The 121896-nt window shown below is 33.2% G+C and overlaps 1 protein-coding gene across 9 annotated transcripts; it reads left to right on the forward strand.

Annotated features, from left to right (window-relative positions):
- The first annotated feature begins 40792 nt into the window (after positions 1-40792).
- Positions 40793-121294, forward strand: LOC114340356 (uncharacterized). Of its 9 annotated transcripts, none has more exons than XM_050652080.1 (15): positions 40793-41101; positions 71853-71966; positions 81238-81499; positions 85414-85583; positions 87465-87765; positions 93325-93529; positions 96356-96592; positions 96646-96726; positions 100678-101510; positions 106523-107157; positions 107224-107289; positions 107356-108341; positions 110435-110637; positions 117254-117664; positions 121147-121294. In XM_050652080.1, exons 1-14 carry the CDS (start codon positions 40931-40933, stop codon positions 117616-117618), a joined length of 4629 nt encoding a protein of 1542 aa, XP_050508037.1. In that variant the 5' UTR covers positions 40793-40930; the 3' UTR covers positions 117619-117664; positions 121147-121294. The 9 variants fall into 9 exon arrangements, with proteins under 9 accessions (XP_050508037.1, XP_050508057.1, XP_050508020.1 ...); XM_050652100.1 differs by having other exon boundaries at positions 106523-107091; XM_050652063.1 differs by having other exon boundaries at positions 106523-107289.
- Positions 121295-121896: the final 602 nt, after the last annotated feature.

Consider the following 121896-nt stretch of genomic DNA (forward strand, 5'->3'; position numbering starts at 1 on the left):
GTGGTTCTAATTTCTAGGGCAACGTTGTCAGTTCAACGAAAATATTATATCAAACCAGGTAAAAGCAGGGAGGTGCGACAGACCGCACGTTTTTAATATACTAAAACAATATCGAGCATTCTCGATCAATCAGTCAAATTTATATGCATCCTAAAAAATTCTCCTATTAATTTTGTAATTTTCCGTCATCTCAACTAAGTATCCATACATTGATTCGTGTTTTATTATAATTTATAAAAATATTTCAATTAAAAAAAAAGAATGTGTGTGTACTTTGTATTTCAGGAGACACATATGCTGCTCTCTCTGACCCAACTAGGACAAACCCCGGCGTGTCACGGATTGCAACGAACGAAATGGCAGGGATGCCCTAGCGGCAACTGCTAACAAAAAACTAAGTTTTCAATCTAATAGCACATAAAACAACATCCAAAAACGTTACTCTACATCCTACCAGATTGAAAACAATGGGAACCTTCTCTGGTAACACCTCCGAGGCTTTTACAATTTGCAAGCCATAACGGATGCTGAGACTAAGGAAGATGTGGAAATTTTACAATTTATAATTCACATCCCATCTGCTCAGCGCGGTGAAGTTCCAACGAGAATGGTTCGAGAATGGAAAAATACGCGCTGAGCAGATGGGACGTGAATTATAAATTGTAAAATTCCCACATCTTCCTTAGTCTCAGCTTCCGTTATGGCTTGCAAATTGTAGAAGCCTCGGAGGTGTTACCAGAGAAGGTTCCCATTGTTTTCAATCTGGTAGGATGTAGAGTAACATTTTTGGATATTGTTTTATATGCTATTAGATTGAAAACTTAGTTTCTTGTTAGCAGTTGCCGCTAGGGCATCCCTGCCATTTCGTTCGTTGCAAGCCGTGATTGCACGCCGGGGTTTGTCCTAGTTGGGTCTGAGAGAGCATCATATGTGCCTCCTGATGAGAGACTAATAAGTTTCGAAACCGGAAGAGGTGCTTGCTGCACTCTCTGATTGCACTAGAATAATTATACGGCTGTAGTTTCGCATTGCAACGAAATTGAAAATGGTTATTCATTTTTGATTTACATGTTAACTCTGATTGGAGTATGAAGGGAACCATTCTCGTTGGAACTTTACCGCGCTGAGCAGATGGGACGTGAATTATAAATTGTAAAATTCCCACATCTTCCTTAGTCTCAGCTTCCGTTATGGCTTGCAAATTGTAGAAGCCTCGGAGGTGTTACCAGAGACGGTTCCCATTGTTTTCAATCTGGTGGGATGTAGAGTAACATTTTTGGATGTTGTTTTATGTGCTATGCCCAACACCGAAAGGTACAAATGGGTCTACTGATTAAGTAAAGTAAAGTAAGTTTATGTGCTATTAAATTAAAAACTTAGTTTTTTTATTTTTGTTTTTGTTTTCTTTCGTGCAGGAATTTCCGAAACTACGAATGCCATTTAAATCGGCAACCTTCGAAGTATCGCACAGTAAGAAGTATCCTAAGTATTGTCCGTAAGTATTGTTTGTAATTAATGTTAACATACTTATTTGATCAATCAAACTTGGCATCCGTCAGGGATGTATACTATCACTACTACTGTTTAACAGTAGTGCTTATACAGGGTGTCCCGGAAAATAGTGCGTTCCTTTAAGGTATGGAGAGAATACACAATTTGGAACAAAAAAGTCCTATACCATTTTTTTCTAAAGTTAACCGTTTCCAAAAAAAAGTTAACATTGTTTTCCATATACCTGTATTTTATTGTTTGGAAATTTTAATAAACTGGCAACATCGTACGCACTACGGAATAATAACATAATAAGAACTCGTTTGTGATTGTGAGTAACAGTATTTAAAATAATCCAACCTAATAGTAGGTAATACTTATGTATTTACTATTTGTTTACTAAAATTATTTTCTTTTGAAATGTATTGAAATACCTATTGCATAATTTTAAACGAATTACACATCTTTTAACATAAAAACACATCTTTTAACTGAACTAGTATTATGTATTTAGTAAGGTTTAAATGGGTTGAATGCTGAGTATTGCTGAGGGCTTTAACTGAATTACATAGTTTTAATAGTTTACAGTGGAACTTAAATACACCAGATAATGTCTCAGTAATTTGTTTACTTGTGAACTCAAATAACTAAGTTGTACTTACTTGAAAATAATTATTATACCGAATAGATGTTTCAAGTAACCTTTCACAAACACCATTCATAGGTAATAACATAATAGGTAATACACTCACTATTCGAAAACATTTTCGGCATTGACACTAAACAGGATTCTTTAAAACTATCTGTTTACTATCTATCTTCTATCTATTTACATGGGACTGTCTATGCTTAAATTTGCGTACCGCACATAGTTGTCAGATTTAAATTTGCCTACCAAAATACATTTTAATTTTTTGGTCAAACGGTTGCATTTAGAAAAAAATGTTAAAAGAGTTTTTTGTTGTACATGGTGCCTTCTACCTATACCTTTAAGGAACGCACTATTTTCCGGGACACCCTGTATGTAGTACCTATATAGTACATCATCATCTGAGGAAATCTTTCAAGAAGCAGTGAATGATGTTAAGGCTGATTCGAATTAACGGAGAATATATCAACAACGTAAGATACGCAGATGACACTGTGGTATTCTGACAGTTCTGAAGCTTTCCAGTAATTAATTAACAGAATTACAGAAGTCAATCAGAGATAGGTACGGACTTTCACTAAACACTAAGAAAACAAAATGTATGATAATCTCTAATAAGGAACAGCAATTTGGACGAATCAATGTGAACGGTCAACAAATAGAAAGAGTAAAAACATACACCTACTACATATACCTTGGTACGAACGTCAATAAAAATTAGGACCATTCCATGGAAATCAAATGTAGGAGAGAGAAAGCAAGATCTGCATTTCAAAAAATGGCTAAGCTATTCAAATGTCATCAGGGACGCGCCGTCCATGTGGGCAAGGTCGTGCGGCGTTAAGATGTTAAAGGTGCCCTTTGACTAGGCAAAGTTAAATAAATATCGAATGCAAAATTAAAAATTTTTTGAAGCAAAACAAAACATTGCAAAAAATAACTTTTTTTGCGTTATGTATATTATTAACTATGTATACCGATTTCTCTAGCTTCAGCCGAGAGATCATTTTCTAAACTAAAACTAATTAAGAATTACTTTTCTAAACTAAAACTAATTAAGAATTACTTAAGATCTAGAATGGGTTAGGAGCGGCTAGAAAATCTTGCTATTATTTCTACAGAAACTTAGTTTTTAAAGGACTTAATATTGAAAATCTAATTAATGAATTTGTCAAAGGTAAAGCAAGAAAAGTTCAATTTTTATAAGAAATATCCGTTAATTTTCATCATAATAAGTGTATTTTTTAAAAGAAAAATTGCAATATAAAAATGTTTTATTTTTTTATCTTCAGTTTTTTAATAATTTTAAGTAAGGTTTTATAACTTTAATCCTCTAGTGCCCCAGTCCGCCTCAAGGCGGACTGTAATAAAGGTTTCCAGAATTACTATTTAAGTATTTTATAGCTGCAATATCCAAACCACCCTCTGGACTAGATCGGATAAGCACCCATACCAGCTTTTAAAAATTTGAGCGATCAGACAAATTTTTACGCTGTAGCTTTCAGTTTAGAGTGAAATTTGGTAGTTACCAAAAAAATTTGAGCACAAGAGGGTTAACATACTTTTTATTCTGTTCTGTTTTATTGTGCAATATAGTGTTTTATATATTATTTTTAATAACTACTAATAGACTACCAGAAACAACAGAGATGAAAATACTTCAACGAATATCAGGGAGAAGTCTGTTGGATAGAGAGAGATGCGAAAACTAATGAAGAGCATGCAATTTAGAAGATATAAATGGATGGGTGACAAAACGGAAACAGGAGTGGAACGAACACATTAGTAGAAAGGCAGAGGATATGATAGTACTAATAGCACTAGATAAGTCACCAAATGGACGAAGAAGTATTGGCAAATGTATAAAAAATCGTGCGATAATCTAAATAATTTCTTCTTCTTAAAGTTCCATCTCCTAGCGGAGGTTGGATATCATAATGGCTATGGTCACTTTGTTGGCTGCTGCTCTGAATAGTTGTAATGAACTACAGTTAAATCATTCTCTAAGGTTCCTCAGCCAGGAGATGCGTCTTCTTCCTATGCTTCTTCTTCCTTGGATCCCTCCTTGCATAATAACTCTCAGCAGCTCATATTTCTCTCCTCTGGTAATGTGACCCAAATATTCTAGTTTTCTGTTTTTATACTGTTCAAAATTTCTAACTTCTTATTTAAACGTCGTAGCACTTCAACATTGGTAATCCTTTGAACCCACTGAATTTTCAACATTCTTCTGTAACACCACATTTCGAACGCTTCTATTTTTCTTATGTGTTGCCTTTTCAATGTCCAAGCTTCCATTCCGTATAGTAATATAGAAAATATGTAGCATCTTAGAGCCCTCAATCTGAGAGGCAACTGAAGGTCTTTTTTTGTAAGCAGTGTGTTCATTTTTATAAATGCTTGCCTTGCAGTTTCAATTCGGACTTTAATTTCTTTGCTTTGGTCATTTTTGTCATCAACCCAGGTTCCCAGATATTTGTATGTCTTTACTTTTTCTATTTGGGTTTGCTCTAGTATTAACTTTTCATTTCCATGTTGTGTTTTTGAGACAATCATAAATTTAGTTTTTTTCTTGTTTATTTTGAGTCCATATCGAATGCAATAATCGTTAATTCTATTTAACAATTCTTTTAGCGACTCCAGGGTGTCTGCCATTATAACGGTGTCATCAGCGAATCTTATGTTATTTACTATTCTTCCGTTTATAGAGATTCCATCACTTAGTTCCGCTATCGCTTCCGCTTCCTGAAATATGGCTTCACTGTACACGTTAAACAGTAGCGGCGACAGTACACAACCCTGTCTTACCCCTCTCTTTATATCAATATTCTCGGACTCTTGTTCGTCTATCTTTATATTGGCCTTTTGATTCCAATACAGATTGATGATAATTCGTAAGTCTCGTCTGTCTATATCTCTGTTTTTCAATAATTCTATTAGTTTTTCATGTAGGACTCTGTCGAACGCTTTTTCGAATTCGATGAAACAGGAATAAATATCCAGGTTCATATCTAAGCATCTTTGAGAGAGGACATTAAATGCAAACAATGCCTCTCTTGTTCCAAGTCCTTTGCGGAACCCAAATTGGGTATCATCCATATCATTTTCTAGCTTTCTGTATACATAATCTTCCATGAATCACCTTTGGAAATACTTTGAGGGTATGGCTTATTATTGATATTGTCCTATAGTCTGAACAATCTTTGGCTTATATTGTTTTAGGTATTGTTACAAAGGTGGACACCAACCATTCCTGAGGTATTTTTCCGGTTTTATATACTTCATTAAACAGATCCAGTAGTACAGGTAGAGTTTCATCGTCTAGACATTCCAGTAATTCTGCAGGTATTTCGTCTGGACCTACAGTTTTTCCGTTTTTTGCGTTTCGTATTGCTTGTTCGATTTCCTCCATTATGATCTCTGGTCCCGTTTCGCTATCGATTTCTAAACAATTTAGTAGTCTAATATTGAAGAAGAAACAGGATTTGAAGCCTACATACATGAAGGAAGGAGAAGAATATATTATTTTTTAAGTGTACTGTGTACTTATTTCCTTTAAAAAAATGTAGGTAGATGTAGAAAAAAATTTATAGTTTTCCACGTTGAAATGTGAAGGAGTGATTGATTATATTTCTACCCTGGTAATTTTGATAAAGGCGCTTATCAATATTTTGCACGACGGCGCCGAAGTTACTTGGCGCGTCCCTGAATGTCATGATTTATCAATACCCATAAAAATCAGGTTACTACGATGTTATATTATATTTCCTTTACTGTTGTACGGTGTTGAGTCGTGGACTCTCACAAACGCCACCTGCACGAAAATGAAGGCTTTTGAAATGTGGCTTTATCGTCGAATCCTGAAGATATCTTATGCCTCCACGGGGTATAAGATCAGGGTATTTTGTTGTGAATGCAAAAAAGAAAAAGAGCTTCTAAATACAATAAAAACAGCCAAATTCGAATACATCGGTCAGATCATGAGGAACATCACAAGATATGGACTGCTGCAACTAATCTTTCAGGGAAAAGTAGAAGGAAAACGTGGACCAGGAAGGCGAAGGATTAATGTTAGAGTAGCAGTGTGCAAAATATAGATTGCCATGTTGGTCGCCAACATCCTAAACGGATAGGCACTACAAGGAGAAAATTTGATCAGTAGTTTTTCGTCTGGTCTAAACTTTCTCTGGTATTCTCTGGCAACTCGTGAAGCTCTCTTTTCACTTAACATACTTATACAAAGGTGCCTGGACGTCAATCAAGATATATATGCGTGTTCTATTGACTATAATAAAGCATTCGATAAAGTATGACATGAACAATTAATGCATGTCTTGGAATCAAAAAAGCTGGACTACAATAGCCTCAGGATTATATCGAATTTATACTATAAGCAACGAGCAAAAGTACGTGTTAACGACCAGCTGTCAGAGGAAATTGAAATCAGACGTGGAGTGAGACAGGGATGCGTGTTGTCGCCAATTTTAACAAAATGAGGAAAGTGCTCTGCACAAGAGATTTGAAGTTGGAGCTAAGAGTTAAGTTGGCTAGGTGCTACGTTTTCTCGACTTTGTTTTATAGAATGGAAGCTTGGAAATGGAATGCTGCATCTATGAAAAAACTAGAATCATTCGAGTTGTGGGTGTACAGAAGAATTCTGAAAATATCGTGGACAGAACACGTCACAAACAAAGAGGTTCTGAGAAAGATGAATAAAGAAATGGAAATCATAAATACCATCAAAACAAGAAAATTGGAATATCTCGGACATATTACACGTGAAGAGAGATACAGTTTGCTCCAATTGATTATTCAGGGAAAGATTCAAGGAAAAAGAAGCATAGGGAGACGAAGAATATCGGGGCTGCGCAACCTGAGAGAGTGGTACGGATGTACATCCGAAATTTAAACTAAATTTCTATGGAATTAGAGGTATTTCTTTGAATTGGTTCCAATCTTACTTGAATAATAGGAAACAACTAGTTAGAGCAAATGATACTGACTCTAGTCTCAAAAACATTATATGTGGAGTACCGCAAGGTTCAGTATTGGGTCCTCTTCTGTTCCTTATATTTATAAATGACATCACTAATTTAAAAATCGATGGGAAAATTTTTCTTTTTGCTGATGATACCAGTATCACTTGGAGCAACTCAACTATTGCATCTCTTCATGAAACTATAACTTCGGATCTACTGATGATAAAGACCTGGTCTGACTCTAATTTACTCTCTTTTAATATAGACAAAACAGTAGCATTATCCTATAAAGGAGCTCTTCAACCTTTGCCTCTTAATAACAGCCAGATCAGTACCGTTGATTCTGTAAAATTTCTTGGTATTTTTTTAGACAGCAACCTCAAATGGTCCCTTCATATCAATTCGTTAAGTAAGAAACTCGCCTCAGCTTACTATACAATAAGATCTGTCTCAAGGGAACTCAATTTAGCATCTTCTAAAATAACATATTTTTCGTTGTTCGAGTCTCATCTTCGATATGTCTTTCTTTTTGGGGTTCTAGTACAGCTGCTCAATTTGATGTTATTTTTAAATTGCAAAAAAGAGCAATAAGATATCTGTTTGGCGTCAGAAGATCTACACATTGCAGAAGTTACTTCAGAAATCACGAAATTCTAACACTTCCATCTTTATATATTCTAGAAACGGTTTGTTTAATTCGTAAACACCTTCATGTCTTTCCAGCAAGGCCCAATCATATTTACTCCACCAGAAATTCAATCTTTGATATTTATTTACCGATCCCATCCACTGAGTTAGTAACGAAATCTATATTATATTCCGCAAAAAACTTTACAACCATCTCCCTTTACAACTTAAATCTGCAACATATTTTCCAAAGTTCCGTAAATGACCAAAGCCTATCTATCCAAAAGACCATATTATTCAATAGAAAAATTTCTTAATGAATAACTAAGAAAATTGGGTTTCATACGCAGTAGCTTAAACTGTCAATTCCTAATGTTGTATTTTATTTGTTGTAAGTATGTTCAATTTGCAATTTATATAAATTTTGCAATTAATTGTTTTTGTCTTTGATTTTATATCATATTTACTGTATATTGACGATTTATCTAATTTTAGTAAATTATAGTTTTTATTTGTTATTTGTTGTTGATATTATTTTTCTTTTGACTGTATGTAAGCTTTGTCCATAAAATTGTAAAAATTTTCAGTGACAATAAAGCATATTTCCATTCTATTCTATTCTATTCTATCAAATGAACTTTTCAGAGCAGCTGTCTCTAAAATATGAATAGCTATGATGATTGCCGACCTCCGCCGCGGAGATAGCACTTAAAGAAGAAGATCAGGTATAAAAATCGTTAAATAAAATGAATATACTTTCTATTATGATTTTTAAAACTCACGATACTTCATGCTAAATAATTTTTAATAATCTAGAACTCCTTTGACTCTGGCACACTTCATACAGTAGTAAATAGAGTATTAAAACATATAGGATATGTGAGGTTATATCAGAAGAGCCATCAATAACCCATTGAGAACTAGACGACAATAGGAAAGCACTTCTGGCGAATATTTGGCGATAAATCCATAATCCTTATCCATTTCCATTTCCAACGGAACGGCTGCTATGTAGCACAGAAGTTGAAGACATAGCGAATTCGGAAAAGCTTATAGAAAGTCAGCCGAAAACTCAGCCAGCCAGAGGCCCATTGACTTACTGTTATTATTCTCATCACACGCTATATTACACAGATAAGAGAGATGAAGGAAAGTAGTGGTCAATTTCTACCATAAGCGCACGGCAAAGGAGAGTCAATGGGGTGATAATTCAATTGAAACACCAAATATTTCAAACTAATCTTAAACACGATAAATAATTAAAAGACACAAACGTCAAATAACCTTAAGAGGCTACAGTAGCGATCAACAGGTAGCAACAAACGCGGCCCAAAATTGCGGCTGTAATTTTGATTATTTTGTCGAGATATTTGGCACACATATTCCTAATATAATAGAATGGCGGTACAGAGTCCAATGTGAGAAATATATCAGTACATATGTGGTAATTACTCTGTAATTAAATACATTATTAAAAAAATTATTGTATTCCTCTTCTGTGCAGTGTACATACTGGAGAATTATATAGTATCTTACAGGCTGTTAAGAATATTAACCTCCCGAACATAAATGTTGCCATTTGTACAGACTCTCTAGCTTCCATTTTGTGCATTCAGGAATTATTTACCGATTATCCTCTTGTCCAAAATATCCATCATTGTTACCACCACCTTTCTACCTTAAACCCTAAGATTACATTTATATGGATTCCGTCTCACATTGGTATACCTGGCAATGAACTTGCAGATCAGCATGCTAAAACGGCTTCAACAGATACCACGTCAACAACCCACATCCAAATTTGTAAAGATTTGAAAACAGAAGCGTAAAGATTCACATGGAGATTATGACAAACCCCAGTGGAGCTCCTTAAATACATCTTTACGTGCAATCCAGCCCTCAGTATATAAGCCCCTTTACACTGGCCCCACAGGACTCTCTAGACAAGACCTTAGAATTATTAGAAGAATCCGTATATAGGCCACACCAAACTTACTCACGGCTTCCTGATGTCATCAGATATACGGCTTATCTGTCTAACATGCCAGTGCCAACTTACCGTGAACCACATTATTACCGAATGTCATCAGTTCAGTGTAGTAAGACAACAGCTCAAACTCAAACCGCAGCTATGTGACATTCTAAGTGATACCAACCAGTTAGACAGAGTTCTTAGTTTAAAAAAAATTACATTGTATCATAAACTTTAAATATTTTTTATGACATAACTTGTTAATGCTCTTTAATTATACCTCTTGTAATCTTGTTTGTAATCGTCCCGTGCGAGTGGCCATAGTTGCAGCATAGAGTTAAATAGTAGCATAGAGAGAGTGTCATTCAGAGCGAAGTGACGACACCATCTTTTTTATTTGGATTAGTGCTGTTTCACTCTTACGCATAGTAAAGCTGCTACAGTTGTCCTCCTCTTCCGTGCCTATATTCACACTGAATGTCATTATAGATTCTCGATACAATGTGTTAGAAGGAGATGCAGCAAACCAGTCTCTGAGATCTTGTCGTCAGGAAGCGCGGAAGGTAAGCTCCCTCTATGTTAATATATACCTCTATGAGTTGCAGAGCACGTTAATGTAAATAAAAAAAATATTAAAAAAACGAGCCTGTACCGTTATTAAGCCGAACAAAAAAATAAACTTTCTTTAAATAAACTTTTTTATCCCATGCCTAGATTTTGTGTCATTTTGAACATACTAAAATTTTTTATTTCTAACAAGAAATCGAACATATTATATATAATAACTCTCTCTATTAGGCAACCAAAAAAAAGTTGTCACTGTCATTTTGACAGACCTGCGTCATTTTCTCTTATCTGTTCTGGGAAATAGAATTCTATTTTGCTTGCTCCCACTACTGTTATCTTTACCGATATCTGTTCAGTGCAGTAGTTTTCATTCATTTTAAGAATTTGTTATTGTTGTTTCATAGGAAAGTAGTGTTTATTTATAGTTAATTTATTATATTTTTTTGTAATAGAATTAAGTTGTTGGCCTATTTGAAAAAATAGATTATTTTTAATTGTGAGTTTTAGTTATATGTATAAGTATATTTTACGTAAAAATATTTCGAATTCTAATGCGAATATATAAAGTTAACTATGAACTAAATAAAATAAGACGGCTGTTGTTTCGCTTCACAACGATTATTCACAAATGATTATTTATTATTACCTATTATTTCGTGCAAATACCTATGTTAGCATAAAATTTTCACCCATTTTGGTTTACTTTTATAAATATTTATTTACTAATAACAATAGCTATTTGTATAACAAGGGAGGAAAGTGCTACTTTTCCTCCCGAGAATGAAGTTTACTGCCCGACGCGTAGCGGAGGGCAGTAATCATTCAAGGGAGGAAAAGGCACTTTACTCCCATGTTATACATATGGTTTTTCCACCTTCCTCAAATAACAAGTCATGTTTTCATTTTTACTTAATTTATTTATGTAACTAACCAACAAAATTTATTAGAACTAAAACTAACAAGTACGTACAATATAACTGTCAACTGTCAAATATAAGTCAAATTAATAATGTAAACATTGTTAAATCAAAATAACAATTTACTGTTTTTTACCATTCTGCAAAATACAGAGTGTTTTATAAATAAACGTTAAAATGTATAGAAATTTACTTAATAGAAAATAGATATTTTACAGGGCGTCAATAAGTTACATTTCATGAATGAAATACCATGACGTCACTTTTACTTTTCCTCCCTAGGGGGGAAAAATATTTTCCTCCCTAGGGAGGAAAAGTATAACTTTGCTCCCTACAATCAGGTCCGGAAAAGTATACTTTCGGTAGAGGTAGGTGGAAAAATTGTTTTCTATTACTTCCATTTAGCGCGCCTATGAGTTAATGTCACATTCAAGTTATGTCAAACAATTTCGAAGCACTGTTGCCAAAGTTTCGCAGACCTTACGAAAAAAGGTATTGTACTATCTCCCGAAGTTATATTGATGACGCGCTACTGTATAGTCTTAATTTCAAGCTAAAGTTGTGGCTTATTCTCAATTTAAATAGTAAATATTCTTAAACAATAATTGCTTTTTTTTGTTTTTATAAAGCTATCCCTGCTCACTAGTTTGCAACATATCTAATAAGGAAATTACTTCAACATATCAAACATTCTCGGTCCTATCTTCTTCAAGTACCATCTCCACGACGGAAGTCGGCAATCATCATAAGTATTCGATCTTTAGAAACGGCTGCTTTGAAAAGTTTATTTGATGTACATCCGTACCATTCCCTCAGGTTGCACGGCCACGATATTTTGCGTATCCCTATGCTTCTTTTTCTTGAATCTTTCACTCCATAATCAATTGGAGGAGGAGGTTGTATCTCCCGTGTAATATGTCCGAGATATTCTAATTTTCTTGGTTTTATGGTATTTAAGATTTCCATTTCTTTATTCATCTTTCTCACAAACTCTTTGTTTATGACGTTTTCTGTCCACGATATTTTCAGAATTCTTCTGTACACCCACAGCTTGGATGATTCTAGTTTTCTCATTGATGCCGCATTCACGGTCCAAGCTTCCATTCCATAAAACAAAGTCGAGAAAACGTAACACCTAGCCAACCTAACTTTTAGCTCCAATTTCAAATTTCTTGTGCAGAGGACTTCTCTCATTTTGTTAAAATTTGCTCCAGCTTTTTCTATTATGATTTTGATTTCCTGGAAGTAATCACCAGTGGGGTTGATCATTGTTCCAAGATAGGCATATTGGTCTACTCGTTCATAAATTTCGGCTATACCTATATAAATAAAAATTATTTATACATTGATATACAGTGATGAGCTCGCTAATAACCGGCAAAATAACGCAAAAGATGGAAAACATAATACATTGTAAAGTAAAAAGAGATGAAACTGGTAGAGCTGGAAATTATCGATATAAACGTATAAATTAACATTACATTACATAGTTTCCCACCTTTATACGTATCGGAGGACTATGACAACTATCATTGTTACAGGAGAGTTTTATAAAATACTCCTGTCACAGACGTCTAAAGGTGGGAAACTATATAATGTAATATTAATGTATACGTTTACATCGATAATTTCCACCTCTACAAGGTTCATCTCTTTTTATTTCACAATGGATTATGTTTCCATCTTTTGCGTTATTTTGCCCGTTATTAACGGGCTCATCACTGTGTAAATAATTACACACAGACTCGCAGCCTCGTTATACCTCAATCCGGTATAGCCACACATTCTCTCGCAATCACGGAATCAAAATATGAACAGCTATATACTTATATACACAGATACCCATACAACGACTCCGTACCGGAGATGGAAGCAACCGCTCACTACACGGTGACACAGTTACAAACGAAGCCCCTCTTCAATACAGAGTTGCTCTGCACCGACAGGTACCGACTCAATCCATCTCAACACCGCGATTGTTCCCAACTCAATCCGATCGGTACCTTGCCGGCGAGGCTGAATGTGTAGCTATAGAGGCCGATCGTTACAACTGTAGTTTTCTTCTTCTTCTTTTTGTATAGACATGACTCTGTCTGTTATTTCAATTTGCCTCTAGTAAGTTGTCGTTCCATCGTTTTCGTTGTCTTCCCACTGATCGTCTTCCTATTGGGGAACCGTCTCTTGCTGTCTTGACTACCCTATTTGTTGTCATTCGGCTTATGTGGTCATTCCATTCTATTCTTCTGTTTCTTACCCAGTTATTAATGTTATCCACCTTGCATCTCCGTCGTATATCTGTATTTCTAGCTCTGTCCCTAGAGTCTTACCATAGATTTTTCGAAGGGTTTTCATCTCCGCTGTTTCAAGCAAACTTTTTATCCTCTCTATGTCGGGTCGTGTTTCTGGTCGTCATTATTGGTCTGATGACTGTTTTGTAAATTCTGCCTTTCATTTATTTTCCGATATTTTTATTTCTCTATATTATGTCATTCAGGCAACCTGTGGCTCTGTTTGCTCTATTCACTTGATCTTCCATTTCTATTTCGAGTCTTCCGCAGCTAGATAGTGTGATGCCTAGGTATTTAAACTCCATCACTTGTTCTATTATCTGACCTTCCAGCTCCAATTTACATCTCATTGGATCTGCTGTTATAACTATGCATTTTGTCTTTTTTGAGGAAAATAACATGTTAAATTTTCTGGCGATTATGTTAAATTGGTGCAGCATACGTTGTAAATCATCTTCACTTAGAGAGATTAGTATTGCATCGTCCACAACTGTAGTTAACAAGGCAAATATAATGTCGCAGGCATGGGTGCCCATAATGGGCAGTTGGGGCGTGCCCCCCCCCCCTAGCTTTTCGGGTGCCGTAAACTATATATTGTCATCCAAAGTATATAAAAAAATGTAATGTGCAACATCTTCACGTCTGGCCCCCTAAAAATTTTTATATGTGGGCTCATGGTCTCAGGTGACATTTACTTATCTTAGAATTAAAATTTTGAGGTTAATTTGATGAGACTACTTTCTCAACGTCATGTCAGTTTAAAAGCGAAAGGCCACACGGGCGATAATTTACGGCGCCGTAAAAGCAGTAAACACATTGGTTGACTAACTCCTCCACCAATTGTAGATGAAATAGGAGTTGTCAACCAATTCCTCGTTAGGTTTACTCCTCTTACGGCGCCGTAAATTATCGCCCGTGTGGCCTTCGCCTAATACGTTTTTTCCCTTTCTAAATAAAACTATATTAAGAGGATCGGTACGTATTTTCGACTGCAATGCTATTCAAATGGAGATTCATTTTTTTTTCGAATCCTGAGAAAACTAATAAGTATTTTTCAAAAATTTAAACGCAGAATGAAAGATTACGTTATTATCGAGGGCCGAAAGTTCCTGAGAACTTCTATAATGTTTATTTTAATAAGTTACAGGGGTGAAAAACTGAGAGAAAATGTAGTGTTATTTTTAATTTCAAATACCTCATTCGAAAGAAACTTCTTATATATTCTAAGGGACTTTCGGCCCTCGCTAATAATTTAGTCTTTCATTTTGTGTTTAAATTTTTTAAAAATATTTATTAGTTTTTTCAGGATTCGAAAAAAATGGACACCATGTCCGTGGAAATCGAACATTCGCTATCTTTGTCATACAACGCACTCATTCGAATATAATGTTATGACAAGACTCAAGACAGTGACAAGTAGAGATGTGTCAGATCCGCTATTTTGATATAGCAGTTCATTCTGCTACTGCTTTTTAACGCTTTTACGATGATAATAAAATCAATCAAAGAGGTGTTTATTAAATAGTATTGATAGTGTATTTGAAAAATAATAATTGATTTAAGGCGTACAATTAATAAAAAGTTATTTATTGTTTATATATTATTTATGGAAAATCCAGGTATTTCAAGTCATTAAAGTTCGAATAAAAGTATTATTTTATAAGAGTTTGTTCCGATAACCGTAAATAGGTACGAGTTTAGCTATAAAGTAAAGTGCCCATGGTGGCATAAAATGTAGTAAATGCTAATGCTTCAAGTACGTACTACATTTTTGAAGATTTCACTAGACTTAAAAAGCATTTGTTTTTCTCCGTAGTATTTGCTACTATTTACCAGCCTACATAGAAGAATGTACTACGCTTTTGAAGTATGTGCTTGTTTAGTAGTATTTTGCTTCAGTTTAAGGGAAGTTGGTGGGTGGACGTCTTCGGCGTAGGTATTGTTTTGTTACAATATGACAGCATTTATGAATGTGTGTCATAGAAAAATTTACAAACTAAGAAGATTCTTAATTTTTGGGTCATTCTTTTATCAAATAAAATTTAATAATTGTGAAGAAGATTAACCAATAACAATTGTTCATTTATATCCTCGCGTAACTCTTTTGTCGCTTCGGATCTGAGTCACTCATTTTTACTCATGTACAATTCTAATAATTTGGTACGTAAAAATGTGAAATCACAAATCACAAGCACATGGAAAACTAATTCCATCACGATTGGTGTAATGCAGACACGGCTGGCGCTACGCTTTTTAGTAGATACTTCTGGTCAGTAGTAGGTACTTCTGTTGTGTAGTAAGTTCTTCTCAACAAACGCACCTACTTTAATGTAAGAGAAAATGCTACAAAGTAGTGACTATTTGCTGAAGCAATAGCATCTACTACGTTTAATTCATTCCGCCCATTTTCTTGAGTGAATTATTAAATGTTGGCTTCATATTTTAATAAAGATGATTTTAAGATTTTATAATTAAAGGCTTCGCTTTTTAGGGAGAGTTTTAACTCTTTTTTCCTCGAAGAAAAATAATAAAATGATATTTTCGGCTCCTTTTCCTAAGTGACTTCTCTATTGAGGTTGGCGGTCAATATGGCAAATTTCTCTCTATTCTGGGCTTGATGAATTAAGTCATTTCCTGTTGTGTGGGTCCAATCTCTGATGTTTCGGAGCCAATATTTTTTATTTCTTCTTTAACCCCTTTTACCTTCGATCTTGCCATTTAATATTACTTGGAACTGCTCAAATTCCCTATGGCGCATTATGTGTCCTAGATATGACGTCTATCTAATTTTGATAGTATTGACCAGATAAGGACGTGTGTTTATTATTCTCAGTAATTTTTCATTCGTGGTTCTGCTGGCCCAGCTTATTCTTAACATTCGGCGGTTCATCCACATTTCGAATAAATTCAATTTGTCAACGTCATACTGTTTTAATGTTCAGGTCTCGCAACCATATAGTAATAGAGACCACACATTCACACATAACACTTTAGTGTTCTCAATCTTATTGTGACTGATAGCTTGGGGTTACAGAGCATTTTACGCATGTTCATGAAACCAGACCTTGCTATTTCAATGCGTCTTATGATTTCTTTTCAGTGGTCTAGTTGAGTATTTAGCTCTTTGTCCAGGTATACGAAGCTTTGGGAACTCTGAAGAATGACTTTAACAGCCTGTGACTTTCTTCTGATAATATGTTCATCCATATCTTAAGTTGGTCTTCTGTTTCCGCTAATAAACTTTTTTTTTCTTTTTCGACTATTTGTATAGTATATAAATAATGGTAACCACTGAATACGTAATTAGTGAAAAAATAATCCTATCATTTATACAGGTAAAGGTTATCCAAGAACATTAAAAAACTGAACGAAACCGAAATAGCCATCTCTACCTTTCTAATGACATTGTCACTGTCAACCTAATGTTTACATCTGCAGTCTGCAGTTTCCATACCAGTGAGAATTTTATTACACGTAATTTGCCGTGTAAAGACAGAAAAAGTAGGGATAGCCGTAAAATATTTTTGAATTATGTACCCATAGCCTTAAGAATTGAAACGTTTTATATAAGCTGTTACAAAAACAATCTCTTAAAAGACCCATTACCGAATTTTGAATACATTCCATCATAGAACCGGTCCAATATATCTCTTCCCCCTAGGATCATCCGCCCATGAATTATGAATCCAAAAAAGAGAGAGAAAGGATGAGCTAATCCAGTGGTCGGACTCAGCTGAGCTAGCGTTTTGTCACATCAAGAGATATGAGAGGAGACCGCAAGAAATATTATCCTCTGTTCGAATCTTTGAATTATACCCGCCAGATGCGATATAACGTTGCTCTCCACTTGCCTTGCCGACGATATGGCTTTTTTAACAGTTCGGTTGCGTGGCCGATGGCCCCCTTTCAAGATTTCTAGTAATGGGGAAAGGTCCTCGAAAAAGCTGTGAACTTGGGGTATAATTTTTTTTGGATAGTAAATCTGCAAATTAGAAATATTAGTTGTTTCAATTTTTTATTCGACTAATGCGATATGACTAATTAGATAAAGGAAAAGTTAAACGATAAAGGTTGTATGTAATTTTCCCCTTGCTGACATATTCTGAATTTAAAAAAATATGTAGGGAATAACCAGATTTTTTGACATGCCATTCCTATATTCCTATAATTACAACGAGCATTTCATTGGCTAGAATTAGTGACGAGTTTATCTGACGCAGGGCCGGATTTAAGGGGTGGCAGGCTGGGCAGCTGCCTGGGGCCCCCACAAAGCCCGAAACTTAAAAAAAGCTGCACATTATTCACATAGAATAATTTTTGGCAATCAATTAACTCAGATATTCCGTTACATGGAAGGTTTCTCTCCTGTTAAAAATGTATTTTTACGAAATCACGATCATAAAGGAGAAGATATATTTAATTCTCGAATTCTTCTCTTTCAAGATGATATCGATTTGAAAAACTGCATGGGACAGTCAGTCCTACGACAACGCGTCAGTTATGAGTGGAAAATATTATGGTGTTCAGGCTGAAATTAGATAACATAGATAATATCTTGCCGTTGTAGATTCCGTGTGCAGCCTATACTCTCTAAATTTAGTTGCAAAAGCTGCAACACTGTTGTCCTGCTGCCATAGCATTCTTTGATTTCTTAGAAGCACTACAGGATGATTGATTAGTAGGGTAAAGCTCAATATCTCCGCTATAGTAATATATAACAATAAAAGTTAATAACAAAAATTTTAGCCACCTTTGAGCTTCATATTAAGAAATTAGTTAGAATATTACAGGGTGTTCGATAACACAGTGGCAGACCAAACTTATGTTTTTTAAATGAAACACCCTATATTTTATTTTAAATTCGAAATCCTGTTAACTGCTCCATCACAAAAATATAAAGGTTTGTTATGTTATACAGGGTATTTACAAAGTTATAACCAATTTTATATGAAAATCGTAACAAGTTCAACTCCCTGTATAAATAAAAATAAGCAAAACAACAATGGTTTATTAATGCCTTATTTTTTAACGTATTGTCAAAATTTTCAAGAATGGTCTATATTGCTAATTTTCTTTATATCAAATACAGGGTGAGTCAAAACGCAAGTACATTATTTTCTCAGTAATTTTAAATAGAACACCCTGTATTTTATATCACTATTGAAAAGTACCATTACCGTACTTTAATTTTTAGATAACATTCCCTATGTCTAAATTTATTAGTTTTCGAGATATTTTCATTTTTCAATGGACCAGTAGCGTGGCCAGAATTTAATAAACTGGACTGATTTTTTTTGGGGTTACGTTAATAATGAAGTTTATAAAATACCTCCAAGAACAAGGGATGAGATGAAAAATAGAATACAAACTGTATTTCGATATGTTAATTTACAAATGCTCCGTAGAGTAAGTAGCTCATTCAATGATCGTTTTTAGGCGTACATAAATGTGTTAGGAGATAATTTTGAACACCTTATGTAATTAAATATTAAAAATGTTTTATTAAAAGTGTCTTCTAATTTTTTCAAACATGTTTTTTTGCAAAATGTATTACTGATAAATTATGTTTCGTTCTTTATTTGTTACATTGTTACATTTACATATAAAAGTAGTGTTTAATTGTCTTCACAAAATATTGTAAGTATTTTGTGTTTGTGTGTTTTTTTGTAAAATTTATTACTAATTTTCTTTGTTTATTTGTTGCATTTACATAAAAAGATAGTTTTTAATTGTTTCAAAAATGTTGCATGTAGTGGTTGTGTTTTTGTTTGTAAAATGTATTACTAATAAATTATTTTTATTTCTTTATTTGCTACAGTGTTACTTACATTGATTACCGGATTGATAATCGGTAATCTTCAATTATTGTCAATTCAGACATGGCTTACTTAAAATTTAGATAAATTTAAACCCCTAAAATAATTTGCTCTGAAAAATAAAAACATCTCGAAAGCTAATAAATTTGAACATAGGGAATGTTATATAAAAATTAAAGTACTTTAAAATACAGGGTGTTCCATTTAACATTACTGAGAAAATAATGTACTTGCGTTTTGACTCACCCTGTATTTGATATAAAGAAAATTAGCCATATCAATAATTCTTAAAAATTTTGACAATAAATAAAAAAATATGGCATTAATAAACCATTGCTGTTGTGCTTATTTTTATTTATACAGGGAGTTGAATTTGTTATGATTTTCATACAAAATTGGTTATAACTTTGTAAATAACCTGTATAACATAACAAACCTTTATATTTTTGTGATGGAGAAGTTAACAGGATCCGAATATAAAATAAAATATAGGGTGTTCCATTTAAAAAAACATAAGTTAGGTCTGCCACTGTGTTATCGAACACAGTGGCAGACCTAACAGATCGGCAGATCGGCAGATCGGTAGATCCGATCCTACCTCGGTTTGAAAATCAACTTCTTCTTCTTCTTCTTCTTCTTCTTCTTCTCCTTCTTCTTCTTCCTTCTTGTATGTAGGCTTTAAAGTCTGTTTCTTCTTCAATATTACCCTCCTAAATTATTTAAGTTATCGCACTATCTTTTTCTTGGCCTGCCAATACTTCTTCATCCATTTGGTGACTTATCTCGTGCTATTCGTACTATCCTATCCTCTGCCATTCTACTAATGGTTCGTTCCATTCCTGTTTCCGTTTTGTCACCCATTCATTTATGTCTTCTACATTGCATGATTTTCTTATGTTTTCGCTTCTCTCCCTATCCAACAGACTTTTCCCTGATATTCGTCGGAGTATTTTCATCTCTGTTGTTTCTAGTAGTCGTCTCGTTTTAGATGTGTCAGGTCTTGTCTCCGCTGTGTATGTCAATATAGGTCTAATTGTTGCTTTATAGATTCTTGCTTTTGTGTCTTGTGTTAGGTGTTTGTTCTTCCAGATTGTGTCATTAAGAGATCCCGCCGCTTTACTTGCTTTTAAGCTTTGTTGTCGTACTTCCTCTTCAACATGGTTGAAGAAAATAAACTCTTGGTATTAAATGGCTGCGCCTACATTGGATCCGTAAATCGCCCGATATCGGGCGATTGATACATAGAAGAAGCTACAGCAGAGAAGCAGTTCGACGTCGGTCGATTTCGAATCGGATCGCATCGGAGAAAAACGGATCCAATGAGGTGCCGCCTAAGTTAGTAAAGGGCAGCTAATCTGGAAAGCTCAACGTAGGTGGCGCTTGTGTAGTTGGAGGTCACGTCAACTTGCGTAAACTATTCAAATCAATCTTTTAATTTGAGTATTTGAATTTAATTTGAGAAAATAAAATGCCTCAATGTTGTGCTGTGCCCTTTTGCTTATCGAGAACATCAGGATACAGGTTTCCCAAAGATATTCTGATAAGAAAAAAGTGAATTGTAGCAACAAGAAAGTATAAATGTCTGCCGACAATAAATGCACGTATCTGCAATAAACATTTTGTTAAAACATATTACGTATTGCCCCTGGATTCGACTGTAAAAAATCGAATACTTCACTATAAAACTCAGATCAACATAAATATTTTTATTTTGGTCTGAGCTATAGAAATAAAATATTAAGACAATAATTAATATAGACCCTTCGATACGGGCTTCCTTTTTTCCAGTAACTCTCGCATTCCAGCAAAAAGAATATCGAAAGAAAATGGAAGAACTGAAACTTATTAATGAAAAGGCGCTTCAAGATCAATTACGAAATGAATTAAAGATCTCCAACGAAAGAATACAAAAATTAGAAAGAGAGGGAAGGAGGAAAAACTTTGTGATTCAACGTCTGCAGATTGACACCGATCAATCACTCTTGCCAGGGAAAGAGGTAGAAAAATTCATAGAAAAAGAAATGCGAGTAAAAGTAAACGTTAATGAAGCAAGAAAGCTGGGAGACAAAATACATTTGGTAGAGATGGATAGCAAGACAGTAAAGACCAAAGTAATGCAAAATAAGATGAAACTCAAACAACTGAGAGAAAAAATATACATAAATGATGATCTGACGAAGGTCGGAAAGGAGAATAATGGCCAAAATAAGAATAATTGCTAAGGAAGAGAAAATCAAAGGAAATAGCACAAAAACAAGGTACCAAAGACTGACAATAAACAATGAATTATGGAAATGGAAAAAAAAAAGGGCAGCTGGAAAGAATAGAGGAATACATTGCAAAATACTAGAATTGAATGCAGTATTAGGAGACCCAACAAAGATGACCCGGCAAAGAAAACGGAAACGAGAATCGAAAAATAATAAACGAGATAATGGCAATAAAGAAAAACTAGTTAAAATAGCGACGCGCGACGTGGAATATAAGAGGATCATCCAATTAAGGAAAACTGAAGCGTCTAGTAAACGGAGCAAAAAAATATAAATTTGATTTTGTGACAACAAGAAAATAAGCAACTGGGACAGGGGAGTTGGGAAATAGATATGGCTATATAAACAATAGAGGCTGTTAAAGGGCTTCCCTTTTTTGCAGTAACTCTCGCATTCCTTCTCCTCAATTCGTTTTCAACGTACAAACAGTCCAAGATCCATATTTTTTGCCTTAATTTATTATTTATTAAATCGCAAACAAAAACACCATATACAAACTACACGTATTGTCAAAACGTTGACCCCCAACTACACCAGCGCCGCCAAGCGAGAGCAATGGCGTACATAGCTGCCAGTGTGACTGCAGAGGAATACAGAACATGGAACATCTACTAATAGATGCACTCTCGATTACTTATGGACAGACAAACAAGTAGCATTCAGTGGTGGATTTAGGGGGGGGCTAGAGGTGCTGTAGCACCGGGCCCCCAGGTTGAAGGGGCCCCCAGAAGACCTACACATTTGTCTAAAGTTACGTATTTGGCATTCTGACGCGCCGTCGTACTTACCCTACCAAACTCCTCTTATTTATTGTAAAAATTACTTTGAAATTATTGTTGTATTGACAATTTCATATAATCTTTTTTCTGAGAGAAAAGGAAAGGAACACCCGATAACCACCCTTTTATGACATGACATAAATGGCAACAGATTAGCAGGTATACTTTTACATCTCCTTTTCGGAAATCTTACAATACAATGCTTTTAAATCGCTCTGAAAGTTAAAGGTGTTTGACAAAAATAGATGTCTTTCAATGGGTGCCATAAAGTTAAGAAATGAAATATAAAATATACCTACTTTACCCTTTAAGCTTAACAACAAGTAAAGCTTTTGTTTACAACCAAGTAAAGTACCTGAAGAACGTCAAAGACGACAATTAGTAATTCATACCTATTTGTGTTGGTATGAATATATGCGATGTATGCGGCGTGAAGCATACGGTTATGTATCTAATCTTTTTGCATTTTTTGGAAATTTTCGCACTATTGAAGGTGAAACATTAAAACAATATGCCCGAAATCTTATCGAAACGTACCCGCTTGATATAGATCAGACATTTATCGAAGAGATTATATTTTTTCAAAATTTTATTTTATCTCTTCCTAATTCCGAGAATTCTGTAGTAACACCTAAAGACATGTTGGATATTATTATCGAAAAAGACCTTGTTTCAGTGTTTTCAAATACCTATATTGTTTTAAGAATATATTTAACTATACCTATCACGAACTGCGAATCCGAAAGATCATTTTCAAAATTAAGCTTTATTAAAAATAAATTAAGGTCATCAATGGGCGAGAACAGATTAGTTTCGTTATCGATCTGCTCTATTTAGAATTACTTATAGGGGGAAATTGATTTTGACAGTGTCATAAAAGCATTTGTTGAAAATAAACAAAGAAAAAAGCGTTACGTTGTCTTAGCCTTGTATCTTCTGCATAATTTTAAATGTACTGAAGTTTATATTGTTATATTGTTTAAAGTAAAAGTTTAATTAATTTTTTATTTATCTCGTTGGGAATTATACAAAAGTATAATTCCCTACGAGATTGTGATAAAATTTAAAATAGGTGTAGCAAAAAAATGTAGGTATCAGAAGCATGCAGACATTTTGATTATTGCTGTATTTTTACAACACCTGATGGATATTAAAATCGTAAATAAATCGTTCAAAATGTTTTTTGTTACAAGGGGATTATTTTTTGGTCCATTTTCACCGTCAAAATACGTGAATTTGTTTTTTCGAACATAAAAATTCCTGTAATTCTTTTTACTTTAAATTTATAAATGTATTTCATCGATAACAAAGCAAAATACGTTAGTTGCGTTATCTAAAATATTTATTTCTAACTGTTACTATATCATACGCATTAATCAATACAGTGGTGTAGCCGTGGAAGGCAAATGTAACAAACAAAAATTCATAAGTAGATATAACTATTGGGAAGTATTGGACGTAGAGAGGCAATCTCGATAGATACAGGAGTGACACAAGGATGCATTCTGTCCCCGGTGTTATTTAATAATATACAGTGATGAGCGCGCTTACTAACCGGTAAAATAACGCAAAAGATGAGAAACATATTAAGTTGTTAGATAAAAAGAAATGGAACTAGTCGAGGTAGGAAATTTAGCGATAAAAACCTAAAAATATACATTATATTTATTGTTTCCCACCTTTAGACGTATCGGACGAGTTTTCCAACTGCCACTGTCACAGTGACAGTTTTAGTTGACATATACTCCTCTGATACGTCTAAAGATGTGAAACAGTGAATAGAATGTAAGTTTATAGATTTTTATCGCTAAATTTCCCACCTCCACTGGTTTTAGTTCTGTTTGTCTCACAACTTAATACGTTTTCCACCTTTTGCGTTATTTTTCCGGTTATTAGAGCGCTCATCACTGCATAGGGGAGACCGGGGCTATTTGTCACAGGGGTAAGTTGTCGCAATGCCGATTTTTACCTTATTTGTGAAGTTAACACGCTGCGTCATCTACATACGAAAGGTTTTACAGTTCATCTAATTTACTTACCGTTGCACGTCATTATCTACGTTAGAGATCTAAGTTGACATTGTTGCCCAATTACAAAAAATTCTTGGGTTCATTTTAAATCAAATACAATTTTTGCGGAAGTGGATTATACCATAGCCACCTTTACTTTACAAGCCATGAAGAGAAAAAGGCAACGTCGCAATTGATGACGTCCGTAGTCCGACTTTCGGACTACCGCTTTCGACACTACGATTTTAAAGTACAAATTCTGGTAAAATTCATAGTATTTTTTGAGTCGAATAAGAAAATATTATTAATTAGAAGTTTGTACAAAATAATATTAAAAGTAATTCCTTGTAAGTAACGTTTATTATACAAAAAAAAAGCAATAACAAGAATATAAACGGGATTCATTTTTTTCGAATCCTAAGAAAACTAATAAGTATTTTTGAAAAATTTAAACGCAGAATGAAAGATTACGTTAGGACCGAGGGCGGAAAGTCCCTGAAAACTTCTATGTTTATTTTAATAAGTTACAGGGGTGAAAAATTAAGAAAATTTAATGTGATTTTTAGTTTCAAATATGTCATTAAAAAAACATTTTATTCATTCTAAGGGACTTTCTGCCCTCGGCAATAAAGTAATCTCTCATTCTGCGTTTAAATTTTTCAAAAATACTTATTAGTTTTCTCAGGATTCGAAAAAAATGATTACATTTAAAATACAAGCGTCAAAATTTTACATTTTGTTCCTTTCCACTTAAAGTTTGTCGCACTTATTTAGAAACACCCTGAATTAATAAAAAACAAATCTAGTTGTTAAACATAAGCGAATTAATCAAAAAAACAGAATGTTAAGAAAACCGGAGTCTATAGTTGGGTTTTAATTTCAGTATTTTATAAATGCCCGGTACACCATAAAAATTTAACTGGTTAGCAACAATATTATTACAGCGGTATTGTAAAAGAATTAGGCTATAACATATTAAAAAATCACTTAAATCTGCCAACAGATTTAGGAAATATAAGACATTAAAAATGACAAAATTTTTAAGTGGACGGATTTCTATATGCACGCAAGTTTATATAAAAATATATTATATTGAACTAAAATCATCTTAATAACATACTTTTAAATGTTCTTTATAATTTGGAGCACGAAATATTGTAAAATATTTCAGTTTCTCTGTAAATACAGTGAAAATTATTTAAAAACAAATGAGAACTGTCAGAATTAATCGGTCTACCAATAGATGTTGCCAAAATTTCAACTTCATGGCTTGTTAAGTAAAGGTGGCTATGATTATACAGTAAAACACATTAATATTCAATGTAAATAAATAAATACTTTAGAAATAGAAAACAAGAATTCAGTTATAATCTTACGTTAAAGCATTATTTATTTACACAGTTAAAGTACATAATAAAAACAGTAAAACAAAACTTATAGTAAAGAATATAAACAAATATGAAGTGTGATCACCGCAACTGTCAAATAAATGTTACCAATTTATGCCAAATATCACCTGCGTTCGATTATAGTTACAGTGTATTCCGAACAAATGTGCTTCATAAAAACGCTTTATAATCCATTTATACAAATTAAATGAAACATATTATTGTGTATTTCTTTAGGTTAATATTAATAGAAATCTTCAAATATTATTTCTACGCGTATATAATAAAATATGCCTAGTGGCTGTAATTCCAGTGTACTCGGCAAAGTGATTCTAAAAAAGAACACACCTACCGCCTAAATATTTCGTGTTGGTATCATGTGACGTCACGGGCTATGACGCGGATGACGTGCAACGGTAAGTAAATTAGATGGAGTATACTCATCACCAATTCCACGCAAAATATTGCAGAGATCGGCCAGTAATTATTTCTTTTATTCATGTAAATGTGTTTTGAGGCTTCTCATGTAAAATTTTTTTTCTTCAATCATCTCGTGCTCTGAGTGAATTTGTGAAACCAAAGTAAGAAAAATATATTTTAAAGGGTACTGTCAATCTTATAGAAAATATATGTAGGTATATTTTCATATAATTTATTCATTTGAATATTTTTGATTTGACATTCAGTTACGGAAGGTCATATGGGGCTAGTTGTCACAAATTATACGGGGCAAGATGTCACTGTGACAACTTGCCCCGCAGCGTTTAAATCTGTTGAAATTACTTTAGACCGTATTAAAATCAAATTAGATTGCTACAGAATACAAGGTAAATCATGTTGATGAATTTGTCAAATGTAGGTAAACGTATTCGTGAAATAGTAATTTAATACCTACAGGATTAAATGATTCTTCTATAGATACCTACTTATAGGATTACTAGAAATGGTTCGTCCTTACCCAAAGGCTGCAAACAGGACCAACCGCATTCAACGTAAAAAACGCAAATCAGCAATACTAACAACAGATACTCCATCTGAAATTGTACAGGAGAAAATCTACGCAGAACAAAAAAAAATAAACAAGAAAAGAAAAGCGTTAAAACGAATCTGTCTTCTTTCCAAAAAACGTAAGGCCAAAAAAAGAAGACATTTCATTGGACGAAGAAGACTGTATATGCCTTGTCTGCGGAGAACTTTATAGTGCTTCTATTGAAAGTTGCCTAGGTAGTAGGCTAGGTGCAACTTTTTGTTGACTCTGTTTTATGGAATGGAAGCTTGGACCTTGAATGCGGCATTAATGAAAAAACTAGAACGAGCCGTGGGTGCACAGAAGAATTATTCTGAAAATATCGTGGGCAGAACACGTCACAAACAAAGAGGTTCTGAGAAAGATGAATAAAGAAATGTAAATCTTATATACCATCAAAACAAGAAAATTAGAATATCTTGGACATATTACCCATGGAGAAAGATACAACTTGTTTCAGTCAAGGGCGGATCCAGGGAGGGGGCCATAGGGGCCATGGCCCCCTCCGAGAATAAAAAAAATATAGATTTAAATATTTGAAGTTCAAATGTTTTCAGTTTCAAACACATATGTATGTACAAAACAGGGGATAAATATATTTTCTGGACTAGATTGAACAAAAGTAGTAACGGAAGCTTCAAGCATGACATAGGATGTTGTGTAAATCAAAATGTTGATAATTTTACAAAGTGCCAATGTACACATAAAGAACAAAAAAGAAATGAAGCGTTACTTGGGTCACCAGCACTTAGAACAAAGGAGTTAATTGGTACTTTCGCACATTCAAAAAGGATTGTTTTGTAAGTATTGCGTTTTTATTTTTCTAATGAAAGATATGGTCATAATAAAGGGGATGACAGCCCAAAGCCTTGTCATGAAACCTTTAACATCTTTCGCCAAAGTAATGGGCAACGACGGAGCGATACAATCCCATGCAAAAACATAAATCAGACTACAATGAGTACCTTCAGGTTGAGTTAGAATTTCTAGAAAGTTATCTTAACCCGCAAAAGTCAATCATTAACCAGATAGACTCTCAGAGGTCTAAACGGATACAAGAAAAGAGAGAAAGACTACGACCAATGATAGTCGATAGTGTTCTTAGGTCGACAAAATATTCCTGCCTTCTGCTTCTGGACGAAGATGCTGGATCTAGCAATGAGGGGAATTGTGAAGGTTTAAAATCGCATCAGGAGCGACTCTTAAACAACACCTATCCACAGCATTTTCCCGAGCAACATACATTAGTAGCACCAGTCAAAATCGATTGATAACATGTTGTGGTGAAGAAATAATTGAACAAATAATGAATCAGGTTCAAAGTGCAAATTATTACTCTGTCACATTTGACGAAACGACCGACGAATCTCACGTGAAACAGGTTTCTCTAAATGTGAGATACATACACAATAACAACATTCGTGAAGATTGGTCAAGTTTATTGAAGCTTATGAGATCATAAAAATAATTAGTGAAAATCAAGAAAGAGGGGAAGAACAAGGCCTGACAGGAGAAGCATTGGAAAAAATAGTATTACACTTGTTAAAAGAATTGCACTTGGATCTGAAGAAATGTGTAGGAATCGGTACTGAATTTAATATTACTTTAATAATGATAAGTTTTGAATGACTTTATGGCAATTAAAAGTGTGTGAAAAGTGCCTTAAAACTCACCATTGTAACCCTAATTTTTTAAATTACCCCCAGACCCCCGGTACCTCCTCCCAAAAAAAGTTCATGGTCCCTCCCGAAAATCGGTCCTGGACCCGCCCTTGGTTCCAGTTGATTATACAGGGAAAGATTCAAGGAAAAAGAAGCATAGGGAGCCGCAGAATATCGTGGCTGCGCAACCTGAGAGAATGGTAGGACATAAAATGAATTTTTCAGAGCAGCCGTCTCTACGCGGAGATGGCACTTGAGGAAGAAGATTGAAGGTTGGACCCAATGTTCAGCATGCAAATAATGTGCACATAACAGACTACACCAATGGAAATCCATTTTATGTGTGTCACAATTGTGACTCGGTAGACAATATGTAGTTCTTTGTAAATTTGTACGTTCTTCTTTTAATAAAAACGTTTTATTTCTCATTTACTTTATTTTTATAATACTGTGACAATTTGCCCCAGGCACAAATCCTGTCGAAGGTTAAACCTTCTTACCACTGGTATCTAAAATTTTAGGAAAATATGAATGGGTAGCCTATATCTTTTCATGAGCATTTTCAGTGCGTCACAAATGATAGAAAAAAAGGTAAGTCCGTGATAATATACATTTTAGTGACATGACATTTTAGTTAAATCTGACAGTTGTCACATTTTATTTGCAATTTGGCATAAAATCAAATCAATTGTGTTTATTGCATTTATAAAATGGTATTTTCTTTGATTTGTATAGTCTTATAAATTGAACGGATTGTATTCGTAGATATATTATATAATTCGTAAATCATTTTTCTTTCGAGAACTAGACAACTAGAATAAATGTTATAAATATCACCGACGAAATGTAATCACCGACGTGCGTTTTTTTCTGTCACATGCAATTTAATGCGTTAGAAAGAAATCGAAAAACTGTGACGCACTGAAAGATCCTCATGAGAAAAAGCATACCAACTAATTATCCAGACAAAGTTTTGTTGAAAAAAAAATAAAAAGTGTCTGAGTTATAGAGCCTTAACCAAAAACTGTGACAACTAGCCCCGGTCTCCCCTACTCTGAACATATATTCGAGCAAGCGCTGAGAGAACTACAGGAAGCAGCCAATAGGGCAGCCAATAGCAGCCAATTGTTACAACTCATTCTTCGGAGCAGGGCATATAATATGTTTAAATTTGGAAAGAGAGGACCAGAGAGAAGAAAATTATCTTGGCTTCAAAACCTGAGAAAGTGGTTAAATAAATCGACAACTGGACGATTTCTTATAGCCGCAAGCAAAGTTATTATACCCATGCTGATCGCCAAACGTCCGAAACGGATAGGCACCATAAGAAGAAGAAGATTGGGTAGACGTAGAAGTAGACTAAAATCAGATTATTTGCCCAATGGACCAAATATGCCTTAATAAAATGTTGCTGAGGAAAGAGATACATCGTTTTTAAACTTAGATTTTGACTTTACTTTAGACTTAAAAAAAATAAAAAAATAATAGAGAATATTAATTTTTTTGATTTTACATTTTTTTTATATATAGGATGCGCCATGTGGACGATCCCTTTAAAATAACGGGATGCTAAAAACGAACGCAATAGATTATCTTCAATATTTGTCCGGTGAAACCCTCCAAGCATAAGGTTTACAACGGAAGATATACATTACTACGCAATAAGACATACACCGGCAGAAATAAGATGTAAATTAAGGAGCATCCTCTGTACAGGCACCAACCACCAAGAAGGCGACTAAAATCGAGAAGGTGTTTCCTACATAGCTTTATTCCATTATTAGACACTCAGCCAAGCAAAGCAAGGATAGATAAGTGGAAAAATAAGCTCTTCCACCCACCACAATGGAGCCAGATCCAGAGAGACCTTACCACCTGGCGCAGGTATGCAAGAGAGCTTAAAAGCTCAGAAATGGAGTGGGAACCTCGGTGACCTCCCTACCGTATGAGGATGCGGAGAACCAGAATCCATCCAACATTTATACATAATACCTGACGACGTATACATTGGAAAATCTCCTGCTGGAGGAGAAAAATGCCATTGAAGTCTCTCAATTTTGGTCACATAAAATTTAATATGTTTAATTTCTTAGGTTTTTGTTACATAAATCACGACTGTTAGAACAATGCGGCGTCCTGAATGTTGTAAGATGGTCTAGGTTTAGACAGAGGGGCAAAAAGCGGAAAGACCACACAGGCAGAATGAATGATGAAAGTCTCGCAAAAATTGCAATATATGAAAAGCCCAACTTATCGAATCGAGACCTACTGGAAGACCTCCAAAGCTGGATGAGGGCTGGACATCTTAGTCCTTTCCTCCTTTATTGAAGAATAGAACATTCCTTCCTAATCTTCCAAAAGTCATCGCCGAGGTCTTTCGCGCTCATCGAATTGCGGATGCTGGTCTCTTAGTATAGTTTTCTGTCTTTTTCGCTTCCTATGTTCAGGAAGCAGGTTGCCGTTCCAGACTTTATTTTGGAAGATTACATATTATTTTATACAAATAAAAATGGATAATATACTTCTTAGCACCAGCACACTCCTGCGTTATCTCTAATCAGAGCCGGCCCGTGGGTAATATTTCACCCGTGCGAATTACTATTTTGGCGCCCCCCCCCCCCACAATTGGCACAACTTTATAGGAAAATCATGGTTGTAAAAGTAAGGTATATAATATACAACAACATGTTTTATTTGAACTTAGTTGACAAATAATACAATTAGATTTTATTTACAAATCCTGAATACAGTTTGGAGAATGGTTATACAATTTTCATGACTATGATTATTTATCAAACGTAATAATGAAATAAAAAAATACAAAAAAAACTTTTAAGAAATGCTTTTCTTTAGTTATGAGTGACTAAAATTAAAAATATTATAAAAAAATCAACCAAGAAGCAAAAAATAAAAAAAAATTGAAAAAATCTAACACATTCGTCAAAGAAAAGCGTGGCGCGTGTTCATAGAATTAACGGTTTTCGCCCCACGCTTTTCTTTAACGAATGTGTTAGATTTTTTCATTTTTTTTTATTTTTTGCTTTTTAGTTGATTTTTTTATAATATTTTATTTTTATAATATTTTATTAAATTTTAGTCACTCATAACTAAAGAAAAGCGTTTCTTAAAAAATTTTTTTTCGTATTTTTTTATTTTTTACTTTTTAGTTTTACACTTTTCAAACATTAAAATATATCGTCATGTTTATTAAAATATGTATAAAACATATGATGTACTAACATGAAAAGTAGTCGGAATCGGCAAAAAATTTGAAACTTTATTGTTTATTAATGAAGTCCAACGTAAACAATTAACGTAAAAAGTAAAATTATGTATTGTTCATATCATTAGCTATACAATACGTAAAAGTTTCAAGTTTTTACATTGAAAAAAACAAGAGAATTTAAGCGCTTTCCATTAAAATCGTTTTTTTTTATTTAAACAATTAATAAACATGAAAAAATTTGTTTATTGACTATTCGTGTATTGTTACTGCGAATGCATATGTCTGCAAATTTTCATTCATTTGCATTAAAGAAAAGGCAGTCAAATTAACGTCTAAAAATTTGACGCAAACTATTGAACTAAATAAAAGCGTTTAAAAATAGTTTTAAGTTAATAGGAATTGAACTTGAAAATGAATTAAACTTAAAAATGACAATGTTGAGCTTTGGACATAAAGTGTTATTCCTTAACAAAGTTAACTTTCCTAGATTTTCTTTGGGAAAACTCATTTACAATTGCATAAACATCAATTTCCTCGAGCATTGCAAACTCAATTGACATCAAAGCTAGTCCCACCAATCTGTCTTACGACAAAGAAGACCTCAGATAATTTTTTATTATTTTCAACTTGGAGAAACTCCTTTCTCCACTCGCGACAGACACTGGGAGGGTAAGAAGGATTCGCAGTGCTACACACAGGTTAGAAAAATCCTCTACAAATCCGTTGTCTGCTAAGTAGCTCAACATGTCAACTGGGCCTTTGATTTTGCCTTTGTCTTCTTTTTCGACATTGTGATCATCAATGTCACTATGCTGGCCATCAGTAAGAGCAATGTGTAGGTCCTAGCAGCATTTTAATAAGGTTTTGTCATCACTTGTGGTCTTTGAATGTAGAAACCCAAACAGTTGGTGATAGTATTGAAGCTGCTCAAATATGTCTCCCAGAGAAAAGATACATTGATCCAAGACCGCGTAGAAGAATTTAGTTTTGAACACGATCTCAGGATCAAGAACTGTTTTATCACTTGATTCATAAGAAAACATTTTCTTTTTTTTTCTCGGCCACAGTTCACTTTCTTTAGGAAATGCTGGGCCAACTTCAATCATTTCGGCCACTTCCCTGCAATCGACTAATATTCTGTTGAATCCTTCATCACTCCTTGTTTCTTGAAAAAATTGCTTCGTTGAAGAAACCAAAGCAAGAGAGTTTGCTATGTCCATGTCAACCTCTTGAAGTTTCTTGCTTATGAGGTTTATATTAAACAAAATCATATGCCACGTTACTAAGCAGCAGATGAATCGGAAGTCTTTTAACTTTTTGGCCAAACTTGTCTTTATATTTCTTGCATATGCGTCTAGCCTTTTTTGGTCTTGACTACATTTAAAAAGCACGTTGCACACAATGCAGAGAGCAAGGCGACACACCGCGCCAGTCCCCCATCGCTCAGTAGAAGAAATGGCGCGGGGTGCGCAGTATTCTGCCACACATACAATTATGTCTTTTTGTCTATAATAAAATTAAAACTGACTAAAGCTTTCTGAAATATTACTGATTCATCATAAATGAATGAATAATTGGCTTAAAAAATTGACATTTTAAATAATTGATCGCTTTTTAATTTTTTTTTTTTTGTTTGGAGGGGAAATTCGCCCCAAACCCTTGGCGCCCTGTGCGGGCGCACGGCTCGCACGGCCCTCGGGCCGGCTCTGTCTCTAATAGAATAGGACAGGTTTACTAAAAATAGAATAGGACAGATTACCTATTTGAATATTTTCTATTAAAGTGTTGTTGTGCCCTCTACACGGTAATACTCGAACTAGTAAGTTGTTCCGTTAGAAATCTAACTTCGCCAATTTATTATTACCTTTTCCTTGTTAAACTTTGTCATATATTGCACTTTTTATTTCCTGATAGCTGATAATGAGGTAATTATGAAACTAAACTTTTCTAATGAAAATGTCTTAATTATAATTTAAAAATCAAGTTAAATGTTAATTTATTCTGAATATTTCTTTGAATAATGTGCTGCCCTCTCTACGAGAAAAGTAAAAGGTACAGAGATATACTGAAATCAGAGTAAGTTAATTTTGTGTTAATACGTTAATACTCAAACTTTTATTTCCACTTGCTTGAATAAGTTTCTGGTTTATTGGGATGAATAATATTTATTGAGAACAATATCGACTTTGTAGACTCACAACAAAATAGTCTTCTGACATCATTACATCAGAAGTCAAACTAAGAACATGGAGTAACTCATTAAGAATTTATATAATCAACTTTTTTAATTTCTTAAGGCTTGTTGAATTGTCTTCTTTATCTGGAATCTGGATAGCAAACTAAAAAAGAATTTAAGTGCTATATTTTTGTATGTAGACCAAAAAATCATGAAGGAACGAACTGAACGAGACCATGGAGAGACAGGATCTCAGGAAAGGAGAATTAATTGAGCAGTTTGAAGCCAACTAACTTTGAGCGTTGATTGAAATATTAATATGTTAATATTAATATCCCTCAATATATCAATCAACGCTTTGAGTGTTGTTAAAAATGTCTTTTATCATTAATATTTTTGTATAATTGCAATCTTAAACACTGCCTCTGTTTTTTAATTGAGTAAATGGGGCAGAATAAATGCATGTTTCATATTGGCAAATATCTTTCTGTATCTGACACTGTATAATATCATCCTTTAGGTTACTAATATATTCACAACCACAAACGCCAAAATTGTCTAATATAGTATAGCACCAGCTATATCTAACCACCAGCGGGGGTGCTACTGCTCGAGATGTGAATAATTACTTAAACAAGGGATCATTTCATAAAACAGGTAGATCCCTTGTTTATGGAATGCCACACATTTGTTCTCCCCTTGCCAAGGCGCGTCGAATAATATATCGCTTGTACTATATCGGATATCGGCGACTGCGACGCAGTTGAGGCGGAGGAGTTGTGTTTACCTACGGACAGACAGACATTGATAATTCAAGGTTTTTACATTTTTTCAAAATGCGTGAAAAATAGTTTATATCTTTTTATAGTTTATATCTGGAAAATATCATTTTAATTTCATTGCATGTGCATATTAGGCTAATGCAACTGGCAATTGTCAAACTTATCTCAAATTGCCTGCTATATTTCTCGACATACCTAAAACACGTAACAAAAGGCTCTGAGAAGAGCCATATACAGGCTGTTTCATTAATAATTGTCCATATAATAACTGGAGAAACCTTAGCACAAAATACAAAGATTTAATCTAAAACACTTAAATAAAATGTAGTTCCTTACTGAGTTACAGGGTGTTTTATGTAAAAATTTAAAAACTATTTTTGTTCAGCATTTAAAATCTATTCAACGTATCCTTTTCATACTTGGCAGGAAGTATAGGTATTGTACAAACTACTAAATTATGTTAAACAAACGTTTCTGTCTATTACCAAAGGCGTACGACGGGGGATAGTGAATGGTTGACCCTTTCCAAATTCTACGCCACTGGCGGAATTGCTATTTTAGTTAAATTTTTGGATTCTCCAATGCTTTCTATAAAAATAATATACTCTTCATTCGTAACGATAAAGTCATTAGTTTTCGAGATCTTTGAAGTTAAAAATGAAACGACACGGTTATTTTGATTAATGTATTGTGTCGCTTCATTTTTAATTTCAAATATCTCGAAAACTAATCATTTTATCGTTACGAATGAAGAGTATATTATTTACATAAAAAGTATTGAAAAATCAAAAAAATTCACTAAAATAGCAATTTCGTCAGTGGCATAAAATTTGGGAAGAGTCAAACAGCCACTACCCCCTGTCGTACGCCTCTGGTAGTATCTAGAAACGATTATTTATCTTAATTGAGTAGGGTGTACAGTACCTACACTTTCTGCCAAGTATGATAAGGATACGCCAAAGAGTTTTAAAGTACTGGGTACAAATAATTTTTAAATTTTAATCATATGAACCATATATGCCGTTTCATATGTGCCGTTTCATATTTAACTTCAAATATCTCGAAAACTAATGATTTTATCGTTACCAAGGAGGAGTATATTATTTACGTAAAAAGTATTGGAGAATCTAAAAATGTCACTAAAATAGTAATTCATTCAGTGGCGTAAATTTTGAGAAGGGTCAACCATCCACTATCCCCTGTCTTACGCCTCTGGTAGTAGCCAAAACCGTTTGTTTATCTTAATTTAGTAGGGTGTATAGCAGTCGCACTTACTGCCAAGTATGAAAAGGATACATCGAATAGTTTTAAAATGCTGAGCAAAAACAGTTTTTAAATTTTTAGATAAAACACCCTGTAACTCAGTAAGATACCACATTTTATTTAAGTGTTTTGCGTTAAATCTTCGTATTTTGTGCTAAGGTTTCTCCAGTTACTATATGGACAATTATTAATGAAACACCCGGTATACCCCAGGCCGTGGGTAAAAAATAGGTCGATTTCAGGATATAATTCAGGAATTTTTGAAACCTATCAGGTGTTGTAAAGGACGATGCCAGGAATAACTTCTACTAAAATGTATCCAAAAATATTGTGTGCTTTTTTTATTGCGATTTTCATTTGTTAAATTTGCAATTTTTAATGATTTTTAATTTTGCAGCTTAGGATATTGATTTTAGAGAAAAACTTTTTAATACAAAGTTGTAGTAAATTCAAAAACTACAATTTGAGGTACGGTAAGTTTAATTTCGTTAATTGGTTATTGCAAAACAGCCTGCGAAAGGTCCAAAATGTCCGTTTTTTACAATTTACATTATTTATTGTACAAATAATTTTTTTTTACTTTTTAAAACTTTAAAATGAAGATCTTTGAATTCCAAACATAAAAAAAATTGTAAAGCCAGATTAATGAATTTGTTGCTTAGATATTATAAATTGTTTATCCCAAGAGGTCAAATGTCGAAGGCTATAACTTTTTGAAAAAAAAAATCGTAGAGAGTTGGTGAAACATCCAATCTCCTTCTAAAGAGTTATATTTTTATATTCTGATGTAAATAAATGCGTAAACCATTTTTAAACCTCTTATTTTTGGGTTTGAAAATAAGGGGGCAAATTTCGTTATAAACATTTAGAGCTGAAGCGGCCCTGTACATCCTATAAGTTTTTAACTTACAGATTATTGTTGCTGAAGATGAAAAATAGATTTATAAAAAAATAAAAAATTTCTACGATTAACTGGAGCCGAGATAATTTTTGGGTTTGAAAATAAGGGGGCAAATTTCGTTATAAACATTTAGAGCTGAAGCGGCCCTGTATATCCTATGAGTTTCTAACTTACAGATTAGTGTTGCTGAAGACGAAACGAAGATTAATAAAAAAATAAAAATTTTCTACAACCAACTGAAGCCGAGATAATTGTTTTTTTTTAAATCGTAGTGCCTTTATTTATAACAATTAAGAAATTATTTTACAGGCATTGACTAAAGAAAGACTATATTATCTTAAAATAAAAATTATTATAAAATATAATTACATTTAATTATTAAAAATTATTTTTAATATCGGTGCTTTTGCAAGCGGCCGAATTTTGCAAATCGCTCGGAAAATTTTTACGTAACTTGTATTAAATTTTGACAGAAAATAATTTAATAATATTACCAATATAATATACAGTCTATTCACCACTGTATTTGTTTTTCTTGATGAACTTTTATATGTGAAATCCAAAACGAATAGTCACTACAAGAAGAAAAAGTTTTATATTGTATATCATAGTAAGAAGTAACATTATTATTATTAAATTTATATAACAATGAAAAAATTAAAAATATAGTTATATATTTCATATATTATGTATCATTTTTGTAATATTATTTCTTCCGAAATGAGATTTCACATATAAAAGATTATCAAGAAAAACAAATACAGTGGTAAATAGACTGTATATTATAATGGTAATATTATTAAATTTAATACAAGTTACTTAAAAATTTTCCGAGCGCGCGGATTTAAAGCGAGCCTGGGCCTCGATTTTTGACCCTTCGCTTCGCTATCTAAAGTATGCGCTACGTATACTGGTATACTAAACAGATACGAAGCGAATACGTTCTATAACGAAGCGAAGGGTCAAAAATCGAGGCCTGTATATTTAGTATACGAAGCGTATACGTTAGATAACGAAGCGAAGGGTCAAAAATCGAGGCCTGGGCGATTTGCAAAATTGGGCCGCTCGCAAAAGCACCGATTTTAAAAATAATTTTTAATAATTAAATGTAATTATATTTTATAATAATTTTTATTTTAAGATAATATAAGTCTTTCTTTAGTAAATGACTGTAAAATAATTTATATTAGTTGTTATTTAGAAGGCACTACGGAAGAAAGAAAGAAAGGCACTACGATTTAAGAAAAAAAAAAACAATTATCTCGGCTTCAGTGGGTTGTAGAAAATTTTTATTTTTTTATAAATCTTCGTTTTGTCGTCAGCAACAATAATCTGTAAGTTAGAAACTCATAGGACGTACAGGGCCGCTTCAGCTCTAAATGTTTATAACGAAATTTGCCCCTTATTTTCAAACCCAAAAATTAGAGGTTTAAAAATGTTTTACGCATTTATTTACATTAGAATATGAAAATATAACTCCTTAGAAGGAGATTAGATGTTTCACCAACTCTCTACGATTTTTTTCAAAAAGGTATAGCCTTCGACATTTGACATATTGGGTAAACAATTTATAATATCTAAGCAACAAATTCGTTAATCTGGCTTTACAATTTTTTTATGTTTGGAATTGAAAGATCTTCATTTTAAAGCTTTAAAAAATAAAAAAATTATTTGTACAATAAATAATGCAATTGTACAAAACGGCCATTTTGGACATTTCGCACGCTGTTTTGCAATAACCAATTAACAAAATAAAACATACCATACCTCAAATTGTAGGTTTTTTAATTTACTACAACTTTGTATTAAAAAGTTTTTCTCTAAAATCAATATCCTAAGCTGCAAAATTTAAAATCATTAAAAATTGCAAATTTAACAAATGAAAATCGCAATAAAAAAAAGCACACAATATTTTTGGATACATTTTAGTAGAAGTTATTCCTGGCATCGTCCTTTACAACACCTAATAGGTTTCAAAAATTCATTTTTAATAAAAATTATTATAAAATATAATTACATTTAATTATTAAAAATTATTTTTAAAATCGGTGCTTTTGCGAGCGACCCAATTTTGCAAATCGCCCAGGCCTCGATTTTTGACCCTTCGCTTCGTTATCTAACGTATACGCTTCGTATCTGTTTAGTATACAGATAGCGAATGATCGATAACCAAGCGAAGGGTCAAAAATCGAGGCCCAGGCTCGCTTTAAATCCGCGCGCTCGGAAAATTTTTAAGTAACTTGTATTAAATTTAATAATATTACCATTATAATATACAGTCTATTTACCACTGTATTTGTTTTTCTTGATAATCTTTTATATGTGAAATTTCATTTCGGAAGAAATAATATTACAAAAATGATACATAATATATGAAATATATAACTATATTTTTAATTTTTTCATTGTTATATAAATTTAATAATAATAATGTTACTTCTTACTATGATATACAATATAAAACTTTTTCTTCTTGTAGTGACTATTCGTTTTGGATTTCACATATAAAAGTTCATCAAGAAAAACCAATACAGTGGTGAATAGACTGTATATTATATTGGTAATATTATTAAATTATTTTCTGTCAAAATTTAATACAAGTTACGTAAAAATTTTCCGAGCGATTTGCAAAATTCGGCCGCTTGCAAAAGCACCGATATTAAAAATAATTTTTAATAATTAAATGTAATTATATTTTATAATAATTTTTATTTTAAGATAATATAGTCTTTCTTTAGTCAATGCCTGTAAAATAATTTCTTAATTTCTTAGATTTAAGAAAAAAAAACAATTATCTCGGCTTCAGTTGGTTGTAGAAAATTTTTATTTTTTTATTAATCTTCGTTTCGTCTTCAGCAACACTAATCTGTAAGTTAGAAACTCATAGGATATACAGGGCCGCTTCAGCTCTAAATGTTTATAACGAAATTTGCCCCCTTATTTTCAAACCCAAAAATAAGAGGTTTAAAAATGGTTTACGCATTTATTTACATCAGAATATAAAAATATAACTCTTTAGAAGGAGATTGGATGTTTCACCAACTCTCTACGATTTTTTTTTCAAAAAGTTATAGCCTTCGACATTTGACCTCTTGGGATAAACAATTTATAATATCTAAGCAACAAATTCATTAATCTGGCTTTACAATTTTTTTTTATGTTTGGAATTCAAAGATCTTCATTTTAAAGTTTTAAAAAATAAAAAAAAATTATTTGTACAATAAATAATGTAAATTGTAAAAAACGGACATTTTGGACCTTTCGCAGGCTGTTTTGCAATAACCAATTAACGAAATGAAACTTACCATACCTCAAATTGTAGTTTTTTAATTTACTACAACTTTGTATTAAAAAGTTTTTCTCTAAAATTAATATCCTAAGCTGCAAAATTAAAAATCATTAAAAATTGCAAATTTAACAAATGAAAATCACAATAAAAAAAAGCGCACAATATTTTTGGTTACATTTTAGTAGAAGTTATTCCTGGCACCGTCCTTTACAACACCTGATAGGTTTCAAAAATTCCTGAATTATATCACGTTTTTTCACCCACAGCCTGGGGTAATATACCTATTGTAAAATGTTGCTAAAATCAAATAACAACAAATAAATTGATGCTGGATAAAGGCAATCGGGTGAAATAGAATTATTTACTGGAGGCTTATGTTCAGCAGTGGACTCATGGGCTAATGATGAAATTTGTCAAAATCTAATTGTCATAATAGTAATTAAATATATAAAGCATATTCGCCAAATTTGAAAAATATTCATAAGCGTTTTTAATCTATAATAAATTTTTGAGTTTGATAAACTCATGTTGAAGTCAATGTCCTCCTGCATGTAAAAAAATTATTAGGAATTAGATATAAACCTTATGGCGTCCTCTACTGGTAGGAACATTACTGAATGTCAGATGATAAATGTAATTTGCAGATTTCTTTAGAATATGGTGCTTCCCTCTGTACAGCCATGTGTCACACTTTTCAAATTGTTTTCTATCCTATCCATTCAAAAGCCATGCATTGCGTACATCTATGCGCAAAGCTAAAAGTTTTGAATTCGTGTGCTTGTTTGAGTGTAGTGCATTTCAAACATGTTGAAGCAAAACCGGGTAGTGTTTTAGTGAAAATTTGTAATGAAATATGTCAGAAATCAAACGTGTCGTCCTGAATACACTCGAAACGCAAAAAGTGAGTGATAAAGTGATAAAAAAAGTGACCAAAACTGCGCGAATCACCCTTATTTTACCCGAATCCAATGAAGACGAGTACCCTGAGTTTAACTATAAGGACGAGCTAGCTGCTGCTGTAAAGGTAAGTTATGAGAGAAAATGGTCTCGATTTCTGTTTTACACACGATAAATGCAATAAAATAAGTATATTCCAGCGTTTTTGGCCAATCTAGCCCGTCAGGTGACAGCTGTCAAGGTAAAAATTCTTGAGGAAGGTTCAGCCCCTTTGCAATATGTAGTTAAGTGCAGTTCAGTTTTTAGGGATCTTAAAATTTACACTTTAATTATCAGCTTAGTATTTACGTCGCCATGTTTAAAGCAGATTGATTAAAAAAACAAATTTGTAGTCCTAAAACACAGTCATTCTTCAACTCACATACAAATTGTGTATTGTTCTTAGATATGGGAAGAATGTGGTCTACGTGACTAATTTGGTTAGTTTCATACGAAAACCACCTCCCAGGGCTCTTCACAGAGATCGATCACGGTTATGTCCTTTTATTCCTACCAATCTGGACTACATATTGTTACAATTGCATTGTCTGCTTCCTTGTAGGGGAGGACAACTCTACTCGATTTAAACATAGTTTTTATTGTTTTTCTATCATAAATGAGTTTTGCAAACGTTGGCAAATGATTATTTATAACAATCATTTTGAGAAATAATTGTGAAAATTAACCTTTTTTGCACTGTTGCCACGTTTTACAACCTCCAAATAATGAGGGAGAATGTTAATGTAAACAACTTGGTTCTGGGATATTTCGTCTATAAAAAAGAATGAATTATGCCTTTTAAAGAATTGCATATTCGATTAATGTTATTGAATTAACGTTTATCATCGTTTTTAGTAGGTTTTCCTAGCTTTTTTTAAAGGAATTTTGTGTGACGAAAATTCGTCAAATTGCATTCACTTTTTGTGTTGGTAATTACCTATTAAGATTTAGATTCATTTCAGTTTTGTTTTATGTTAATTTATGCTTCACATCATTAAAACATTGTTTAGTTATTTAGGGCAACTACCCCCACCCCCAACATTGCTCACATGAGTAAACATCTGTTTATAAAAGTAAATATGCATTTTTAAACAAAAACAGTATTATTTGTGTATGAATGTGTTCTTTTTTATTGGATTAGATAAATTATTGTTACTTTGTGCTTCAGAAACACTGTAAGTAGAGTCGGTCAGTCATACCAACAGCTTGCAGGCACATATAAGTAGATAAGACTTTCAGGCATCTTTTCCTGCCCCATATTGAAACTTGAGGAAAATTTCTTCAATTGCTCGATACCATAAATAAATTTTGGTGGAAAATATTAATAGTTAATTCAGAAAGTAGATTTTTTGCGAATTTCGAGCGGTTAGAGATTGAGTTTGGGCGCGCTTGTATCAGGAGTACAGAAACGCCAGGAGGTGTAGAAGGTAACGTCATGCTGCATGCTGCTGCGAGTATCGCGGACTGAGGACATCTGTGACCATGGGCGGGGAATGTGCTTGGAATTAGGGTTTATATTATAAAATTACATTGCAATATTATTTTAACGTATTTTTCTTATCGTGTATTGATATTTTGTCGGGAATTTTATTTACGCGAATATGAACAAAACATCGTTGAGTTAACATGTGGAATACATTTTTAGAGTATAGATAACAACTATAAAAAATATCCTAGGAAGAAATGTAGGCGGAAATTATGTAATGGTTATTGAAAATATTCGAGGCTATGATAGTGTGTGACGTGAATATAATTGTCGAAATCATGCATACATTCTTGGAATAGAAATTGAATAATGGTTTTTTGTGACGCTCTGCAATGTTGCCAAGTGCTCTAAAAGTTTTATAAAAGAAGAAAAATGTTTACTGATTATTTAAATGTTTTTATTATATATTTTTTTATTTACATAAAGTACCTCGACAACTATGGCCATTGGTACAAGAACACTAACATTAAATACATAATTAAATAACGAAAACATATAATAATTATATAACTTTAACTAATGACTATGGTATTAAATCTTCTTGTATAGCTGAGTAGTTTTTAAAAACGATATAGTTTTCATGATCTCTGTAGGGCTGTTAAGCATTTCTTTAACAGTATTTATTATATTTAATCAGTTAAGGGGATCGGTACAAAGTTTCGGCTCCAATGCTATTTAAATGGGATTAATTTTTTTCTAATCCTGAGAAAACTAATAAGTATTTTTGAAAAACTTAAACGCAGAACGGAAGATTACGTTCTTACCGAGGGCCGAAAGTCCCTGAAAACTTCTATAATGTTTATTTTAATAAGTTACAGGGGTGAAAAACTAAGAGAAAATGTAGTGTGATTTTTAATTTCAAATATCTCATTCAAAAGAAACTTTTTATTTATTATAAGGGACTTTCGGCCCACGATAATAATTTAGTCTTTCATTCTGCGTTTAAATGTTTTAAAAAAATATTTATTAGTTTTTTTAGCATTCGAAAAAAAATGGACACCATGTCCGTGGTGATATTTTCCAAATCGAACATTCGCTATCTTTGTCATACAACGCACTGAGTCGAATAGAATGTGGTGACAAGACAGTGACAATTTTAAATATTTGACATGACATCGGGAATATTTTGAGTTGTTGATTAAATAATATTGATAGTGTATTTAATCAATAATTATTGGTTTAAGACGTGAACTTAATAAAAAGTTATTTATTGTTTATTATTTATGGAAGATCCAAGCAGAGAGTACACCAGGATATATTCTGTGATCCAAGTATTTTGTTGTTAAAGATGTTCAAAATTGTAAGCGTTCCATAGTAACAATATATTATTAAAAAATCACTTTATCACTTTTCCTCTTTTCTCGATTGAGTAAGTATTAGTTTTTGTTGTACAGTATATAAATTATTACAATCACGGAATACATAGTTAGTGAAAAAATTATCATATTAATTAACTGAATTAATAATTTAAGCAATTATACAATAACAATTATCCAAGAACATCCAAAGGCCATCTCTTTAAAGTTAATAATGACATTGTCAAGTAATGTTTACATATTTATACCAGTGAGAATTTTACTACACGTAATTTGCCGTGTAAAGACAGAAAGAGTAGGGATAGTCGTAAAATATTTGCCTCTGCACTCTTAATGGTAGCGTTAAAGCTAATTTATTGTATACAAAAATAATGTATTATATTGGAAGAAGATTGTGTGAATAGTGAGTGACATGAATAATAATTAATGAGATATATTGAGAACTTGTACACATACTTAAAATAGTAATTTGATTATGTATAATATATATTTGATTATATATATTCATTATATTATAATATTATTATATTATATATATTTATATGATATATTTGATTATATATAATATAGTCCGTCCGCTATAACTTCTCCCATGCGGTACGATTCATTTTCAATCAAATTAAGTCAAAACATAAATTGAAACGAACGTCGATGTGTATATACATTTTGTATACTGTATACTATATACTACACACATCGGCGTACGTTTCACTTTCTGTTTTGACTTAATTTGATTGAAAATGAATCGTACCGCATGGGAAAAGTTATAGCGGATGGACTATATGTGATTTATTATGCTAAACATTGTCAAGTTTCTAGTAGCTCACATTTTATTATAATTTTTGAATGTGAGTCAAATATAGGGAACAGTTAAATTATGTTATAGGTATAATAAAATAGAGTATAGGCCACTTGAGACACCCCTTTCACTACCATTCTGACGTAAAATGCTCCTCCCACTGACACCCATAGCCCCGTCCACTGACGTTAGAAGCCCGACCTACTAATCCCAAAGTTCCGCCCACTGACGTTAGAAGCCCAACCCACTAATCCCAAAGTCCCGCCCCAAATATGGCAGTCCTGCATAGGGATTAGGAACACTGGATACGAATCGTATCCGCCATGTTTTACCATAAGGCGCTATGGTAAAACATGGCGGATACAATTCGTATCGAGTGTTCGTAATCCCACCAGAGAACAACGACCACAGTCGTTGTGGTCGTTGTTCTCTGATCCCACTGCTGTTCTTCTTTTAGGCTGTAAAATTTTTTCCACGGCCGTCGGCTGTCATGCTAACTGCCAATTCTTCTTTTGCGTTTGTCAATTCGCCTTCTTTTCCGTCTGTTAATTCGTCTTCTTTTTTATCTATCAAATCGGCTGGCACAGTTCTTCTTTCTTAGCTGTCAGACTGTCCTCTTCTTCTTCTCTGTTGGCATAGTTTTTCTTCCTTCTTAACTTTCAGCCCGTCCTCTTCTTTTCGGGTGTCGAGTTATTCTTTCTTATTTATCTGGCCGCGCTCTTCTTCTTTTCGGCGTTGTTAAGACACGGTTGAGGTACCATTCCGCAACAAGCGACCGAGACAGGCGAGACCGATTGTGGTCTCTCTACGTCTGCTCTCAATGCAATTACCTATATCAGGGTCGTTCTGTAGCCCGTGACCGAGACAAGCGACAAACGACTATCGCTCGTCTGTCATATCTGTATCTCCTCGGTCTCCTACAAGAGCTGGACCCCGATTTTTGACCCTTCGCTTCGTTATCGAACGTATTCGCTTCGTATTTGTACAGATAGCGAATGATCGATAACGAAGCGAAGGGTCAAAAATCGAGGTCCAGTAGTGAAGTCGGTCGCTGCGCGACAGTTCTGTTGTGACACCGATTTGTACAGGGTTTTTTATAAAAAATAATAACGTTCGAAATAAAATTTACTGGTGAGGAAGACCCATTGTTAATGGAGTTAGTGGCTATGAGCCCAGCGCTATTTGATCCGCAAGTGGAATCCTACAAGGTGTTATTGTCCTGGAAAATGTGAAATTCTTCTTCGCACCTCGTTTTAGATACCTATAGAATTTATACACCTTCGTCTTTTCATTTGAAACATTTAATATAATATATAATCTTCCTCTTCTGCTTCTATGCTTTGTTTTTAAACCAGGAGGAGTAAACTAAAAAGACAGATTCACACCCAAGAAAGTCACTAGAAAAATCACCAAATACATCTTTTTTTTTTTTTGGTCGATCATGTCGGCCTTCGAAAGTAATTCATAAATATTATATTATACTAATACTTCGCTAAAGAGTTATAAAAACTACTTTTTTTTGTAAAAGCAGACTAAAAATCTAAAAGTTAAAGGAATAACGCAGAAAACACAAAAAATCGCCGATATAACTTAATTAACCTATCAAATTCCAATAGTCTCAAAATTTAATAACAGTGAAGTAAACTTACCTGAGGTTGGACCAATTACAAACAAGGATTACGGCGCGTAAATTTGAATTACTCCTGGTTTAAAAACAGAGTATAGTAACCTTTTAAATAATAGTGTCGAAAGCAATATACATCCTTTTCTATATCTGATATACCTAGGTACTGAATATTGTTCTGAACCTATTTCCTTGTGATATTTCAAATAAAGCCATCCAAGAAAGGTACCTCAAAAATAATATATTTTAAGGTATGATCACTTAAAATACATAATAAAAAAATGAATAACATCTTGAAATTAAATAGTATGATGTTTTACCATTTCATCAAACCATACAAAATTTTATTTTTTCTCGAAATTAATTTTATCTGAAACTCTTGCTCGCTACTCTTCCTACGCCCATGTGTCGAGCATCTCATTCAAAACTAGTTCCTATGTACGTGTACGCTAAGGTTTGTTTGAGATAACCGGTGGGTTAATTTATTTGCCTTTACATTGTGATCGGATTTTTTGCATACAAGAGTAATGTGGGGGACAAGTTTAAGTTATGTATCTCTCTTAAATATCTCCTTAAGAATGAACGATATTTTAATAATAATATTTAAGGGAAGGCGATAAATTTGGCATCCTTTATATGTTCAGAGGGGCTTTTAAATGTTTAAATGGATTAAAAATTTGTACTATTATAGCGTGGGTGCCGGAAATACTACAAAACTATTATCGTCTGCTATATTTTAGTGTAGGGGAGACCGGGGCATAACTAGGCTCGGGGCAGAACGGGAAATGCATCGGTGTACATAACTTATAGTCGTCATAATATCGGCAATAGCGCCATTCGAACGAACGTGGGTTGACTCACTTCACTCATTAGAAAGAAACTTTTAGTTACGTAGTATGCTTCTTGACAGACAAAAAATCCGTTTTCTTTCGTTTTGTTAAAAAATTTGATGATATTTATAGAATTGCTGTAAGGGGAGTCAGCAAGTTTTATCACGTTTTTCATTCAAATATTATAGATACTGAATTTTGATATTGGGTACTGTGAACCGTTTTATATCTTTTATGTTAGAAATGACCAATTTTATTTGAAAAGATGTCTGTTGGGGCAAAGCGGTCGGTGCAAGATGGGACTATCCCATCTTATATTGCCACTACTTTACAACATTTAAACTTTTTAAGAAGAACCTAACCAAAGATGGACACTGACTCATCAGAAGAAAATGCGAAAGATTGTGGTTGCATCTACTGTGGATACTTATATTTGCAGTCAACTGAAGGATGGGTAGTGTGTAGTGTTTGCCATGGATGGGCTCATAATTAATGCGCAGGTGTTGAGGATGAAGACGAAGGTGCTTATATTTGTGACCTCTGCCTAGAGATTTAACATATCACCACCATTTGAAAAAATGGGAAAATTTAAATATTTTTTCATAGAGACTTGAAAGTTGAAAAGTATCAATTTTAAACTCGTTTAAATATATTTTGTAATAATGATATCTAAGATATAAGTACAAACATGTATATGGGGTCAAAAATTATAATTATTATCTAATAATTCAAAGTATGAAAACCGAAACTTCAAACGTAGAAAGCACATTATTTAACCAAAGCGCTCAGTGGTATATTTTCATCTGAGTCTGAATCTTCAGACCAAGCATCTGATTCAGACTCGATCTCCGCCTCATCATCCTGGACGGATAAAACAACATGATTTTTGTCAGTCTCTTCTAAAAGTGGATCTGGTCTCGCATCATAAATGAATATCTGTTTTTCGTTTATAACCAAATTTAAATGCATATCAACAATTTCTGAATTTTATTCTGTGATAATTATATTTATTTTGCTTGTATGTATGAGGCAGTGTAAAGACCAGTTTCTTTCTGAAGAGGCGGAAGATGGAGATCCATCTAAAATTCGGGAGGCAATTGGCATAAGTGGCTGCGATGTGCACAAACCTTGCCACCATATAACGGGATGAGTACTATTCGCACTATCCCATAAAGAATTTCGATCAAATAGAATCCAAATTTTGTTCTAAATTGGGCCAGATTTGCCACCACCTTCCCTATATCTATAGATATATTTAGTGAATGGGCCATTTCAGAAATATAAGCCTATAGCTTTCATTAGTTGGTCTTCATTCAATTGTTCTTCTTTAAAGCGAGCACCAAGAAGATTGGCTGAAAGTGAATCGGCTTAGAACAAAATTCGTAGCGTTCTACAACATATTTTAGCAAGCTTTCGATAAGAGAACTAGTCTGGTCAACTTGTTGGGGAATATTTAATATTGTGTCTTTTATATACTTAGAGACAAAAGGCACTCCTGATAGTATAGATACATCCGATTCTACTAAATTTATCGATGTTGATACGTTATGCAGAATTTGTTTAGTAGGTATGTATATATTGTAACAAATTTCAATTTTTCCATATTTTTCCTTTTTTCCTGTTTTTTCCGGAAAAAAACAGGTTTTTTTCTGCACCCAATTTTTCCGGAAATTTTAAATCTCTACCTCTGCCAGCCTGACTAAAATACATTCCCATTTTGCCCCGTAGCATTTCCCATTTTGTCCCGTAACCGGGGCAAAATGGGAATTTCGTACTGATAAGTTAAGTTCTTCATAGCCAAATAACTAAGCAATTTGGATTATAAATAAAGTAAGTTATATGAAGTTTAATAGCAAGTGTTCCTGTTATTTTTCAGTTATTCAGTTATTAAACACAGTTTAGTTTTCTTTCTATGTTATCTTTCTTAAGTATCCCGTTCTGCCCCGGTCTCCCCTACATGAGTACTCAGGAGGATGTGATTTCGGCTGACAACGCATAACATTACTGACGCTGACGATTTCAATCAACTATACATTACTGCTTAGTCTGCAGGTCGTCAATTATTTAGACCAGGACACTTTGGAAAAAATAAATCGAGTTTTAAATACAGCACCTAGAAACTTGCAACTTTTTGCATTGTGTTCAGGGCTCAGGATGACGTCAGGAAAAAGTCTACAATAGAAAAAATGGATAGAAATGAATAGTTGCATTTTATATACAATACATACAATGCATAGTTGCATATAGGTGCATACAATTTATCCAAAGGTGCATAAACATGTCAAAATAAGTATCTGAAGGGCCATATTTTGTTACTCGGGGAGTTTTTGGAGTCACTCAACATGACTACGCCATCATAACCGAGCACCTGGTACAAAGATTCACTGATAAGGCACGTCATGTGGATTTTCGAAGGTTTTCGCCACTAAATTGATGCAAACAGATTACTCGGGGGTTTTGGGATCGCTGAACAAGAATACGCCATCAGAACCGACCCCTGGTACACCTAGTGCCCAAACCCCTCTAAACTCCAGAAGATAACATGCCTTAGCAGTCACCTTGGGCACCAGGTGGTCCGGGGTCGACAATGACCCCAAAAACCGTCTATTAATTTAGTTGCATGCATTAAGTTTCGAAAGCCTTCTAAACTGCAGAAGATGGCGTGCCTTAGCAGTGACTGTGGACACCAGGTTTTCCGGGGGTATGTTCTGATAGCGTATTCGCGTTCAGCAACCTCAAAAGCTTTCAGTGTAATCTGTTTGCATCAATTTAGTGCCGAAATTCCTCGAAATTCCAGAAGATGACATGATTCTAGACACCAGGTGTTCATCCGGTTGTTGGTTTTGATAGCGTATTCGTTTTCAGCAACACCAAAAACCTCCTGAGTAAAGCAGGAAACTCATTATGAACGCCCGGCACGGCACATGACAGTCCAAATTCATTTGTGTAGATTTAAATGCAACGTAACCCATTATGAGTGGTCAGCTCGGTTCGGCACAGTCCAGCACGCAAGCGGAACGCCGAAATTCTCCGAGGAGAATAAAATCCGTTGAAGTCGAACGGCCAGAGCGTCGTAATTGGTGGTAGTAACGTATAAGCATGACATAAGCATACATAAATATGTTAATTTTTTAATAGAAAAGCGCATGTTTGTTTTGAAATACCTATGGAAATATAAAATTTGGTTTGAGACATTCGAAAATATTTGAGAAATTTTGGATCATCTTTATGCAGGAAAAGATGATGAAAATCGCCGTATTCTCTTCTTTTTTAATATTTCGTTAACCCAAAACCGATGTTTCGGTCGTAATTTTGCATTTTCGTCTGTTTCAATCTCAGTACAAATTTCACTTACTATTATAACCTCTTCTTCCGACGAGGTCTCCATGGCAAATGATCATTTTTCCGATGCCGTGCCGTGCAGGCCGTTACAAATGGGTTTTTGGACGTGCCGACATGTCCTGTGCCGTGCCGGGCTGTGCCGAGCCGGGCGTCCATAATGGGTTTCTTGCTTAATCTGTTCGAAACTCCAGAAGATAAAGTGCCTTAAGGCGGATTTATGTTAGGATGTGGACGGCACCGGCTGTTTTACGGGGCACGTTTATAGTACAACGGAACGGGGCGACACCGGTGAGTGCCGGTAAGGTGCCCTTTTTATTGTTCTACGCCCCGTCCTCATATAAATCCGCCCTTATCCTGGGCACCAGGTGTTCCATGGTCGGTTATGATGGCGTATTCGTATTCAGAGACTCCAAAGACCTCCAAGTAATCTGTTTATATCAAATTAGTGCCGATAACCCACGAACATGCAGATGATGTGCCTTAGGGCCTGTCCATAGTGCACACTGCTTTCTGAGTCAGACAGCCAGCGCCGAATCGGTGTGCGAATTATCATTAGTATTTAATTGTCAGCGCGCTGGTGCATTTTGGACAGGCCCATTTAAATACCCGTGTTGAGCTGCCCCCCCCCCCCCCCACTTGCAAAAATTAAAAAACAAATAGCCCTGATTTATGAGCTATTTATGAGCTCTCATATTCCGCAAACTAAAAATTTTGAGCTCGTTCCACTGAGCAGGAATTTAATACCCTAGTGGGGGGCTGACTCACTACTTAAAAATAGGAATATTGAATCGGTTTTTGCGGCAGAATTACGAGCTATTTATGAGCTCTTGAAATTATATAGTTTCGATTTTTGAGCTCATCCCCTTCACCCCCAAACAACCCTTTAATTGATTTAACTTAAGAGAAAGATGCTGAGAAAACTTAAAATATATCGTATTGCGAATATAATTCCTATAGCTTATATACTCTAAGAATAAACTATTAAATCAAGAGCATTTCGATTATTGAGCTACAACCCCTTCGCCAGAAAACCACCCTATCTTCCCGGCTTAAGAGAAAGTTGTACTTAAAATGCGTTAAACTAATTATTTGGCGACTACATATCATATAATAATTTATAACCTTCCAAATTACGCGCATTTAGATCAGTAAATTGCAATTTGATTTGTATAGTGCAGTCACTGAAGGTAAAAATCAACGATTACCTTCAATTTCGGTGAACCTTCATCGATTTTCACGAAAATTGGTCAGTGGTTAGAGGATGCGTCAAGAAACAAAGGTGACATGGTACCACCTTGCGCCTTTACCCTGAGGGTGGATACCGCCCCTTCTCGGGGGTGAAAATTATTTTATAAAAAATAACTGCACAAATCAATAAAAGAACAAATTAAAAGCAAAATTTATTATGTAAAGTTAGTAAAATAAGTAAATACTTTTTAAGTTATTAAAGATCAACGATTTTAATTATTTGTGAAAAAAATGCATGTTTTGAAGAGGTTTTTTGTAGATCACTGAAAAACTGTAAGTTTTTACAAAAAAGTTAATAGTAGTTTAATTCGTATAGCTTATATTCTAAGAATAAACTCTAAAATCACGCGCCTTTCGATTATTGAACTACAACCCCTTCGCAAGAAAACCATCCCATATTCCCGGCTTAAAAGACGGTTGTACTTAAAATAATTTAAATTAATTATTTGTCGACTATATATTGTTTAATAATTTATGAGCTCGCAAAATATACGCATCTCAATTATTGAATTGCCATTTTCTTTCTATAGTGCAGTCACTGAAGGTAAAAATCAACTATGACCTTCGATTTCGGTAAATCTCCATTCATTTTCACGAAAATTGGTGAGCGGATTTTGATACTATCAACTTTTTCTGGATCTTATTTTTCATAGGTATTTCTAAGTACTTTGACAAGTATTTAGTACCTAAGTGTTATAAAATGCATCTCTTTCCCGTTATTTAAGCTTGAACCCTTAGATTTGAACAGGCGCGGAAAAAATATACATTTAATTACCAATAACTTACTTTAAATTAACATTAAAGTGTTTTTCAAGTAAGCAATTTATTATATTTTTTATTAGCTTCAATTTTAGTGATGAAAACTTTTTTGTAAAAACTTACAGTTTTTTAGTCATTTATGAAAAATCGCTCTAAAGCATGCATTTTCTTTCCAAAAATTAAAATATTTGATCTTTAATAACTCAAAAAGTATTGATTTATTTTAATCACATTATATAACAAATTTTGCTTACAATTTTTTTAATTAAGCAATTTTCACTCCCGAGAAGGGGTGACATATACCCCAGGCTAAAACCCCAAGTTCTTATTGTCAATTCGTGAAAATAAATGGCGATTTACCGAAATCGAAGGTAATAGTTGATTTTTACCTTCAGTGACTGCACTATAGAAAGAAAATGGCAATTCAATAATTGAGATGCGTATATTTTGCAAGCTCATAAATTATTAAACGATATGTAGTCGCCAAATAATTAATTTAAATTATTTTAAGAACAACTCTCTCTTAAGCCGGGAATATGGGGTCGTTTTCTTGCGAAGGGGTTGTAGCTCTATAATCGAAAGACGCGTGATTTAAGAGTTTATTCTTAGAATATAAGCTATACGATTTAAACTACTATTAACTTTTTTGTAAAAACTTTAAGTTTTTCAGTGATTTACAAAAAACCTCTTCAAAACATGCATTTTTTTCACAAATAATTAAAATCTTTGATCTTTAATAACTTAAAAAGTATTGACTTATTTTATTAACTTTATATAATAAATTTTGCTTTTAATTTGTTCTTTTATTGATTTGTGCATTTATTTTTTATAAAATAATTTTCACCCCCGAGAAGGGGCGGTATCCACCCTCAGGGTAAAGGCGCAAGGTGGTACCATGTCACCTTTGTTTCTTGACGTATCCTCTAACTACTGACCAATTTTCGTGAAAATCGATGAAGGTTCACCGAAATTGAAGGTAATCGTTGATTTTTACCTTCAGTGACTGCACTATACAAAATAAATTGCAATTTACTGATCTAAATGCGCGTAATTTGGAAGGTTATACATTATTAAATGATATGTAGTCGCCAAATAATTAGTTTAATGCATTTTAAGTACAACTTTCTCTTAAGCCGGGAAGATAGGGTGGTTTTCTTGCGAAGGGGTTGTAGCTCAATAATCGAAATGCTCTTGATTTAATAGTTTATTCTTAGAGTATATAAGCTATATGAATTATATCCGCAATACGATATATTTTAAGTTTTCTCCGCATCTTTCTCTTAAGTTAAATCAATTAAAGGGTTGTTTGGGGGTGAAGGGGATGAGCTCAAAAATCGAAAGTATATAATTTCAAGAGCTCATAAATAGCTCGTAATTCTGCCGCAAAAACCGATTCAATATTCCTATTTTTAAGTAGTGGGTATTAAAGTTAATAAGGGTATTAATTAAGTAAGGGTATTAAATTCCTGCTCAGTGGAACGAGCTCAAAATTTTTAGTTTGCGGAATATGAGAGCTCATAAATAGCTCATAAATCAGGGCTATTTGTTTTTTAATTTTTGCAAGTGGGGGGGGGGCAGCTCAACACGGGTCATTTAAATACGAAGGATTTAGCTACACCGACTCGGTATCGGCTTTCTGACTCGGAAACCAGCATGCAGTATGGACGCGCCCTTAGCAGTGACCAGTGGCGGCTCGTGATTTTTACAATAGATGAGGCTATACCTAACTGTAAAATATCTAGACAAATTTGCACCAGCAAAAAAAGTCCGCCAAAAAAATCTAATTTAAGGCCCCATTTTTTTGGCCATTTTTTATTTACATTTTATAATATCATCATAATTCACAATTTCATAATATCATATCATTTTAAAAATAGTTAGTCTAATTGTAAAGGTGTATTACCAAAGTTTGTGTCGTTTATTTGTTAACAATTCTATCTCTGTAAGTAGATATGCATATCAAAATAAATACAGATTTGAAGTTTTGCAGTCCATTCAGGTTGAAGGTTCACATTTTTTAAGATACTCAACTGAATTTTTTAATTCTAAAAGCGGCCTACGCCGACTGCGAATCCAAAAACACGGTAAATTACCGATATTTTGCTTTGCATTACAGATATCGGAAAAAGTTATTTGGACAAGTTGTTCCAAATATTATTCTAATCCCACATACAAAATTTCATCACAAAATTCGCACTTTTAGTTTTTTTATTATTTGTAGTCAGGATCCTAAAATCGCAGAGGAGGCTGCTGGCCGATTAGCCGCCCTTGCCCTACGGTTATTAGACTTTATTATGGTTGCCTTGACCGACGGGGGTGGGGAGACTTATATTTTTGACTTTACGTCACAAGAGTTCACATTCCCATATTTTTAAATGATTTTCGATCATTGAATGTGTGTTATTGTGTATATATGTGTATTATTTGTGTTATTATGAAATAATAAGACAAATAGTACACATTTTATCTTATACCGGGTGGTGAATCGTAAAAAGGGCCATAGGAAACTTAATGTAAAATTCTAAATTGTTAAATTCCTGCTTTCCTAATTATTTTACATCAAAAGGCATGAGAGAATACTTGTAGAGAATTAAAATCTGTATTAAAATCAAAAGTTAAAATTGTTCTACGATTTAAATGCATTCCAAATTTTTGAAAAATATGATACATTTGCCACAATAGGTATGCGTGTAAAAGTTAGGGCACACGTTACTATTTAACTGACAGTGCTCACACCATTGACTGAATAAAAAATCTTTATTATTAATACTTTCTCCGCAACTGAGGGTATCTTATCAACTGTATTGTTTTTAAACAATAGATGATAAAATAAAAATATTGACAGTTCAAAAATGTGAACATTATTGCATTGTGTGTGACCTAAGTTTGGGCTGAAAACTAAAATGTATTACATTTTTACAAAATTTTGGAAAATGTTTAATCACGTAGACCAATTTTAACAGTTGTTTTCAATACAGATTTCAATCCTCTACAAATAGTTTCTAATGTCTTTTGATGTAAAATAATTAGGGAAGCTGGAATTCAACAGTTTAGAATTTTACATTGAGTTAATGCAAAATTTTGACGCATATCAAAATTCTCAATGTGTTTTAATTGTATTTATTCATTTTTTTTTTGAATCCTGAGAAAACTAATAAATATTTTTGAAAAATTTAAACTCAGAATGAAAGACTAGGTACATTATTACCGAGGGCCGAAAGTCCCTGAAAACTTCTATAATGTTTATTTTAATAAGTTACAGGGCTGAAAATAAAAGAGAAGTGTGATATTTAATTTCAAATATTTCATTCAATAGAAACTGCTTGTTTATTCTAAGGGGCTTTCCGCCCTCGGTAATAATGTAATCTTTCATCCAGCGTTTAAATTTTTCTAAAATACTTGGTTTTCTCAGGATTCGAAAAAAATCATATTACGATTCAAATGACAGTACACTCTCGTGACGTAATCGCACCCTTAATGTTCATTTGTTGGTCGATTTAGGCAACCGTAGTAATGTCATAAGAACCGTGCCCTTGCCCAATCTCCAGGCAGCGTGTGCGTTAAGCGATAATGCAGCTCTAAGGTGACCGGGTCTCCTTAAACTACATGCTTAAACGCTGCTGGGCTGCGCGGAGCATTAGCAAATGAGATTTTCCGGCCAGCAGCCTCCTCTGCGATTTTAGGATCCTGACTACAAATAATGAAAAAACTAAAAGTGCGAATTTTGTGATGAAATTTGGTATGTGGGGTTAGAATATTATATGGAATAACTTGTTCAAATAACTTTTTCCGATATTTCTAAAGCGAAGCAAAATAGCAAAGTAAACAAAACAGTGTAGCACTTGTAAAAAATTTATGGGCAGGCTAAGCATCCCTTGCCTCCTCTGACCAGCCGCCACTGGCAGTGACCCCAAAATCCCCCGAGTTACAAAATTTTGTTTATGCATTTTAAAATGCAGCTATGCATTTTCAGCCATTTTTTTACTGTAGACTTTTTTCCTGGCATCATTCTGAACACAAATCAAAAAGTTCTAGCTCTCTACGTGCTTTAATTAAAAATCAATTCAAGTATTTCGGTGTTTTTAGTGCTAAATGCACTGGTCCAATTCTATTCCTGTGACATTTCTATTCCGTCACAGAAAAACGGAGAATTAATTGTTTAGAAATTCTTTATCAGTAATTTTTGAACTATTTTAATTATTTTCATCTATCGCTTTTAATGTTTGGAATGTAAATGACAAGGAACTATTGATATTATTTCCAGAATTGCCATTTATAATTTTTGTAAATATCACAATGTTTTGTGTAATGTAAACAAAGATAAGGGGGCATTCAAGCATATAACGCACTTTTTGAAGATTTTGGACCCTCCCTCCTCCGTGTCACCCATGTAGCGTTTTTATGTACCCTCTCCCCCTACCTGAACGTTACGTAACATCCAAATGACAATTTTTAACTATAAGTCGGCAAGTAACAATTATTAAGGCCATGGGTACATAATTCGCAAATATTTTACGGCTATCCCTACCTTTTCTGTCTTTACATGGCAAATTACGTGTAGTAAAATTCACACTGTGAATTACTGGATATGTACGAGTACATACTACTAGAATGTCATTCTACTTGACAATGTCATAACTAGCTTAAAGAGATGGCTTTTGAATGTTCTTGGATAACTGTTATTATTTGTATAATTGCAAATTATTAATTCAGTTAATAAATGTGATAATTTTTTCACTAGCTATGTATTCAGTGATTGTAATAATTTATATGTACCTACAACAAAAACTAATACTCAATCGAGAAAAGAGGAAAAGTGTTAAAGTGATTTTTTAATAAACGGAATAACTTTTAACGAAAACTTTTTTAATACATGGAACGCTTACAATTTTGAACATCTTTAACAACAAAATACTTGGATCACAGAATATATCTTGATGTATTCTCTGCTTCTACCTTCCATAAATAATACGCAATAAATAACTTTTTATAAAATTCACCTTTTAAATCAATTATTTATCAAATATACTATACTCTGAGCTTCGCTGGTGTCGCTCCTGGCGGATTACTAATTCAACTTTCACCGGTAATTTTTAAATTTATTATTTAATTGTTATCGCTTAATATTTACAACGCAAAAAAGTAATTAAATTGTAATCGATTTTTTTAAGATTTTGCTAACCATTTTGACGTTCTATTGATAAAATATGAATTTCTTACTTCGGATACTTTCACAATTATCGTGTAGATGGCGCTAAGATTAATATTAGTTTATAATTACATATTACGGAACATTAAAAAAACTTAAATTCAGTATTTAAAACGTAAGTATATTTAAGGTAAAAATATATACCACAGCTTTGACCAACTAATATTTTTTATAATTAATGTTTTTAATTTTAATTTTAAATTAATCACTTTGGCATTTATGTCAAATTTCCGGTAAACGTTTACAGACTTGCCACTACTGGCGCTCGCGAATTTGTAAATATCCCCTCTACGTACGAGCTCACAGCGTATATCAATATTATTTAATCAACAATTCAAAATATTCCCGATTCATGTCAAATAATTATTTAAAATTGTCACTGATTGTCAGTGTCTGGCTGACAATATTCTATTCGACTGAGTGTGTTGTATGACAAAGATAGATTTGGAAAATTACCACGGACATTGTGTTCATTTTTTTCGAATCCTGAAAAAACCAATAAATATTTTTGAAAAATCTAAACGCAGAATGAAAGACTAAATTATTAACGAGGGCCGAAAGTCCCTTAGAATAAATAAAAAGTTTATTTTGAATGAGATATTTGAAATTAAAAATAACGCTAAATTTTCTCTTAGTTTTTCACCCCTGTAACTTATTAAAATAAACATTATAGAAGTTCTCAGGGACTTTCGGCCCTCGCTAATAATGGTAGGGGAGCAAAGTATGCTAAATTTGCAGTCACTCGAGCGCTTTGGGGACCTATTGGGTTGTGATTATTAGGTCCTAAAACCAAAAAAAGTTAAGTAAAATTTTCCATTTTAGTGGGCGCTTGCCATTTTTTAATTTAATTTTCCATTTCCATTAATCGTTTTTTCCGATTATAGCGCCATCTATCCATAATTCGAAAAAATGTTTCGAATAAAAGTTGCTTATTTTTATTCAGAAAATCCAAATCTGCAATAAAAAATTGGAGCTCCCATTTAAGATTTTAAAGTAACCCCCCACCCCACCTCCGTGGGGGTCGCGTTTAGTACCATTCGATATATTTTTGAAAAATATTAAATAAGTGTATTTTGCAGTTTTTCGATCTGATGTTTATTTTGCTAAATATCGCGTGATTTGTATTTAAAATTTTAAATTTACCCCCCACCCGTCTCTGTGAGGGGTCATGTTTGGTATCTTTCGATAGATTTTTGAAAAATATTGAACGAGTAGTTTTTATTTTTTCGATCTGACGTTCATTTCGCGAAATATTCGCTTTTTTCTTGTGAAACTTTGTGACTCACTAATTTCCTTAGGTCCCGCTCAAATCGTCAGATTTTTTAAATATACACTGTTTTGCATGTACTTAACTTACCTTATCTTAATCTGACAATTTCGAGTATTTTTAAGGATAGATTTTTTTTTCGGGCCCCCCTAAACGAACTCCCCTGTGTTAAGAGCCAATATATGGCAGAGGTACATCTGCAGGGTACCACGTTTTTTCCCATATGATAATCTGACGCGCTCGAGTAACTGCAAAAATCCCCGCTTGGGCTCCCCTACCATAACGCAATCTTTCATTATGCGTTTAAATTTTTTAAAAATACTTATTAGTTTTCTCAGGATTCGAAAAAAATGAATCCCCATTTAAATAGGATTGCAGCCGAAAAAACGTACCAGTCCTCTTAAGTATGTTGCGAAAAATACCGGAAGTTTGTAAAACAACTTTGTTATTGTTTTAATCGCATTTGCTCTAATAATAAATAAAACAACAGATTTATCGCAAAGTTTACAATAATAAACTTTTACATGCTTTTACTGCTAATCTTACAATTTTGTTTTCGTTTTTCCTACTTCGTCCCATCTTTACATACATTTTATTCTTATATTAACTATTTCATTCTTATATTAACCTTCGGATGACCAAGCGGGGGAATTTTTGACCCCAGCGTATGTTTTTCTTTAATAAATTCGAAAGGATTTTCAATTTTTAACTCATTATTTTTTTATTTGACTTTAATATCATTCTAGATATCCTCATATTTTGAAATAAAAAAATTCCCTATATTTTACGAATAAAAAATATATTCTGAAGTTGATGTTTAGTAAAAGACCGTCTATTATGTGGAATTCCAAGTAGTTTTACGCTCATGACGTCGACTTTGCAAAGTAACAAGACACTTACTCAACATACACACTACACATGACACTAATACTCATGTTGTAACTGGCTGAATGACATAAAGTCCATGCCATAAAAAAACTTCATTTTTTGTTAATTGTCATTTTTGACCTGGGGTCATTTTTCCCCCCTTGGTCATCCGTGTAACAATAAAAGGTTGGTCATCGGAAGGTTAACGGAAACCTAACTGAAATACAATATGTTATTCTAAATAAAATCTTCTTAAAAAGTAATTGGACTTCGTAAGTCCTAGCTATTCACCCAAAGTGGCTGAAAGTAGAACCGGAAGTCGATGTTTGAACTCTTCGTGTAATTTTGCGTCCATTGATATACGATTTCACTAATTTTTAGTCATTTTTATTAACCTTTCGGTCATAACTTTTTAAACGGAAATTCGTTCAAAACCGGAACTAAAGTTTCAAGGTCGACTTTTCAATACGCTCCGATTGATATATCACATGTACTATTTCTCCGACTATAATATGGCACTTCCGGTTAGAACATTTAACTGGAAATGATAGCGGAAATGATAGCAAGATGAGAACAAATGTAGTTTTAATTTTTAAGGCACGTTTATACTATTTCGGTGACTTTAAAACGGTACTTCCGGTTGCAATTCTAAAACCGGAAGTCCGAGGTCAAATTTCTCATCTTTAATTCTATTCTTGGGTTATAGGCTATCATTAGACACCACATTTGTCATACTAGGTATATGTATTAATAACAAAGGAGTTATATTCTCGCACAGACGGTCATGAAATCGGAAATATATTTGTTCTCGTCTTGTTGAGGCGCGTCGAATAATATATCGCTTGTACTATTCCGGTGATTTTAAAACCGTACTTCCGGTTGCATTTATAAAACTGGAAGTCCTAGTTCAAATGTCTCACCTTTAGTAGTACCATCCTTGGGTTATAAGCTTTCATTCGGCACCTCATTTGTTATTCTACCTGGTATAATGACGGAGAAGTTGTATTTACGGACGGACGGATAGACGTAAGTATGTGGATAATACAATGTTTTCACATTTTTTCAAAATTAAGTTCTAGGCTACCTAGGCACCTGAAATTTTCAGAATAGCTCAGGACTTGCTAACAATGCAATATTTAACTGCTATTATATGGATAAATCTTCTTCTTCGTGCGACTAGGACTACTCTTGTTTGTCTGCCTGTTATTCTGTTTTAGTTGTTGTTGACTGTACATTGTCTTTCCACCTTTTCGGCGGCCTTCCAATGGGTCTTCTGCTATACGGCTTGTTGTTTTTACAGATGTTCGCTAATCTTTCTGGTTCCATTCGGTTTACATGGATGTTCGTTCCAGTTTTTCATTATGGATAAATCGATTTTAATTTCAAACTATTTTAAAAATGTGACTAATGCGTTGACATTTAGATTCCATTTTAAAGTACGTCAACAAATCGATAATTACAAATTGATGGTGGCTCAGTGGTAGAGCATTAGACTGCAGATCGAGAGGTCCCGAGTTCGAAACCCGGTTGTTGCGTATCTTTTTTTAATTTTTAAAAAAATAATTAAAAGTTAATATACTTAAAGTTCATATTTTATAAGTTAATTATTATATATGTTACAGTTCAAGTTGATTATCCAGTTGGAGTTGACTCCAACTAGTTGGAGTCGACTCTAACGGCTGGTTTCAGTAAAAGTTGATTATAAATATAAAATGAAGATTTATATTCAACATTTACTAGTAAAAGTAGACTCCAACTAGGAAAAGTATACTCTTCCCAATGCCATTTAGTAAAAGTTGATTCTGATTCACACAAACAGCCGATTCTAGAAATTAAATTAATGTTACTGAATATGTTCAAATTAGTCTAGGCTGTATCGTCGTCCCCGTTAGTGAAATTGCTCCGATTCGAATTTTTTGCACAAACTTACTCAAAAAGAGGTCCTTATAACAAATCTACTGGGTGCCAGGCAGTACCTTGATCGATAAATTGTTTAAACAATTTTTTTTAGACAAATTCACAAAAATAATTTTTTCACTTCGAACAATTTTTTTTAGATCATTTGAGTTATTCTGAGCAAAAAAAGGTATTTTGTGATTTTTCTCTAAAATTGATTGTTGTCGAGTTATACGCGATTTAAAATTTGAAAAATGCAAAAATAGCCATTTTCAAGGCTTAATAACTCAGTTAAAATCCATTATTATGAAAGTCAGAAAGTGACCAAATCAAAGTTTATAGCCCCCTGTACAAGATCCAGCAGAAATTTTTGTCACTATTTTATTACTAAGCTTTATTTTTAATTATTAACAATGAGCGCTAAGTACGTATTAGGCGGCCGTCAATGGTGAGTGCTAACGAGATGCACCATTTGGGCCGTCCAATGGTGAATCTCACTCGCACTCACATTGACGGCCGCCTCAATACGCGCTTACGCTCATTGTTGATAATTAGAAATAATATCTTATTAATGAAATAATGACAAAAATTTCTTCAGGATCTTATAGAGGTAGCTTTAATCTTTGATTTTTTTTAGTTTCTGACTTTCGTAATATACAGTGAGCACGTAAAGGTTGGAATAAATTCATTTTCTCGAGAATGGACGATTTTAGAAAGAAATTCCGAAACAGGTCAATTTTTATTTTTAAATTACGACTTTTTGGCATATATACCATAGTAGTGACGTCACCCATCTGGGCGTGATGACGTCATCGATGATTTTTTTTAAAGGGAATAGGGGTCTTGTGATAGCTCATTTGAAAGGTAATTCAATTCTCTATTCAATAATATAACTAATAACATAATTTTTTATACAGGGTGCCCAAATTTTTTTTTTTTTTGATTAAATTTACTGACATAAAAAGAAGAATGCAAGTAATTTATCTAATTCAAAATACATTTTACTGCTCTCATAAAACAGAATAAAATGTTTATTTGAAAAATAATCATTGCTTTTAGCTTAAATTAAATGTTCAAACTGTCAAGAGGAAGGTGGGTGGCTGCTTTAATACTGAATTTAAGCAAAAAACAATATTTTTATTTGTCAAATACACATTATTTCCTGTTTTCTGATAGGAGTAAAATGTATTATGAGTTAAATAAATTACACACATTCTTCTTTTTGTCAAAAAATTTAATTCAAAAAAAATATTTTTTGGACACCCTGTATAAATAATAATGTTAATGTTTATATTACTGAATAGAAAATTGAATTACCTTTCAAATGAGCTATCACATGACCCCTATTCTCATTTAAAAAAGCGTAGATGACGTCATCATTCTAGAAATTAAATGTTACTGGAAATAATTATGTTCAAATTGTGATATTTATATTCTAGATTCTAGACTGTATCGTCGCCTCCGATAGGTAAATTATTCCAGTTCGATTTTTTTGCACAAACTTACTCAAAAAGAGGTCCTTATAACGAATCCACAGGGTGTCAGATGGTACTGTGGTCGAAAAATTGTTTAAACAACTTTTTTAAACAAACTCACAATAAAAATTCATTTAGGACAATTTTCTTTACATCATTTGGGTCATTCGGAGCAAGGTCAAAAGAGGTCTTTTGTGATTTTTCTGTAAAATTTATTGTTCATACTTGTTTATTGTTATATTTATTTCAAAATACGAAAATGACCATTTTCAAGGCTTAATAACTGTTAAAATTATATTAGTCACCGAAAGTGACGAGAAAGTCACCGAAAGTCACGAGAAAGACCGAAAGTCACCAAATAAAATTTTAAAGACCCCCCTACAAGATACTGAAGAAATTTTTGTTATTATTTTATTACTAAACTAAGGGGTTATTTTTAATTATTAACAATGAGCGCTAGGAGCATATTGACGCAGCTACCAATGTGAGTGCGAGTGAGATGCACCATTGCACCATTTTGACATTTAAAAATTCAAACTTCTGTCAAACCACAAAAACACTTTTTTTGTAATTTATTGCTCACATGTCATCACCATGACAAGGCGAAAGTTCTTCTTCTTGTGGTGCTTTCTCCTTTAGTGGAGGTTAGCGACTACACTGCAGCACAATGCGGCTCTAAACAAAGATGTTGAATCAAGGCCGGTCCAGTCTCTTATATTTCTAAGCCATGAAATCTGGCGCCTACCGGGACCCCGTTTTCCTTCAATTTTACCCTGGATGATCAGTTGCGTGAGGCGGTACTTTTCGTTTCTCATTATGTGTCCCAGGTAGCTAACTTTTCTGACTTTAATGATTTTTAGCAGTTCCCTACCTGTACCTATTCTCCTCAGAACATATTCGTTGGTGGTGTGGGTTGTCCAAGGTATTTTCAAATCACTTCTATAAAGCCAGAGTTCAAAGGCGTCCAACTTGTTCATCAGTATTGTGTCGTGTCCAGGCCTCCGTTCCATACAAAAGTATTGACCACACATAGTAATGCAGAAAACGACATCTAAGGTTGATATTAATGCTACTGTTACAAAATAAGCTTTTCATTTTGATAAACCCCTGTCGGGCTACCTATATTTTCGCTCTTGACTTCTTGTTTATAATCAAGTTGATTGTTGAACCAGCAATCAAGATATTTGTACTGGCTTACGTATTCAAGCTGTTGGTGTTTCACATATTTATTGGAAGAGGTAAATTTTTGTTCCTTGATATTTTTATAACTTTGGTTTTCGCAGTATTGATCTTCATCCCCATTTTTTCACAACTCTCAGTATCCCTATCCAACAGTATCTGCAGACTATGGTCCGAATCAGTCATTAATACTGTGTCATCTGCATAGCGGATGTTATTTACTCTCTGACCGTTGATCCTGATTCTTTCTGAACAGTGCGATAAAGAGTTCTCAAATATTACCTAAGAGTAGACGTTAAAAGTATGGGTGATAGCACACAACCCTGTCTAACACCTCGTTGTATTTCAATTGGCCTTGACGTATTACCATTGGTCTTTACGATTGCTGCCTGATTCCAATAAATAGCATCTATAATTTTAGAATCTCTTTTGTCGACTCCGATGTTGTTCAATCTTTCTATCAAGGTCTTGTGCGTCACCCTATCGAACGCTTTTTCAAAATCTATGAAACAGATAAAAAGGTATGCTTGCTTATCTTTGTGCCAGAGTTTGAAGACAGAATATTGCTTCTCGTGTCCCCATACCTTTCCTGAAGCCAAATTGTTCTTGACCGGTGACCTCATCACATTTTTTATAATACAGTAGAATCTCGGTTATCCGCCATAAACAGGCCGACGGAAGGGCGAATAAGCAAAAATGGCGGATAATAGGGAGCGTTAAATGAAACACAAGTTGAGCCCTTGATGATTTCCAGTCTCCGATAGGAGTGGCACAAGAAGAAGAAGAAGAGAATCAGTTTAATTTTGACTGACATTGGACATTGTAGATAGAATGATTTAGGATGAACGAAAAAAACTAGCGATTTTCATCTGCCTTGCTGATTTATCTCGTTTTGTTGCTGCCAATACTCGCCATCTTGTAGCATCATAATATCGACAGCTCTTTCTTCTTGTTGCTCGGAATGCTCGGCTTATTTTATATCATCTTAAAAAAATTTTACTTGTTCTTTAATATTTTTAAAGTTATAATAATTTGAAAAAAAAATTATTACTTAAATGGAGCGGTGGATAAAACGGAACGGCGGATAAATGAAGGGCGGATAACCGAGACTCTACTGTATATTCTATTCTGTATGATACGCAAGAAAAGCTTTAGAATGGTATTTAATAGACTTATAAGGCGGAAGTCCTGGCATAATTTGGCATTCTTCTTTTTAGGTAGTGGTATGAAGACTGATTCAAGCCATATTTTAGGGATAGTCCCTGTATTGTAAACATTATTAAATAGTCCAAGAAGAAGGTCTAAGTTTTCTCGTTGATTAACTTCAACAGCTCAGCTGGTTTTTCATCTTTTCCTACAGATTTGTTGTTTTTTAGTTGACGTAGAGCATATTCCAGTTCGAACTTCAGTATTGGAAGAGCTTCGTCGTTAGTCTTCCCACATGTTTATTTGTTCTTCTGGTCTTGAAATCAGTTTGCCTTCTGCGTTGATTAGATTATTTAGTCCTTGTGAATATGTCGTGCTTGTGAATTCCTGAGTTTCTTATACAGATGGAAGTCATCATGTTTTTTATATAAGTTTTCGATTTCTTCACATTGTTCTGTTATCCATTTTTCTTTTGCAATTTTTATTTTTTGTTTAATGGTTCTATTTAATGCTTTGTACATTGCTTTGTGCTGTTTGAATTTTCTTCTTTTATCCATTAAATCCAATATTTCCTCTGTCATCCATCTTTGCTTCCGTGGTCGCTGTTTTGTGAGCATTTCAGTTGCCGTTGCAAGGGCGAGTCTGATTTCCTCCCGAAGGCGAAAGTTAAGGATGTTTAATTATATGAAAGTGTGCTAAAAAACAGTGCGAAAAATTAAAAGCCATTTAAAATACATTGTTACTTCAGACACACTTTAAGCCCTTCATGTACTGCTATCTACAGGGTGTAACAAAAATACAGGTCATAAATTAAATCACATATTCTGGGACCAAAAATAGTTCGAATGAACCTAACTTACCTTAGTACAATTATGCACATAAAAAAAGTTATAGCCCTTTGAAGTTACAAAATGAAAATCGATTTTTTCGAATATATCGAAAACTGTTAGAGATTTTTTATTGAAAATGGATATGTGGCATTCTTACGGCAGGAGCATCTTAAAGAAAAATTATAGTGAAATTTGTGCTCCCCATAAAAATTTTATGGGGGTTTTGTTCCCTTAAACCCCCCCCAAACTTTTCTGTACGTTCCAATTAAATTATTATTGTGGCACCATTAGTTAAATTCAATATTTTTAAAACTTTTTTGGCTCTTAGTATTTTTTCGATAAGGCAGTTTTTATCGACTTGCGGCTTCTTTTTTAATATGTTTACATAAAAATTTTATGGGGGTTTTGTTCCTTTAAACCCCCCAAATGTTTGTGTACGCTCCAATTAAACTATTACTGCGATACCATTAGCTAAACAAAATGTTTTTAAAACTTTTTTGCCTCTTTGTATTTTTTCGAGAAGGGAACTTTTATCGAGATATGGCTTCTTTTTTAATACGGTTCAAAATATACCTAAAAATGTAAATCATACATAAATTTTCATATTTTTACCAAGTCTCCATAATCGTACTTAATTAACCATATACAAATATGTGGTGGATTTGACAAATATTCAAAATATCTCGATAAAAACTGAATTTTCGAAAAAGTACTAAGAGCCAAAAAAGTTTTAAAAATATTGTGTTTAAGTAATGGTACTACAATAACAATTTAATTGGAACGTACACAAAAGTTTGGGGGGGTTTAAAGGAACTAAACCCCCATAAAATTTTTATAGGGTGTCCAAATTTCACTATAATTTTTTCTTAAGATGCTACTGTCATAAAAATGCCATATGTCCATTTTCAATAAAAAATTTTTAATAGTTTTCGATATATTGGAAAAAATCGATTTTCATTTTGTAACTTCAAAGGGCTGTAACTTTTTTTATATGCACATTTGTACTAAGGTAAGTTAGGTTCAATCAAACTATTTTTGGTCCCAGAATATGTGATTAAATTTATGACCTGTATTTTCGTTACACCCTGTATATTTACAATTTTCACACAATAAAACCTTTACTTACATAATATGAGATAAAGTAGATAAAATTATTTTTTTGAATTTAACAAAAATTGGTTAAACAATTTTTCGACCGCGGTACCGCGTGACACCCTGTGTATTTGTTATAAGGATGTATTTCTTTGAGTAAGTTTGTGCAAAAAATCGAATTAGAATAATTAACCTAACGGGGACGACCTTACAGACTCTACTAATAAGTAGTTAAAACGGTCAAGACAAAGAAACGCACACTCATCAAAAATGCACTTGAGATTCTCGTATAATCAACATTTACTGAATCGATCCAGGAAGAATCAACTCCAACTAGTACAAGTTGATTTAAATTTTTAAAATCAACTTTTACTGCTCGTTTCAGTTGGAGTTGACTCCAACTAGTTGGAGTCGACTCTAACTGAGAATCAACTTGAACTGTAACATATATAAATATTATATTTTAAATATTTTCTTTGGTTTATACAGGGTGAGTCATGAGGAACTGTACATACTCCTACCTCGTATAGAGACCCCTATGGGGAATAACAAATGACCATTAAAAAGTGTCTGCTCCCATTGTTTAATAATATACAGGGCGAGTTTCGCATTTTGACAGAAATTTGTATTCGTCATAATTTTTGAACGGTCAGATCGATGGGTCTCTTATTTTGGTCAATCGTTACACTATTACCACCTAATCAACTGATTTATTCAAACTAGAAAAAAATCAGGTCCGGCTTTAAAAATTAATTCGTTTTGGTCTTAGAAAAAATTTCACCGTGTATATGCTTTATGAAAACTCTAATATGAGTTTTACAAATTAGACAAATAGGCAATTAAAATGGCATATTTATTTTTCCCCCACACGATTACTTAATTTTTTATAAAAAAATCAAATTTGACTATGAATTAAAAGTTTGGTAAAGTGAACCATATATTTAAAAAAAAATAACTTTTATTACAAAAATTAATTTTTTTTAAACAAATATTTAATTTATGTTACCACCCAATCAAAGGATTTATTCAAACTAAAAAAAATCAGGTCCGGCTTTAAAAAATTAGTTCGTTTGGGTCTTAGAAAAAATTTCACCCTGTATACGCTTTTTAAAAACTCTAATATGAATTTTACAAATTAGACAAATAGGCATTTAAAATGGCACATTTATTTTTTCCCCACACGATTACTTAATTTTTTATTAAAAAATCAAATTTCTCAAAATCTCAATTTTACCATAAAAACAAAAAAAATAAACGTTTTTCTTAAAATTAAAAGTTTCACCATTTTTTTTTTTCTGTAACACTTCTAGATCTAAAACTCCCCATAACACTTCTCCTTGGACTCTATAGTTTAACATAGACGTGATCAAATAGATGAATTTTAAATTTTTTCACCTAATTTTTGCGATTTAACTTTGCAATTCACGAATTTGCACCTTTTATTTTTTAAAATTCATCACTTTTACGAGAAGAAGACTGAAAGTCTACAACAATTTTCATAGTCTTCACCATGGTAAGAGATATGTGCTGTAAAAATTTCAGAAAAAAATATGTTAAAATGGAACAGAGTTGTAGCGAGTTAAACAGTGATTTCATTTTTATTTCATTTTTAGTTTAAAATTCCGATTTTGACAAATTTGATTTTTTAATAAAAAATTCAGTAATCGTGTGGGGAAAAACATAAATATGCCCATTTGCCTAATTTGTCTAATTTTAATTTTATTGCCCATTTGTCTAATTTGTAAAATTCATATTGGAGTTTTCAAAAAGCGTATACAATGTGAAATTTTTTCTAAAACCAAAACGAACTAATTTTTTAAATCTGGGCCTGATTTTTTCTAGTTTGAATAAATCAGTCGATTGGGTGGTAACTTAAGTTAAATATTTGTTAAAAAAAATTAATTGTTGTAATAAAAGTTATTTTTTTTTAAATCTATTGTTTACTTTACCAAACTTTTAATAATTATTCATAGTCAAATTTGATTTTTTTATAAAAAATTAAGTAATCATGTGGGGAAAAAATAAATATGCCATTTTAATTGCCTATTTGTCTAATTTGTAAAATTCATATTAGAGTTTTCAAAAAGCGTATACAGGGTGAAATTTTTTCTAAGACCCAAACGAACTAATTTTTTAAAGCCGGACCTGATTTTTTTCTAGTTTCAATAGATCAGTTGATTGGGTGGTAAACATAAATTAAATATTTGTTTAAAAAAATTAATTTTCGTAATAAAAGTAAATTTTTTTAAATCTATGGTTTACTTTACCAAACTTTTAATTCATAGTCAAATTTGATTTTTTTATAAAAAATTAAGTAATCGTGTGGGGAAAAAAATAAATATGCCATTTTAATTGCCTATTTGTCTAATTTGTAGAATTCATATTAGAGTTTTCAAGAAGCTTATACAGGGTGAAATTTTATCTAAGACCCAAACGAACTAATTTTTTAAAGCCGGACCTGATTTTTTTCTAGTTTGAATAAATCAGTTGATTAGCTGGTAATAGTGTAACGATTGACCAAAATAAGAGACACATCGATCGGACCGTTCAAAAATTATGACGAATACAAATTTCTGTTAAAATGCGAAACTCACCCTGTATATTATTAAACAATGGTAGCAGACACTTTTTAATGGTCATTTGTTATTCCCCGTAGGAGCCTCTATACGAGGTAGGAGTATGTACAGTTCCTCATGACTCACCCTGTATGAGTTTAAATCCGCTAGAGATAATATGCCTCTAAATTTAGTCCTGTCGCCAGGGGGGGTACAACGGCCTCGTTAATTCAGATGGACTTACCCAAATTTTTTTTATGTATTTTGACCCGTAGAACACGAATTTTTTGGGTAACAGTTGATCCGGATGTCGATAAGATTGTTATAGACCAAGAACTTGAGGAATCAAATAACAGCGATTTTTGGCAAAACAAAACAATATTTTGTATTTTTTGGGTCATTTTAAGCAAAAAATATTTCTACAAGTTTTTTAGTAGGATGCACAGTTTTCGAGATAAACGCGGTTGAACTTTCAAAAAATCGAAAAACTGCAATTTTTAAACCCGAATAACTTTTGATTAAAAAATAAAATAGCAATTCTGCTTAGCGCCTTTGAAAGTTCAAGTCAAATTATGTCGGTTTTGATTATTTGCATTGCTAAAAATTTATTGTGTTATTGCTAAACAAAGCTACAAACAACTAGTGCGTGAGTGATGTTTCTATGATTTCTCATTTAAAATCGAACGAGTAGGTAGAATAGGTACTAGTGCAATCAAGACTATTTCTACGTTACATGCGTTAAAACGCATGTAAAAGCACGGGAAACCCTACGTGTTTATAGCTTTGTTAAACAATAAAAAAATAAATTTTTACCAATGCAAATAATCAAAACCGATATAATTTGACTTAAACTTTCAAATGCGGTAAGCAGACTTGCTATTTTATTTTTTAATCAAAAGTTATTCGGGTTCAAAAATTGCAATTTTTCGATTTTTTTAAAGTTCAACCGCGTTTATCTCGAAAACTGTGCATCCTACGAAAAAACTTGTAGAAATATTTTTTACTTAAAATGGCCCAAAAAATACAAAATATTGTTTTGTTTTGCCAAAAATCGCTGTTATTTGATTCCTCAAGTTCTTGGTCTATAACAATCTTATCGACATCCGGATCAACTGTTACCCAAAAAATTCGTGTTCTACGGGTCAAAATACATAAAAAAAACTTGAGTAAGTCCATCTGAATTAACGAGGCCGTTGTACCCCCCCTGGCGACAGGACTAATTAGTCGATTACAAAATTCTTTTATGACAGAAATTGTAACAACAAAATAGTTTAAAATTTTATATTGGGTCCTATAAATAATAAAAACGTTTTATTCCGGAGGGACCGCAGACGTTCGGATACAATTATTAGCGTCTCTTTGCAAAGACAATGACGTCGACTTTGCAAAGTAACAAGACACTTACTCAACACACACTACACATGACACTAGGTACCTAACTGTAAAAATTTACCGTACCTACCATGCCAATGGCCACTAGTTGTTGAGGCATTAGCTAAAAAAAAAAGTTTTATTATAAAAAGTTCTTTTTTATAAAAGTGTAATTATTTTATTGTTTAATTAAATCAAACGACAGACGATTAGGCGGAAAACATAATCATGTTGTGAATGAAGTTCAAATACTTCGTTAGTAATTTTAGTTTTTTTGTTCCCAATTCTATATTTATTTGGCAAGGTTCATTCTCGCAAGTTGCTCTATTCCGTGAGCTTTAATCTAATGTCCTTCGGCGAGTACAAGTCTCTCGTAGGATTTGAGTTTATATAAATTACCGAGGGATGAAACGAGACACCCCCTCTGTCGTTAACTGCCCCATGTAGGGGAGGATATTGATAAGCTTCGCTGTAGCATGATCGGAAAATGTATCATTCGAACCGTTTTATCGCGGAAAATATTTAATGTACTTTGTTTTTTGTTTTAGAAAAAATCAAAACCCGTGAAAGATTCCTCCAATTGTGTTGAAAATGGTTTGGATCCGTTTGGCGAAAATGATGACGATGTCAGAAGAATTGCGCAAGAAATGGAAGCAAAATATGTAAGTATTATATACAGAGAGATTCAAAATTATGGAATAATTCCAAGGGCGGATCCAGGACCGATTTTCGGGAGGGGCCATGAACTTTTTTGGGGAGATGTATCGGAGGTACGGGGGGTAATTTTTAAAAATTAGGGTTACAATTGTGAGTTTTAAGGCACTCTCACACACTTTTACCGTGTGTGAGCAGTGCTTTAAAACTCGCCATTCCTGCCGTAGTACCTACCGATTCCTACACATTTTCTTCGGATCCAAGTGCATTCAAAAAGTTTAATATTATTTTTCCCCATGCTGCTCCTGTCAGGCCTCTTTCTTGATTTTCACTAATTATTTTTAGGTTCTCATAAGCGTCAATGAATTTGACAAAGTTTTCACGAATGTTATTGTGTATGTATTTCAAATTTAGAGAAAGCTGTCCCACGTGGGATACGTCGGTCGTTTCGTCAAATATGACAGATAACAGTTTGCATTTTGAACCTAGTTCATTATTTGTTCAATTATTTCTTCACTACAACATGTTATTAATTGATTTTGACTGGTGCTACTAATCTATGTTGCTCAGAAAGATGCTGTGTAATCATATGGTGAAGAGGTACATGTTTCGGAACAAAATTAACTAAAATAGTACTTGATATATTAAGCATGCCTTCATCCAGTGCAGCGACTGAAAGAAGTTTCAGTACCTATGGTTTTTTTATCCACTCCTCTAAAAGAAACCGGCTCACTTCTGAACGGGCTCGTAAGGTAACTTTTATTGCTCCCAATTTAAAATTGTTAGACGTAGACCAATCCATGACTGAGCTGGCCACTCGTGAAAAACAAAATCCCACAACTCATCAGTACATTGAAATGCAGATTGTAGATGACTAGGATGAGCTAATGATAAAAATAGATTCTGATTCTGAGGTCTCATCTTTTATCATACCACATCGATTATTTACTAAGAAGAAAATTTCATTTTTTATCAAAGGAATTTTGTGTTTTCTGTTGTTTTTGTATTTTTTGTACAGTGCTAGTCAAAAGTCCGTACCCCCCCTCTTATCTTTTGAACGGTTTTACCTATAATAGTGAAATTTGGTGACGTAATAGTGACAGATGACGTTACAGAGCCACTGTGACCGATAATTTTAAATGGGACTTTATGGCAAGTGATACCTCGTTTGAAAGGTATTCAAAATACCTACTCAGCCATACTAATTTTTTTGTGTTTTAGTTGATTTTGATTTTGGTGAATAAATTAAATAAATGTAATATTGTAGCTTCGCATTTAATTAATAAAAATTCAAATGTACGCCTATGGTTTTTTTGTCAAAAAAGTTGACGTTTTTCGATTCTCTAGTAGTTTTTACGTCAACGTCAACCTTTTTGACAAGTAATCATAGGCGGAATTTTGAATTAATTAAATGAAACTACAATTTTATATTTATTTCATTAATTCGTCAAAATTAGCTTAAACTTAAACAATATTAGTATGACTGAATAGGTATTTTCAATACCTTTCAAACGAGGTGTCACTTGCCATAAGGTCCCATTTAAAATTATCTGTCACAGTGGCGCTGTAAAGTCATCTGTCACTATTACGTCACCTGTCATGACTAGTTAAGAAGCTTACGTCCGTTTATTTCCTATCTCCAAATTTCACTATTATAGGTATAACCGTTCAAAAGATACGAGGGGGGGGTACGGACTTTTGACTAGCACTGTATACAAAAAAGACTTGTTTCGTCTCATACTTTTGTATATAAGATCATGATTTTTAAATTTCATCTTCAACAATATTCTCAAGTGCGTCATGGGGTTCATTCTCAGAAAATTCTCCATATCGAGAATATTCTCGAGAATATTCTCCGATTTTTCATTCTCGAGAATTTTCCAACACTAGGCCAGTCACTTTAACGCGCAATTTATTCCATCATGTTTGGTGTGTTAATTAATACGATAATGGACGTTAGACGTTAACGTAACTGTGGCCCCAGCATAGTCAACATTAACGCCATTTAGAAGAATAGAGTTGATATTCAAATTCAAATTCTTTATTGACAAACATAGTTTGTATAGAATTAGTCATAAATATACATTGCTAAAAACTAAACACTAAACTAGACTAAACAAGACATAAAATGAAATGAATTTATAAACTAAATGAAATACAGCTAATATCTAAGACAGCGGTTCTCAATCTGTGGTACATGTACCACTGGTGGTACATTTCATTTTTTGAGGTGGTACACAAAACGCAAAAACAGCCAAAATCAGCACCACTATTATAGTTAATTAGATCACCTAGTTATATATGTATTTCAGTTAGGTGGTACCAAAAATAATAAAAAGTATTTGGTGGTACATGACACAAAAAGATTGAGAACCGCTGATCTAAAATCTAAAAAATTCTTCGACTGTATAAAACACTTTTTCACACAAAAATTGCCAAGATTTCTCTTAAACACATTTATTGAACTGGTGGACTTTACATCTGTGGGCAAATGATTAAACACCTATAGCCCGTATACCCTAGGCCCCTAGGCGATTTAAATTTAATGTAACCTTTTGAAAATGGTATATAAGTTTATTACAATATCTGGTATTTAAATTATGCATATCACCACTCGTTTTAAACTGATGTAAGTTATTAAAAATAAAAACACATAATTCAAAAATGTATAGACAGGCCAATGTTAAAATTTTATATTTTTTAAAATATTCTCTACAACTAGTTAGTCGGGAGACACCAGCGACACAACGCAATATTTTCTTTTGTATGACGAAAATACCATTTGCATAACCAGACATACCCCAAAAACATATCCCGTATCTTAGCCTGAACTCCACGAGTGCATAATATATCATAATTAGCTGATTTTCCGTCAGAACTTATTTTAAATTTCTAATTAGATAGTTAATGGAACTCAACTTCGAAACAACCGCTCCACAATGCAACTTCCAACCAAAACTTTCGTCAATCGTTATTCCCAAAAACTTGACTGACGACACCATAGCTATTTGCATGTTGTTAAAAATAAACTGAAGATTTTGAAGGTATTTTTGTTTATTGTGAAAATGTATAACTTGCGTTTTTTCTGCATTAAGATGCAACGAGTTATCACAAAACCAAGAATATAAAGATGAAAGAAAATCATTACATTGATGTTGTAGGATTACGTTGGATTTGTTTGATAGAATAATTGACGTATCATCCGCATATATAGTGAAATTTATCGCTCTGTCCACTTGTACGATGTCGTTAATGTAGACTACAAAGAGAATTGGTCCTATTATAGATCCTTGGGGAATACCCATGTTTGTAGTAACAAGACTAGATCCACAACTGGTCACACAATCCTCGATCATCATCTGCAGGCTCACATATTGTTGTCTATTGTTTAGAAATGACATAATCCACTGTAAAGAATTTCCTGTAATGCCTATCTGTTTTAGTTTTTTAAATAATATGTCATGGTTGACACTGTCAAATGCCCTACTGAGATCACAAAATATTCCAATAGGACATTCGCCTGCATCAATCAAACTGGTTAAATGAGCATAAAATGCATGTGTGTGTGTGTGTGTGTGAAAAAATGGCTTGGATGCTGGTCCGTTAGCCACAGATTTTTATTTTATTTTTACCTCAATTTATTAGTTTTGTTATATTCCCACCTATCTGACTCAAATGACTATATTTGTTTCTTTCAAGTAGTTTATGAGTAATTTAAATATTTCCATTTTATGACAACTTAGTAGATATTCTATAAAATGCATGGACTGCCGTATTAGTAGATTTATTTTCTTGAAAATCATGGTGATTTATAGTTATGATATTATTGTTTTTTAGATATCCATCTCTTTAAATATCCATACTCAAATACCTTTGAAAATATACTGGGAATTGTTATAGGCCTATAATTGCTGACCAGTCTTGGATCTCCTTTTTTAAAAATGGGAACTACTTTGCCTGTCTTTAAGTAATTAGGAAAATCCCCATTGCAAAAAGACAAATTGAAATTGGTGAGATAAGTTAAAGGATTGATTATAAAAGGTAAAACCTTTTTCACCAAAAATGCAGGTATCTCGTCAAAACCACTAGAGGATTTGTTTTTAAGTTTACACTGCAGGAGTTCGATCAGTTCCTGCTCAGTAAATGGGTACAACTGAAAGAAATTTTCATGATCTGTAATAATTGACTGAATGTCTTTGTCTACTGTATTACATGGAATTTTCGATACGGTATCAATGGGTGCATTTTTAAAAAATGTGTTAAAAGTGCATCCTACCTCTTGGGGATCTGTAATTATATTATTGTCATCATACATTAAACAAGTATTAGCATTGTTATTAGCACTTTTTGAAAAATCATTGACAATTTTCCACGCGATTTTATTAGGATTATCAGACTAAGTAATGATTTTCTGGTAATAATCTTTTCTTGTTTTGGTCAAAAGTTTTCTATGTTTTTTCCTTTGTTGTTGATAAAAATCTCTAAGAATTGGTACTGCTCTTGATAATGCGTGTAAATCTCTTAATTCAAAACTCGATTTTCGCACTTCACTATTAATCCATTTATTTTTAGTTGTTTTGATTTTTTCCTTGTTGATGGAAAGCTATTATTAAAATGATACAAAAAGATATTTATAAAAGCTTGAAATGCTAGATTAGTGTCTAAGATTCCATAAACACTATTCCAGTTTTCGTTAATGAGGTTAACGATGAAGTGATTTATCGAGTCCTCACCAAATTGTCTTTTTTGTATAAAGTATGACAATTCCGTTTCAAAGTCAAGTTCCACCAAAACTATTCTGTGATCTGATACAGTGTTGTCAAGTACACATGACAAACCGGAGTTCGAGAAATTTACAAATACAGTAGAGCGTCAATAATCCGGATTAATTGGGACCGGACTCCATCCGGATTATCAAATTATCCGGATTATCGAAATTACCTTAAAAAAGACCAGTATAAACATTTAAGTACAACAAACATTTTAAAAGTTTATATTTTCTCATATACAGTAAAGTGTGTAGATGTGAAATTAATCAAAACATTTTTTTTATGTTCAAACACTGTATTGTAATTTATTTATAGCAACATGTGCACAGTAAAAACATCAGACACTATTTGAACTTTTAAAGAAATGTGTAGAAGCCTTTTGAACTGCGATAGAGGTTCGTTTTCTCGCAGCTAAGTTCTTAATTCATTTTAAAAGAATCAGATATTTTTGCTAGATACAAATCCGGATTATTGACGGTACGGATTTTTGACGTCCGTATTATCGACGTTCTACTGTACATTGTCTAATGTTGTAACGCTGGTATCCGTGACCCTATTTGGCCAATTAACAAGATTGAAATTAATATTAAAATTCAGTAAAACATTGAATAGATTAACATGGTCGTTAGTCATATTTCTGGTATCTACATTAAAATCACCACATATTACAAAACGTATATTTGGTTTATATAAATAATTTAAAATACCTTCGAGGTTATTCAAAAAAATACTTAAATCACCAGATGGTGATCTGTAACAATTTAATATAACATATGAGTTATTTTTCTTGTCTTTGAAAGAAATAATACAACATTCAGAATGTTTATCAACACAATATTGCTTTATCCTAGAGTTGAGTTTGTTATTAAAATTAAGACCTTTTCGAACCCAAATTCCTACGCCTCCTCCTCTTATTGAGTTACCTCGCAAATAACAACTTGCTATGATAAAACCTTCAATGTTGACGTTCTCAATAGAATCATTTGATTCCCATAATTCCGTTAAACAGATAATATTTATGCTCTTATGAGAATTAAGTTCTAAAATAACATCACAAATTTTATCACTATTTATGCTTTGAATATTTAACAGCATTAAATTTGGATTAAAACTTAACCCTGATTTTGGGGTTGCCCCCGTAGGTATAAAAAAACTATTTACACAAGCGTTCTTAGGCCATACTGCAGGATCCATTGCCTTCTTGAAGTGTTCTTGGTGTATCGTTACTTTGAAGGATGCATATAGTTCAGGATGACGTGAATTTATCCCCTCACAAATGACCTTTGGAAAATGAGGCTTTAGATGCTGTACAATGGAAGCAGCTGTTGCAGTTGGTTCTATTCTGTATACGTGGAGATCCACGAATTTAGGAGTACCTTTTATCGTGGTATCTGTACTTGTACCTACAATAGCTTGTCTCTGTCTTCTGCTTCTATGACGAACTTCTTCCCATCTGCCGTTGTCTGAAGAGCTGCCTTCTCCCAGGGAAACGGTTGACGTCATAATTTTTTCTTGTTCCGTGATAAGATCATTTTTCTTATTGGACGGTTGAGGAATCGATGTAGAGACGGTAGTTGACTTACATTTACCTTCTTTTTTTTTCTGTAATGTTTCATGATTGTTTTCGATTTCACGATTGTCTTCTTTCTCCGTAGGTTTGCAGATATTACTATTATGAGGTTTAACTGTTTTGTCTGAAGGTTTGGCAACGTTCGAACTAGAAGGTGCATTTGAAGGAATATTTTTCGATTTTAACAAATATATTATTTCATCCTGACGTTGGTTACCTTTTGTAAGTTCACTGTTTAAAGCTTTCAAGTATTGACTTTCAATATTAGCACATTTTAGATCACATGTTAACTGATTTCTAACCTCAACTCGAGAATATCACTGTTGATCACACCTTTTTCAGCGGACTTATCAGTCTCCCTGTATTCCACCAGTTGTTTGATACTTTCACTCACTTTTAACGAGTCTGGCACCTTTTTAGATATTAAAATTTCTATTAAATCGTCAACATATTCGTCAACAATTCGTATAACAGTTTACCGTCCGATATCGGATTTGAGTCTTACGTTATAGTATGGTATAGTTAGACCCAAACCCAGACATCCAAAGTGAAAGTTATCCTCCAACACCAAATTGTTCTATATGGTCCACATAATGTTCAGAAAAAAGTCACACCATTTTGAGCGTCGGGTTTGGGGGGAGAGGGGGGAGAAATCTGCAAATTCGTAGTGTTTTACGTTTTTCGACAATATTTCTAAAACTAAGCGGTTTAGCATAAACAACCTTCTATACAAAATTGTTCTACATTAAATTTGAAATAAAAAAGGCCATATGCATAACCCTTCTAAAATGAACGGTTCCAAAGTTACGGAGGTAGTATAGTATAATTGGTCCAAAAAAAGGCCTAACCCAGACATCCAAAGTAAAAGTTTTCCTTCAACACCAAATTGTTCTATATGGTCCACATATTGTTCAGTAAAAAGTTACACCATTTTGAGCGTCCGGTTTGGGGGGGAGAGGGGGGAGAAGTCGGTAAATTAGTAGTTTTTTTAAGTTTTTCGTCAATATTTCTAAAACTATGCTTTAGCGTAAGGAATGTTCTATAGAAAAATGTTCTACATAAAATTTAAAACAAAAAAGGTTCTATACATAATTGTTATAAAATTAACGGTTCCAGAGTTACGGAGGGTGAAAAGTGGAGGTTTTCGATACTTTTTATATTTACCGATTTCTCCCCCCTCTCCCCCCCCCCCCCAAACCCGACGCTCAAAATGGTGTGACTTTTTGCTGAACATTATGTGGACCATATAGAACAATTTGGTGTTGGAGGATAACTTTCACTTTGGATGTCTGGGTTTTTGGTGTAGTTATATCATAAATATTGTCCAAAAAATATAAAAAGTATCGAAAACCTCGACTTTTCACCCTCCGTAACTCTGGAACCGTTGATTTTATAACAATTATGTATAGAACATTTTTTGTTTTAAATTTCATTTCGAACATTTTTGTATATCATATTTTTTAAGCTAAAGCATAGTTTTAGAAATATTGACGAAAAACGTAAAAAAACTACTAATTTACCGGCTTCTCTCCCATCTCCCTCCCAAACCGGACGCTCAAAATGGTGTAACTTTTTACTGAACAATATGTGGACCATATAGAACATTTTGGTGTTGAAGGAAAACTTTAACTTTGGATGTTTGGGTTAGGCCTTTTTTGGACCAGTTATACTATACTACCTCCCTAACTTTGGAACCATTCATTTTAGAAAGATTATGCATAGAGCCTTTTTTATTTCAAATTTAATGTAGAACAATTTTGTATAGAGGGTTGTTCATGCTAAACCGCATAGTTTTCGAAATATTGGCGAAAAACTTAAAAAACTACGAGTTTACCGATTTCTCCCCCCTCTCCCCCCGAACCCGACGCTCAAAATGGTGTGACTTTTTTCTGGACATTGTGTGGACCATATAGAACAATTTAGTGTTGAAGGATAACTTTCACTTTGGATGTCTGGGTTATGCCATCTTTTGGATCAACTATACTATACTATTACTCAGAAATTTCCTCATCTTCAAAAAGGCTGCTCTTGATTGCTCTATTCGTGATCGATTCCGTAATCCAGACTCCTATAGTTTATTTTTTAACTAGGAGGAGTAAACTAAAAAGACAGATTCACACCCAAGAAAGTCACTAGAATAATAACCAAATACATCTTCTTTTTTGGTTGATCTAGTCGGTTCTCAACAGTAATCCACAAATATTATATTAAATTAATACGTAGCTAAAGAGTTCCAAAAACAACTGCTTTTTATATAAAAGCAGACTGACAATCTAAAAATTAAAGGAATAACAGAGAAAACACAAAAATCGGCGATATAACTTAATTAACCTATGAAATGTCACTAGTGTCAAAATTTGATAAATGTCATTAGTGTCCAAATTTTATAACAGTGGAGTAAACTTGCCTGCGGTTGGACCAATTACAAACAAGCAATACCGCGCGGTAAATTTGAATCACTTCTCTTGGTTAGAAAACAAACCATAAGTATTTTATTTTGTCCACTTATTCAATATCTTCATTTTTTATCTGGATCCGTGTTATGATTTTACCCCTCTTACTGATAAGCATGGTTTTTGTTTTCTGGATCTTTATTGTTAATTCAAACTGTTCCTCAGTATCACAAATTGTGTTTAGTAACGTCTGCAGGTCTTTCTAACTTTCAGCTATAATAACTGTATTGTCGGCTTAACGAATGTTATTTATATTTTCACCATTTATCTTCATCCCTTCTGTGCAGTTTTCAAGTCCTTGTATAACTAACTCTTCGGAGTATATATTAAATAGTAATGGTGAAAGTACACACCCCTGTCTCACTCCTCTACCTACGTGTTGCGTAGCCGTGCTATTTCCATCTAATAATAAGAATATCCACAATGGCAAATTATGCATTTAAATTCAATAAAATGAGTAATTTTAAATGTTGATTTTGTTTTGCAGGGCTCCGGAGTGACGAAGAAGAAGCGAAAAGGAAGAAAGGACGATTACGCGGATATAGGTATGGGCTACGACGAGTCCGATCCTTTCATAGATAACACCGACGGTTACGACGAGATCATACCGCAGAACGTTACGACGCTCCACGGAGGTTTCTACGTGAATTGCGGTGCGCTTGTATTCAAGACTGATGATGAGGCCAGTTCGAACGCTTCCTCTTCCGATCCCTCGTCACCTGATGCTTCCTCGTCGTCTGAGAGCGAAGGTAAGTTAGTCTTTTAATCAGGGATCTCATGGAACGTAGAGCGGCGCTCTTCATCATTTCAAGTCGGTGAAGAGAAATAGATAATTGCGAAAAGAAAAAAGAGCGAGCCCGGTTGACGCACTACGTTACTGTGAAATTAATAATCATTTACTTTTTGATAAATAAACTCCACCTACCCCAAAATGTGGTCGGGCCATTCCGATGGAGCGTGTCCCCTCGAGTATCGAGGGTTTAGTTTAGTCTGTTGTACGGCACCAGTGTTGGTGGTAAAAATTTTAGTAAAGTGGTTAATTCATACATTGATAAAAATTCCAACACAACGTCGTTAGACCACTCCATACTAAAATTACCACGGCACCGTACCAGTACCTAGCCGCGTCGGAAGGGTAAGTACCTGCTTCACGTCAGCTTCCGACTTTCCTTTGAACCGTGATTTACAAGGTCCATGAAACAGTCCATTTCTATTACTTCCAGTTTTTTTCTCCTTTTGTTAAGCGGATCTGTACACATTTTCGGCTCCAATGCTATTTAAATGGGATTAATTTTTTTCGAATCCTGAGAAAACTAATAAGTATTTTTGAAAAATTTAAACGCAGAATGAAAGATTACGTTATTACCGAGGGCCGAAAGTCCCTGAAAACTTCTATGTTTATTTTAATAAGGTACAGGGGTGAAAAACTAAGAGAAAATTTAGTCTAATTTTCAAATTCAAATATCTCATTCAAATTATTTATTCTCAGGGACTTGCGGCCCTCGTTAATAATGTAATCTTTCATTCTGCGTTTAGTTTTTTCAGGATTCGAAAAAAATGAACACCATGTCCGTGGTAATATTTGCCAAATCGAACATTCGCTATCTTTGCTCTACAACGCACTCAGTCGAACAGAATGTTCTGACAAGACAGTGACAATTTTAGATATTTGACACGGCTTAAGAAATGTTTTGAGTTGGGTATTAAACAATATTGATAGTGTATTTGATTATCCCGTTGTTTGCTTTAAAAAGTTCAAACAATTACCACTAGATCCCTAATGTGCATTCACCTTTCAAGATTTAATTAACTGAATTAAATATTGTTAAATAGTGAAAGCACAGATAAATTTTATAGTGAAGTAATTAATAACAAAATTTGCTTGCCGATTTATTTAAACTGTATAATTTTCAATAAAAATATTAATATACTGTATTGTTTATATATAATCACACCAAGAGGTGCAAAATGAAATTATAAATTGCTAACAATGTCTTCGTTAGCAATTCTGCAAATAATTCCATTTTATAACACAAAACAAAAAATTGCACGCATTACCTTCTACCAAATGAATAGTTTATCCACTATACAGTGAGCACGTAAAGGTTGGAACTATGTAATTCATTTTCTCGAGAATGGACAATTTTGGAAAAAAATCCCGAAACAGGTCAATTTTTATTTTTAAATTACGACTTTTTGGCATATATATCATACTAGTGACGTCACCTATCTGGGCGTGATGACGTCATCGATGATTTTTTTTTTAAATGAGAATGGGGGTCGTGTGATAGCTCATTTGAAAGGTATGTCAATCCTCTATTCAGTAGTATAAACATTAACATAATTATTTATACAGGGTGTCCAAAAAAATTTTTTTCATTAAATTTGTTGACATTAAAAGAAGAATGTATGTAATTTATTTAATTCAAAATACATTTTACTGCTCTCAGAAAACAGAAAAAAATATTTATTTGAAAAATAATCATCGCTTTTCGCTTAACGACGTTCTACACCTTCGTTGCGGGGTATGCCTCTCAGAGGAAAGGGGGGAAACTTATATGCAAGCGAAAGTTGGTAACAATGCATTTATAGCAGAATATTCAAATCATATGTTTCAGTATTGAATACTTTATAAAAATAAATTATAATAAATTACGGAATTAATTACGGAATTAATTATAATAAATAAATTAAAAATAAATGGTACGGTAAACAATCCTAATTTTTTAATATGTTATTCCTTACAAAAAAACCTTTAATTTAAGCACAAATAATTAAAAATCGTAAATTTGGGTCAAAAGTTATTAACTTTTTAAAAATTCCCATAAGAGCCCATGTTAAAACTTAACTTTGACCCTTAATAGTAATTAAACGGCACGGTAAAACAATTTTTAAAAAATCAAGTCTTAGTTTTTTGAAGTAAACTATAACATACTAAAATTTCATGCAAATCCTTAATCCTTTGACGAAAGTGTAGAACGTCGTTAAATTAAATGTTCAAACTGTCAAGGGTCAGGTCGGTGGTTGCATTAATATTGAATTTAAGCAAAAAACAATATTTATTTGTTAAATAAACATTTTTTTTTTTTCTAAATAAGAAAATCTACGATTTCGTTTTGATTATTTTTTTTTCTGTTTTCTGAGAGCAGTAAAATGTATTTCGAATTAAGTAAATTACATACATTCCTCTTTTTATGTCAATAAATTTAAATAAAAAAAATTCGTTTGACACCCTGTGTCAATAATTATGTTAATGTTTATACTACTGAATAGGGATTTGAATTACCTTTCAAATGAGCTATCACACGATACCTATTCTCATTTAAAAAAATCATCGATGACGTCATCAGGCACAGATGGGTGACGTCACTAGTATGATATATATGCCAAATGATGATTTTTTTCTAAAATCGTCCATTGTCGAAAAAAAGAATTTATTCCAACCTTTACGTGTTCACTGTATAATCGTGAAGAAGGATGATTTTTTTTAATTAGAAAAATATGTACATTCGGAGGGGTGGAGGAGTGCACATGGGCGAAAGCGTCGGTCACTTGTTTTGTGTTTGCTGTCTTTTCCTATAACAAACGTTTGTTGGTTGTGGAGGAGGACAGCGGGTGCAGAGTGGGTGATTGGTGTGGTCGTTCATGGGTGTTCTTTCATTTTTCCGACTATGTGTGTTTATATATGTGTATGTATGTATCTGTTTATATGTATACGTATGTGTGTGCATAAATATCTAGGTATAGTATATTTTTATTATGTTAGTTAAATATATGTAAATGTTTTATACTTTTATCATATACCTATTCTAGATATGTAATATTATACTTAGATGTAAAAATTTTCTGGCTAATTGGTCTTTACCAAAGCCATCAAATTAAAAAAAACTGAATTAATTAAGTTAACATCTCTCCCCTATTGTTATTTTTGACATTCGGTATTTAGCATACAATAATGGAAATACTTATACATCGCCATTTACAACCGATGCAGTCTTGAATGTCATTCGTTTTATTAATGATTGTCATAAACCAGGATCGTCATTTTGGTATCATTTTCTTTCCAAATAGGCGATGGTGCTTTCGAGATGATTACGCACTTTTTATTACGTCTTATGCCCAAAGTCTCAGTAAGATTGATGTCTGGTTGCACCAACAAATCTTAAGCTCCAGCTTAGCCCAGCTCAGCTCATAGATAGGGCCGCTTTAAGACTCATTTACGTTGCACCATAATGTGTTATTCTTATCTAAGCAATCCACGTGGCAATTCATTGTGGTAAGCTGAAAATTGATCTAATACTCAATGATGCAACGCGTATGCTTTGTAAGCTGAGCCTAAGGCACGTCTTAAGCAATTTTTGAGGATTTTTGACCCCCTCACCCCCCTACGTAACGCACTCTAATGGGCGTTTAACTATTGCGTAACGCAATTTTTGATGATTTTTGACCCCCCCAACCCGCGTTACGTAATACTTGAACGGCCCCTAAGATCCGGACGGACCAAAGGCTTTTTGAAATGATAACCTTGATTTTATTGTCCTCAAACCACGTTTCTCACAAGTTCCATCATATCCTGACGTTTATAGAAAAGACTTACACCTATAAAATAAAAAGAAATGTTCTTAGACACATTCGCTTAAAGTTTATGTTGTCTTTGTTTTAGGTGAAGAAAAGCAGACACCCAAAAACCGAAAAAGAATTTTGGAGACCTCAGATAGTGATAGCGATACTGCCAATCCTAACCAAAAGGAAAAGAAACCCAAAGTACAATCAGCGGCCACTACCATGCAACAAGCTATCCAAAAGAAACTGTTCAGTACGACTAAGATACAGGTACGCATTTTATTTTTCCATTATTGCTATATTTGGTGGAATGTCGCTATATTCTTAAATGATTAGTTTTTTTTACGTAACTCACCTTAAGATTTTCACTGATTTGATTGTAACCCTAATAACTTTACTATCTGACTTGGCAAAGATTTTACTACTATTTCTTGTAGGCCACTACTCCTATGAGGTTGTTTTCAAAAAAAAATTAGTCTACGATAGCAACAAGCACCATTAAATTTGTATAATTATCTAGGCATATGTATATTTTACTAATCAATCACTACTTAATCAAAAACATCTATTAGTATGGTATAACTAGACCCAAACACAGACATCCAAAGTGAAAGTTATCCTCCAACACCAAATTGTTCCATATGGTCCACATAATGTTCAGAAAAAAGTCACACCATTTTGAGCGTCGGGTTTGGGGGAGAGAGGGGAGAGAAAGCGGTAAATTCGTAGTTTTTTACGTTTTTCGTCATTATTTCTAAAACTATGCAGTTTAGCATGAACAACCTTCTATACAAAAATATTCTGCATAAAATTTGAAATAAAAAAGGCCCTATGCATAATCCTTCTAAAAATGAACGGTTCCAAAGTTACGGAGATAGTATATTATAATTGGTCCAAAAAAAGGCCTAACCCAGACATCCAAAGTAAAAGTTTTCCTTCAACACAAAATTGTTCTATATGTTCCACATATTGTTCAGTAAAAAGTTACACCAACATCAGCGTCCGGTTTGGGGGGGAGATGGGGGAGAAGTCGGTAAATTAGAAGTTGTTTTACGTTTTTCGTCAATATTTCTAAAACTATGCTTTAGCGTAAATTATGTTCTATACTCAAATTTTCTACATAAAATTTAAAACAAAAAAGGTCCAATACATAATTGTTATAAAATCAACGGTTCCAGAGTTACGGAGGGTGAAAAGTGGAGGTTTTCGATACTTTATATATTTTCTGGGCAATTTATAATATTATTACTGATGAAGGAAATTTTTTTGTAAATAAAATCGGCTATTTCAGTGGCCGATGGTATGTTAGTGATAAGCCCTTGAAGAAACGTCAACCTCACCACCCAAAATCATCATCAATTGTCCAAATAGTATAAAAAGTATCGAAAACCTCCACTTTTCACCCTCCGTAACTCTGGAACCGTTGATTTTATAACAATTATGTAAAGGACCTTTTTTGTTTTAAATATCATGTAAAACATTTTTGTATAGAACATTGTTTACGCTAAAGCATAGTTTTAGAACTATTGACGAAAAACGTAAAAAAAACTACTAATTTACCGACTTCTCTCCCATCTCCCATTGTATTAATCCCAGATAACTTACAGGATACAGTTTCTATTATACATTCGCTTAAAAGTCTGTCTGAGAGCAGGATTAAAAATAAACTTTCAGAAAACTAAACTTATGACAAATCTCGTAATGAGTGGAAATATAATAATTATTAACAATGACACCATACAACCAAAAGACACTTACAAATATCTGGGACAAGATATCAAGATAAGTGGGAAACTGTCTACAAACGGCCCAGTGTAGAGAACACTGGAAAGAACTGAGGGAGGCATATGTCCAGCAGTGGACGCGATTGGCCGATTGATAATGATATGTATATTTGAATTTTATTCGTTGGAAGATAATATCACTTTTTTAACTTTTTTCTGTTGTGGAAAGACTTGATAGTCTGACGGAAACAAATCTGGTGAATAAGGAGATGTTTAAGTAATTGAAACCCTAATTTACGAATTTACTGAAAACTTTCAGTGACTGTACTACAAGGACTACAGTATTTTTGCCATATTATGCATGTAGGAATACCCAACAATAATCAGGTTATCACGCATTTTTTAAATCATTTTTTTTATGTTTCAGGTGAAGAAAAGGCGTTTGATTGATCCTCTTAAAAAGACTGTGAAAGACTTACTGCGAGAGAAACGCGAGGATCTCAACATGACCGTACCAGAGGAGCTGAAGACTGTGGAGGATAACATCGAAAAAGAATCCTCGAAAGAGAATAAGAAGCCAATGAATATTACCAGTGTCACGGATGCCATAGAATCAGTTTTGAAAAAAGTGGTTCAAGAAGAAGATCAGTTGGATAATAACAATATAAATCAAACCAAACCGCCATCTGACGTCACTCCAAATGTCGTGCTGACTCAAAATAAAAGTGGTAAGTGTATCTGATGGCAAATAGCTACTTTAGTACATATCCGGAAGAACAGTGTCACAAGTCAAAAAACATCATTTTTCAGGAGAGATAAAAATAGATTTTTTAGATCTTAATTTAATTGTCAGTTTTAAACGGTAATTGCTAAAATTTTCAAATCAAAAACGAAGAATATAGATAAGTGAATGTTTCTAACTGTGTAAGAAGCAAAACCAAAAAAAAAATATGATATCTATTTAACAACGAAAAAGATGAAAATTTTGACTTATGTCACTTTTCTTTTAAAATGTTGGTCACTTTTTTAAAAATTAATGAAAGTATTAACTTGAGAAATGAAATTTTATTTATAGATAATAATATGGAAATTATCTTATAAAAAAATATTATTAAACATATAAAAGAAAATAAACATGTTATGTCTAACACTTAATAAAACGAAAATACTTGAATATAATAGGTACCTACTTTACTACTTAAATAGTAATCTACAAAGACTCATAAAATCCATTCTTCAGTTTATATCATCTGGCTTGTAGTTCTTTGCCATTTTAACAAGAAGGTGAGATCTGTTGTGGTAAGACATCTAAAAGTATGTATAATTAAAATTATTTTTAAACATAATTGCTGAAGTTTGTTTTATAAACCCAAAAATATTTCTGGAGGACAAATAATAAATATCTACAATAAACTAACATAATGAATATTTTTCCCATACAAAAAAAAATCGAATACGACTGAACAACTGATACTAATATTTATTTTTAAATATAATTCCCCATTCAATAAAGAAATCATGCTTATTCTCAAGAGCTCAAGATCATCAAAACGACCAATTCTGTAAAAATATATTATTTCAGTGAATGTAAGAGTCATTAACGAATATTAACATTAAACAAATCAAGAATAACTGATAAATTTAAAACAGTATTTTATTTTTTAAATCAACTTATAAGTAGGTATTCGATTCTGTCCATCACTAATTATTAAAATTTTTCATTTATTTACAAAAAAGTAGATAAATATACGAGAAAAAAGTCATTTCTCTAAAGATTTCAACAGTGACGATAAATAGTAAATCTATTTTTTCAAGAACAATGTCACATGTGGAAAAAAAACAAAAACGTAAAATTTATTTTATCAAATACTGCATGAATAATTACATAACTCAAAATATGACCATATTTTATTAAAAATGTAATAATAAACCTACTCACTACTTGAACTATACGCAGCATACAACGAACCCGACGTCATAACATCCATAAAGATCGGACGTCTGCGCTGGGTGGGCCATGTTGAACGAATGTTGAGGACCGAAACACCAAAACACATAATGAAGCAAACACCAGTAGGGAGAAGGTCAAAGGGAAGACCCAAACTTAGATACATGGAACAGGTGGAACAAGATCTGAAAACACTTGAGATTACCCACTGGAAGAACAAAGCAAGGAACAGAACAGAATGGCGGAAAATCCTAGAACAAGCCAGGACCCAAAAAGGGTTGTCGAGCTACTGATGATGATGAATAAACCTACTCACATTTTCAAGAAAAACGACAAAAATCTAAATATCTCACTTTTCCGTCGAAACGCCGAAAAATACTAGGACACTTCTCAAAATATAACGGTTTTCTTGATAAAAATCGATACGTTCATTTCGAACGTCAGAGCCCAACTGAAAAGTGTCATTCTTCCGTCCGGAATAAAAGTATTCATTTTACCACCAACGGAATAATGACACTACCGCCATCTTTCGAAATTGGTAGTAGATATCTATGTGACATTTTTCCTGGTAAAAGTATAGGATATTTGGAGTCAATTTAACAAGATAACTAGAATTATGCATTTTTTGAGTTGTGTCACTTTTCTTCCGGATGAGCGATATGTAAAATAGTAAGTGGTCCAATATTTTGTGATGGGGGAGATTTTTATGTTCCGAGTATTCTTTTGGGTTCACGCTGGCTGTTAGTCCAATATAAGTTTTTTACAATTGACTCTCACGAACCATAGAGATGTCTGGAAGGTATATACCCCAGGCTGTGGGTGAAAGAACGTGATATAATTAAGGAATTTTTGAAACCTATCAGGTGTTGTAAAGGACGATGCCAGGAATAACTTCTACTAAAATGTGACCAAAAATATTGTGAGCTTTTTTTTATTGCGATTTTCATTTGTTAAATTTGCAATTTTTAAAGATTTTTAATTTTGCAGCTTAGGATATTGATTCTAGAGAAAAACTTTTTAATAGATAGTTGTAGTAAATTAAAAAACCTACAATTTGAGCTATGGTAAGTTTAATTTTGTTTATTGGTTATTGCAAAACAGCCTGCGAAAGGTCCAAAATAGCCGTTTTTTACAATTGCGTTATTTATTGTACAAATAATTTTTTTATTTTTTAAAGCTTTAAAATGAAGATCTTTCAATTCCAAACATAAAAAAACTTGTAAGGCCTGATTAACGAATTTGTTGCTTAGATATTATAAATTATTTATCCCAAGAGGTCAAATGTCGAAGGCTATAACTTTTTTTTTTTAATCGTAGACAGTTGGTGAAACATCCAATCTCCTTCTAAAGAGTTATATTTTCATATTCTGATGTAAATAAATGCGTAAAGCATTTTTAAACCTCTAATTTTTGGGTTTGAAAAGAAGGGGGCAAATTTCGTTATAAACATTTAGAGCTGAAGCGGCCCTGTACATCCTATGAATTTTTAACTTACAGATTATTATTGCTGAAGACGAAACGAAGATTTATAAAAAAATAAAAAATTTCTACGACCAACTGAAGCCGAGCTAAATGTTGGGTTTGAAAATAAGGGGGCACATTTCGTTATAAACATTTAGAGCTGAAGCGGCCCTGTACATCCTATGAGTTTCTAACTTATAGATTATTGATACTGAAGACGAAACGAAGATTTATAAAAAAATAAAAAAAATTTACAACCAGCTGAAGCCGAGATAATTGTTTCTTTTTTTCTTAAATCGTAGTGCCTTTATTTATAACAATTAAGATTTTATTTTACAGTCATTGACTAAAGAAAGACTTATATTATCTTAAAATAAAAATTATTATAAAATATAGTTATTTAATATAATATAATACGTTTAATTATTACAAATTATTTTTAAAATCGGTGCTTTTGCAAGCGGCCGAATTTTGCAAATCGCCGGCTCGCTTCAAATCCGCGCGCTTGGAAATTTTACGTAACTTGTATTAAATTTTGACCGAAAACAATTTAATAATATTACCATTATAATATACAGTCTATTTACCACTGTACTGTGGAACCTCGATAAGTCGGATTAATCGGGACCGCGGCCGATCCGGGTTATTGAAAATCCGGGTTAGCCGGAGAATATGGTAAAAATTATTAAAATACGGTACTCTTACAGATAAACTTAATTATAATTGCCAAAAAAATGAAATACTTATGTCCAGTACATCTAAATTACGTACAGTTGTATACATTATTGTTTATTTCTTGGTAAAAAAACTCAGTCAAAGTGAAAACATTTTTATTTTATCTGATGAAAGTCGATCCAGGTTAGCCGGACTTCCGGGTTATCGGAGGCCGACTTATCGGGGTTCCACTGTATTTGTTTTTCTTGATAAACTTTTATATGTGAAATCTCATTTCTGGAGAAATAATATTAAAAAAATGATGCATATAACATGAAATATATAACTATATTTTTAATTTTTTCATTGTTATATAAATATAATAATAATAATGTTACTTCTTATTATACAATATAAAACTTTTTCTTCTTGTAGTGACTATCCGTTTTGGATGTTGGCGACCATCATGGCAATTTGGCAAACCCCATTTGGAAACTGAGAACCAGGAAGGCGAAGGATTGCCTTGCTAGAAAATTTACATACGTCGTTCAACACAACAACTACAAATCTTTTTAGAGCAGCAGTACCGATTTAGTGTGCAAGTACAGATTGCCATGATGGTCGCCAACATCGAAAACGGATAGTCACTCCAAGCAGAAAAACATTTATATTGTATAATAAGAAGTAACATTATTATTTTTATATTTATATAACAATGAAAAAATTAAAAATATAGTTATATATTTTATATATGTATATGTATCATTTTTGTAATACATATATATGTATCATTTTTGTAATATTATTTCTTCAGAAATGAGATTTCACATATAAAAGTTTATCAAGAAAAACAAATACAGTGGTAAATAGACTGTATATCATAATTGTAATATTATTAAATTGTTTTCGGTCAAAATTTAATACAAGTTACGTAAAAATTTTCCGAGCGCGCGGATTTGAAGCGAGCCGGGTGATTTGCAAAATTCGGCCGCTCGCAAAAGCACCGAATTAAAAATAATTTTTAATAATTAAATGTAACTATATTTTATAATAATTTTTATTTTAAGATAATATAAGTCTTTCTTTAGTCAATGACTGTAAAATAATTTCTTAATTGTTATCAATAAAGGCACTACGATTTAAGAAAAAAGAAACAATTATCTCGGCTTCAGTTGGTTGTAGAAAATTTTTATTTTTTTTATTAATCTTCGTTTTGTCTTCAGCAACAATAATCTGTAAGTTAGAAACTCATAGGATGTACAGGGCCGCTTCAGCTCTAAATGTTATAACGAAATTTGCCCCCTTATTTTCAAACCCAACATTTAGCTCGGCTTCAGTTGGTCGTAGAAATTATTTATTTTTTTATAAATCTTCGGTTCGTCTTTAGCAACAATAATCTGTAAGTTAAAAACTCATAGGATGTACAGGGCCGCTTCAGCTCTAAATGTAACGAAATTGCCCCCCTATTTTCAAACCCAAAAATTAGAATTTTAAAAATGTTTTACGCATTTATTTACATCAGAATATGAAAATATAACTCTTTAGAAGGAGATTGGATGTTTCACCAACTCTCTACGATTTTTTTTTAAGTTATAGCCTTCGACATTTGATCTCTTGGGATAAACAATTTATAATATCTAAGCAACAAATTCGTTAATCCGGCCTTACAATTTTTTTTATGTTTGGAATTGAAAGATCTTCATTTTAAAACTTTAAAAAATAAAAAAAATTATTTGTACAATAAATAACGCAATTGTAAAAAACGGCTATTTTGGACCTTTCGCAGGCTGTTTTGCAATAACCAATAAACGAAATTAAACTTACCATAGCTCAAATTGTAGGTTTTTTAATTTACTACAATTATCTATTAAAAAGTTTTTCTCTAGAATCAATATCCTAAGCTGCAAAATTAAAAATCTTTAAAAATTGCAAATTTAACAAATGAAAATCGCAATAAAAAAAAGCTCACAATATTTTTGGTCACATTTTAGTAGAAGTTATTCCTGGCATCGTCCTTTACAACACCTGATAGGTTTCAAAAATTCCTGAATTATATCCTGAAATCGACCTATTTTTCACCCACAGCCTGGAGTAATATTAACACATAAGGCCGACCAACGAAGATGATACTGATGTCTGATCAAAAATATAATTCTGAAGAATAAAGCAAAGAACTACTTTATTTATTTACTTGTAAAATTGTTTAATGGTTTTTTCTTTTCAGATTCCCAACCTTCTTCATTGAATAAGGAAAAGGACAACAAGCCACAGCTTACTAGGTTAGAAAAAGAGGAAATGGTGAAGTTACCAGAAAATTTACCAGCAGATATAGAAGACTTGGTGTCGAAGATGAAGGAAGCAGCATTAAATTATAAAGGAGAGGGTAAAAAGGCGTTCTTCACGAAGGAAGTCAACTCGTGGCTTTTAAAGTAAGTTTTTGAAAGTTATATTGATAGTTGTATTTTTTCTATTTAGAGTTTTTGACCAGAGTAGTGAGTTTAGTGCGCCTATTTTTTTTCCTTTTAAGATTCGTTCTTCGATTTCTGTTTCAGTGCGTCCATATCTTTCCATCTTTGCCCCCAAATGGATATATTTTGAACATGACGAAATTTTCGTCATGTATTCTTGTAATAATCGCTTTTCGTAGATGTTCCCCTGTTGAGAAACATAAGGCCTCAGGTGTTGACTTTAAGACCTGAGGGTTTGCACCCCACTTTCTCCCTGCAAGTTTCCGGAGGTTTTCTCATATAAACCCTTTTGTCTTGTACTCTGACAGTGGAATTTATATGTTAGTGACCGGTCTAGTAGCACTCCCAAGATATTTAAGCCTAGCAGTATGTTCCAAACGTTGGCCCTCCCCAGATACATTCAGGTTTTGAGATAAAATGCACATACTTGGGTTTTAGTAGGGTTTGGCTTTAATGAGTTTTGTTTGTAGGAAGGTGACATCATGTTTAAAGCCTCTTCCATTGTCGACTCCACTTGTGTGAGTATTTTACCTTTTACGGCAATACCGAGATCGCTATGTTAAATAGGGACCGCGGCAGAACGCTTCCTTGAGGTAGGCAATTTTTTTCTCCATCTGCTCTTCTTTCCATGCGAGCATGCTTCATTTAGCACAACGTAGAAGCGTCTTTTACGCAACAGTGATCTAATAATATATTTACCAGCTCATAGTCAAGCACAGTATTATAGATCATGGGTCACCAATTAGCGGACCGCGGTCCGCATCCGGACCGTGGGCTAGTTTTGTGCGGACCGCCATTAAATTCAGAATATAGTGTTTTGCAATTGAAAATGTTTGGCCATGAAATTGTGTACTATGTTTGGCTCAACTTATGTGTGCGAAGCCGCTTTATCAAGAATGAACTTTATTAAAAATCGGTACAGATCTCAGCTAGCAGATGAATATCTCAACTCCCTAATGAGAATCAGTTGCACCAAACTCAACAAATATTTGACATTTATTAAAATTTTATAATTTATTAATAACATCATTTTTTAATAATCTATTTATTTATTCAATTAATTATTGCCAATGTGCTAATTAAATACGCCAATCATATTGGGACCGTGCAAGTTCGGAAAAGCGACACCTGGTTTCATAGCTCGGCAACTTTTTTCGCACTTTTAATTATATTGGCCAATCATATTGGTCCTGGTTGCTGGATAATTGCCAAGACCGTAGCCCAAAAAAAATTATAAGAAGAAAAAGTACGATTTAGGTTATGTTACTAAAAGGTAAACAATTGTATGTAGTAAATAAAATTAGTTATTAAAATGCAGTACGGCAAGCAAAATACAATTAATTACTTATTAATTAAATATACTTTTATATAATAATTGCATATGATATCAATATTGTGAGCAAGATATAATTTTTCTTCTTCAATGACAGTAGGTATGAAATATACGTCAATTTGACAATTTCAATTGACAATATGAATTATTTAAAAATTTGCAACATTTCTCCGCTATTCGCGCACGATCGTTTCTCGTATCCCCTCCAAGTACTTGAACACCGCGAATAGTGCGATACGCGCCATATAGTGAGAGACGCGGCGGCTTAAGGGTCGAGTGAACGCGCATAATAAACAATTAAAAACAACGGTATAAGTCTAAATAATTGAAATAAGCCCCGATTACTTATTAGAATCTTGAAACTGAATGTTTAAACTTCAATTTAGGTACTTGACATTCGCAAAAATAATAATTTAAACATGAGTTTTCAAGCTTCGAAAATGCTTATTATATACCTACTTAATATATACCTACTAACTAGACATAATTTGTTAATGTGGTTTGAAAAAAAACACATAGTAAAATAATAACAAAATAAAATAAAAATAAATAAAAAAAAATGAAATAAAAATAAAAAAGAAAAGAAAAATAAAAAAAAAGAAAGTAAAAAAAGTGTTTAGCACAAATTATAATATATATTAAAAAAAAACAGTAAAATAATTTAAAAAAAAAAAACAAAATAAAAAAAGCAACACAATGTACCTATGTATCTACAAATAATATTGTAGTATGTACTTATGTTATGAAATAAGAAATTTATGACTATGAATCTGCAATCAATCACAAACAAGTCTGGCTAATTGGCTCCGCCAAAGCCATTTAAAAAAAAATGCTTATTTTCGTATTTTTCAGATTTTAAAATGCTTAAACCTATTAGGTTTGGAGAAAATGGCAAAAGATCTTTTTTGTGCTGAAAAAATTGCAAAAGATGACCCAAAAATGCTAAAAATATATTTTCGGGGGCAAAAAAGATGATGTTTTGATTTTGTTAAAAAAAATTGTTAAACAATTTGCTCCCAAAAATTTCGCCCGACACCCTTCTGATTTGTTTATAGGGGATATTTTTTAACAAGAATCAGCAAGGAAACCGAATCAGAACAACCAGACACAGGTAGCATTAAATCCGGACCCCGGAAGTGTCATAGGTTTTCGAAACGGCCCCTCAGGGAAAGTAATTGGTGACCCCTGTTATAGATCTTAGGTCATTCGGCTTATGTGGTCATTCTATTCTTTTGTTTCTTACCCGATTATTAATGTTGTCCACCTCCGTCGTATATCTGTACTTCTAGCTTTGTCCCATAGATTCTTACCATCGATTTTTCGAAGGGTTTTCATCTCCGCTGTTTCGAGCAATTTTTTTGTCCTCTCTATGTCGAGTCGTGTTTCTACCGGCTGTGTCTTGATAATCTAAATATTATATTATTTATACTATATTTTTTCATATTTTGTTTCAGTCTTGAGAAAAGGAGCAAGAGCATAAGTAAATCGTCAAGGGTGAAAGTCTACGAGCATCTTTCCCAGTACGTGAATTGTACAAAAGACACATTAACGCGTCGTGCTAGAGTTCTAGATCTGGAAGACAGCGAGAGGCGATTGAAGATCTTGGAGAACAAGCTGAAAGAATCTGTTGCTGCCATAATGCCGATGTTGGAAGAGAAGTATCAGCAAGAGAGCGAAAAAATCATGCAAAAGTAAGGTTTTACCGTAAAATTCTTTCCTATGTTTTTAATTGTAATTTTTATAGGTTTCCCAAAGGTGATAATAACGAAGATATGAAATCATTGAAGCTCCCCAGAAGGAAGTTTGCGTGGTCTGAAGAAACTAAGTAAGTAGAAAGCATGTAGTCCATTGAAATGTTACATTTTTAGGCCATACCTTGCATTTGTTAGAGGAGTCAATTTTATTTTTTTAATGTGAAGGGAGGATCAGTAGAAGCTTAAGTTCAAGTTTTTGGGGTCGCCACCCTTGTCCCCCGGCCGCCATCTTGGAAAAAGGATGCAAAGAGGTTTCGCGCTATATCTCGTAAACTACCAACCGTACGGAAAATATAATAAAACGTAAACTGTAGCAAATTAAATTTTCTATAATTTTGTTTCTATTACTTTTTATCGTCAAGTGACCAACAAAAAAGATATAAACAAAAATAAGTAAAAATTTTTTAACAAGTTTCCTTTTGGTTATAGCTTTATACAGGGTGTAACGAAAATACAGGTCATAAATTTAATCGCATATTCTGGGACCAAAAATAGTTTGATTGAACCTAACTTACCTTAGTACAAATGTGCATATAAAAAAAGTTACAACCCTTTGAAGTTACAAAATGAAAATCGATTTTTTCCAATATATCGAAAACTATTAAAGATTTTTTATTGAAAATGGACATATCGCATTCTTATGACAGTAGCACCTTAACAAAAAAATATAGTGAAATTTGGACACCCTATAAAAATTTTATGGGGGTTTAGTTCCTTTAAACCCCCCCCCCCCAAACTTTTGTGTACGTTCCAATTAAATTATTATTGTAGTACCGTTACTTAAACACAATATTTTTAAAACTTTTTTGGCTTTTAGTACTTTTTCGAAAATTCAGTTTTTATCGAGATATTTTGAATATTTGTCAAATCCACCACATATTTGTATATGGTTAAGTACCTACGATTATCGAGACTTGGTAATAATATGAAAATTTATGTATGATTTACATTTTTAGGTATATTTTGAACCGTATTAAAAAAGAAGCCATATCTCGATAAAAGTTGCCTTCTCGAAAAAATACAAAGAGGCAAAAAAGTTTTAAAAACATTTTGTTTAACTAATGGTATCCCAGTAATAGTTTAGTTGAAGCGTACACAAACATTTGGGGGGTTTAAAGGAACAAAAACCCCATAAAATTTTTATGTAAACATATTAAAAAAGAAGCTATAACTCGATAAAAAATGCCTGATCGAAAAAATACTAAGAGCCAAAAAAATTTTAAAAATATTGAATTTAACTAATGGTACCACAATAATAATTTAATTGGAACGTACAGAAAAGTTTGGGGGAGTTTAAGGGAACAAAACCCCCATAAAATTTTTATGGGAAGCACAAATTTCACTATAATTTTTCTTTAAGATGCTCCTGCCATAAGAATGCCACATATACATTTTCAATAAAAAATCTCTAATAATTTTCGATATATTCGAAAAAATCGATTTTCATTTTGTAACTTCAAAGGGCTATAACTTTTTTTATGTGCATATTTGTACTAAGGTAAGTTAGGTTCATTCGAACTATTTTTGGTCCCGGAATATGTGATTTAATTTATGACCTGTATTTTTGTTACACCCTGTATAGGTTATAACTTTTTTGCCGTTCATTTTACAATTATAACAATATAGCAATTTTGTAGAGGGTTTTTCAGCGAACAATTTCCACTATAAAGGTGTTTAATTCTATTTATTTATCTAGGTTTTACAGCGCTCCAAACTTGACCAGATTCTCGTATGCTCATAGGGATACAATAAAACAAAACGTTAGGCTTACTTTTCTATCTTAATATTATTTAATTCATACAATTTATTATAATTTTAACATTGCTATGCTATTATTAATTTATTTTTGACCTTTCTCCCCACTATAAAACTTAAAACCCTAAGCATAGAAAAGCCCCAAGAAGTTGTTTGACGACAAATTCGCCGGTCCAGAAGAAGAATGACGCAACCGCAAAGTGCAAAATTCTTCAGAAGAACAAAAAACGATTTTTAAATATTTAAAATAGAGATTAAATGAAGAGTAATCGTCCAGGAGCATCGGTATGCCGTTTGTTTTTTGACAACGATGGCTTTTATTTTCATCGATATTGGTTCGAATTTCATTATTTTAATTTAATCGCCCCATTTTCAACCCTATCTACAGTTGCGTCATTATGCATCTGAAACCAGGTGTAACATAGCGCGTATTTCAATAACGACGCAACTACCCTATAGTAACTCAGTACATTTTTACAGTTCGGTCTTTTTGTATCATCTTTACATAGTATTTTAGAAGTTAATTGCGCAATAAACAGGAATTGAAAAAATTTGCAGTTACGTCATTTTTCTTCCGTACCGGACTGAATATCTGCTTGCTATTACTTTTATTATTATAATTTATCCTATTTGGCACAGCAGTCGGTCCCACTCTACTTAACTTATTCTTACAGTTGTGCTACCTATTTGGCCACGTGCAGTCGTATTAAAAATTGTGAAAAGTATTTTGAGTTTTATAGATAATACTATTGAGAGTCTTGTGGGTAAATTTATATTTTTGTGATTAGATAAGCATTTTGTGTTTTTTTTTGTAAGGGCGCTTCATGAGTGGTGGTTATTTTATTTGTAAGAAACATCTGGGGAAAATTATTTGTCAGTGGGAAAGTCGAGCCATCTTTACTCACTGTTGTTTGGAAACCCTGAGATACAAACGATTCGCTAAAACAGTGACAAAAAATGCATTTAATCTCTTCTCACTTCCTCCAACACAAGATACAGCCCGTTTCCACAGACTCCGTGTGTATCACCAGATTCAATCATTGCTCGGTAAACATTGTGATCCAGAAAATTGGAGCTGGAAAAAGCATGTAAAATTTTGGATACCAATCCAAACTTCCAAGCCTCCAGTACCCCCGAGCTTATGAAATTCATCTTTGGCAGATGCAATGGAAACTGGAAGTGCATGTGGTTGCCGAAAAGCAGACCACAAATGTTCAGCAGTGTGCCTCTTTTGTGGTGGTGAAAGTTGCAGTAACATAGTGGACATATCAACATTATTGAAGAAAATGAATTAGTAGATGAATTACCGACGATGACGCCAACTCTAACTCTCATTATACCACAAAAATTCACCTCGGATACTGATTCAGATCTTGACTCGCGGCCTGGACCATCGAAAAAAAGGAAAGAATAATAGGTTTGTTCGTAGTACGATCCAATCGATCAGCAACCGTTGCCAACCATCAGACGCATGCGCAGTTAACAGTTGGCGCTGCGCAGTTAACAGTTCGAGTTCGTAGACTACGAACGCGCTTGTGTCTGACGGTTGGCAACGGTTGCTGATCGTTCTACGAACAAACCTAATAACTATGATACATCTTTTGCAACATATAATAATAAATAATATTATTTTGTCTAGAAATTGTCCATGGATTAGGCCTATTGGGAATACCGCACAAAAAACGCGCCTCCAGACTCTACCTCATAGGTGGGCGGGAAAAGGGTCAAAATAGCTTAATAATTGTATTCCTATGGGAATTCGAGAATCTGGTCAAGTTTGGAGCGCTATAAAACCTAGATAAATAAATGAAATTTTTATTGTATAATGTTATTTTATTGTAAATCGCTATAATGTTATTTTATTGTAAAATGAACGGAAAAAAAGTTATAACCTCCAAAAGGAAACTTCTTACAAAGTTTTTTCTTATTTTTGTTTATAACTTCTTTGTTGGTCACTTGGAAATATAAAAAGTAATAGATATAAAATTGTAGAAAATTTAATTTGCTACATTTTATGTGTAATTAAATTTTCTGTATGGTTGCTAGTTTAGGAGATACAGCGCGAAAGCCTTTTGCACCCCTTTTTCCAAGATGGCAGCCGAGGGACAAGGGCGGCGACCCCAAAAACTTGAACTTAAGCTTCTACTGAACCCCCCTACACATTAAAAAAAATAAAATTGACTCCTCTAAGAAATGCAACACTAAATGTAACATTTCAATGGACTAATGAGTTTAATTTAAAACAAACTAATATGTTGCTTTTTTAGGAAATTCTTAAAGGACGTAGTGAGTTTGAAGAAACGCTGCTTGACCCTCGAGGGTAAATGCAAAGATAACTTGCTAGAAGAGCAAATTATGGATTACTTAAGAAAGCAAATCATACCGATGTGGCCGGTGGGATGGATGTACGTGAATGTCATGACAAAAATTATCAATAGCATGCAAGATAACTCTAGGCCCCCTTCTTCTACCAGTTCGCAGTCGAGTAGCAGTACAGTCACCGTCAAGTCAGTGAAACATTCCAATCTTTCTATAACGCCCGTCACCAATGGCAAAACTAACACAGAAAAGCCAGAAATTACTAATAGCCTTACTGTTACCAAAGTCGTTAATAATAGTGAGATCGATAGCGCAAAAAAGAACCATTTGATTCCTGATATCACAATAATTAAAGAGAAAGACGAGCGAAGCAACTCCAACTCTTATAAAGATCTGGAGATTATCACTAAGCATCCCAGTCCGCCAAAGGTTGATCCCATGGATGTACCCGCTGACCTATCGATACATCCCAATAAGAGCGATGTCTTCGAGCTTGTCAGTGACGATTCTCAATTTCTAGAAGTCAATAAAGTGAAACCAGAACAGGGAAAACCTCTGACTTATCAAAAACAACCGAAGCAAACTGAGATGTTTAAGCCATACGCCGACGATATTTCGATCGAACGGAACATTCCAGAAAAACCGAAAGTAGTGTCATATGAAGAACAACGTCTACCTCATGCCGAAATCATACCTCAAGTTGCTCAGCATGTTGATCATTCGTATCCGAACAAAGAAAAGGCCAGCGGACAGTCGTCGTACTCCGAAAAAAGCAAACAAGGTAAGTACGCCAGTCAAGGGGAGCAAGAATAGGATATTACCTCCGAATTCTATCATACTGCATGGATTTTAATGAAATTTTGTAAATAGCCTCTACTTATCTCCTAATTAAAAGTCTACCCTATGCCGATGTGTGGTTTTATCTTGGGGGGTGGTTCCCACCCCTTCTCAAGTATCAAAATTTTTTAGTTAAAATAACCACGGAATTCGCTAGAAAACCTAATGCTAAGTAAAAACTGTTTTATAATTTTTGAAGTTATCTTCTTTACGATCGAGAGTGAAATTTTTTAATGCCGGGCGCATGCGCACACAGACCGTACGTATTTCGTTGCTAATCTTTCAAGATATGTATGTATCAGCGCTGTCAGCGCAAATAAATCATATTATATCATATAAAAGGATATATTAGTGTTATTTATATCTGTATGTGTTCTATATATAAAAGGATATATAAAGTATTTTTGTATACCACTTGGTCTATTAAATTTGTCAGTATGTATGAGAAATCTTGTAACCTGTCAAAGCAAAAGGGATATAGCTCAGTGGTAGAGCGTGTGACCGGAGATCAAGAGATCCCGGGTTCAAATCCCGGACGATTCATATTCTTTTTTTTATATATATTTTTGGTATCGTTTTAATAAAAAAATTTTAAAAGTGGTTGGTAAAGAAAGTTAGTTTAATATTTAAATAAAATACAAATAACCTGTTAAGTATATTAATTTCGTTGAAATCATAATAATAGAAGTATAACTTCTTACGTGCGTACAAAGTACACACACATTCTTTTTTTTTAAACTCGATACTTTTTGAGTTATTCGTGGTTGAAAATTGGCCATTTTCAAAGAAACATAACACCTTTTCGAACGGTTTTTCGCAAATACCTTAAAATCCATGCATCTAACTAAAAAAAACTATATAAAACATTTTTGTAGGTTATAAAAAAAAACAAAGAGACGCTTGCCTTCACAATTCTTCCACTTATAATACAAAAAGAGATATGGCCGGTTAAAAGAGTTTGTTTTTTTTTGGTACATTCCCAAATTGCTTTATTCAACTTGAAATAACAGAGAAACGGTCGATTTTAGGTGTATAATGCTATCAATACCTTTTATAGTGCTTGAAAAGACCTTTAAAATGAGCAATATTAAAGATCCATTTCATTTAAACTAAGCGAGATATGCTGCAAACAAAATTGATAACTAATGTATTTTAAGAAAAAATGATAGGTAGGTAATTTTAACCCCATCCACCAGAATGTAAATGCATCGTTTTCCTTCTACAATACCTTTTATTATAATTTTATTTCTATGTTCAAAAAATTGCACGTGTTTAAAATGAATGGTTTTTTAAAAAAAATAAGGTCAAATTATAGAGCGCATTTTTAAATTTTCTTAAAAATATTCCTTTTTCTCCATGTAACTTAAAAATGATAAGAGATACAGTAATGAAAAATAAAAACGAAATTTTTATATCTAAAAGATCCCCACACTTTTGTGTGTTATCTTTTTTTCGTATCTCTTATCATTTTCGAGTTACATGGAGAAAAAGAAGATTTTCAAGGAAATTTAAAAATGCGCTGTATAATTTGATCTTATTTTTTTCAAAAACCGTTCCATTTTAAACCAGTCCAAATTTTTGGACATACAAATAATACTATAATAAAAAGTATTGTAAAAGCAAAACGATGTATTTTAATTCTGATGGATGAGGTGTTAAATATACTTCTCATTTCTTCTTAAAATACATTAGTCATCAATTTTTTTTTAGCATATCTCGCTTAGTTTGAATGTAATCCACATTTAATATTGCTCATTTTAAATGCCTTTTCAAGCACTACAAAAGTTATTAGTATCATTATACACCTAAAATCGACCGTTTCTCTGTTATTTCAAGTTGAATACACCGATTTGAACATGCACCAAAAAAACAAACTCTTCTCACCTACCATATCTCTTTTTGTATTATAACTAGAAGATTTATGAAGAAACGAATCTCTTTCTTTTTTTATAAGGTACAAAAATATTTTGAATAGTTTTTTTGTTAGATGCATAGTTTTTAAGGTATTCGCAAAAATCCGTCCGAAAAGGTGTCATTTTTTAATGAAAATGGCCAATTTTCAACCACGAATAACTCAAAAAGTATTCAAAAAATAATTATAGAACAGTTTTTGCTTAGAATTAGGTTCTCCAGCCTCTTCCGTGGCTATTTTAACGAAAAAAATGTTCACCCCCGAAAAAGGGGTGGAAACCACCCCCAAAATAAAAGCGCACATCGTCATAGGGTAGACTTAGTTTCTTAAGCTATTCCCTACTTACTGTGAAAATATCAAGTAAATCGATGTAGTAGGATGGAATTCGGAGCCAAATACACTCATTGACTGCCCTAAAGTTGAATTGGTGATGTTCTATTGAGGATTTCATTATAAATAAACAAAAACGGTCATGAGGATTGCATTATAAATAAACCAAAAATTGTTTAAGAGCGTAGGCGCAAATGTGTTGCGGCTATGCCTACTTTTTCTTTCTTTACACTGCAAATTACTGATGTGTTAATCTTTTTCGAATCCTGAAAAAAATATTAAATATTTTTGAAAAATTTAAATGCAGAATGAAAGATTACATTATTACCGAGGGCCGCAAGTACCTTAGAAGAGACAGAAAGTTTCTTTTGAATGGTTGATTTATTCAACCGATGATGGAAGTTCATTTTATCTAACAATAAAACACAAAACGTTTGTTTTCTATACTTCCACAAAATTTATTACAACTGTGCGACTACAGCTGTTTCGGCAGAGTGCTTTTCTCAAGTGATTTAGATTACTATGCGTTTGCCTTCTTAAATTCTTTAACTGAGGAGGTTGAGAAGTGGGGAGCTGTTTGTCTCGAGTTGGTCATTCAGAATTATATCTGTATTTTTCAATTTATTTATTTCCATAGATTCTTCTAAAGATAGCTTAAGGCCTTTATTTTGAGTATGCAGAATTTGAAACTGTTCATTAAAAGAATGATTGTGATCTAGAAGGTAAAGTGCGTATGTAGAAGTGTCTGTTTTTCTATTGTTGAAAGCCCTTTTGTGTTCTGCTATTTGTTTGTCAAGGTTCTGCCAGTTTGACGGATGTAAGTTTTCGGACAGTCACCACAAGTTAGTTTGTAAACAGCACTCTGTAGTTGTTTTCTCTTTCGGCTCTTATTGTTCTTAATATATTTGCTTAAGTTGTTGTTAGTTCTGAAAGCTGGTGTTATTCCTTTCTTTTTTATGTATCTGGCTATTTTTGTTGTTATCTTGCCAGTATATGTGATAGAGCAGAAGGTACTGGGTTCTTTCTGTGGTGGATATCATAAACCTACCCATACTGACACAACTATACACAATTCTTCATCCCATCCTGCACAACACAAATTCGCATAGCATGATACATAGACTGACAGAAATTCCCATGTCAAAAAATAACTTCGAGATAGAACTGAACATCATTAAACAAATAGCAGTAAACAATGGCTATAACGAACAAACAATTAACAAAATTTTAAACTAAAAACTCCATAAGAAAACCCTGAAATTAGCCTATCCACCACCACAGAAAGAACCCAGTACCTTCTGCTCTATCACATATACGCTCTGAGCTTCGCTGGTGTCGCTCCTGGCGGATTACTAATTCAACTTTCACCGGTAATTTTTAAATTTATTATTTAATTGTTATCGCTTAATATTTACAACGCTAAAAAGTAATTAAATTGTAACAGATTTTTTTAGGATTTTGCTAATCATTTTGACGTTCTATTGATGAAATATTAATTTCTTACTTCGGATACTTTCACAATTATCGTGTAGATGGCGCTAAGATTAATAGATTAATTTATAATTACATATTACGGAACATAAAAAAACGTAAATTCAGTATTTAAAACGTAAGTATATTTAAGGTAAAAATATATACCACAGCTTTGACCAACTAATATTTTTTATAATTAATGTTTTTAATTTTAATTTTAAATTAATGACTTTGACATTTATGTCAAATTTCCGGTAAACGTTTACAGACTTGCCACTACTGGCGCTCGCGAATTTATAAATATCCCCTCTACGTACGAGCTCACAGCGTATACTGGCAAGATAACAACAAATATAGCCAGATACATAAAAAAGAAAGGAATAACACCAGCTTTCAGAACTAACAACAACTTAAGCAAATATATTAAGAACAATAAGAGCCGAAAGAGAAAACAAATACAGAGCGGTGTTTACAAACTAACTTGTGGTGACTGTCCGAAAACTTACATCGGTCAAACTGGCAGAACCTTTGACAAACGGATAGCAGAACACAAAAGGGCTTTCAACAATAGAAAAACAGACACTTCTACATACGCACTTCACCTTCTAGATCATAATCATTCTTTTAATGAACAGTTTCAAATTCTGCATATTCAAAATAAAGGCCTTAAGCTATCTTTATTAGAATCTATGGAAATTAATAAATTGAAAAATACAGATATAATTCTGAATGACCAACTCGAGACGAACAGCTCCCCATCCTCAACCTCGTCAGGTAAAGTATTTAAGAAGGCAAACCCATAGTAATCTAAATCACTTGAGAAAGGCACTCTGCCGAAACAGCTGTAGTCACATAGTTGTAATAAATTTTGTGGCAGTATAGAAAACAAACGTTTTCAGTGTTTTATTGTTAGATCTTTTGAATGAAATTTTTGGAATTAAAGATCACACTCACTTTTCTCTTTGTTTTCCCCCTGTAACTTATTGAAATAAACATTATAGAAGTTTTCAGGGACTTTCAGCACTCGGTAATAATGTAATCTTTCATTCTGCGTTTAAATTTTTCAAAAGTACTTGTTAGTTTTCTCAGAATTCGAAAAAAATTAATGCATTTAAAAAGCATTGGCCCGAAAGTTTGCGCCTACGCTCTTATGTATTTTCTCACACAAAAATACTACTTGTCTTAACATATTCTCTATTTTACATTGTCTTATTTGACTATAAATAAAATCTTTGTTACAGGAGTAGAAAAAGAAAAGTACAGCACACATATATTCCCGGTAGAAGAACATATCCCTCATAGTTATACAGAAAGAGACAAACGAATCCCACAATCGTATCCAGACAGGGAAAAACAGAGCTCCCATGAAGTCGTAGATAAAGATAAGCACACGAATCCCGAAAAAGATAAACGCAGTACAATGATTTATCCGGATAAAGACAAACATAGTTCTGTCTCTTATCCCGATAAAGATAAACATAGTACAATGATTTATCCAGATAAAGACAAACATAGTTCTGTCTCTTATCCCGATAAAGATAAACATAGTGCAATGATTTATCCAGATAAAGACAAACATAGTTCTGCCTCTTATCCCGATAAAGATAAACATAGTACGCCTAGTTACCTAGAAAAAGAAAAGTATAGCGACCATGGCTATGCAGAAAAAGACAAGCATGCGCAGCTTAGTTATTTAGAGAAAGATAAACACAGTTCCCATGGGTATGTAGAGAAAGATAAACATGTTTCTCTTAGTTTTGTGGAGAAAGATAAACATGTTTCTCAGGGTTTTGTGGAGAAAGATAAACAGGTTCCCCACGGATACGTAGAGAAAGATAAACATGTTTCTCATAGTTATGTGGAGAAAGATAAACAGGTACCCCACGGATATGTAGAGAAAGATAAACATGTTTCTCATAGTTATGTGGAGAAAGATAAACAGGTTCCCCACGGATACGTAGAGAAAGATAAACATGTTTCTCAGGGTTTTGTGGAGAAAGATAAACAGGTACCCCACGGATACGTAGAGAAAGATAAACATGTTTCTCATAGTTATGTGGAGAAAGATAAACAGGTTCCCCACGGATACGTAGAGAAAGATAAACATGCTTCCCGCGGTTACGTGGAGAAAGATAAACATGTTACTCATGGATACTTAGAAAAAGATAAACATCTTTCTCATAATTATATGGAGAAAGATAAGCACGTTACCCATGGATACGTAGACAAAGATAAACATGTTCCTCACGGTTATTTGGAGAAAGATAAAGACAAACGTGTTTCACCCGCTTATCTAGAAAAGGATAAACATAGTTCACGTAGTCATCCAGATAAAGAAAAGCACAGCTCTCATAGTTATTCGAGTAAAGATAAACATAGTTCCCATAGCTATTCAAACAAGGAAAAATCTAGTTCTCACGTTTACGTAGACAAGGAAAAATTTGCTGCCCTTGCGCATTCCACTCCTGCTCAGAGCACTTATGTCGACAAAGAAAAACAATCTTCGTCGTATTCCAGCAAAGAAAAGCCCAGTTCCCATTCCTATTCGGATAAGGAGAGACATGTTTCACATTCGTATGCAGCAGATAAAGACAAGCATAGCTACCAATCGTACTCTGACAAAGACAGACATGGACATTCATCGCATTCAGAAAGAGATAAGCACAAGAAGTACGAAGATAAGTTGTTGCACCATCAAGAAAGGGCTTCTAAGTTGGATAATTTGTTGCACAACGACAAACCCGCGAATCTCAGCAAACAGATAGATAAGCCAACAGATCTGTCGAAGTTTCAGATGTTTAAGCCGTATTCTGAGACACCTAAGTCACACACGGACGCGAGGGATCTTACCAAGCAACACCACATCGCAGAGTATAAAGCTAAGGAGGACAAACATCATAGAACTATGGATATTCCAAAGTCGATGCCACAAGATGCGTCCAACTTTACAACGAAAGCTTTTACTACTCCCAGTGATTTTATGAATTCGCGGTATGACGTGTCTTCGTCTTCGAAGCATCGGAGCACCAATGCACATGGGTTTACTATAGGGAGTCTCAGGTAAGCATATATTTATCGTAGATGTAGTTCATTCAGTCTTTCGAGTCTCAAATAACAATAAAATAGAATAGAAATATGCTTTATTGTCACTGAAAATTATACAATTTTATGGACAAAGCTTAACATAGAGTCAAAAAAATAACAATAACAAATACAATTTTCTGAAATTAGATAATTCGTCAATATAAAAAATATAAGTTAATAAAGTAAAGCAAAAAACAAAACCAATATACACTCCTGGCCAAAAAAATCGGGACACCTTAAAAATGGGCCATTTTTGATGTCTCGAATATCCTAAACCTGTTGTCCGATTTTAGTGATTTTTTCTCTGATCTGAATATGTTATAGTTTTATTCTCTAAGAATATCGATGTAGTAATAGTGTTGTTGAACAGGTAAATGTCATTGTATACCGGGTGTAACAATAATACTGTGTTTTTTTTTCTGAAAGTTCGTAACACCCTGTTGAATATCCTAGCATTTAAAAAATATTGAAATGAAAACTCAATTGTAGCCTTAGCCTTTCTTAACATTCTGCTTTTTGTCTCATTCACTTATGTTGGATAATGAAAAAGTTAGGTACTTTGACAACTAGCCATGTTCTTCCTCAATACAGGGTGTTTCTTAAATAAGTGCGACAAACTTTAAGGGGTAATTCTGCATAAAAAAGTAATGGCCGTTTGATTTATAAACATACGTCTGCAAATGCTTCGTTTCCGAGGTACAGGATGTTGAATTTTTTCTTACACACTAACGATTTATTTATTGCTCTAAAACCGATTGAGATATGCAAATAAAATTTGGTGGGTTTTAAGAGGCAGTTATTGCGCATTTTTTGACATGCAATTATGTATTTTATAAAACTTTAAAAGGGTAAACCCTGTAGTTGGCTGTATACCTTCGTTAAAACAACGTGGAATGAAGTAAACACTTCTGTTGTATATAGGTATATGAATTTATCAAAATTCTTAAAATTTATCCACAAGGGAGTGGAAGTACAAAACGTTTTCGGTCAAACTGACCATCATCAGTGTAAACGTCCAGTGTACAAGTAATTGAAACTAGCCACTTCAATAGGTATAAAAACCTCTAAATAACATTATTGCTACATTATATGCTATATAGTAGTCGACATTAAGTCGATGTCTTAAGATTATAAATATCACATGTGGATGTATGTCATCCTTGCTCGGAAATTGCACAAGGTTGTTGTGATCAGGTGAGAGGTTTACAACCAACTCCAACCAACAGTTGCATTTCTCCATACAATTCTATCTTGGGTCATATCAATGTTAATCCCCTTTACCAACATGTCCTGCCTTATCGTCTCCCCCCCCAGGTCTTCTTTGGTCTTCCTCTCCTACTCCTTCCAGGAATCTGCACTTCAGCTATTCTTCGTATTGGGTGAACGTCTCGACGTTGAACATGACCAAACCATCTTAACCTATGCTCTCTCATTTTGGCATCAATTGGTTTCACCCCTAGACTTCCCCTAATATACTCATTTCTAATTTTATCCTTCTTTGTCACTCCACTCATCCATCTAAGCATTCTCATTTCCGTCACATGCATTCGTTGTTCCTCTTTCTTTTTCACTGCCCAACATTCAGTTCCGTACATCATAGCCGGTCTTATGGCTGTTTTGCATTCGTTGTTCCTCTTTCTTTTTCACTGCCCAACATTCAGTTCCGTACATCATAGCCGGTCTTATGGCTGTTTTATAGAATTTTCCCTTCAGCTTCATTGGAATTTTTCTGTCACACAACACACCACTCGCTTCTTGCCACTTCATCCATCCAGCCCTAATTCTACTGCATGCATCTCCATCTATTTCTCCATTACTCTGTAATACCGATCCTAGGTACTTAAAACTATTGCTTTTCACAATCATTTCACCATCCAAAGATACCATTTTATTTGTAGTAACTCCATCTTTAAATGAACATTCTAAATACTCTGTTTTTGTCCTACTAAGTTTTAAACCTTTTTCCTCCAGAGCTTGTCTCCACTGTTCCAGTTTCTGTTCTAAGTTCCAGTTCCAGTTTTGTTATATCAACTTACGTTATTTTTGTTTTTTTTTCGTTCTGTTTTCAGTAACGATATACCCCAAGTGAGCCAAGTCAAGGAAGATAACGGCGTGATAGTTAAGAATATCCAAACGAAAGACATTAATAGAGAAGATCACCATAATCCTGTGATACCACTAGCTGCTCACTGCCAAGGAGTCAAAAGGAAACTAATGGAAACCTATTCCAGGAGTGCCGCCGAGCTTACTTCTCCAAATTATTATACCGTCGGTAAGTTCTTTGAAGTTAGTGACTTGAACGTCGTGGTTGATTCTATGTTCAAATGCCTATCGTCGTCGTCAGAGCCAAACCTCGTATGTACTATGCAATTTGTATGTACATACGAGGTTTGGCTCTAACGACGACAGTATGATCTTTCATCTTTTTCCCCTTTTTTTTATTATAATTAGAAGCATAAATTTCTTATCGCGTAATGCATAAAATGAATGAATTTAAAAAAATTGTCCCTCCAATCTAATTCACACAACCTTGAACTTCCAGCCGCACCCAGCTCTCATAATTCTTATCTAATGGCAGAGGAATATGTAAAATGCTTATAAGTACTTTTAATAATCTTAACGAGAGTTCCAATACAAATAAATGATTGAATTTTGTTTATTCGATCGAAGAAACACTAAAGTGTTTTTTCATGAAGTTATTTGAATGTTAATAATAAACTACCGAATATAATAGGTACCTATAATAAACTTCGAATATACAGGGTGTCCCGAAAAGATTGGTCATAAATTATACCACACATTTTGGGGTCAAAAATAAGTTGATTGAACCTCACTTACCTATATACAATAATGCACACAAAAAAAGTTACAGCCCTTTGAAGTTACAAAATGAAAATCGATTTTTTTTTCATATATCGAAAACTCTTAGAGTTTATTGAAAATGGACATGTGGCATTCTTATGGCAGCAACAAATTAAAGTGACATTTGTGCACCCCATAAAAATTTTGTGGGGGTTTTGTTCCTTTAAACCCCCCCCCCCCCAAACTTTTGTGTACGTTCCAATTAAATTATTATTGTGGCACCATTAGTTAAACACAATGTTTTTAAAACTTTTTTTGCCTCTTAGTATTTTTTCGATAAGCCAGTGTTTATCGACATATTTTAAATATTTGTCGAATCCACCACATATTTGTATATGATTAAGTACGATTATAGAGACCTGTTAATAATCTGAAAATTTATTTATAATTTGCATTTTTAGGTATATTTTGAAAAAGAAGCCACATCTTGATAAAAGGTGATTTGTCAAAAAAAGACTAAGAGGCAAAAAAGTTTTAAATGCATTGTGTTTAACTAATGGTACCACAATAATAGTTTAATTGGAACGTACACAAACGTTTGGGGGCTTTAAAGAAACAAAACCCCCATAAAATTTTTATGTAAATATATTAAAAAAGAAGCCGCATCTCGATAAAAACTGGATTATCTAAAAAATACTAAGAGGCAAAAAAGTTTTAAAAACGTTGTGTTTAACTAATGGTATCACAATAATGAATTAATTGGAACGTACACAAAAGTTTGGGGGGGTTTAAGGGAACAAAACCCCCTTAAAATTTTTATGGATTGGACAAACTTCACTATAATTTTGTGTTGAGATGTTCCTGCCACAAGAATAATGCATGTCTTCGATATATTGAAAAAAATCGATTTTCATTTTGTAACTTTAAAGGGCTGTAACTATTTTTATGAGCACATTTGTACTAAGGTAAGTTAGGTTCAATCGAACTATTTTTGACCCCAGAATGTGTGGTATAATTTATGACCAATATTTTCGGGACACCCTGTATAACTTCGAAACATTATACAGGATCGCATAAAGGTTACTGCTTTCTAAATTAAATGGAATAAAAAAAATTTTGGATCGTTACAAATTTTAATTAGAAAACTACTTACCTGATCTTAAAGACCAATAAAATTTTGTAAACAAAAGTACCAGTGTATATAGTATAAGAGCTGTGAGACATTTTTGAGTAGGTATTTTAGGCAACCTGAAAATTTTTCAGGTGACTTTTCCATGATAGACTAATACAAAAATGCCGGTCTGGCTGGAGGGTAGCGGTTATTTTCCCAAAAATCCCCCCCAAAGTTAAAAAAAGGGCAAAAATTGTTATTACAAAAAATATCATTGACGTGACTTTAAAGTAAATTTAAATATTCAAATATAAAGAAAATAAACAGGCCAGGCGATTTGAGGGCGATTTTAACTCTGCAAGATACTTGCATGGGCGTCCCAGCATTATTTTCAGGGGATGCATCTGAACTTCAGAAGATTTCATCTGAATCTGTACATACTATTAACGAGTATAAAATATACATTTATACATGCATAGCTATGTACATTCCTTCCGGACAGGGGGGTGCAATTGTTATTTTGACAGGGTATTTTTTAATATTAAAAATAAATATTCTAAAAAAGACAGGTTTTTTGGTGAAATTTTCCAACTGCCATGTGATCAAACAAATCACGCGTGCATATAAATGAAAAGCGCTATAGGTAAGCACCAGTGTGAGAAAGATCTTATACCGATAGCTGTTTGGGTCTTCTGTTGTAACTGAGCGAGTCCGTTCGCTAGAGAAAAATCACGTGACCTGGCGATACCCATGTTGTTGTAAGTAACTTTTTTTTATTAAAGGAAAATAATACGGACTATACAATAAATTTTGCAAATATGATAGAAAAAGACAAATTTATTATTATAAATATATAGGTAGAAAAGTATAAAACTACAAACTAAATTAATTCTGTGTCCGAATCTTGTACTTCTTCTTCAAACTCCTCATCTGAGCTTAAATATTCATTCTCTTTTTCTTCGTCAGACTCCACTCGAGACTCAGATTCCTCTTCTACCTGATCTGTAAATAGTTGTAATATGTATTTAGAGTTAATTAAAAATTAATTAGTGATTAATTAATTGAGTTGCTACGTATTCTTACTTATATAACCAATACTTAATACTTTTCCTTTTATAACCAATCACATCAGGTTTTTTATTTCTTAGTATAAGACCAAAGTAGCTCATTTTTTTCCTTCATAGTGTTGAGTATTTCTTTTTCCTTCTTCATCTTTCTTAATGTTTCCGTGTTTGCTATGTGTTGTGTCCATGATATTTTTTACATTATTCGATAACACCACATCTCACCAATGGCAAGTCTTTCTTCAGATGCGCCCGTGATTGTGCAGGCTTCGACTGACGAGTCTGACGAAGAAGAAGAGAATGAATATTTAAGCTCAGATGAGGGGTTTGAAGAAGATGTACAAGATTCGGACACCGAATTTATTTAGCTTATCGTTTTATACTTTTCTACCTATATATTTATAATAATAAAGTTGTCTTTTTCTATCATATTTGCAAAATCTATTGTATAGTACGTATTATTTTCCTTTAATTAACAAAAAGTTACTTAAAAAACTATAATATATAATAATTACTCTAACGTTTCGAGGCACAACAACATGGGTATCGCCAGGTCACGTGATTTTTCTCCAGCGAACGGACTCGCTCCGCTAGAACAGAGGACACAAACAGCTATCGGTATACGCCCTTTCTCACACTGCTGCTTACCTATAGCGCTTTTCATTTATATGCACGCGTAATTTGTTTGATGACATGGCAGTTGGAAAATTTCACCAAAAAACCTGTCTTTAGAATATTTATTTTTAATATTAAAAAATACCCTGTCAAAATAACAATTGCATCGCCCTGTCCGGATAGAATATACATAGCTATGTATGTATAGTTGTATATTTTATACTCGTTAATAGTATGTACAGATTCAGATGAAATCTTCTGAAGTTCAGATGCATCCCCTGAAAATAATCCTGGGACGCCCATGCAAGTATCTTGCAGAGTTAAAATCGCCCTCAAATCGCCTGGCTTGTTTATTTTCTTTATATTTGAATACTTAAATGTACTTTAAAGTCACGTCAATGATTTTTTTTGTAATAACAATTTTTGACCTTTTTTTAACTTTGGGGGGGATTTTTGGGGAAAATAACCGCTACCCTCCAGCCAGACCGGCATTTTTGTATTAGGCTATCATGGAAGAGTCACCTGAAAAATTTTCAGGTTGCCTAAAATACCTACTCAAAAATGTCTCACAGCTCTTGGACCAATAAGTCTATATACAAAGGTATCAGTGTATAAGTCTATATTTTTAATGTCCTTTTACGGATTATTGCCACAATCTTAGGTTGTCATCAATCCGTATGTAGTACAGTAGACTCTCTCTATAACGAACACGACTATTACGAGTTTTTGCTTATAACGAGCTACACTAGGTGTCCCATGAAATTATAACGAGGAAAAATGAAATCGAAGAATATGTTTTTTAGCAGAGTAATGGCTATAAATAAATACTGCCTATATACAGAAATACTTGTTTCTGGAAACGTTCCGGGGAGAAGATCAAGAGGACGATCACCAACTATTGTTTGTTTTTTAACCAAGAGGAGTGATTCAAATTTACCGCGCTGTATTGCTTGTTTGTAATTGGTCCAACCGCAGGCAAGTTTACTCCACTGTTGTAAAATTTTGACACTAATGACATTTATCAAATTTTGACATTAGTGACATTTCATAGGTTAATTAAGTTATATCGGCGATTTTTGTGATTTCTGTGTCATTCCTTTAATGTTTAGGTTGTTAGTCTGCTTTTATATAAAAGGCAGTTGTTTTTAGAACTCTTTAGCGACGTATTAATTTAATATAATATTTGTGGATTACCGTTGAGGGTCGACTAGATCAACCAAAAAAGAAGATGTATTTGGTTATTATTCTAGTGACTTTCTTGGGTGTGAATCTGTCTTTTCTAACTCCTCCTGGTTAAAAAATAAACTATAGATGGTCCGACCAAATTAAGAATTCAGTTGGAAACAGTTGAATCAGAAGGTATCTGCAATACTTCCTAAAACATAACATTTAGCGACAAGTATATCCACCGGATCACTAGATCTACCTTACCAATTTTAGAATCTCCGTGTTCTCGCACTCTTGTTTGAACATTTTTCCATTTATATTGATTGCTACGCCGATAGCCCCAGCAGACGCTCGGTCACCAATGAATTGAGGGGCTAGGATGGAGGTGCCATATCGTCTGTCAAACATTCTGGTCGATTTGAATAAAATATTATTTATTTATGTATATACCATACAAGAATAAAAAACCGCTAAACGCCGTATTGAATAGCGTATAGAGTAACTTTGATACAGTTTGAATTTTGAAACTCTTTTGTGACGCGTTTACTTCAAATTTAGCAAATATTATGAAAAAATCTTTTAAAATAAAACTAGAATTTTGTTTTGCATCAAAATGAAAATACATTTTCGCGCCACGTAATATTCATATCAGATCTTTTGTAGCTGGAATATTGTATGCGCCACTCATTTTTACGGCGTTTAGCGGTTTTTTATTCTTGTATCAGGAGTTTTTCAAAGTTATTTATAAATTAAATATATAAAGTTGAATGCAATGTTTCTCGATTACACGTTAAGCTTTATAAATGGTCGCCATTCTCGCATTATCTCCCAAATGATCTAGTGCCCATCGAATGTACACTAGATTTTTTTTATTCAAAATAGATTGAAAAAAATATTGGGATGGCCGGTAAACGAACTCGGATTGCCCGTTGCCAGATCAAATTAGCGTCGTAACCACTACAACTACATAAACCATTTAGGGAATTATCGTTAATTGGATTATACTTTTGTAGCTTAATAACTTCTAAACGGCTTAACCGATTTTGTTCACTAAACATGCGTTTGAAACGTATTGACAAGTAGTATCTTATGCATCTAAGGTCAAGTATGATAACTGAAGCTATTACAGGAATTATTGAGCTTGAAAAACCGTTTTTCCCATAAGAAATAGATTTGATCATACTTATGAAACCTATAACTTAAAAATTGGAATTTTCCCGGATATAAGGTATACACCGTTAGATTCGTGTAGAGTCTAGAGTCCTTCTACAAACGCTCAGTTATTGGCGTAATTCGTAGGTTGAAATTTTGAGTAATTGTCAAAAAACCAAAATTTTTAAAGTTTAGTTTTTCAGTTTTTCGGCTATACTGAGCCGTGTATATGTCTGATCCTGACAGCTTGGACACCATTTGAAAGCTTAACTCAACGCTATTGATTTGGTGTATTTACTGTTCTCCTGTCTCTTCTTGAACCGAAGATATATAGCGCCAAAATATATATGCCGTTTTGTACCTACCCAGTTCTATAGCTGGCTTATAGGTAGTCAAAACTCAGTTCTGAATCGGCCCTCACCCCCTCTTCAAACACAGAAAAAAAAATTCAGATCGGTTTAACTTTTCCACACACATACATACATACATATTATCCACAAACATTTTCCCTTTTTTAAATAAAAATTGACTCATATTTCTGAGCTCGGTATCTTTTGAACGGTATAACCGATTTTCAAAATTAAACATGCGTTGGAAAAATAATGATCAGTACTATTAGAAGCCGCAAAGGTCGGAGTTAAATTTTCGAAGTTTTTGGGAGTTTTGTGTATATATAGTGTCGCGTGTAGGGGGTGTAGGTGTGCGCCACTAGCGAGAACTGCCGTTCTCTGATAATACAAAAAAATTATAGCAGCTGATGCCTGATGATTTATAAAACTAACGACAAAAACTATGCATCATTGTGAAACGTGGTTTATAAGGGACAAAACACATGTTTTTTCTAAAATTGTTGTTTCTGTATTTTACAAAAAGTGTTTTAAAAAAGTCTTTTTGTAAATCAATGTGATCACTTATGCCTTTTTAATTCCATTTTAATAGTTTCCAAACCAATCAATATATTATTCTGTGTATTTCAGCATCAAATAAGCATAATGAATACTCAACATCAACTCCACTAGTCACTAAATCGGAGGGAGATGGCCAGCAGGACATTCAGATGGTAATGGAGAACCTCAAAGCGCTGCAAAAACTATCCTGCTCTCCCGCCAAGACAGACACCAGTGTCAGCTCTCCCGTATCGGTAATATCTTATAACAACAAAAACTTCCCGTCGCCCAAAACTACCACGGCGGCTCTCAATCTGGGTAGAGGCGACGCGAATAGCCGCAGCGAGTTCCCTGGCGGGTTCCAGGACGAATTCCAGAAACAGTTCATAAATTCCTTACAACAAATGGCTGCCAATGCTGGTAGTAGTAAGTCTAGTTATAATAATGGCAGTTAGTCCCGTTTTATAGAGAATAGAATTATAGAGAGGTGCTGTTTTAGAGGTAAGCACACCGTTTTTAATAGTTTCAATGTAGTATACTTCTTCACATCATACCTTCTCCCATATATACCTCAATATTAATATAGATCGTCCCAAACCCTTTTTTCAGTGCGTCATAGATTATCGAATTCTCTCTAACGCATTACAGTTGGAAGTGACAGAAAAACACGTATCTCTGTGATTATTATACATTGAATTTAGAAAATTATGTATTCCTTGACGAGTATTTGCATATTAAAACGGATTTATACTTATAGATAGATGTATAATTGGTTGGCGATTACAATACTCTAAATTGATAACCAATCAATGAGGCGAGTAAAGATAATTTGACACAAAAATAGTCGATAATATATGGTAAAATGACAATTGTAATTTCTAGGTTAGTATTTTTCAGCGACGTAAATATAAATATTTAAATATTATTTTGACAAATATTTGTATAAATATTGATGTTTATATAAATATAAATATTCTGTCAACTGTCAGATTTAACTAAAAGGTCATGTAATGATTTGCGACATTCTCAAGATCCTATATGACGTCAAAATTAATGTCACACTAAAAAAAGGGTTTGGTTCTTGCTTTGTTTTTCACTTCCCCCCAACTTAAGCCGATTCTGTTGTGTTCTCTGGTTACTGTTTTCTTCCAGGTATTATCTGGTCGTCCTCTCAGGTTGTATTCGAGTGCTCGTCTTGTGATGTTACTAGCATCTTTCCTTAACGTATGGCCGATCCATTTCCATTTCTTCTGTCTAATTGTTGTTATTATACTGGTTTGTTTTGTTCGTTTCCATAGTTCTTTTTTTTCATGATTGATCCCAAATAAGTGACTTTCTTTACTTCTTCAATTTCTTTGTCTTTTATTTTTATTTTACTAATTTGAGGGTTATCATTTTTTAAGATTTTTGTCTTCTCTGCAGTTATTTATTTTAATTACTATTACTACACTGCTTAAAATAATTAGGTGAACACTGCTTGTTACCTTTACGTTTTGAGTGAAGTTGTAGCGTGTAATATGAATTAAGGGGACCAAGTACCATCCCTGGCCTGCTCCCACAAGCCCTTTGAGTAACAGGCTGAGGTAAATCTAATAAAGAGTACAAAGTACAGCCTGCTGCGAAGGACGTAAAAAAATGGGAATTAAAATGTGGCCTGCCACTTAAAAAAATCGTTAACAATTTAAAAACGTGTCTTGCTTCAAAAAATTCTTACATACTAATTGGAACTTTGTTGTCAAACCTATCCTGGGCCCAGTGTCGGAAAACTGTATTTTACCGCAGCAGTCTTTCCAAAGACTACTTTTATATTTATATAACTTCAGAAAATGTTTTTAAAATAATTATTGTATCAACTTTTCTCTTATTCTAAAACTATCCTATTCTATTAAAAAAAAATTATCAGCGTGCCTGGTCCCCTTAAACATTGTAAAAGCTACAAAAAAAACATTATTAAAGGTAAATGCATTTTCTTTACAAAAAGTTCGGTTTTGAATTTGTGTAAAATATGTGCATATGATTCTATGAAGATGTGCTTGGGATATATATTCCAACTCCTTGAGTAATGGTTCTACTAACTGTTGGAGTGTTTGTGATACATGTGAGAACTTCTCAATATGTCTGTCCAACAAATTCCAAATGTGTTCAACTCTACTTATGAATGGGACTAATGTAAGGCCAATCCATTGTTTGAATATTTGTCACCCGAGTGGGTGCCCCAGCACTCATAAGAGCAGATTGAGTGAATGCTGAGCACCTATCGCTAGGCGAATGAGGAGCATAATCCCGCCAAAATCGTAAACTTCAAACTGACAGGCCTCCCAATAATAGACAAGTTGCCAAAATTTTAATTCCTGTGATTTAAAAACATTACACGTCTTGTGATTTGGGCAATTGTACTTATTCTCTACTGTATTCACTATTTTAATTTTGTTTAGAAACGAAGTTGATATAATATCGCTGGTCCGGAATAAAAATGACGTAACTGCAAAAAGCCAAACTTCTCAGGAGAGCAAAAAAAAACGATTTTTAAATATTTAAAATAGGGATTAAATGAGGAGTAATCATCCAGGAGCATCGGTATGGCGTTTAATCTTACAATGATGGCTTTTGTTTTTATCCCTATAGGGCTTTTCATTCACAGTCATTTGTTTCGAGCTTCTGTCATATGTCATATAATCCGTGTATATTAATATTATACACAGATTATACATACAACATTTGACAGAAGCTCGAAACAATGACAATCGATGAAAAGCCCTATTGGTTCGAATTTCATTTTCTTTATATTATAATCCCCCCATTTTCAACCCTTTTACAGTTGCGTCATTCTTCATCAAAAAAATTTTAAATATTTAAAATAGTGATTATAACTCCGAAAAATGCGGCAAAGAGTAGAACTTTCAATGAACGCCGCGAAAAATATTATTTTCGATTATATGATTGTGAAAATTATAATCCCTAATAAAGTGTTAGCGAAAAAATGTATTTTTTGAGGAGTATCAGCAAAAAACATTATTTCTGTTTGTGGGTCCACGAAAATTATAATACTAAAAAGTTCTCAGAAATAATTGTTTTCGTCGGCAGAAACAGAAACAGAAAGGGAAATAATTGTTTTCGTCGGCATCTATTATGAATTAAATCTTTTCGGTTTAAATATTTTGGGAGTTATAATCTTCGCGTACACGCATATAAAAAAGAATTGTATCGCCAACACTTATCAAAGAGTTATTATTTTCACTGGAAATGTATTCGGAATCACATTAATCATAGGTACCAGCGAAATAAAGGGTAACCTTTCGGATTATTGGTATGGCCTTTATTCTTACGATGATGGCTTTTAGTTTCATCCCTATTGGTTTGTATTTCATTATCTTAATTTAATCCCCCCATTTTCAACCCTATCTACGGTTGCGTCATTCTTGATCTTACAATTTTTCTGTACAAAAAAAACTATTTTAAATATTTAGTATGCCGTTTATTCTTACAGCAATGGCTTATACTTTCATCCCTATTGGTCCGAATTTCATCCCTATTAACAGTTGCGTCATTATTCATCTGAAACAAGGTTTAAAATGGTGCGTATTTCAATAACGACGCAACTACCCTGAAGTGGCTAAGCAGAGAGTTACGATTTTGTCTTTTTTGTATTATCTTTACACAGTATTTTAGAATTTAATTACGCAATAAACAGGAATTGACAAGATTTGCAGTTACGTCATCGGCAATATGTAGTTTTCATCCATCAATTCTATTTATCTTCGCTCGATTGATTTATCCATTTTTTATGATAATTAAAATGTTAGTATAAACATGATTTGAAAAAAAATATCAAAAACGCAATTTTTTAGTTGTAAAGAACTACAGTCTTTTCCAAAACTGTCATTTCTGTTGACGTGTGTGAATTTTAAAATTGTTAATATTATATAAATAATTTATTTTCCTCTTAAGTTTTATAACTAATCGACATTTTTTTTTGTTTTCAGCATCTTGAACGTACTGTGGAGTGATGTTTTTAAAATAATGTATATAAATAAGTAAACTGCCTGAGAAAATATTATCTAAGACATGAAAATGTTGTAATTATATCCTTTTTGATTTGTACATTAAAGTTTTTGAGATAAGTTTTATTCATTCTTTGTATTTATTTTAATTTGCCTGTATAATAATAAAAAAATATGTTATAATTTTTAAATATATTTTTTAAATACGACAAATGTATTGTTTGACGCCCTCTTTGTTAACTTCGCTGGGATCTCGTTTATAATCTTTATGGAAAAAGCAGAAGAAGGATGGGGTATATATAGACCAGGGTAATAAGCTGGAAAGAGACAATGTTCGGGACACTTAAAGATCCAGGTATCTGACTACTTTTTTAGTTATTGTAGACCTATAGGTAGGGTTACCATAATTTATTAAGGCCAAGTCCGGACAGGAGTAGTCGAAGGAAAAAACATATCCTTGCCCTTGCCTTTTGACACTCCCAAAGTTAGTATTAGTATTATCAGCACAAAGACAAACTACTATTGAATCAATAGAGTACTTTTTAATACATTTTAAAACATGTTCTACTAAAAGATCAGATGTTTCACCCGGAAGTTCATCAAAAAATAAAAGTTTCACGTTGACACCTTCATTTTGCTTAAAGTAACGAACAAATACCGGAGTCAGTTTGATTTCGTTTCTGTTTTAACTATCAATTTATTGTAACCGTAGTAAAATTTGCATCTTTGAGA

The sequence above is a fragment of the Diabrotica virgifera genome, chromosome 1 (genome assembly GCF_917563875.1).
Source record: "Diabrotica virgifera virgifera chromosome 1, PGI_DIABVI_V3a".
In the NCBI taxonomy this organism is placed as follows: Eukaryota; Metazoa; Arthropoda; class Insecta; order Coleoptera; family Chrysomelidae; genus Diabrotica; species Diabrotica virgifera.

What these genes read in the sequence shown, in the direction of transcription:
- LOC114340356 (XM_050652048.1), top strand. Translation starts at nt 40,931, where the DNA reads ATGTCAGAAATCAAACGTGTCGTCCTGAATACACTCGAAACGCAAAAA. An exon ending in GCTGACTCAAAATAAAAGTG is followed by an intron (nt 87,766 to 93,324) that starts GTAAGTGTATCT and finishes TTTTCTTTTCAG; the next exon opens with ATTCCCAACCTTCTTCATTG. An exon ending in TCCAAATTATTATACCGTCG is followed by an intron (nt 110,638 to 117,253) that starts GTAAGTTCTTTG and finishes TGTGTATTTCAG; the next exon opens with CATCAAATAAGCATAATGAA.